The 142,333-nt window shown below is 37.3% G+C and overlaps 14 protein-coding genes and 3 pseudogenes across 25 annotated transcripts; 7 read left to right on the plus strand and 10 right to left on the minus strand.

Moving 5' to 3' along the window:
- Positions 1 to 1,411: 1,411 nt before the first annotated feature.
- LOC103936303 (ABC transporter C family member 12) lies at positions 1,412 to 11,228 on the minus strand. 3 transcript variants are annotated; one of them, XM_048573807.1, is made up of 27 exons: positions 10,708 to 11,226; positions 9,959 to 10,499; positions 9,663 to 9,841; positions 9,366 to 9,405; positions 8,856 to 9,012; positions 8,599 to 8,713; positions 8,430 to 8,510; positions 8,261 to 8,285; positions 8,078 to 8,134; positions 7,816 to 7,881; positions 7,544 to 7,618; positions 7,271 to 7,378; positions 6,980 to 7,114; positions 6,740 to 6,846; positions 6,549 to 6,642; positions 6,231 to 6,398; positions 5,918 to 6,058; positions 5,569 to 5,769; positions 5,378 to 5,476; positions 4,748 to 5,286; positions 4,449 to 4,629; positions 4,019 to 4,342; positions 3,178 to 3,934; positions 2,955 to 3,076; positions 2,616 to 2,861; positions 1,979 to 2,408; positions 1,412 to 1,667 (listed from the first exon to the last, which is right to left on the minus strand). In XM_048573807.1, exons 2-27 carry the CDS (start codon positions 10,304 to 10,306, stop codon positions 1,582 to 1,584), a joined length of 4,881 nt encoding a protein of 1,626 aa, XP_048429764.1. In that variant the 5' UTR covers positions 10,307 to 10,499; positions 10,708 to 11,226; the 3' UTR covers positions 1,412 to 1,581. The 3 variants fall into 3 exon arrangements, with proteins under 3 accessions (XP_048429764.1, XP_009344417.2, XP_048429765.1); XM_048573808.1 differs by lacking the exon at positions 1,412 to 1,667 and having other exon boundaries at positions 2,408 to 2,546; positions 10,708 to 11,228; XM_009346142.3 differs by lacking the exons at positions 9,959 to 10,499; positions 10,708 to 11,226 and having other exon boundaries at positions 8,856 to 8,909; positions 9,663 to 9,699.
- A 1,225-nt stretch (positions 11,229 to 12,453) lies between these two features.
- On the minus strand, positions 12,454 to 26,111 carry LOC125472481 (ABC transporter C family member 2-like). Its single transcript, XM_048573999.1, is given in 29 exon segments — positions 12,454 to 12,940; positions 13,065 to 13,491; positions 13,696 to 13,941; positions 14,086 to 14,207; positions 14,337 to 15,093; positions 15,266 to 15,589; positions 15,749 to 15,929; positions 16,163 to 16,575; positions 17,106 to 17,258; positions 17,367 to 17,465; positions 17,731 to 17,931; positions 18,235 to 18,375; positions 18,716 to 18,883; positions 19,166 to 19,259; positions 19,346 to 19,452; positions 19,686 to 19,787; positions 19,789 to 19,821; positions 20,177 to 20,284; positions 21,024 to 21,098; positions 21,399 to 21,464; positions 22,070 to 22,126; positions 22,485 to 22,509; positions 22,638 to 22,718; positions 22,803 to 22,917; positions 23,332 to 23,488; positions 23,932 to 23,971; positions 24,138 to 24,316; positions 24,828 to 25,249; positions 25,959 to 26,111. Coding segments are annotated over 28 exon segments (4,896 nt in total). The 5' UTR covers positions 25,161 to 25,249; positions 25,959 to 26,111; the 3' UTR covers positions 12,454 to 12,848.
- Positions 26,112 to 31,023: 4,912 nt separating this feature from the next.
- LOC103966060 (pentatricopeptide repeat-containing protein At4g21065) lies at positions 31,024 to 35,852 on the plus strand. Of its 7 annotated transcripts, none has more exons than XR_007254457.1 (4): positions 31,024 to 31,172; positions 31,861 to 32,156; positions 32,401 to 34,471; positions 34,833 to 35,852. XR_007254457.1 is itself a non-coding variant. In XM_048574062.1 (4 exons), exon 3 carries the CDS (start codon positions 32,721 to 32,723, stop codon positions 34,413 to 34,415), a length of 1,695 nt encoding a protein of 564 aa, XP_048430019.1. In that variant the 5' UTR covers positions 31,024 to 31,172; positions 31,861 to 32,156; positions 32,401 to 32,720; the 3' UTR covers positions 34,416 to 34,447; positions 34,833 to 35,852. The 7 variants fall into 7 exon arrangements, 5 of the variants coding, with proteins under 5 accessions (XP_048430019.1, XP_048430018.1, XP_048430016.1 ...); XR_007254458.1 differs by having other exon boundaries at positions 34,836 to 35,852; XM_048574062.1 differs by having other exon boundaries at positions 32,401 to 34,447.
- Positions 34,936 to 35,852, plus strand: LOC125472581 (annotated as a pseudogene).
- Positions 35,853 to 38,323: 2,471 nt separating this feature from the next.
- Positions 38,324 to 39,962, minus strand: LOC103966061 (DNA topoisomerase 1 beta-like). Its single transcript, XM_048574222.1, is given in 3 exon segments — positions 38,324 to 38,355; positions 38,358 to 38,586; positions 38,589 to 39,962. Coding segments are annotated over 3 exon segments (1,635 nt in total).
- A 1,178-nt stretch (positions 39,963 to 41,140) lies between these two features.
- Positions 41,141 to 50,027, minus strand: LOC103966062 (DNA damage-binding protein 1). The gene is given in 20 exon segments (XM_009379189.2): positions 41,141 to 41,940; positions 42,242 to 42,526; positions 42,612 to 42,963; positions 43,520 to 43,794; positions 44,135 to 44,410; positions 44,911 to 45,021; positions 45,526 to 45,546; positions 45,548 to 45,742; positions 45,869 to 46,069; positions 46,333 to 46,441; positions 46,537 to 46,643; positions 46,738 to 46,947; positions 47,420 to 47,495; positions 47,676 to 47,725; positions 47,828 to 47,890; positions 48,024 to 48,075; positions 48,305 to 48,396; positions 48,478 to 48,537; positions 49,164 to 49,212; positions 49,835 to 50,027. Coding segments are annotated over 20 exon segments (3,270 nt in total). The 5' UTR covers positions 49,939 to 50,027; the 3' UTR covers positions 41,141 to 41,358.
- A 1,865-nt stretch (positions 50,028 to 51,892) lies between these two features.
- LOC103966064 (photosystem I reaction center subunit psaK, chloroplastic) lies at positions 51,893 to 52,804 on the minus strand. Its single transcript, XM_009379191.2, has 3 exons — positions 52,643 to 52,804; positions 52,283 to 52,363; positions 51,893 to 52,186 (listed from the first exon to the last, which is right to left on the minus strand). The coding sequence occupies exons 1-3, from the start codon at positions 52,724 to 52,726 to the stop codon at positions 51,959 to 51,961; spliced, it is 393 nt and encodes a 130-aa protein (XP_009377466.1). The 5' UTR covers positions 52,727 to 52,804; the 3' UTR covers positions 51,893 to 51,958.
- A 996-nt stretch (positions 52,805 to 53,800) lies between these two features.
- On the minus strand, positions 53,801 to 56,654 carry LOC103966065 (PLASMODESMATA CALLOSE-BINDING PROTEIN 5). Its single transcript, XM_009379192.3, has 4 exons — positions 56,149 to 56,654; positions 54,797 to 55,126; positions 54,232 to 54,262; positions 53,801 to 54,115 (listed from the first exon to the last, which is right to left on the minus strand). The coding sequence occupies exons 1-4, from the start codon at positions 56,222 to 56,224 to the stop codon at positions 54,016 to 54,018; spliced, it is 537 nt and encodes a 178-aa protein (XP_009377467.1). The 5' UTR covers positions 56,225 to 56,654; the 3' UTR covers positions 53,801 to 54,015.
- Positions 56,655 to 67,323: 10,669 nt separating this feature from the next.
- Positions 67,324 to 69,731, plus strand: LOC103966066 (protein kinase PINOID). The gene is made up of 2 exons (XM_048574158.1): positions 67,324 to 68,369; positions 68,620 to 69,731. Exons 1-2 carry the CDS (start codon positions 67,795 to 67,797, stop codon positions 69,422 to 69,424), a joined length of 1,380 nt encoding a protein of 459 aa, XP_048430115.1. The 5' UTR covers positions 67,324 to 67,794; the 3' UTR covers positions 69,425 to 69,731.
- A 14,159-nt stretch (positions 69,732 to 83,890) lies between these two features.
- On the minus strand, positions 83,891 to 85,789 carry LOC108865337 (annotated as a pseudogene).
- A 14,746-nt stretch (positions 85,790 to 100,535) lies between these two features.
- Positions 100,536 to 102,377, plus strand: LOC103966110. The gene is made up of 2 exons (XM_048573575.1): positions 100,536 to 100,918; positions 101,198 to 102,377. The coding sequence occupies exons 1-2, from the start codon at positions 100,828 to 100,830 to the stop codon at positions 102,034 to 102,036; spliced, it is 930 nt and encodes a 309-aa protein (XP_048429532.1). The 5' UTR covers positions 100,536 to 100,827; the 3' UTR covers positions 102,037 to 102,377.
- Positions 102,378 to 102,524: 147 nt separating this feature from the next.
- Positions 102,525 to 108,168, minus strand: LOC103966068 (protein BREAST CANCER SUSCEPTIBILITY 1 homolog). 3 transcript variants are annotated; one of them, XM_048573671.1, is made up of 14 exons: positions 107,875 to 108,168; positions 107,496 to 107,549; positions 107,315 to 107,385; positions 107,104 to 107,217; positions 106,091 to 106,539; positions 105,839 to 105,952; positions 104,694 to 105,734; positions 104,463 to 104,563; positions 104,113 to 104,299; positions 103,931 to 104,028; positions 103,676 to 103,802; positions 103,399 to 103,564; positions 103,140 to 103,258; positions 102,525 to 103,007 (listed from the first exon to the last, which is right to left on the minus strand). In XM_048573671.1, exons 1-14 carry the CDS (start codon positions 107,931 to 107,933, stop codon positions 102,651 to 102,653), a joined length of 3,057 nt encoding a protein of 1,018 aa, XP_048429628.1. In that variant the 5' UTR covers positions 107,934 to 108,168; the 3' UTR covers positions 102,525 to 102,650. The 3 variants fall into 3 exon arrangements, with proteins under 3 accessions (XP_048429628.1, XP_009377471.2, XP_048429629.1); XM_009379196.3 differs by having other exon boundaries at positions 106,091 to 106,560; XM_048573672.1 differs by having other exon boundaries at positions 106,091 to 106,560; positions 107,467 to 107,549.
- A 413-nt stretch (positions 108,169 to 108,581) lies between these two features.
- Positions 108,582 to 110,118, minus strand: LOC103966069 (pentatricopeptide repeat-containing protein At4g21065-like). The gene is made up of 2 exons (XM_048574038.1): positions 109,123 to 110,118; positions 108,582 to 109,030 (listed from the first exon to the last, which is right to left on the minus strand). The coding sequence occupies exons 1-2, from the start codon at positions 109,434 to 109,436 to the stop codon at positions 109,006 to 109,008; spliced, it is 339 nt and encodes a 112-aa protein (XP_048429995.1). The 5' UTR covers positions 109,437 to 110,118; the 3' UTR covers positions 108,582 to 109,005.
- A 1,495-nt stretch (positions 110,119 to 111,613) lies between these two features.
- LOC103966070 lies at positions 111,614 to 114,187 on the minus strand (annotated as a pseudogene).
- Positions 114,188 to 115,026: 839 nt separating this feature from the next.
- Positions 115,027 to 118,539, plus strand: LOC103966071 (probable mediator of RNA polymerase II transcription subunit 19b). Of its 2 annotated transcripts, XM_009379200.3 has the most exons (6): positions 115,027 to 115,151; positions 115,606 to 115,636; positions 117,329 to 117,618; positions 117,745 to 117,945; positions 118,182 to 118,246; positions 118,369 to 118,539. In XM_009379200.3, the coding sequence occupies exons 2-6, from the start codon at positions 115,606 to 115,608 to the stop codon at positions 118,379 to 118,381; spliced, it is 600 nt and encodes a 199-aa protein (XP_009377475.2). In that variant the 5' UTR covers positions 115,027 to 115,151; the 3' UTR covers positions 118,382 to 118,539. The 2 variants fall into 2 exon arrangements, with proteins under 2 accessions (XP_009377475.2, XP_048429559.1); XM_048573602.1 differs by lacking the exons at positions 115,027 to 115,151; positions 115,606 to 115,636 and adding an exon at positions 115,639 to 115,662.
- Positions 118,540 to 133,383: 14,844 nt separating this feature from the next.
- LOC103966111 (phenylacetaldehyde synthase-like) lies at positions 133,384 to 134,958 on the plus strand (the record flags this gene model as incomplete). Its single annotated transcript, XM_048574223.1, is given in 3 exon segments — positions 133,384 to 133,881; positions 133,883 to 134,189; positions 134,192 to 134,958. Coding segments are annotated over 3 exon segments (1,422 nt in total), but the record flags the coding sequence as incomplete, so codon positions are not given.
- Positions 134,959 to 140,167: 5,209 nt separating this feature from the next.
- On the plus strand, positions 140,168 to 141,746 carry LOC103966072 (phenylacetaldehyde synthase-like). Its single transcript, XM_009379201.3, has one exon. It carries the CDS (start codon positions 140,184 to 140,186, stop codon positions 141,744 to 141,746), a length of 1,563 nt encoding a protein of 520 aa, XP_009377476.1. The 5' UTR covers positions 140,168 to 140,183.
- Positions 141,747 to 142,333: the final 587 nt, after the last annotated feature.

The following is a 142,333-nucleotide window of genomic DNA, read 5'->3' on the forward strand; positions in this document are numbered from 1 at the left end:
ATCTTCAACTTTGTGAAGTAGTCGATCCATATTTGCTTGATTTGGTTCACGGAGGTACTCCTCTTTGTAAATTTGAACAAATATGTGATAGAATTTAGCAAGATTATCAAGGCATGTAGACTTAGACATACCATATGTATCATCCATCGCATCAGCTGGGAAGGCATAAGCCAGCGTTCAGAGTGCAATAGTAACCTTTTGATGAGGTGAAAAACCAGGGCGGCCTGCTCTGTCCATCTTCCGTCAAAAGTATGGACTGACATGTTGGACATCATGAAGTAAACGCTCGAAGACATGGCGCCTCGTTCGGAAGCGACATCTAAAATCCTCTTTTGTGTACACTGCGTTGGAATTGAAGTAGTTGTTCATCATAGTCTCATGCGCCATCTCTATATTTCCTGGTTTGTAAGAGCAACCAGCAACAAAGCCACCCTATTGAGGTTGTTCTTCAGTTGCCACACACGTCATGACCCCAACCATTGCTGCCATATATGTTGTGTTACGCCATGCTTCATCTTCTTCATCGGACTCCCTCATCTTCTCATCTCATATGCGCCCATTTATCTACCAATCCGGAATTGGATGAGGACCCCCAGTTGGAATGCGAAGAGGATCTAAAGTTGGAATTCATTGCAAACTTGAATTGGAAGAGATACTGGAGAGGGCAAAGGCGAAGGTGTGTGAATTATACCCAATATCCAGCCTATTTATGGACATTAGAAGCTGAAGATAAGAAGTGTCACATAGATAAGAATCCTATCTAAAATTTGCACAACCAATTACATCTCGACACGTGACACTCGAAATTATATCCGAAAAATTATTTAGATTACATATCGACAAGAAATCTAGAGAGTTACTCACTTTAACGACACATGTCACTCGAAATCCTATCCAAAAAATTATTGAGATTACATTTCGAAAAGAAATCTGCAGAGTTACCCACATTAGCGACACGTGTCACGTGAAATTCTTTCGAAAAAATTATTGAGATTATAGAACGATAAGAAATTCGGAGGCTTACTCATTTGGGATAAGTGACACTCAAAGTATGTCTGAAAACCTTATTTTAATAAGGTAGTTTAATTTAAGTAACCATATTAATTCAATTATAATAATAAATTATGTTTGGCCTATGACCCTTTAGCCCCCTCGGTTAGGGATGATTTTTTGTCACAGGGCTATGTTTGGCCTATGACCCTTTGACCATCTCGATTGGAGATGACATGAAATATGGCATGTCACTGTTCATTCTAGTAACCATTTCTGTCCCACGAAACTAGATGGGGGCGGGGGGCCGTTTGTAAATCACATAGGAATGAAGTTAAAACTTCGATTACTTTGTCTTCGGAATTATTTGAATCTAAAATTAGCAAAAGAATGTCAAAGTAATACTAAGCAGTACGCATACTTGCAGAAAGAGCTGAAATATTTTTCCTTCGAAAATATAGATTTACTGTTGTTCATAACGACTTATGGATTGTAGCTATAAGTAGAGATGATAACTCTTCTGCTTGTTGCAATTTGGACATCTAAAAAATCCTTGGCCTATACAAATATGAAACATTTCTTGCTCTCTGTTCAACTCCAATCTATTTCCTTGTCTTCAAAGTCGTCTTCTAACGGGTGAAGTCTGTTGTGAGCCAGCCTGCCCATCACAGCCATACCTGAAACAAAAAACCAAAATTTGATGACTAAAAATCGAAAGGAAGTTGATTTCCACACATCCCTTTGGGACAAAATGCTTGTGCGAAAATCATTTCCCAAAACAAAAAAAACACGTCCAAATTTAAGACACTAGAATGTGCCCCTCTTGATACAAATATCTCCTACTGTTCAATCCACGCTCTATTGTTTGTGTTCTTTGTGTGATTGCGATTTTACAATCTCTATCACGTTGAACCATTTTCGGCATCAAAATACACGGTTTGTACTTCTATGTATTACAATGTATAGGTACATGAGTTCAAGATTTTACCTTCTACTACTCTGAAGAAAGCCGACCACCATCCTTCCCTTGGTATATGCTGTTGATTCAGTGTGTCGTCTATATCTTTGTCATGCTTCCCTTCCAAAACTCCCTGAAGTGTTATTACTGCGTCATTTGTTTTCACGAGGATATTGTTTTTGTCTTCAATGTCCATTCCTCGAAGGTCGTTTTGCGAAGAAGTGAGACTAACAGCTAAGGCTAACTGGGCAGCAACGGCCCAGCGCGAAGAGGCTAACCATCCCCTCTGGCTCTGACCAGCCAGCTGCTTCGTTTGGTCTCTAACCACCTTATTCTGTTTACCTCCGAATACCAGTCCGCACAAGTACTCAGCATTTGCAGGTCCCGTGCTCTTGACCATCTTGGAGAAGGCACTCTCTTCGTTTGATAGGAGTTTGTCTGGGGAGTCATGTTCCAGGACCTAAATGGAGAGGACGGAAGTTATGAGTTGAAGTACTCGGAAAATTGGTAAAATATTATGGTATGAGCCCAATACGATCTTCCTCTCATAAAATGCACGTGGGAACGGTTGTTACATAGCAGAACCTGCATGCATATCCTGCGAGGGAGGTTATATATGACAGGCACATACAAGGATTACTGCTTGCATTAAAGTGAGGACATATACCTCACCGGCATCCAGAACCAGAATTCGATCACAGTCAATTATGGTATTTAATCTGTGAGCAATAACGAGCATGGTGCACGATTTGAACTCTTCGCGAATGGTTTTCTGGATAAGAGCATCAGTCCCAACGTCGACAGCAGCAGTTGCTTCATCAAGAACAAGAATCTTTGATCTTCGCAGCAATGCTCTAGCAAGACTTAATAGTTGCCTCTGCCCAACGCTAAAGTTTTCCCCTCCTTCGGAAACCTTGATGCAATAAAGACAAGTTAAAACTTACTGGTAAATTGTCACTTTTCAATGCTCACTTAAGCAGCTTCAACTTAACAGATGTACTTATACCTCAGCATCCAGACCGAGAGAATTCCGCCTAATGACATCCTTTAGATGTGCCCTCTCTAGAGCTTCCCAAAGGTCAGCGTCGCTATGCTCGCAGAAGGGATCAAGGTTAAACCGCACGGTTCCTAGAAGAGAGATAATGGAAATCAATTAGAATGCTGCATTTTATGAATATAGGTTGAAAATGTCAGCTCCATCAAAGTACATAGGTTGAATAAGTGCATACCTGAAAAAAGAACGGGTGACTGGGGTATGATACTAAGAACTTTTCGCAAATCCGTCAGTCCAAACTTGGAAACATCACAACTATCTATCAAGATTCTTCCCTTTTCGATTTCTACTATTCTAAACAATGCATTAATCATGCTAGATTTCCCTGCACCAGTTCTTCCGACTATCCCTAGCTTTTCACTCGCAGAAACTGTAAAAGATAATCCATGCAATACCGGAGGAAGTCCAGGCCTATAACGCAGGACGACATCTTCAAACTCGATTGATCCTGACGATGGCCACCCAGGTTGGGGACGGTTGCTTTCAATTACAGCCGGCGCCTCAGAAGGCAGTTCTATATAGGATCCAACACGCTCAACAGCATTTAAACTATTTTCAGCCTGGCTGGCTGTCCTGAGAACACTGCTCAACAAATTTGTGATATTTAAAGTATAAGTGAGAAGTAGACCCATTGTAGATGCAAATCCTACTTTGTCTTCTGCTCTTCCGTTTTGTATGACAGCAAAACTTGCTATCAACCAAATCATCAGACCTCCGAGCGTTTCCAACCTAATCGTAAGCCAGCGATTTGAACTCATATTCACAAGGGTAAATCTGATGTTCTTATCCATGGACCTTCCGCTAATGTTGGCCATCCGATCATATGCTTTGTAGGCGCGAATGGTTGACAAACCATTCAATGCTTCTCCAAATTGTGCATAAACAGGAGATCTGCTAATGGAATCCAAGCGTTTCACTTCACGGGATGTGCTCTGTAAAAAGCACAAATTTTATGCCGAATGATGATACTAAAGAAATGGAAGAACTAATAAAGATCGATACTATGTCAAACTTACCTGATAAAAAAGATAGGCTGCATAGAACAAAATCAGAAGTGGCATTATGGCCCAGAGGGATATTGTGCTCACAATGCCTATTAGCACAAAAGTCGAAAAGAGCTGCCACACTTGACCCATAAACATGTTCAAAACCATTGCTACGCCACGATCTATGTCACCCAAATCTTTCGCAAACCTATTGATTATCCGTCCTGTTGGATTAGTGTGGAAGAATACCATTGGAGCTCTCATTATAGCATTAAGCAGAGCATCGTGCAATCTTCTGGCTGCACGAAGGCTTGATGTGATTAACCAAAAAGAGTTTGTCAGTGTCACTGTTACCTGAGTCAAGCAGATTCAGATTTAAGTATTTTATGGAAGAACCGAATAAAATGATGTAGTTAACATGCAAAAGTGAGAATCTGCTCCCAGTTACGCGCCGGCTCACCTGACCAAATGACAGAAGACCATACACAAGAATGAAGAATCCAGGTTTATAACTCTTCGATGTGCTTTTTGATGTCCAAACACTTAACCATGTGCTGCTCGAAACTCGAAGAACTTCTGTTAATGTATAACACGCAAATAGAACCATGACCACCCATAGCCCTCCTAATGCATTTTTGTACCTGCAACAAGAACAAATAGACTCAATTCATTCATCGATTCCTGATGATCAGACTAAGAACTTGCCACTGGCAATAAATAATGTCAAAAAAGATTAAACGCCTTCACGACTGGTACTACCTCATTAGAATTTCCCAACTGACAATGCCTGTTTCCCTTTCCTCTTGTTTAATGAGTACTGATTTCGCCCCTTTCCCTTTCTTTGCGTTACTGGCATCTTTTGGCAACTCATTCGACACCCCATTGGAAGTAGGTGTTGAGCTCTCATGGTTATCATTTTCACTCTCTTCCTTTTCTTCGACATGTGCTTCCCATTTCCCTGCATTTTCCATCAGCTTCTGGAACAGCGTACTGCTTTCAGAGAGCTCCTTAAAGGTTCCCTCACCTTTAATCATACCTTCAGAGACTAAAATAATATGATCCACTTGAGGAAGAAAATGCAGCTGATTTGTGACCAGCACCCGAGTTTTCCCTTGCAGCTCTTCCTTGATACAGCGGTTGAAAACCTCTCTCGCCACATGAGCATCCAGAGCACTTAACGGGTCATCAAATATGTAAACATCTGAATCAGAATATACAGCTCTAGCCATTGAAACTCTTTGCTTTTGACCGCCGCTAATATTCACCCCTCTTTCACCTATCTCTGTTAGATCTCGACCCTAAAACATTTAAGTGTAGTAGTTAACTAATCAAAACCTTTACGTGCTAGAGCAGTACTTGCAAGCCTAAAAATTCACATAATCCACTTACTGGAAGTAACTCTAGATCGTGCTGTAACTCGGTCAAATCAATGGCCTTCCAATATCGTTCAGATTCGAATTTAGATCCAAATAATATATTTTCGCGTACCTAGAAAAATAAATTTTGTAAGCTCAGAAGTGTAAATAGGGGTTACAAGGTTAAGCATTGGAGGTACTCAATTAAGAGAAGCCGAGACTCACAGTAGCGTTGAAAATCCATGAAACTTGGGGAACATAAGCTACAGTCCCCCTGATTACAACACTGGCATCTGTTCTGGGAGGCAGCTCACCAAGCATGGCTGATACCAGCGATGTCTTCCCTTCTCCAGTTCCACCAACAACTGCTACTAAGCTGCCAACTGGTATATCTAAGTTGATGTTCGATAGTGTGGGATTCTCTGCCTGAAAAAAAAGAGAGAAGAAGATGAGGCATGCTTGATACTCGGTATCAAGTACGAACAAATATTCCTGGGATTTCTACACATTTTCTCATGCAAAATTTCAACGTAACTAAGAATGCACTATATATCCATAACCATCAAGCGCTGACCTTTGAATCCCATGAAAAGTACCCATCCTTAACTGAGATGGCTGGAAGCCCTGGTTCAAGAGGCAAGTTCGGTACTAGAATTCTCTCCTCAGTTAAAAATAGTTCCTCCAAACGTTGTAACGATACATTTGCACTCACAACCTGTTAAATTAGAGCATAGTTACAAAGTCACAAGGATGAGGAGAAATTAGGTAACATTCCATTAAGCACAAACGAAACATATATTACACGTTGAAAAGGAGATCATACAGGTTTAGATGTTAAGCCGAATGCAAGAAGTCAGATAAGTGACCAGATAAGAAACTAATGGTACCTGACTTAGTAAGCTAGGCAGCATGATTAGAGGAAACCGTAGCACTGCAAAAAGAGAAAGGGACGTAAACGCCCTTGCAGGTGTCAATTCGCCGCCAAGTGCACTGAACACCCCGAACGATGTTAATGTCACAACAACTGGGATGCTGTTCAGTATAAAACTGTTAAACTGCAAAAATGGGGGCAGCTGGTCAGAGAAACTCTATGGTCACGAATGAGATAGTCCTCAGAAAATGTGTTATCCACCGAATCTATCGACACAATTGTGCTTTAGGTGTTTAGGGAAATAAAATTTTCTGGACGATGTGTTGTGCCTTACAGAAGATAGTAATTGCGCTTTACGGAACCTTGACAACTCATCATTCCTTATACTTTGAACTCGGTGTTGGAAACTTGTCTCCCATGCGTAACATCTGAAACATTTTATTTCAGACGAATGTGAGGATGATTACTTTCAATGGCTTGCTATCTAGAAATGTAAAGGGAAGCTTTAACCAAATTCAACCATACTTCACTGTATCCATGGCTGCCAAAATTTCATTCATGAGGCCAACTCTCTTGTCAGTTTGCTGTAGTCCATCCTTTATCAGTTTTCGCATTTTGCTGATCACAAATGTCTTTACACAAAGGAGTGTAAAACAAATGAATCATTACATGAAAGCATATAACGTTATGGAAGCCTAAGCTTAACTTTTGTAGCAAAGTGGTAGTCTAAACAGACTTTTGGTAGAAAAAGAACTGAGTCTGTACCTGTATGGGGATCATGAGAACCAGCATTCCCGATCCAATTAGTGATGCCACACCTAGTTGCTGGTAAAGAAGAACCATAGCTACAGTGATACGAAAAGGAGCTGACCACAATAGATGAAGTTGTTGACATATTTGCTAAATCATGAGAAAGCCCATATCAGTTATAACTCCACAATTCAATAAAATGACTTGAAATACAGCGTTTCAAAGAATTAGAAATGGAATTTCCATTTAATAGAAAACAAGACATCAGAAAAACCGTCTCGTACCCAATCTACGTCTTGAGCATACCTGGAGTGCATTAGCATCTGTTGACATCATATTTGTTATCTTCCCAGATGGAAACTTCTTACGGCCTTCATGAGTTATTCTTATAGATTTACGGAATATAGCAGCAACCTAAAAGAAAGGAAAACAAAAGCAACCAACTTTTCATGAATCACACAACAGGAAACGGAGTTGGGAACTTGAGCTGACCGAAAATTCATTGCAGACAGAAAGAGAATAATAAAGCTAAATTAAAATGTACCAACGAATTAGTTTTATATTTATAAAGAACATTACCAAAGTTGATCTGAGCCTAAAACCGACCCGCTGAACATTCTGGAAATACTGAGCTTCACAGAGCACACCAAGTGACTGGACAAAGATGAATAAACTTGTCAAGATACGTCACAACCTCTTCAAAATACGCTGCACATTTAACTTCTCAGTTCTCGGCTACTCAATTAATCATCCATTTTGCTCGAAGTTGACGCAGGTCAGTTATCTGTTGCTTGCCAGAAAAAAGTTGAAAACATGATGTTACTTGAGAAAGTAAAAGATAAAAACCATACCACACCAGCGAAAATTGAGAAAGCATAGATGTAACCAATCCAAGTCGGATCGCCTTGTTGCATTGACTGCACACCATCACGAGACAATTATGAACTCTCACGTCAAAACACAAGCTAACAATAACTTACAAATTTTTGAAGCATAGTAAAAAGCATTGAAACTTCATAGACTCGAACATGAATTCCTTGAACCACTTTTGATACAACAAACTGTAATATGGTAGAAGCGAATACTAGTGATGCTTTGGCGAGAAAGACTGACCTGCAAGAGATGACTTAGTAAAACCGGACCCGCAAACTGAGAAAGATCATTTCCAATCTACAAGATGTTTAAGGTAATAAAACTTTAGAGGCAGATAAAGCGATGCTTGTGAAATTTACTCAACAAATACTTTCTGAAAATATTTTGCCTTTCGACTCTATAAACTGGCTATATGTTAATTACCTTGAATAAGCCTCCCCACCAGAATCTACACAGAATATTCGACAAAATCGATTCACATAAGATAGAAATGAAATAAGATGTTACAAAATAGGGTGTTTTATGAAAACTAACTTATTGCTAGAACTGAGAACTTATTCAAAATTCATGAAAATCGTAGTTTAAACATTACCTTCGTCCAAGGCTACGGTTCAATGCTCTTGGAAGCCATGGCTTGAGCCTTTGAGATTCTTTATCCCAACATGTCTGGAACCTGCAAACTCAAAACTGTTATGCATGTTCTGCGCTGGACACACGAAATTATGTCAAAGCAACTGAAAAGGAGGCAACATGAAGCGAACTTTTTAATTAGTGTCTCAGTCTGATCCCACGTATCCAACTTCCAAACATCTGATTCGGTGATGGGTTTTCGATACCCTCGCTGCATGAGTGGAGTCATCCATCCGAAATATATTCCTACAGAGATGCACAAGAAAATAGTAAGTAGCTCTAGAACACATAAGGTATCCCACCAAAACATAAAGAAAAGAAACTTAAAGACCCTAAACCAAAGTTATAAAACTGTGGATTAATTATGCCAAGTTCAAGAATTACTTACTGGAAAATATATTAACATGTCTTTCAGGGAAAATTTGTTCTTCTCCAGGTAGTGCTTCATATTCAACATTATCAAGAAGGTCAGATTGAAGAGGAATGTAGCCCGGATAAGGATCCAAATTAGGAATATAAACGAGAAGTAGAATTCCAAATAGCACCTATATCAGAACAAGAACCGTAGACCAAAATGTAATTAGCATTATATGAAATGATCAGAAACAATGAACTAAGATCAAAGTTTGGTAAAAGTATAACCGGCTTAAGTGTAAATTTTAAATTTCTTCGACAAATTAATGAGATATAAATTACTCAACAAAGTAGAGCAATGGTCTAGAGGCTTATCAGCCATAAAATATTCAGACAGAAAGGCTGTCAGCCTTAATTTGGAGACTACAATATTATGATGGGAGATGAAAGACGAAGAAAAAGGATGAAGATTTTATTGATCTAACAACTTATACACAAGCAATAAAATGAAGGAAACATAATTAGTTAAGAAATTGGGACAAACCTGGCAACAGACCGTGCTTATATACAGATACAGAGTACCTCTGCAAGAGTGAAACAAAAACGAAAAAAGAAAACACTCAGCAATGACTTATATGATAATTATTTCTGAATGGTCTTCAACCTTTAAATAGAAGGGCATTATCTGAAATTGGTTAAGTTAACCATTATTCCCTAAAGTTGAAGTTTTTAGGATGTAAGATGAACAGTTATCGTATATTTGAACATTCTCCCTCATGTGTGGACCTTCCAACAACACTGAAAATAAATCATCTGGTAAGTGAAGGGGAGGAAAACTAACCTGTTGTAGTAATCTGCCACTGAAAGAATAAGGTTTAGCACCACAGCATCTCCCACCAAGACATAAATGACTCCAAACCTTACATACCACCGGAATTCCTTTATGTATATCTTAGTCTCCAAGCCAATCATAATTAGCATGGAGCACCAAGCAATTGCCTCAATGACTGCAGAAGTCATCTGCAAGCGGTTACACTACGCACGTAAGCTTCATTTCGTATTACAATTTACTGTAGATTCATATCAATAAGGCACATATCAAAAGTAGCACAAAACTAGAAAATAAAAACATCCCACCTCAAAAGGAGCAGAGCCAGATTGTGTGTTCAAGTTAAAAAATGACATGCCCATCAGCAACCTCAGAAAGGGCTGTGCAGTGAAGTAACCAGCCAACAAACCCAAAATGTAATTGTAGTAATTTGACCTCAATTTAAACCTCCGGGCCTTTGAACTCATCTTGATCATCCATATCCGGTAGCAGCAAAGGCCCATAAGAACTAAGTGAGAAATGCAGATGGCCAGGGAGTCAATTACACAAGGAGTGTATGAGCCAAAAGCACTTGCTGCTTTAGCTGCCCACACCCAATTAGCTCCTGGTTGGCAATACCAATCTATAGGCACAAAAACCATAGCTTGTGGTGGCATGCTCGCAATCCAATACAATTAACTTCCTGCCTATACCCGAGGCTCAGAAATTTGGGGTATACAACCCCAAAACAGATGTTCACTACTGAAGGCACACTCCAAGTACAAACTCATACTTCTTAATGCAATCTTACTTAATCTCAAATTTCTTACTTACTTCACAAGGAAATAATTTCTCACACAGAAGCACTTCCTGCAATATTAACAAACACACTAATTTCAAAACATGAAAAAGCAGATTCAAAGATTCAATTTTTGTATAGAAATAAGCCAAAAGCATTAGCTGCTTAATGTGTGAGCCAAAAGCACTTGCTGCTATAGCAGCCCACACCCCATTAACTTCTGGTTGACAATAATAAACAGAATCAAAGATTCAATTTTTGTATGCATCAAAAACCCACCTCCATTTTCAAAGTTTGTATCTAATTATATCAACAAATAAACAATGAGAAGTGGAAAGAGAAGAAAGCCGTCATCTTTGAGCTCAGTTGCAGAGGAAAAAGAGAACCCAAAAATCCCAGAAAAATGGGCAACAAGTTAAAGCAGAGAAAATTATATATTCCACGTCCAAAACGCAAATTTCCAAATTCAATAGGTAGCAACGATATATTTATTTATTTATAAATTAAAGAGTAGCAAATAAACAACACAAATCAGTCACTGCACACGTCACGGCTTACGGAAACCACACTCCATTGACTGGGAAAACGACATGAAATTGAAGTCAAAGAGAGTAAATAATTGGCGGGTATTTGGAACCGCATATATCATGCTGGTTTGGTAGTGACACCCTCACGAGTCAGCCAAATGAGAGGATTCGGTTCCGGACCACAAGATGCCGAGAGGATCTAAATTCTGTCGACAATACATGATCTTTCTTTATGGAATACGATGAGTGTGTGACTTCTGAGAAAAAGTTCTCGATTAGAGATAACAACTTCTTTTTTTTTATCATAGAACAAAATCTTGAATGTAAACGCTTGTATATCTTTTTTTATTTTTATTATTACGTAATATATATGATCAAGGAGATAGAGAGATGCAAACAATTATATGGACAATGATTGTCTGCCCTCCCACTTCCGTGCTCTCCTATTTGTGTGGGCAGGGTTAAACCACGTCAACATTTTATATTACTATTCATTTTTGTCTTATTATCTCTATAAAAAAAAACAATATAAAATGTTGACGTGGCTTACCCGTGATCACACACAACAGGAGGGCACAGAAAGGCACCGGAAGTGAGAGTGCAGACAATCTTTGTCCCAATTATGTAGGCACTAAGGAATGTTATAGTTACGACGCTTGACTATGGAGCTGAGGCAATCTAATAGAGAGGCTAAAGCTCCAAAAGTTGAAAAATAGTTTGAAATGCCAAAAAACTAATCTTCAATAAATGACTAGGTTCTTGGGCTATAATTCTACGAGCCCAATAAACCATTATTCGGCTCAAGGCGCATCAGGTTGGCCAAGTGTAGGCCACCTATCAGCCCTTTTTAGGACAACTCTTATGATGCAATAATTAATTTAAATTCAACGACTAGATATAAAAACATTCAACAGTAGTTTTAATAAATTAATCAACAAATTTAAAATATAAACTTAAAATTAATAAATTATTGAGGGGATTATGTTTAACTCCTTCAGTTGAAGATGGTGTATGTGTATAATTTGACATTATTTATTTAAAATTATTTTTTTGCAAAACTATAATCTGGATTGGCCTATGTTTAGCCCATTCAATTGGAAATGATCTCAAATCCTGAGAATTAGTATGTAATGATTGGAGACTTGTTCCACTAGAGCTTTTGAATTAAATAATTGAAAATTAAATTACAAAATAAACAAGAAAATGTAAAAAAGGACAAAAATGTGCCCGAAAATTATTTTCCAAAATATGTTAACTAAAGTAGACTACGTCACCTTCTTCACATCTCTCTTAATCCTCCTAGTCCTTAATTTTTCTTTGATTTGTTCATTACAACGGTTGAAAAAAAATAGAAACGTAAAAGAATGCGCGTAAATTCTTTTCCCTTCCATTGTCCATCAGAAATACATCGTTTTATTTTAAAAATCGACTTAAATTAAGTGATTTCTAATATAACAATCTCTTTTTTAATCCACTTGGCAGGAAAGTTTAAGTTTTGGAACCCAGAAATGGCCAATTGTTATAGACAGTAATTATCCTACACAACATTTGAGCCACTGCATTAGGTAACTACATCTACAAGCATAAGCAGTTTTACAGCTTACTGTTCGTTGACACTGGACAATCCATATCAAGGATTTGTCCGTCGTCGAAATTAACACAACAGAAAATGGCGATCTGAAATACCAGATCGTCCTCGGTGTTTTCCCGTGTATGAATTTCACAACGGACCAATTTATTGCCATATCCGAGACCCGAGCAGGACAGCTTAGAATGTCCTGTGACTACCACCCTCACAATATAAAATCCACTGGAAAAATTGCAGTGTGTAGAAGCTAAAGCGGTAACAATTAGTAGTATGAAACTGCTTTCACCAAGCCAGAGACAGTTTTCCTACATGTCAGCATGGTCCCAGTCAATTCTGTCGCCGACATTTTCTGTTTGATGAAGCCGGTTCCTAGCTAACCTGCTCATCACAGCAAGACCTGGAGAAAAAATCGTTTAAACGCAGTCAGATTTGGAACACAGATGAAAACATTCATCCAGAATCTACTAATTCTGTTTGCGGAAATAATGTGGGTTGAGAAAACAACTGGAGTCACACGGTACCTTCAACCATTTTGTAGAGAGCCGACCACCACCCATCTCTAGAGATCTGGTTTTGATCAAGAGACTCTTCGATCTCTTTATCGTGCTTTCCTTCCAAAACTCCTCGGAGTGTTATCACTGCATCCTTCGTCTTCTTGAGGATGCTGTTCTCGTCTTCAATTTCCAACCTTTGAAGGTCATTCTGGGATGAACTGAGGCTCACAGCTACAGCAAACTGAGCAGCCGCAGCCCAGCGAGAAGAGGCCAGCCATCTCCTCTGTCCATCTATTTGTCTGTTTTCTTCTCTCGCCAACCTGTTTTCTCCTTCCCCTCCAAGTACCAAGCTTCGTAAATATTGAGCATTCGCTGAGCCTGTACTTTGGACCATTTTAGAGAAAGCGCTTCCTTCGTTAGACAACAGGCGCTCTGGTGTATCAAATTCTCGAACCTGGAAGCACAAAAAGTGATCAACAAAAAAGAAAACGACTTAAAAGCTTTTAAGTTCAAAAGCTGCCAAGAGCTCTCGAGTATAATTGACTCAAATTTACAATATGGATCCCATAAGACATAATTCATAACCTCTCCACACTGGAAGTCAAAAATCAGCAGAAAATAAAACAATGAATGATAAGTAACTCTGATTAAAGCATACCCGGCCAGCATCAAGCAGAAGGATTCGGTCACAGTCAATAATGGTATTTAGACGATGAGCAATAATAAGCATTGTACATGACTTAAATTCTTCGCGAATAGTTTTTTGAATAAGAGCGTCAGTTCTGACATCAACAGCTGCAGTCGCTTCATCAAGAACAAGAATCTTTGATCTTCGCAACAATGCTCGGGCAAGACTTAATAATTGTCGCTGTCCAACACTGAAATTATCTCCTGCCTCCGAGACCTTGACACATCACAAGTAAGAGAGAATTAAGACACTATTGCATTAAGGATATGACTTCTTTACCACCCCTTGAGTAACCTCTAAATGAGGAAGAACCTATATACAATAAGACCGAAATCACATCAAGCAAAGTTGAGCGTATACCTCAGCATCTAATCCCAAAGAATTCCTCCTGATGGCATCCTTCAGATGTGCCCTCTCTAAAGCTTCCCAGAGGTCAGCATCATTGTGTTCTTGAAAAGGATCGAGATTAAACCTCACAGTTCCTGAGAAAAACAAAAAAAATAGGATCATTAGAACAAACGTACTTTATTAGGTGTTGTCAACTAAAACATATCAACTTCTTACTGCTTCTGACTAATATTATAGCTTCCTAGGTCAACGTTTGCACGTACCTGAAAAGAGAACTGGTGACTGAGGTATGATACCAAGAACTTTACGTAGATCTGTCAGTCCAAACTTAGCGACATCATAATCATCAATCAAAATTCTTCCTCTTTCTAATTCAACAATCCGAAATAATGCATTTATCATGCTGGACTTTCCTGCACCAGTCCTTCCAACAATTCCAACCTTGTCAGTTGGAGAAATTGTGAAAGACAACTCATGTAAAACTGGAGGAAGTTCAGGTCTATAACGTAAAACAACATTCTCAAACTTAATAGATCCAGATGAAGGCCACCCTGGAGGGGGGCGGTTGCTCTCAATTACAGCTGGACCCTCTGAAGGCAACTCTATATATGTACCAACCCGCTCAACAGCATTTAAGCTATTCTCAGCCAGACTTGCAAGTCTCAGAACAGCAGTCAATAAACTTGTAATATTAAGTGCATAACTGAGAAGGAGACCCATAGTGGATGCAAACTCCTGCTGGTTCTCTGCCCTTCCGTTCTGCATAACAGCAAAGGTAGCCGTAAACCATATCATGAGACCTCCCAATGTTTCCAAACGAATTCCAAGCCAGCGGTTTCCACTCATGTTCACCAGTGTGAATCTGATATTGTTGTCCACAGATTTTCCATTAATGTCTGCCATCCGATCATAAGCTTTATATGCACGAATAGTTGCTAAACCATTCAGTGCTTCACCAAATTGTGCATAAACAGGGGATCTGCTGATGGAGTCCAGGCGCTTTACCTCACGAGCCATGCTCTACACCAATAGAGAGAGAAAAAATAGAGGACATTAGACAATACAGAGTGCAAATAAAAAATTGATACCAAAGTGACCAACACGGTAATACAACAGGCTAAGTACATGAAACCTAGTAACCCTAAGTTAAGGGTGACTCCAAAAGCATATCAAACATGTAAGAATCATGTACCTGATAGTAGAGATAGGCTGCATAAAACAAAACAAGAAGTGGCATAATGGCCCACAAGGACATAGTGCTCACGATCCCTATCAAGATGAAGGTAGAAAGGAGCTGAGAGACTTGGCCAAGAAACATATTCACAAATGGAGCAACATTCCGATCAATGTCTCCAAGATCCTTTGCAAATCTATTTATGATCCGTCCAAGGGGATTGGTTTGGAAGAAGACCATTGGAGCTCTTAATATAGAGCTAAGCATGGCCTCATGCAACCTCCTAGCAGCATAAAGACTAGAAGTAATCAACCAATAAGAGTTTGCCAGTGTCACCAAAACCTGAAACCAAGAAATGTAGTTGGATTTTCATCACAAGAAACAAGGTGGTAAAAGTGCTTCAAGTTTCTCTGTACAATTCGATGCAAAATCCTCCACAAGATAGTTCACACCAATTACAACACCTAACTTAAAGCAACTGCTGTATAACTGTGTTCTTACCTGACCAAATGATAGAAGTGCATAGATCATGTTGTAGAAACCGGGGTTATAATTCCCTGTCATGCCTTGATCAGTCCAATGGCTCAACCATGTGCTACTTGAAACTCGTAGAACCTCGGATGAAATATAGCACATAAAGAGTATCATAACCACCCACAAGCCTCCTAACGCATCCTTATACCTGGATAAGATAAATTGCAAATTTACAAGACTTGTAAGCATTCAATACCTAGGTAATGTGCAACTAGCACATAGTAGTAGTCCCTTTCACAATGTATGTGCAAAAGAAGTCCAATTGACGATAAACACCTCTGAGACCAAGATTTCTTAAGAATTAAGGGATGACTCAATGTACCAGAGTACTAGGGGAATTCAAGGGGATACTGAAATTTTGTTATTGAAAATCTGATTTACCTCGCCAAAACTTTCAAGCTAACAACGCCTGTTTCCCTTTCTTCTTGTTTGATAAGAACAGATTTTCCTTCTTTTGGTTTATTTGCTTGGCTTGTACTTTTTGGTATACCATTAACCATCCCATTAACAATAGGTTTTGAAGAGGCACTATGCTCCATCGTTTCATTGTTTTGATCAATGGTTCCACCATCTTCTTTTTCTTCTTCTTCATATTCTTCCATCTTTCCTGCGTTTTCCATTAGCCTTTTGAACAGCGTGCCATTATTGGAAAGCTCTTCAAATGTTCCCTCCTCTTTCACCATACCTTCATGGACCAGGATGATTCTATCAACTTGTGAAAGGAAATGTAGCTGATTTGTAACAAGAACCCTGGTTTTCTCTCTCAATTCTCCCCTGATACATTTATCAAAAACCTGGTATGATACATAAGAAATGTTACACGACTACACAAAAGAATAATTAATAACCAACTTTCAGCAGCCAGAGATAGGGCTTGCAAGTGTAGAAAGAAATAACATAATTAGGAAAATGCAAAAGAAAAGATAAACCAGCGTGTATTTACTACTTAGCCATTGCACATCTTTTCAATAAAATATCCATAAGCCTTACAGTAGAAATATAAGGAAGATAGAACTATACTAGTAGAATCACAGGACTTAAATAGGAATTTGTCAAAATTAATCAGTGATTATGATCCGCGAACACAAATGCTTAAATAAAGGTATGCCTATGTGGGTAAGTCCAATTAACTCTGACAATACAAAGATTCAACCTAGTATCTGAAATACTTGGTAACTTACCAAGAACATGCTTGTGGAGATGACAAAAGACATGCTAACAACAGATCATAGATTATTTTTTATATTTAAAATTAGAATGTAGGAGCAATAAGGATAAACCAACTCTTGAAGTGAATAACTTAAGTGAGATGTAAAATAGTAACCTGTCGAGCCACGTGAGCATCCAGAGCACTCAAAGGATCATCAAAAATGTATACATCAGAGTTGGAGTAGACAGCTCTAGCCATAGAGACTCTTTGCTTCTGCCCACCACTAATATTCACTCCTCTTTCACCAATCTCGGTCAGATCACCACCCTACAGTGAAACAAGCGAGAAATTTAGGCCCACAAATTACCAGGTAGCATCGGAAGTTTGCAAAATGCACTATAAGAGCTAACACGATAGAACTCTAACAGCACTTACAGGCAATAAGTCCAGGTCATGCCTCAATGCAGTCACATCTATTGCCTTCTCATATCTTCCGGAGTCAAAGTATGATCCAAATAAAATGTTGTCACGTACCTGAAAACATAAATTCAGAAAGTGACCCATTTGCGTGAGCAAGTAGATTGCATTGTAATAATTTAGTACTCAAAGTTAAACTATGTCCCAGGGCTCTGTCTCCAACTAAATTACCTTGATAACAAGAACAAGTACTATTTGTGACAGCACATTTCAATCACAAGAATTTCCAGATTCACAGAAACAGTAAATAAATGCAAAAATTCAAACACATACTTTAGAAAGACGTAAATAAATATATAAAATGGGGATGCTCAAAACTTACGGTTGCATTAAAAATCCATGAAACTTGTGGAACATAAGCAACCATTCCTCTCATTACAACACTTGATTCTGCTACAGAAGGAAGCTCCCCTAGCATTGCAGATATAAGTGATGTCTTTCCTTCACCAGTACTGCCAACAATTGCTACCAAGCTCCCAACAGGGATATCCAAATTAACATCCGTCAGTGTGGGCTTCTCTGCCTGAAGGAAAACATATATGTCAGGTCTGTTTGTTTCACAGAGAAAATGCAAAACACTTCTAAGCTTGTTCAAGCACTAGATTACTTATTTACAGAATCCTTCTACAATACACACAAACTTATATGATGTAAGCACTACGAAAACTAAAATTGGACACCAGAAATAAAAGCTGAGCTCAAGCCCGTAACAAAAATGTACAACTTGACCATATACATGAACACATATAGGAAATCATGAATCAAATGTGCGATGAACATATTCATTACAGCCACAGAGAAACTAAAGAAACATTATCAATTAGACCTTTGAGTCCCAAGAAAAGTTTCCATTCTTAATTGAGATGGCCGGCAGTCCTGGATCAAGAGGAGGGTTTGGCAGAAGAACTCTCTCTTCAGCTAAAAGTAGCTCCTCTAGGCGCTTTAAGGATACATTGGCATTAACCACCTGTAAAAGTAAAGTAATACTAGAAATTAAGTAACAGAAGAAAACATGTGAGAAGTTCACATAGTTGGCAGACAAAGAACTTTATTTGATGATTTACAAGAAATTGAAAGAGAGTACATAATGCTGAAGAGGCTAACATATTTTTAAACTGCTTATTCAAAGTATTGGCAAGAATTGTGTTCAGAAAAGAACCAACAGGATATAAAACACTGAAATATTCTTGCATATACATCACAATACCCAAAAAAAAAACATCTTCAAGAATAACCTAGAGTTTGAACCACGATAAATGTTTTGAGGAAAATATTATCATTTTTGGGTACCAGGAAAGAAGTTGAACCTGGGTTATTATATTAGGAAGCATGAATAGGGGAAACCGAAGCACAGCAAACAGAGAAAGTGAAGTAAATGCCCTTGAAGGTGTAAGATCCCCACCAAGAAAAGTGAACAATCCAAATGAAATCACAGTGACTACAACTGGGGTGCTATTTAGTATAAATCCATTGCACTGCAAAAACAAGGGAAAGAGTCAGTTATAAAAAAAAGGTTGACATTCGTAACATCTATCTCAAGGAATTTGGATATGTACATGATCATGATTGATGCAAGATCATGCAAAATGCCTACTTCAGTAATCAACTGTAGCATTCTGATGGCATGTCATGAATAATGAAATCAGAAGAGATTTTCTTATAGGAATGAAAACCTTCTAAAAAAGAGAAATGAGAAGAATTTACATCAAATGGGTGGATATGGTAAGAAAACGAAATTTCAGAAAATATTGCCATACCGCTCCCAGCAGTGATGCTTTTCGAAACCAGAACAACTCATCAGTTCGAACACTATGCACCTTGGATTGGAAACTACTCTCCCATGCATAACATCTGAGCCATTGGAAAATACACAATGAAAAACAGTACATATAAATCCCCCTAACATATATAGGCATGTCACCAAAATTGAGTCATACTTCACAGTGTCCATTGCTGCCAAAATTTCATTCATCAGACCAATTCTTTTGTCTGTACGCTGTAACCCCTCCTTGGACAATTTCTGCATTTTGCTGATCACAAATGTCTGTCCCAAGTAAATCACAAAGATTAGGACACATTAAATTGAAAGGATATCTAAACATGTATAAGGTGGAAAATATAAAACTGTAGTGTAGTTACTAACTACTCAGCACAGACGGGCACACTCCATTGTGATAGTAATGTAGTCACTACTCAGAATTCTTTTAGGTATAACTAAAGCATATTAACATAGTTTTTATGCAAAACAAGCAAAATCAAATGGAACAACTATTTTACCTGTAGGGGGAACAAAAGAACTAACATGAGGGCACCAAGTAGTGAAGCAACCCCCAATTGCTGATACAGAAGAACCATGGAGATAATGATACGAAATGGAGCCTGACCACAAAGTATGAAGAGATTGGGATATTTGCTGTGCAAGGAACAAAAACAAATTAACCAACCAACCAAAACATCTTCACAAATAATAGCACAAAATGATTAGTACACTTAATTTGTTTGGTACCACCTGTATATATTTTGAAAAGGATGAGATAAACCCAAATCTCAATTGAAACAAATTTTGAGTAGAGAATAAGTAGAAAAAGAAAACTTCTTATGTTCTGAGATTAAAGTGTCCAGAAAAGTGTGGCTCCAATCGCACATTCAGGGGTTTTACTATCGTCTGACTGCAGGAAATTGCTATAGTAATCTCTAATTAAACAATTAATTTTCACTTTCAAAAGATAATTTTTAGGACACATGCAAAAACTGTTCAGAGTGCGTACCTGAAGTGTTTCAGCATCAGTTGTCATCAAGTTGGTTATCTTCCCAGAGGCAAACTTCTTTCTTGCTTCATGAGTCAGCCTTAAGGATTTCCGAAATACAGCAGCAACCTAAAATACGAAAAGTATAGAATCATGCTTCACAAAATGATATATCAAGATTAATAGCAAGTCTTGCATACCTTCATGCAATTATGAGTTCAATACTTCCCCACGTTATTAGACCAATCAGAAAACCATACAACTAGCTAACCCCTCAACATAAAACACTAAAAATAAACCCCACTCAAGAACTCCTAATTAACCAGCTAAATGTCGCAAGCCCCCAGTAAATAGCATAGTAAAATTGTTTTTGAGTTTGGCATTCCATGATTCAAACCAAAAACCTTGCCATATCAAAACCAAACATTTATAGACATCCCTGAGCTAAGAATCTACTGCAAAATTCCAATCCTCACTCGCCCAGGGACCATGACCAAGTAAAAGGCCCACAAACTGATAGACTTGCATTGGTTGCTAAATCTCACACATGCCATGCATGTGAAACGAAAGTTATACTGGGAGGGAGAGTGGTGGGGGTAAAAATGTTGAAGCATTTTTCTTATATTTTTAATTTTGAAATGATTGTTTATTACCGATTCACCCTTACTATATTAAAATCCTTCAACGTAAAAATGAACATAGATGGAACTTAGTCAAAACTCCTCGACAAAGTGGCTTCTCTTAAATAACAGTATAATTTGGTGACAGAATGGCACTGATGATATTACCAACATGGAAAAATACAAACGTAAATTAGAATGCGGTTAATAGCATTAAAATGAGGTTGGAAAAAGTAAAAACAAAATACCAAGGTTGACCGAAGCCGGAAGCCAACGCGCATGACATTCTGAAAATACTGAGCTTCACATAACACCCCACCAACCTGAAAGCAAGGCACATCTCTCATTAAAAAAAAATGTAAGATAAGTTCCAGGGTTCAAACACCAGCTAGTGGATATTGTGCAAGTTTCTTAGGGAAAAACAGGAACTTCAAGAAAAGAGGGAGCAGGTTATATTAGGTAAGCAATTTTTGTCAATTCACCAAGCAGGGTAACTGCAACATCCCTTGAAATTGATAATGCAGCAAGAGTATGCAAATATGTGTGATACTAAAGGGTAGCTGTGCAAAACAATCTATGCATTGGAAATGACGTAAATACAAAACAGAGGGCTTATATCATACCACTCCAGCAAATATTAAGAAGGCATAGATGTAACCAATCCACGCTGGATCCCCTCGTTGCATAGACTGCAGACAATTTCAGATTAAATAAAAGAAGGATTATGATAATTACAATAAAGGATCAATTTCCAGGACTCTGATACACTATATCTGATTTCAGAGATATGCAGGAATTGTGACACACCAGTAACATAAGTTTCAAGATAAAAACACAAAGAATTAATGCATCATGGATCAGTATCCACAAAATTAACACACCTGGAGAAAGTTAGGTTAAAGCTAATCTAACATTACAGAATTAACACACCGGGAGAAGGTTAGGATAAAGCTAATCTAACATTACAGAATTAACACACCTGGAGAAGGTTAGGATAAAGCTAATCTAACATTACAGTGACAACAACTTTTGGGTCATTGAAGCCTCATCGTTGTTTTCTTTTCTTTATTTCCTAGTCAAAACTTCAAATTAGTTATCAGTGTTTCAACAACAATTTCATGACCAAAACACACAGAATTCAGGAATGCTTGACTAGCACAAGTTAAATTAAAAAACAGCCCTCATATGGGCCCAATCATCAATATCCTTATCCCTACTGATTTGCATACTGAAATAATTAGTACCAGAGACGGACAACATAGAAAAGGGAAGGGTATAAACAATAAACACAAACCTGTAAGAGATGATTCAAAATAAGCGGCCCCACAAATTGGGAAAGATCATTCCCGATCTACACATTGTCAACAAAACAATAAAATAAGTTATAGCAATCGAAGCGTTCAACTTTACCATGCAAAACTTTTCAGACAGAAAATAGAAAATAACTCTTCGTATGTAGGACAACTACCTGAACAATGTGACTAGCACATATGCTGGACTAAAAACTACTAAACAAGCAACACAATCCAATAAAAAGTAAAAAGTAAAACAACAATGGCAAAGAGCAGTAAGTGTTGATTAAAAAGTTAAAAACATATACTATTCCAATAAGTGAAATATGAGTGTAATGCCCTTTGCATACTATTACATGTATCAAACTTTGCAGACTACTACCAAACATAAGCAATTCTGAAGAACGAGCTAATTACCTTCCAAAAGCCTCCAAACCAAAACCTATAAAGAGCACAATAAAATATGAATGAGAAGCATGTACATATAGAACTGCATAGGACGCGCAAGGGCAGTAATGACAATAAAGTGAAGAAGATTCACATCTAAGCCATGGGTCATGAAAATATTACCTTCCACCAAGGCTAGAGTTCAATGCTCTTAAAAGCCATGGTTTAGGCTTTCGACGTTCCTGAGCCCAACATGCTTGGAACCTGGAAAGCCAGTAAAAGAATTATGATGAAAACTATGATGTACTAGTTTAAGTGGAAACCAATTTGAAAATAACAAGCACACACTTATTGTTCAGTGTTTCAGTACGATCCCAAGTATCCAATTTCCAGATATCTTTCTCTGTAATGGGTCTTTGATAGCCTAGCTTCATAAGGGGATTCACCCATGAAAACAACATTCCTGATAAAAACACAACCAAGATATGAGTTGAGAAATAAGCCATGGAAAGAGGGTTCAATGCAGTCTTCAGAATATTATGAATGGTCTATACTCTATATCCTTTGTCTTTGTATCATGCAAAATTAGCAAGCAAAAAACAAATACAGAGCGAGGAAAAAAAAACTAAGACTAAAATAGATTGAAATGGATTTTAATCAAAGTTAACTACATGAAACAGTAGCACAGATGTCAAACAACAAAGAAATAACCTTTAACAAAAGCATTTTATGATGGTTCAGTAGACCATACTAAAGTTGGCATACGTACAAAACAGAATTAATTCACTAACAATCACACTAGCTCTATCAGCATTTAATTCTCTATAAATTTTCTTAAATGTCAAGTATTAGGATCTTATCAAAATTATATACATACTTGACAATATGTTTGCATGCCTCTCAGGACATATTTGCTCCCCTCCAGGAAGTTCTTCATATGCAGCATCATCAATTGATTCAGTACGGATTGGAGTATAACCAGGATAATCGACCAATTTTGGAATATACACAAGCAAAAGTATTCCAAACAAACCCTACATCAGAGTGAAAATACATATATAAAACAATTTGACATTCGATATGCAGTCTAATCAAACATAAAAATAGCAACCTATAATAACGAACAGTAGTAGAGTTTCCCACCTTTTATTCTTTGTTTCTCTTTTTATTGAGTTTTGGTTTCTTATAAAAACAGAAAGGCTTCTGTTTCCCACCTTTTTTTTAATTTAAACATACTTCCCATCTGTTTTTACTAAATAATTTGTACCTATGTTAGACCAACTGGCATACACAATGTATGTGCCACGGGGCAGTGCAGGATGACTAGGCAAATTAGACTGCTTAAACACTATTTCACTACTTTTAAGAAGAATACCCTAAACATTGTGTGATAAAATTACAAAAAGTAGGACATAAGAGGAAAGAAAAGCATAACCAGCGAAAATTAAGGTTAAAAGCGAAAAACAAGCCAACAAACCTGGGCAACAACTTCACTGATGTACAAATATAGTACAGATCTGCAAGGGTTACACAGGAAGATTGTCAGTTTGTCTTGCACAACCAAAAACCTCCAAAATGTACTAGCAGAGTGATATAAAACAGAAACAAAAACTTTGAAAATATAAACAGTCAAATCAATTATTGGTAAGGCAGTACCAGTTTTAGGTAAACAGACACACAAACCTGTGGTATAAGTCCCTTAGTGAAAGAACAAGATTCAGCATCACGGAATCCCCCACTAAAGTATAAATTACCGCAAATCTAACAAACCATCGGACCTCACGGATATAGATCTTAGTTTCCACACCAATCATTACCAGCATAGAGCACCAAGTAATGGCCTCTAATATCAGAGAAAACACCTGCCAAGAAAAGATGAAACTAAAATATTAGGCATATGAGTGTAATCTTACAGAAAGTTTGTTTTTGTACACTTTCTTCTCCCTTCAATGACAGTTTGTTCCTTATCCAGAAAAATAAAATGTGTAGGTTAATGATACTCGCATGTGCAAAATGCTAATCCTATGGTCTAAAGCTAACTGAGTTTTTTAAGTGTAAAACCCCTAATTTCATTGCATTTGAATTGATCACAGTTCGTGACTTGTTAAACTCGATATCTCCTCAGAAATTTTGGGAACTTGACAGCTGAAATTTTCTTTAGTTCCAAGTACAAAACCTTGGTTTCTTTTGTCACTTTACTTAATGGGTGAGGAGTACCAAATTACCCTACATCTGATAAATGAAAACATTGGTTTCTTCAATTCACTTCATTTATTTGTAAATTTAACATAAAAAGAATTTTATCTGTGCTAACTACGGTAACACAAACGCTAAACGATTAATTCACAGTACACAACAAATCAACAAACCAACCTCAAATGGTGCAAGGCCAATCTGCCCATCTAAATTCAGCACTGAAATTCCCATGATCAAGCGGAACAAGGGCTCGGCGGTGCAATAAGCAGCCAATAAACCCAACATATAATTGTAAACTTTGGACTGCAAACAGAACCTCTGGGCTTTGAAATCCTTCTTGATCCGCCATGTTCGATAAATGCACAGGCCCAGAACAACCAAATGAGAAACGCAGACAACTAAAGAATCAACCGCGCAAGGCGTGTATGCACCAAAAGCATTCTCCACTGCTCTTGTCCAGACCCCACCGGGCACCGGGCGGCAATACCAATCCAAAGGCTCAAAACCCATCTTTTTCGTCACTTTTTTCACAAGAATTATTCGCTTTTAAAGCACACAATCCATCACTCGGGCCTCTCAGTCCCCACTGTGAGCTATTCCTGCATTATATGATAAAATTGAATTTAGCCACACAAAAAAAACCCAGGAACCAATGAAATCTCTTTAAAGGGTAAAATAAAAAACAGTAAAAACTCCAACTTTTCAGATTAATGGCATACTTTTCTTACTAGCTTAAACTTTTTATCCACGAGAAATTACTATGGCTCGAAAGAATATGAAAAAATAAATAAAAACATTCAAGCATTCTACTTTTCTAAGCACCATCGTTCTCAAAAATCCCTAAGAAAAAGTTCAACTTTCCATACAACTTCAAAATTTTCAGAAATTCACGAGGAGTTTTCTGTTTGCCACAGTTACCAAAACTCAATATCTATTCTGGCAGTGTACATTTTCTCAGTAACCAAACAGAGGACTACAATCAAGCTAGAAAATGAAATTTCTTCAGAAAGCAAACTTACAGAAACGTATAAAGCATTTATTAAGCCAAAAACCAAAACTCATAAATACAGAATTCATAATTTTCAAATTTCAAAAGCACTGAACGCCTCAGAGACTGGTCTTGCACTCAAAAACCCAGAAACAAAAACTGAAAGAGCAAAAGCGCTGCATTCAAACGAGCAGCTGACGACCTTCTCAGATCAAAAAAGCGAAATTTTTGGGGGAAAACAAAAGAATCAAAAGCTGTTGTTTGGATGCCGAGAAAATGGAATAAGAACAATCCCAATTTTCATGGAAAGTTTTGATTACCCTTTTCGTGCTTTTTCTTTGTGTGTAGCTCCCTGTGGAATTAATGGAAAGGAATTGGTTTCTGGTTCTTTGAGGCTGTGGAGGAGCCGAATACCAAGAGTATTTTGTCATTTAAAAAATCAAATGGGCTTTATTATTAAAAAAATTGGAATAAAAAAAAAATGCTTTGGTTTGGCTTAATGCGTCATCGATTACGATAAAGATAATTTTGTTTGAGTGAGAATGTTTGTTGGGTTCTCTTTTGCCAGGATCCATAAATTTTCTAATCAGGTTCGTTCATCGTATATTGTACGATCAGTTTTTATCTGGTATTATTTATATTTAATTTTAAATAAACAAATTTACAATGATTTTGACCGCACAATTTACGATAAACACATGTGATTAAAGAATCTCTATGATCTTCACAAAAAGATTCCGACGAGAATCCTCCTGGATTTTGTTTTCCTTACTAGCACGAAATATGCCATTATCATGTACTGCAAACTTATTTAACAATAATAAATAGGATGGTGAACAAAAATATACTTTAATACCACTGTACTTGTAATATTTAAGTTATCATGTACTGCAAAACATTTTAATAAAAAATGTTAAAGAGACTCTTAAAATAGAACTCTCACATGTTCACATTATAAAATATTACGTTAAAAACAGTCACTAGAAAATTCATTTCAATAGAATCTCCTTTCTTATCATTTAAACTCTATTTATCATTTTTTTTATAGGTACATTTCTACCGTGTGGTACAAAATAATTGTTTTGGTTTTCCCTATATTGCGGGGATAATGTGGAAATCTGTGCTTTTGTTCTCTTGTGTGTATGATAATGTGGAGGTGGGAAAGAGATTAGGGTATTTTTGTCTTTTTGTTGAGAGAAAAGGCACCTTGTTGTGGTATGGTTAATGATTCTTTAATTATAGGTAGATTATTATGTTGTTATTTTTATTTTGAAATTTTCACTAATAATTCAAAATTTCTTTGCAAATTTTGAATTACGGATATTAATATGTAATTTTATAATTATTTTATTATTCTTATACATAAATAAACTTGTTGTAATTTATAATAATCTAATCATATTTCAACCTATAATAATCTAATCATAAATAAATAAGGGGAGAACAATTCCAACCAATAATAATCTAATCATATTTCCAACAAAATAAATAAATTTTGATCGGCTACTATGTAGTCCGAAAATAACAGCTTATTGTGTATAATTTAATAATACAAAGAAAATTTGTGCAGTCGCATAGCATGTGTCAAATATCACCTGCAAACTCGTTTTTAATTTTTATTCTTAGCATATTTGTTTATTTGTTCCCGAGATTTGTATGGAGTTGTCAATTTTTTTCTTGAATTTTAATTTTGTCAATTATCTTCCTGAACTTTTATAATTAGTCAATTTACTTTTAGAATATTAATTTTGGTCGTTAGCCCCTAAACTTTTATAAACAGCCTATTTCGTTCAGATATGAGATTTTAAAATTTTTCATCCATATTTATCATGCGAACAACGCATGACAATTGTATGAGAGTAAAAAGTATGGGAAATTAGATGGATGAATTTTTTTTAAATCTAACGCAAAGAGAGAAATTGGCTATTCAAAATAGTTATAGGGGTAATTAGCCAAAACTAACGTTCGTAAAAAATCAGCTAATTATCTCTACTAATTAATAAAATACTCATTATCAACCAAAATTCTATGAAATTACCATTTTAACCCTCTAATTAAAGAATAAGAAATATGAGGCAGAAATGTAATTTCACACAACTAAATTTTGCGGTTTTTTTCCTTCAAAGTCTCACCTACATATAATCCTAATATATTTCTAATAAAAAAAATAAAATAAACCTCTCAATCTCACATTCTCTATCACTCTCTTCCTCTCTCCTTCTATTTCAAAAATAAAAATAAATATCACAACACTTTATGTGTGCCCATATACTAATAAAAGTTAAGAAAATAAACGGTTGAAATTAAATTTTAAAAAAGAAGTTAATAACTCTATAGGAACAAATCGATAAATACTAGGAGGCGAGGGACCATTCATATTTGTAACTTTCTGAACGTAGGAGCCAAAACTAAAAACCAAACAGACAAGTCGTTCTCTCAAAAACAAAAAGACTAAAAAGTCCACGAGAAATAGAAAGTCGGCAAACGTGTGATGTGTACCAGTTTTTTTAGGTCAAAGTATCATGTGAGTTTCAATTTGCAGCATAAAGAGCCAAATTAAAATTGCATATCATATATCAAAACAAAACTAAGTTGTAATTTGCAGCATTTCTATAAGGAGTGTAATTTTGTAGTTGACGGGTTAACCAAGTTGAATTTAAGTAGCGAGATAGATTTTCAATAGCTTGCGAAACCTCTTCCTTATTTAGTTCAAATTCTTCCGTTGACTACTCTGGAGTTGCTAGAGCTAGATTAGTTTTTTTTTTTAGTTTTTCTTTTCTCTGTTTTTTTTTTCCACGTTACCGGGAAAAAAAAAAATTGCATCCAACTCAAAGTCGAAAGTGGATGTTGAGCAAAGTTTGGACACAATTTTGTACTAATAAAGTCACGTTGAAATTGAATTTATGATATATGAGTATATTAAAGCGTAGATTGTTTGGTTAGACTGCTAGGAATGACTTGCAGGAATCAGTCGTCTTCAGTCGGCCTTCAAAATCACTTTCAAATTAAGTCCCCAAGGGCCAACCCTTTACTTTAAAAGTCTTCTTTTACTGGAGAGATTTTTCAGTGTGACTGATACATAAAGTGATACATCATATGTCACTATACAATGATGAGATATGTGTGTTAAAAAGTTAATAACTTAAAAAATAAAATTTCTCACCAAAACACGTGGTGTACGACTTGCGTTTCCGTCACAACTAAAAATTTCTCCTTTTATTGAAAGCTTCACCAGCACAACTCCATAATTTATTTGTTTATTTATTATTAATATTAAGCAACCACGAGGAAGTCTGTCGAATATATATAAAGTTAAAACCAATAAGTTATTGACCGGAAGAAAAATATATATATAACCAATAAGTTTCATGAAGTTTTAAAAAAAATGAAAAAAAAAACATAGTCAAACTTATAAATAAAAAATTAAAAAATTAAAAAAACCAAATTAAAATAAAATAATTTAGAAATTTGGTTGAAGAGGCCAACTTTGCTTCTGCAACCAAATTAAATTATAATAATTTAGAAAATAAAATAAAATAAGTTTGCTATCTGGTTTGCGTCAACGGCGTTCAAAGAGTTTTGCTTTATTATTTTTTTAACAATTAATTGACCTTTTTCTTTGGTTGAACAATTCATTGATTTAGTAGGGTGTAATGAGAATTTTAATTGTCACAAGTGAGGTTAGTTTAGGAACTAAATTTAGATTTAAAAAGATAATTAAATCAAATGTTGGTTTAAAAAGTAAGTTAAGTGTTGAGATATAAAATGTGAGTTCAAATAAAATTTTCCTTGAAAATTTGATTTAACAAACACCGCATATTCTTGACTAATGAAGGAAATTTACCATTAGAAAGGAATCTCCTTCTTAATATAAAGCTCAACCGTCACTTAGTATTACGGTTTAGTGATATTCCACTTTATTTGTAAGTGAGAGGTTTTAAGTTCGATTATTGCCAAATACGGCAAATTTGAACCATATTATTACGACTCACCCATTGTGAGGCTTAGCCTACTCCTTCATTCCCTTAGTGTAGATAATATCTCTAGTTCAAAAAAAAAAAAAAAACATAAACCTCAATCATACTAGGATGTATAAAATATAATGATAAATAATTGGTAGTTTAGAACTTTAGAGCATCTTTAAAGGAGATGTTCAAATCAACACTAAGAGTAAAAAAGGCAACAACAATGTTTTCCAATTGAAAAGCCAAATTTGATGTGGTGCATTAATAGTTAAAAAGCATAACAACAATGTTTTCCAACCGAAAAGTCAAATTTAATGTCGCGTGCCAAGGATTCGCAGCTCTCACCTTTACCGCCAAAATTGACCGCAGCTTCAAATCTTTTTTTAGTTGATTATTAAAGGCATTTTATTATTGTTTTTTTGTTGTGAAATATTTATTATAATAGTTTAATATAATAAAATAAGGAAATGTTATTATCACCCTAAAAATATCATTTTGCACTCCTTATAAGTGTATTTTTTTTTTAAATACATAAAGTTTGGAGTATAAAATGAGAATTTAGGAGTGTCAATAACAACTCCCTAAAATAATAGTGTAGTTTGATATATCAGGTGAAGAGCAAAACTTTAAAAGATGTCAAGGTGTTACATAAGCTATTAAATTTAAATTTAATAGACTCTCTCAACCTAAGACTCTTCATAGATTATCTGTCATCTAATGTTTTGGACACAATATTTATAATGTAGGCATGAGAATTAACGTTAAACTGTGTGGAAAGTTTCATTTTTCAGAAAGTTTCCTTAGTATTTCTCTTAAATTAAAGTTTTATGATTAAAATCTGACATTTCTTGTCATTCCGTACTACGGTCTGGTAGTATTTATCTTCATTTGTAAGTGAAAGGTTTTAGGTTCGAATCTCATAGATAACGAATTCAATACCAAATTAGGTTGCTTATTGTGTGGCTTAGCCGAACTCCTACAATTCCTTTAATGTAAAATACATTGTTGTATTAAAAAAAAAATCAGACAAATCTTAATTAGGTTAGGTTGAGAATATCTAGGGGGGGGGATGAGGATGTTTTTGTATGCTTATAAATGAGACACGATACACCAATTATTTTCTTGAGCTTTTGCTTTGTCTAAAATCATGTGGAAGAGACAAAGTGCTGTTTTGATTTTGTCTTGGTTCAAAAAGAATCGTTCACACTATTTTATGGCATTATATGTCAAATGGAATCTCAAGCACCACACCCACTCACTTCCCTTTGTAATTTCTAGGGCTCTAAACTAGGGTTGAAAAAGAATGATTGCTTCCAACTAGCTGTAATTTGTTGGCTTGTGTTTTAGGTGGGGGGGGGTGCTACATAATTACATATTCATATTCTACAAATTGGGTGGCATCTTGTTGGATTCTAAGATGTTAAACTGTTTCGATTCGTCGGGAATATCTCAAATTTTAGAATGTAAATACAGTTGGAGGAGAAGGAGTTGATGCGTTATAGTTGAGGGGCCTGAAGCAATGCTATCTTTGTTTTGACGAAACATAGCAAACTTCGATTGACCGTAGTAGTAAGTGACGCAATTTTCTTTGACTGTTACCTCCTTATGGATTGTAGGTTTTTCATCTCAATTTCTACCCCTTCAAACCAGCAAATTGATTTTGAAGTTGTAAAATGCACATGTTGGGACTAGGGGTGTTTTTCGAAAGGATCAGATCAGAAACGACGTTTCCAATTTCCGTTCCAAAATTTTAGGATTAGATCGGATCGGATCATAATTTTCAAATTCGAAATTTTTGGCTTATTCGAAAATTTCGAAATCGGAGTAATCTCTGCAATATTTATATATTTTATAAGTTTTTTAATATTCTCTAACTTTTTCATACATGCGGTTTATTGTTCTTTCTTAATATTTGATGTATACTTATGTATAAATTCAATTAATTTGTGGTATTCTAGTATGCTTATCATTTTAATATATAAGTATACATATAATATAAAAACAATGATCAAAATGCATCCAAAACTAACAGTAAAATACAAAAATTGACTACAAAATATATAATTTGAATAAATAACTACAAAAATCTAAATTTTTTGTTATCCGAATAAGTTTTGAACACTTTGGAAAATTTCAGATCAGAAATTCGAAATTCTCAAAATCTCTAAATTCATTCTAATTTCCGTTCTAATTTTTTGAAAAAATATGCAAATTCAAAAATTTGACTGGAAATTTGAAACACCATTCCAACTTGCAGCCTTGGCGAGACAGTATACCAAGTTGGACGAGATATTCAATGGGTTTCTTTGGACAAGTGGGCTTGGACAGGCTCCAGCCCAATATCCCATCTAAAAAGCCCATTTTTTGCCTTCAATGAGCCAAAGCCCATCGGTAAACCCGGTCCCTTAAACCCTTCCCTCTTTCCTTGGTTCTTCTCTCTCGCTCGAATCCCAGCACAGCAGTAGCTGACTGCACTCTTCCTGTTCTTCGCTCCCACTTTCTCCACCAGCTCCTCCAGCCCTCGTCTCTTTTCTTCGGTACCGATTGTCGAAGGTAATTTATCTCCAGACTCTCCCTGTAATTGTGCTAATTTTAAGGTTTTTTTATTGAATTATTGATTAATTGCTTAATTTATCTCCAGACTCTCTGTGTAACTGTGTAGTTATGTATGTTAAGTTGTGATTTGGGTTTTTGTATTGTTTTGTTTTTGTTTTGATTAATTTGGTGTTGCATAATTTTACCAATTGCATTTGGCAATGCACTGGTTTTTTCGTGATGATTTCTGCTTTGATTGCAGTGAGTAATGAAATGCTTATTTTTTTAGAGAGAGATAGAAAGAGAGTAGCTTTTGAAGAAAGTACTTTGGAAAAAATCAGAAGGGTGGTTTTTTGTTGGAGAAATACTACTTCTTCCGCACCAGATTTTTTGCAGATTTTGGGTTTTGTTAAATTATGAATCTCTATTTCACCAAATGTTTAGGAAATATTGAATGGGCAGTGCCATTTTGGCGGATAGTTTTGAAGGATTCAAGTTAGCAGAGTGGAGCTAATAAAATCTTTCCTCTCAAGACAGGTGGCTATTTTCCTAATTAAGAGACGAGAATTGCAATGAGAAAGAATGATGTCAATGAACAATGTGTACAAGCTCCACGCTTGGTTCATCAAGATTGGCTGCGACAACCACCCTACGTCCCTTGGACGCCTTCTTCTTGGGTGCACTGCCACATCATACCCTGAAAGCTTAACCTACGCTCGCTCTCTCTTCTCCCACTTTCCCTTTCCGGACACCTTTGCTTACAACAGAATCATTAGAGCCCATGCAGCAGCCCCCTCATCTTGTTGTCATGCACTCTCCTTCTTTACCCAAATGCGTCACCAAGGTGTCCCACCGGATAACTTCACCTTCCCGTTTCTTCTCAAGGCTTGTGCTCGCCTTCAACAGGGTCAAGACCTTCATGCACACATTCTTAAGCTTGGCTTTGATTCAGACATATATGTTCAGAATGCATTAGTTAGTTTATACGGGGGTTGTGGGTCAATTGAGCTTGCAATGAATGTGTTCCATGCAATGGGCGAAAGAGACTTGGTTTCTTGGTCTTCCATGATGTCTTGTTTTGTCAACAATGGCTTTGCATACGAAGCTCTTGCTTTGTTTCAGCAAATGCAGCTTGCAGAGAATCTGATGCCAGATGAGGTTACCATGCTCAGTGTGATATCTGCCATTTCAAGCTTAGGGGAAATGGAATTGGGTCAGTGGGTTCATAAATTTATTTACAGAAGTGGGCTAGAACTTACAGTTCCATTGGGTACAGCGTTGATTGACATGTATTGGAGATGTGGGTCCATTGATAAATCTATCAGAGTCTTCAATGAAATGCCATTCAAGAATGTAAATGCATGGTCAGCATTGATTAGTGGCTTTGCAGCGCACGGCCGCAGTAGAGAAGCCCTTAGAATCTTTTATGAGATGAAAAGCTCTGGCTTGCAGCCAGATCATATTTCTATAACTGGGGTTTTAGTGGCTTGCAGTCATGGTGGCCTTGTTGAGGATGGCTGGAGAGTTTTCAAAAGCATTGGGGATGAGTACGGCATGGAGCCAACACTTGAGCATTATGGTTGTATGGTTGACCTGCTTGGCCGGGCCGGCATGCTTCACAAAGCGTACAAGTTCATTGAGAAGATGCCAATAATGCCAAATTCGGTAATTTGGAGGACTTTGCTAGGAGCATGTGTTAGTCATAACAATCTTGTGTTGGCTGAGAAAGTGAAGGAGAGGGTCCACAAGCTAGATCCTTATCATGACGGCGATTATGTGCTTTTATCGAATGCTTATGGCGAAGCTGGTAGATGGGTTGAAAAGGCAAAGGTTAGGAATTCAATGAGAGAAAAGAGAATTAACAAGAAACATGGCTATAGTTTTATCAACGTAGACCAAGTCATTCATGAGTTTGTATCAGGGGGTAATTCTCATCCCAGGTCGGATGATATTAGAGAGTTCTTAGATAGCATAATTGAAAGTATAAGAGACACGGGGTATACTCCCCATACGAAAAATGTGCTACATGACATTGAAGAGGAGGAGAAGGAGCAATGTCTTAATTATCATAGTGAGAAATTGGCCGTGGCTTTTGCACTCCTGAATGTCAAGGATAGCACGACAATAAGAGTCATGAAGAACCTTCGGATTTGTCATGACTGTCATTCTTTCATGAAGCATATTTCGGCCAAATTTGGTAGAGAAATCATCATTCGTGATCGCAGACGATTCCATCACTTTGTTCAGGGATCGTGTTCTTGTCAGGATTATTGGTGATAGATGGTCCAATCCAGCTCTTCTCTTCCCTTGTAATATCATCTATCAGACTGCTCGTAAATTTTCTTGACCCTCGTTTCTCTTTGTGAACACATATTTGATATTTCTTTGTGAACACATTTAATTCCTACATTCTGCGTTTATGGATATGGTATTACAATCTTTGACTCGTATGAGCCTTCAGCTATATACACATTGCACTATTGAAGCTTTAGTTAAACTCCATAATCTTATAGTCAAGCTGCATGACTGAGGTTTCAGTCCCCATCATCTTAATGCGTCTCAGCATATGCAATTTCCAGAGTGAGAGAATTTTAGTATTGCATCAGAGAGCCTTTTCTTTATTGATATTTATCCGTTTGATTATGCTTTCAATTTGTGATATTTTATATTAATCAGACCTTGTTTTTTCAACAGCAGATTGCGAAAAGTAATCTATAGGAGGAATCAATCCAATCCAGTCCAATCCAATCCATAGGAGGTGCCGTGTTCCCTAAGCTAAAACTGAAAACATAATCAAACGGATTGTTACCCCAGATATATATCCGTGTCCATCAAGACCTGGATTCATGAACTTCAATAATCCTTTGTTTAATATCTTCTTGATGATTCGGTGCCCTTGGTTCTTCCTGCTTTCATCTCAAATGAAGACAGAGTTCATAATAATCAAGAGGAGGAAGATAATTATCAGGTTTCAGAAGGATATGGTTACGAGTCAAAGAAGCCTCTGTTTCCCCCTTCTTTCGCTGAACTTGAGTTGGAGATGAAGGAATCAATCCAACCCATAGGAGGTGCCTTGTTCCCTAATCTAAACTGGAGTGCACCAAAAGACTGCTTGAACCAGCACAACTCTCAGATGCTCCTCATCATTGTGATTGCACTGCTGTTATTCATGCATCAAGACCCGATGCAGCGACAAAACCTCATCAGGTCCCAAGAGTTTCTTCCTTGCACTTTGTAAGGGCACCAATCCCTTCAGCCAGAGATGGAATTCTTCTGCTTTGTACGGAGTCAGAATCTAGTCGGAATTCCAATGTGAGGTTACTGCCTTTTGCCCTGCTCTCCCTCAGAAGATGATCTTTGAGCATTGATCAAAGAGTATATTTACGGAGAACTTGAGATCAACACATTTGAATCAGAAAATTACACCTTTGATGTGAGCGACGAAGGATGAACAATTCAACGCACGACGTGCATTTTTTTCCTGGTACCTCTGATGCTTACCTTGAAGTAATTGGATCAGAATCATGATGAACAAGAGGAAGAAGGGAGAAGGAAAGGCAAACGAAGGAAAGTTTTGTTTCATACAGACTCAAATCAGATTGGTAGCTTTTTCTTATTCAGGACATGCGTGTTTACACAATTTTTAGTCTCTTTGTTCCCTTATTACGTTGGATCTATAGATTAACATAAATGAATGATTGATTGATAATCCAAGCGGTGGATTGTTCTGGTAATTCGGGTGTATTTCTTTAACCCACTGCCTTCTCGGTTCAAACCCACACCACTCCTCTTTAGTCTAATTAAATTAGTAATATCCTTCGTAATAAAAAGAAATGATTGACTGATAATGTTTTCAAATTATTTAAGAATCTAAAAACACATAGAAACGAGCTTAATTAATAATTAAGAAAATACTTTTAAGGTTAAAGATTAACGATCATCACAAAGCAATTGGCAAAACAAAAGTGGGAATGCCATACTGCCACTCAATACTACGATCTAGTGATATTCCTTTTCACTCAGATGTGAAGGATCTTAGGTTCAAATCTTTTGGATGACAAATTCGATACCAAATTAGGCTGTCCATTGTTTGGCTTTGCCGAACTCCCTCTCCTCTTAATGTAAAAATATCGATGTACTTGATAAAAAAAAAGTGGAAATGTCATAATTGTGTGGCCATATTTATAGTGAGTCTCCTGTAATCTCACTATTGTTTTTTTCTTTTTTTCTTTTTTTTAAAAAAAAACCGTATCGTCGTATCCATCCATATGCATTGAACAAATCAACCGTTTTTCGATTCTTGTTTAGTATAAATCCATCAGTTATAGTATGGATTTTGGGTGGTAATATATATATAATATATATATATATATATATATATATATATATATATATATATAAGAACCATGCACGTTGAACACCCAAAAAATTCCAGAAGCAAGCAAATGGCTTCTTCTTCTTCACTCGTTCGAAATAATGCATTTTTGGCGCTGATATTTCTTGTAACTGTCAACAGTGCCACTATACGTGACGCACTTATACAACTGGGCATTGTTGTTTCACTGACTAATGATTTGGGTGCAGGCATCGACCTCACTGTTCATTGCAAATCCGGCGACCGCGATCTTTGTGTTCATGTCGTGCCTTATCACGGATTCCATGAATGCATTGTTCATAGACGATTTGAAGGTTCACTAAACCTGTGCAGTCTCCAATGGCATAATATTGCACATACAACGGTTACGTTATACGAAAAATCAAGAGACTGGCCTGCATGCGGAACTTATTGTTCCTGGACCATAACACAGGACCGCATGTGCCTGATACCCTTCGGGAACGGGCCTACAGAAGAAAATTGCTACCCTTGGGATTCCTAAGGAATTCACATAACATGGAGAGGACTTGAAGTCTCTCTCTTCTTATTTTTCATGAATTATTATATTTATTCGATCGATCGATCGATCGATCTTCTCTCTCACCTGAACCAAACTTCTCTGCAACATGTTTGTTTCTATTGTGCCAAAGATGTTGAGTTTTACTGAAGAGGTTCAATGGCAGGCAGTCACTGCTTCCAAAGGAAGAGAATGGACTCCAAATATGCTTCTTAATTGTGTTTGTTTTTGGAAAAGTGGGATTGTCTTCAGAAGCAGCTTCTGCCTGGCTCGGTGGATAAAATCTGCTTTTTCCTTAAAGATGAAAGTTTGTAGTTAGCATCAATCTCTTCATTTAACTTCACTCATTTGTTATTGATTACCATACATTTCATATAATCTGTTATTATTTTCATTTTCTTTTGAAAACGTTTGGTCGTACGACTCATATCCGTCAATCCATATGCATTGAACAAATCAACCATTTCGATTTTGTTTAGTATATAATCCATGTTTATAGTATAATAATTTTGGTTTTCCCAGAAACAGTTAGAGGAAGGAATGAATGTTTTCGTTATATAAAAGAACCATGCACGTTGATGTTTGAACACCCCAAAAAATTCCAGAAGCAAATGGCTTCTTCTTCTTCACTCATTCGAAATAATGCATTTTTGGTGCTGACCTTTTTTTTTTTTTTTTTTTTTTTCCCAGCAGTGCTACTAGATATGCCCTAAGATATGGTGCTGACATTTCTTTTTAAGCACTTCAGAATCAAATCAAATCTTGATACATTTGTGTGTGTGTGTGTGTATAATGCATAAAACTACATCAATTTCGTGGCCTGTGTATGAGAGAAAGTGATCACTAATTACTTATTGCAATTTCTAAGCACGATCGCCTTTGAAGTTAAAAATCATCGAGATTTAGCATCAAATTGACATTGAGTGCGTCACAAGTAATTGCTTTTGGTTTGTCACTGGTCCTGCTAGATTTCTTCAAACTCTGCCTCCTCTCTTCGAAGAGCGGGTCGCTGCTTCTTCTCTGTGGATTGAAGCTTCTCTATTCCTGAACAAGTGCTTTATGCTACGATGTGTTTTCAACGCAAGCATATATATTCTATTCAAGTATAGACTTGTAAGCACGAGCTCGAACCCACAAGGATTGTAAGACAAAGATGTAAGGCAAAGGAGTCTGCAATACCAAGCAGAATATTGGAGGGGGGAATAGTTCTGATTCACTAAAAAATGTAAACAATGTTCAATACATTATCGTCTGGATTAAGAAGCAAACAATATAAAAATTAATCTCCAAACATCAGAATCTGAAGTCAGGATCCACAGTCATTGCCAAGCAAACTTTCTCAGTTGAGTGGTGTTGAACATCCTCTGAATTGGAACTTGATTTCGCTTGCACCATGCAACCGTGATCCTAGGGTCAAGATAGTTGAGTTTCGATGTTCCCAGCGCCACTGTTTTCAGATCCTCTTTCGTTCTCATGCCCATCTCCATGTTTCCGATGTCCGCAGTTTTTTGAGCTATCTTCTTCTCCAACTCATCTGGGGTCAAATTCCTCTTTGCTTCTTTCCATCAGCGTCAGTCGGCGGCTGTGGCTTTCCTCTTTTCGCCCTTTCCAACTTTGTTTTCAGCTCTTTTAGGTTGTCACGAACGCCGCCAATCTTTTCCATCAATTTAGACATTTGTTCTTCGTGAGACTTTGAAATTGTACGCTGGTGATTACAGATGATGGCAACCTCTTTGTTTGCGTGGTTATAAACAGCGACTTTCTCTGAAAGATCTGCTTCGTCTTTGATTTCCTTGTTCAACAAGTCATCCAATGTGATAGAAGCATTGTATGTACGAAACACTTTTGCCGTAAGGCCAGGCATCTGTTGCTTTAAATGAGCATTCAATCTACTCGCATCCAGCTTGTCGAAGAGATGATCACCACCGCGTTTCCCGGCCTGGAACTGTCTAATTTCCTTGTAAACAGGAACCTCAACTTCAACGGTATTTTGGTATCTGATCGAATCTTTACCAAGGAAGTTAAACTCCATCGAGTTAGGGCCGATTGCTTTCACATGCTCTACCTTCAATGTGCAGCAACCAACAGTATCAGCTTCCTCTTCTCCCTTTTCATTTCCCGCCCTCAGAGCAAGCTTATCGATGAGATAGGTTGCAACCGCTATCTGCCTCTTCACGCAATCTTTACTAGTAAAATCCCTGTAATCTGCCCTGATTTTCCCAATGTAGTCCTTGAGCATCCTCGCATTCTCGTACTTCTTCTGGTCACTTTCTATCTTCAAGGAGCTACTCTCCCCAAGAGACAGGTACCTGAATTTATTTGGATTGATTGGATCTGTCCAGAAAGCTAACCATGTAACCGTATCATCATGCCTCACTTCCTTCCACCTTTCGCAGGGGACAGGACATTCTGGAACCGGTGCATCCTGCCCTATGTTGATCGAAACATCACTTGGAAGAATCCGCCTTTTTACCTTTCCTGATTTTGGATGCTCCCCTCGGCCTCTGAACAATCCAGGAGGTTCAACTTTGAAGCTTCCAACTCTCTCTTTTTCGCCATCAACGAACGCCCACGCATACTTCTCCTCTCGTTTCTTTTTCTCCGCCCCCGCGGCCTTCTTCTCTTCCCTACTCATTTGTTTCCTGTCTTGCTTTTCTTTCATACACCACTCGTATATTGGGGTGAAATCGCAACCATCCAACCTCCGAATTACGTGGTTCTCCCCGAGCCACTTACGCCAATCATTCCAAAAATTGTTTCGGAACGTTTGCTTCTTCTGCACGTAATCTGTATCTTTCATCACGGCGTATATAATTGTGACCTCCTCTTGTTCCGGACTCAAGTCTACCGGCTTCCCTTCATACATCATCTTTACACCATGGGGCTCGTACGGAGGCGGAAAGATCACACCGTTGTGAACCAAAATTTCCATTTTTTCTGCTCATCATTAGAGCTCGCTCGGTAGCACATTCGTCGACTTAGGGCAACTCGAAAGTTTCAAACCATTTTGGCCTCATTGCCTTCTTCTCTGTCAACAACGTATCCTTTGGGAAATTGGAATCAAGTCGTCGTCTTTTTCCTCCTTAATTTTTAGGGTAGATGTTGAAGAACAAGCATGTGAAACTTTTGGCCTTTTAGGTGAAGAATTTGCCCTATGATCTAGGGGTCTCTTCCTCTTTTCATAATTGTAATCTTGATGATAAAGGTTTATCGTCGTCCTCCTCCTCCTTGGAATCTTGAGAAGGTTTCACCAGTTGTCTGGCAGTAGCCATCGGTTTTTCGCCTTTGGAATCATCACTGTTTGCATGAGAACCGCGGATGGATAATACTGGGTCCTGACCAGTCGAGAAGCAGCAATAGGTTTTTCGTCTTCGGAATCATCACTAGTTTCTTGAGCAACAAAACTACGATTTTCTTGAGCAGATGACATGGTTGATGGAACCATCTTTGCCCTGTTGGTGTCCATTTTTGAACGCTAAAGAAAATAGGAAATAGGTTGATTAATAAAATAAGGGTCGTCTAAATAAAATATATTTTTCTGCCAATAGATCTTCTTCTGATCCTCTTTGTGAGGATTCTAGGGATGCTTTAAGTGTGTCCGTCTATCGTACATCGTGTGGTCAGAAAACATTTTTAATTTTTTATTTAAAATTGAACACAAGCAATACTGGACGAAAATTGACCACACGAGGTACGATGAACGGACACGATTAAAAGATATCTGGGATTCTCACAAAGAGGATCCGGAGAGGATCCTCATTCCATTTTTTGGGCGTGGTTTTTACAAATGTGTCAGAATTTGAATTTTCTAGAAAAGCAATTCAACGCTTGCAGCCTCGTTTGGCAAAAAGAAATTAGCTACACATATTCATATTCATATTACAGACAGATTGCATGTTAAATATATATTCTAAGTTGAACATCATAAGTAGAAAATGCATTAGGACAAAAAACACTGTTAACAAGATTTAGGGTTTTTCCGGGCACAAATTTTTGGGACAACGTCCTACACCACTATTTCCAGTCCAATATCTGACTCAATGATCCATAATTGGTCCGGAAGATTGGATTAAAACGGATAATCAAAAGTATGGTGTAAGAAATGAAAAATTCAGAGTCAAATTCTACGCGTAGGAGATAAATTTCTCAAGAAGAAAAAATGATCCATTCCAACGATTTCAATGGTTTCAATCAAAACAAAATTACTGAATAAAATTACCGTAAAACTCAAAGGAAGCATTTTCCCAAGTTCACAGCACATTACACAACAGATCGAAGATACAGTCTCAATATGTACCACCTGTGGTATCGAAAACTAAGGTCTCAACTCAATGCAGCCTTGTCATTTCTTCTACTCTCTTGCAGAGCTCCTCCACTGAAACGCGCATTTGCTTTGAGATCTCGTCCATCTTGCTACGGTTGAGATCAAGGAACGATTCTATCAGATCGCCATCCAAGAAATTTTTCGCGTCTACAGTTTTCTTCTCGTTGCTGAATGATCTCCACTGCTCATGGTTCAACCCTCCAACACCCTTTATCACCTTCCTCAAGTTTGACTGGAGCTTCTCCAAAAATGCATATTGTTCTTGAGGAAGTGAGGCAATAACTCCAATTACACCATTGACGGTGCCAAAGATGACAGTTGGAATCTGGCCCACGTCAGAGTCTGGCAACCGCATGACAAGAGAGCCGTGCCGGAACCTATTGACAAACTCGCCTAGGTGATACTCACCTACAACCTCAAGGCGGCCCCGTTCCTCATCAGTTGCACCCTCACTATTTTTACGAACGGTGAACAGGTTGACGAAATTTTCAGCTCCAATGTAAACATCGTCGTCGAGGATCTCTACAGCAGACATCCAATTTGCATTATAATCACGGGCTCGCTCCTCAATGGCACCTTCCTCATGCTGAATACAAGAACAAAAAATTTCGGCTCAGCAAGAGAACAATGTTTAACATTACCAAACCTAGGGGAGATGAATTTACGGACGACCAAGGGCAACAAGAGAGTAAAATCTGGGTCTACAAATTCCAACAAGAGAACCTCACTATTACCAAGACAAAACATTAAAACATGTCGCACGCTGGACTAGCAGACACAGAGGGGACTCTTCTTATGAGGCATTGATTAAGCAAATCAACTACTGCTACTACTTTGAGTAAGTACTAATCCATGGCATGCAGAGGGCTGAAAATTAGTTTTCTTACCTTGTACATTAACAGAGAAATTGACTTCATTAAGTCCCCAACAATGATGAAATCTCCACGAGTCTGGACATAAAGGGCAAGTATGTGGCCATGATGTCCACATTCCGATTGCAATTCACGAGTACCATCGTCCCGCAGAGTCCACTTGTATAACTGTATCTTCTGATTAATAGCAGCAAGTAACTTGCCATTGAACGCATTCAACGAGTAAACAGACCCCTTGGTTTCCTTCTCAGCAACGAGCTGCAGCTTCCCATCTTCAACAATGAAAACCAGAATGCGGCCCTACAATTATACAAATATCAGCTAGTTACCACCAGTTCAAGTGAGATTTCTGCACTAAAACCAGTAAACTAAAATCCTATCTTACCTTGGTTGGCTCATTTTCTTCCGGGAGAACATATGCAGTCCCGACACAGTAATATAAATTACTGTCATCTGAGAAAGAACAGCTAAGTATAGAGCAGGCATACTCAAAAGTGTCCAGTTGATAAAATGTTATGAGGTCAAAACTCTGGTCATCTAACAATCGGATGAAGTGTGTTTCTGAGTCTTCTGCACTAGACTGGTTATATTTCACACTCAAAATGGCGAAAGTCCTGGACTGCTCCTGATGACAGATACGTCGTGCATGCTCGCCTAGGGGAATAGAGCGAATATGAAGCTTCTGGATGTCATCAATTGTGCCGATAGTAAGTTCACCTTCCTTAGCAATTGCAAGGCTGTTGTCACGAGAAAGGAAAAATAAAAGGAAAACTGTTTACTTTGAAGGTTGAGAGTTTAAGGAGGTTGGGGGAAGAGTTCCCCCGTCAAACCTATGTAGTAACAGAACAGAAAGAAAAAAAAACTTATGTTTGTGTCTAAGTTGCAACTAGACCAGAATTTTTATGTAAATTTTCATTTAAATCAATATTTAAAACATGCTAATATACATCTGGTCAGTTGCTGTAATATTTTACATAATTTTTATTCAATTACATATTTAAAACATGCTAATTGCATATACGACATCTGGTCAGCTGCTATAATAAAGCATTGTATCACACCAACAAAGGGTAACTCTAATAATCAATTTGGAATCTAACTCATCATTCTGACTACTATAAACCATCCTGGTATGATAATTTACATAAAATGGCAACCATCACATAAGTAATAGAGGATTACAAACTGAAAGTATGAAAAAGATAAGATATTTGGATATACACTTAACCTCGTATCCACCAAACCGAGATCCTATCTGTATTTTACGAGTGATCAATAGAAAGAGAAAAGTACCTGTCTGGAAAAGCAGCAGAGTTGAATGGGCACATATGGCTGACTTCTTTCAGATTTACGTTGCTGTAAAGCAATTTCTTGTTGCTACTATAGATGACAGTTGGCCTATCCGATGCAGCAAATACATGCGTAGTACTCTTGGATGAGAAGGTACGGAGTGTAATGGGTTGCGTCCCAAGTGAGACTTTTTTCCTGTCCGTCAACTCACCAGTGCTTGTGTTCAAAATAAAGTTTAAGAGGTGCCCATCTCCAAGGGCACACAATAGGTAGGATATCTGATTAAAAAAACACAGTATCAAAAAGCTTACTCAATAACCAAATAACTAAAGTAAAAACTTATGAACTAAAGAAAGCAATAGATGTGCAAACTAATACTCCCTCATCTATGCTACAGAAGTCCACATTGATTGACGCAACAACATAGGCCCATACTCGCTAGTAAATTCGAAAATGATGATAATGAAATTCATAATCAGTTAAACATGCTATTAGAAGAGCCACTCCCCAATGGTAATTCCAAAAAAGACATTGTATTTCTGACCAATATTAATGAGAAATACGGATTGAGTACAACTGAGAATCGATTTAGTGAAGTAGGCTCAAACACAGGCATACCCCTTCAAAGGCACAAAGAAGAACAGAACGAGGTATGATCTCCCCTCCCAAATGTTCCTTTGTGATGCGGCTCAGGTCAGGAAGTGAATATATCTGGACACTAATATCTGTCCACATTCCAACAGCTGCCAGCTGGCTATAGTTGGGATTGTCGCCTATGGGGTTTATGTCAAGGCATGATATCTCAAAATCTAACTGTGCATGGTTTTTCTCTGTCAATACCCCATCACCTATTTCCAAATAAACTAAATGCTTTCCACCAGTCGCCAATAAAACCTGTCACAGAAGTAGATTAAATCAACAAGTTAGCGCATCAGCATCAGGCAACAAAATGTTAATGCAGACATCCATGAAAAGAAACAATACCATGTTAGGAAACAGTATTATGGTATACTCATTTGCAATTCTGAGACTAGAAAGCGGATTTATCCACACTGGAGAATCTATTAAATATTTTTTATTTCCAATTTCAAAGAAATAAGAGAATTAACTTAGGTTTTGGGAGTCAACAGAAGCCCCTTACGAAAAACCACCTATTCTAGATTATAATAGTATAAGATATTCTGAATATTGAAGGGGAACATGATTCCTAAATCCTTGTGTTTCACTCAAGATTTTCCCCCAAAAAAAAAAACAAAAAGCTAAAAACTGATTTGATTAAATGACACAGCTAAAACTGCCATGGTCCTTGCTTGAATGATTAGTTATTAATATAAAAACACAATTTTTATTAGCTTACTTGCAAACTTAAAAGTGAGAACAAGTAGAAACAAAACCTGGGTGGCATTAGCAGTGGCAACATTAATTGAATTGCCTGCTGGAGCATTCCACTCATGCTTGAGCTCCCTGGTTGTAGAACTGACTAGTCGTACAGAGCTTGAAGTGACCTGTGATGTCAATTCATCAGCCAGCATGCAACAGACACTATTGCTATACATGCTAATCATCAATAAGTTAATCACCTTTAGAATCCAGATTATTTACATACAGAATATTTTCTAAAACAAAAATACATCCTCAAAATCTTGACATCACACAAAAGAGGTATAAATGTGGTCGCTGAAAAGACATCCACACAATCTAGTGAAATAGATCATGTAGATTTTCCCCACTACCACAGGTATGATGTGATTTATTAGAAAATTGTAGACAAGCAATGTTCAAATTAATAGTTATTAAAGTGTCCCTAAGGATGGTAGAAGAGAAATTAGGGGGTGGGAAGGAACTTAAAACTTTGCCCTCCTGACGACTGAAAATTAGCGTTTGTGTCCATAACACATAAAAAGTAGAATAAAAAAGGGAAAACAAATACATAAATGTACTTTCTTTTGCTATATTCTACCATATGCATTAAAACATAGAAGAAACAATGGCATATAGAGACAACTTACCTGTACCAGTTGATTACAGACAGGCATCGTGGCAAAATAAAGTCTGAACTTGAGAACAGAAGCCTTCTATCTCAGTTTCTTCCAACTCATCCTCAAGATTCATTGCCAAAATCCTTGTCTCACTGATAAAGCTTACAACCAGGAAGGTGTCAAAAGGATCATCAGTGGAGGATCTTAATGACCACATTCCCTTGATACCTTGAAGCTCAACTGATGCCTGCTCAAGGTCATATAATAAGGTAGAAGTTAACAGGTGTCAGCATGCAAGAACCTCACGCAAATGTACAAAATGAAACTTTGGGTACCATTTACCAATTACCAAAAATATTTAAATAGGTCAAACCTGTTCATTGATTCCAATTCCATTCCGAACTACACGAAGAGAACCATCCTTGAAAGCTCCAGAACAAGTTACAACCTGACCTTGGCCTTGCCTCTCAAGATCAACCACACAAAAGTCAACGATCGGCCCCAAATTGACATACCTTTCTAAGACTTCCACATATGAACCCTTTGCATCAGGCTGTAGATTTAGCTTTACAAGCTGCGTTCACACACTTTGGAGTGTTAATATATTATAATCCAAATCATTTAATGAGGTATCAATGTAATTTTGATCATAATATCCACACATCTTTATTTCTTTTAAAACTTGAAATGCATTATTAAAACATTACTTTCTTTCATATCTATCTTTATAGACTGTACAGTCCCTTCTATTACTTACTAATGGCTTTTATTCTTTGAAGAACAAATTTTCATTGCTAAGAATAGAACAAGTAACAAGCAATAGTTCTGAGTACCCACCTGTGAATCCCCATAACTTGATCCGATATAGACAAATGCATTATCAAGGTATGAAATAGTAGATGCAATTGATGTCTCCCCCAAGAGCTCAATTTTCAGTCCAGTCACCCTGCAAGAAGAAGAGTAGATTAAACCCTGAGGAACTAAACCCATAACCTTCAACCACAAACAATCAGATGTTTTCAAGAATGTATTTGGACTCACTTTTCTTTCTCATGCGTTATGACAAGTAGGTGAAGTAGCCCGGCATGATCACCAAGTAAATACCTGGAACCATCTGCATCTACTCTCCCATAGGCTCTTGTGATGGACTATTACCAATGACAAAGAAAAACTTGAAATGATACTTCTAAAACCAATTCAACACGTAATTCCAAAACAACATCATATAATACTATAGCATACATGTCTTATTGGGATTGCTTTAAATGTATTTGGACTGCGGTAAACAATATTATCTTCTCCAATAATAAGAACACCACAGAGTGGCGGAGGAACCGGTATTAACAAATCAGCCCCATTTTCAACGTTGTTCTGTGCCCAAGGACCTTCGACAAAATCCTTATCCTTCAGAGAAACCTCATATGTTTTGACATGGCGAACATCTTTATTATCCTGCAATATTTCAACCACAGTAAGGCAATCAAAATTTTTGTCCGAAATACTCCTACACTATTTTACCACCCAAAAAGGCCTCCCACAGTTTTAGTATATGCTAATGTTATATGGGCAATACCCTAACACAACACATGAACACTGTTCTGTACTTGGAAATGGAGCAGAGTACAAGGATCTTAGATAGTTTATGTATAAATATGTAGAAATACACCAACATCACTGACCAGATCACGCTTGTTTTAATCAAGTTTTCCATTTCGAAACTGCTGTACTAATAGGTTCTTACATAGGCATTGCCTAAGCCTTTGCTTAAATAATCTTCAATCCAATACAAGAAACATAACAAACAGAACAGTGTACAGAAAACTTGAACAAACGATACTTAGACAATTTAAGTGATAAGAAGATAGAGAAATACTACGGTAGCCCAACATAAACTTGATATCCCAATGAAAGGAATGACTAGTACCTGATATAGAACTACAATTGTTGGTTTTGAACAACCATATAGAAACTTGATATCCAAAACTTGAAGTTCCTCAAGCCTGAAAAGTTACCCAAAGATATAGTTAGAGTGAAAAGAAATTATAATTTCACACAAAAAGAAGGGAACAAGAAATTGTAATCAATTTATTTGAGTAAATTTTAAATACACGTCATGGTCAATTAATCACAAGAAGACTAAACCACAACATATATATATATATATATATATTACTATATACCGTATATTAAATGCTTCCTTGAGCTGCCCTTTATTATCAAAAGGAATAACCTGAAAAACCAACAGCATATTGTGTCATTTCTAAACTATAAATGTGATGACAAAATGAAGATCTTTATATTTCTTCCCAGTAAAAGATTAAAAACCACACACCTTAAACAATCCATCATACAAATGGAGTCCAATTAATCTGCAATCTGGATCAATAATACCAATCTGCAGAAAAATAGTAGGTAAAGAAAATGTACATTAGTAATATTTATGGTTTAGACTTCAACTCCAGAAAGACATAAATGTTTTAACACGAAAAGCCTACAGGAATTGAGGGTCGTAGAATCATTTAACTTACTTGACCATTGTCTGTAGGACGACCTATGCGATCTGAGACATCCCCCATTGCCCTACACGACAAGGACATGCATTTGTCAAAAAGATACATTTACAGCCCATATAAAATGAGTGTCAAAAAAACTGTTGACTGAAGGTTAACAACTAAAAGACAACAAAAGGAATTCACCACCTATAAAGCATCATTATGTTTCTAGAAGACTGGATTACTGGAATTTACTATGTACTTTTGTGAATAATTTAAACGACAAGAACCACTTTCACTTGGTTTGCATATCTAACCTTGTGATGAGCTCAGATGCTTCGGCATCCCACTGAAGAACACAAAATTTGTACCTTTCTGTTGCAATAAATAGAAAATCCTGTGTTTCACCCTGTCGAAGAAAAAAAAAACACTATTAAAGCCCGGAAATTAATAATACGAAACAAGACAAAAATATGAAATAAATACTCACATGAGGCCGGAAAAGTTCAAGCGTCGCTATTCTTCCATATATTGGGACATCCAAGATAGGCTGTAGAGAAAAAAATTTAGCTTAATGCATGCTAATGGTTTTTTAGATGGCAACAGAAACAAAGCTACAAATTTGATATTTTATAGCAGAAAAAGACAAAAATCAGAGAAGTTCAAACGTTAATTCAACATTGGAATATATAGTTTATTCGATTGTGCATTGTAAATGTATTTCAAATTCCATGAAATGGGTTTATGAGGCCGGAAATAAATAATATTCCATACAGTCGAGTAAAACTTATTGACTAGTTCTGTACTATAATTCTATAGGACTAAGTTTTCAGTGAAATGAGTAGATGATAATTCTTATTAGGAGATGACGTATGTGCAATGCAAAGGACTAAGTTCTCAAGTTTGAAAACTTGATTCTTGGATGAATCATAACTAATTTGTTCCCAATAACTTATAAATCCCTGGAAAGTCAACATAACATCATCAACTACCAAAAAGGTGCAAGAAATACCGAAGGGCAACAATTTCCCCAAGAATGACACCGGACAGTTCACATTTAAAAATACAACGATACAATTCCTGGAACCCGAGGTTTTAATTGCACGACACACATGTAAGCTATTAACTTTAAAATATCTATCAGTTTTTCTTTTACAACAAAATAGATTGACATACCTGCAGTCCCAGAGGAGTAAGTAGCTGAATTTCAATTCGCGTACATTTCCTGAAATCAAGATTAACGAAGCCAAATCCAATCATGAACTAGATAGAACTTTGGACAAGAAATCTTGCTGCAAAATAATATGATTAATCAACGAAATTTGTGATGTATGATTCATGACAATTTGCATTGAAGCCATATACACCACAATAAAGAATCTACGTGTTATGCGCAGACGTGAAAGCTCTATCGATAGAAGCATTCTAGACTATCGATAGAACCAGTGCCGCACGAATCCTCCCCACTAAAAGATCAAATGATAATCTCGATAACCTAAACAGAGCTACAAGTACAAACATTTCATTGTTTTCCCATAAAACACCGGGCATTGCACCGCTAAGCTCGAAAAACTGCCAGGATACCCCAAACTTAACCGCCTTAGGCCCGAAATCTGAAGTTTTTTTTTTTTTTTTGCTTTGAAATTTTAATCTTGCAAACAACTTAATGCATGAATATCTAAGCCAAAATTAACCTGGCATATATCTATCTACCAGTATATATATGAGAAAATGAAGAGGTTGCCTCAGGATACAAAACGCATTAACGAAACCCTAGCAGAAAGATAAACTCGAAATCCAATCGAAGAGAGAGAGAGAGAGAGAGGGATTGGAGGGTGGTGACGTACGCAGTGATGAGATTGAGCTCCTGAGGGGCGGTGAAGTTGCCGACGCAGGAGTGGGTGACGTTGGTGGGCTTGTGAGCCGTTACGACGTAGTTCCATACGCTCATCTTCTTCTGCAAATCGCTTTGGTTGGTGGTTGGTTTTGTGGAGGAGGCCGAACCAGTGAGCCCTAACCAGCAGCACTCACACACACACACACTCTCTCTCTCTCTGGGTTTGTCGGGACTTGGGTGCGATCCGGGTCGGGACTTGGGTGCGATCCGGTTAGGCTAATTTATGGGCGTCGGCCTGATCCATAATTTTTTTGGATTCATGACCCACTTGGCCCGCTTAGAAAATTTATTTAAACTGATTTCTCTGTTTATCGGGTCTCGGATTCAAATCTTTCATTTTTCCGGTAGTGTAAATTAAACTAGTAATATTTCTTGTGTTAAACGGAAAAAAAATGAATTGGATAGACTTTTGAGTATGACAAACTGGTTACGTACATGTGATGAGAGAGAGAAACATAGTTGTGTAAAAAAGTTGACGACTTGACACGCAATAATATCTCAATACGTATAGTGTGTTCTTCATAAATTATGTCCAAGTCAAATTTTACCAATTTCCATTTTATTTTTCAATTTTAGTATTTTTCTTGCTTTTGGTCTTGTTTAGGGTTTTTTTTTCCTCTTTTACAATTAGGTTATTCTTTTTAACGAGAAACTAAAGATTGAATTAAGGACATCTTCTAACATAAAAAGGTAAAGTGCCACTAAATAAGAGATGTTGGTGTTTCAATCAATATAATTCATACTCCTTGGGTTCCTTTTACGTTCTTAAGGCCAAAAACGACCACAACCCCAGTTTTACGGTACTTGATCAACCAAGAAATACAATTTGTAATAACTTACATGACGCAATATGTCATTCTAAATCCATTGAGATTATCTTTAGTAGGACATAGTGATGGTAAGAATAGATTAGAGATATTTAAAGCTCAAAAAACCCCGTTTATAACCTAAAACTAGCTTCCAATCTAATATCCCATAAGCATGAAATTCAATTAAAGTAAGTGGTAGAAGGTCCAATGTGAGGAAGTTTTTTAGGAGAGAAATTTTCGTGCAAGCAGTTCATACCTCTAATCATCTCTCTATCTCACTTTTCACGTTATACAAAAACTATTTTCGTTAGCGAGCCCTATTAGCTACTAAGCAACACTTTTCTAAATATCGATCTAGGTGGCATCTAGGCGTTGGACAGTAGAAGACCGATGTGATTAGGCTAAAACGTGGAGAAAAATCAGTTAGGGCCTAGGCAGATTTAGGCTAGGTGGTGCCTATGCAGATTTAGGGTTTCGTTGTGTTTAATTCTTTTAAATTAAGTTAGAGAGCTTTCTGGGTAACCTACCTAAAAAGAACCCATATTATTTATCTCATCATTTCCGTGTTTTTCTTCTCCTTGTCCCTCCACATAGACGCATTCTCCCTCTCTTTCTCACTCTTTGCCTCCGCTCGTGCCGACTGTGATTCTATCTAGGACGTCTCTCGCAGATGTGGATGCCTAGACTCTCATGCCATCGCCTGAACTCATTATGCAGCCTGCTCAAACTTTGTGAGTAGGTTTTCAATTTTTTTTTTTTGTTTTTTTATATTTTAATCTTTAATTTTCTTCACACTACAATTGAATGGTGTTGAATTCTAGATGCACGATCCCATTTACACATATTGATTCATTGAATCATTGATTAATCTGTGATGAAAGATGATGTCAATTTAGATTATGAATTATTGAATTTTCAATTTTGGTTTTGGGTTTTAGGTTTTTCTTATTTTTGTTGCATTGGCCTATGATGATGCTAATGTCATTACGGTTTTAAGTTTTAACTTTCCTAAATTCTCAATACAAGTATATTTTCTTTAGAGTGTAAGTAGGCACCTATTTATATGTTATGTAATAAAATTAATTAAATCCGCTTAGTTTGCCTATGAGTTAGGTCTCAGCCCGACTATCGTCTGACGTCTTTTAGAACATTGCTAAGCAGTTGTATTGAAACGAAAAGGTCATCATTTTTAGCCCATGTTCTATGAATATAAGACTTAGAAATATCATTCAGTGCAAGAGTTCACAAACATCTTCCTCTATTAATTACAGGGCACCAATATTCTTAAGGCCAAGAACAACTCCAACCCCAATAATGTGACCAACAGAACCACAGGCCAATGTATCAGCAAGTGTAAACCCAGCTGGGTCGCCGGTCTGCAGCCCAGAGTCCCTTGTTTCAAGCTTCAATCCTGCCGTTGACTTCCTGTTTGCCGACGGAGCCAACCCAAATCTTCCGGCAAACAACATTAGGGTTGTTGTGGTCACCATTATCTGTCCAAATCAAAATTGATTAATAACTTAATTACATTCACATTCCACTATATGATCTGGTTTTTGTGCATATAATTAAGTGAAATATTTGCTTACCAAATTGGTAGGTGAGCCGATGAAATCGCAGCGAGCTCCTAGAGCGCCCTGCCCCTTGCGCCTCATCGGTTGAACAACTGCCTGAAAAACAAGGAACGCATCAATTCAACTTGCGCACTAGTTTGCCTCGTAAATGGTTTGTAGTTCAGACAGTTAATAACATTCACTCCTCTATGTTCCACTATATTCAAGACTACAAGTACTCCAAAAGCATCTATACCCTTACACATGTTGCACTCGATATTTTGTGTTTAACATCCGCAATGACGCAACGAGAAACATGATAGACAAGGTCGACAAACGTCAAATCCTAGGCGTATATTCTACATCATGCCATGAAACACATTGAAAAGAACTTACCATGCTTTGCGCATTGGAGAATGAGATTTTGGGTCTGAGGCCATTGAATTGCGGGAGAGAAGTGGTCACAGTGGCAGCTGCCATTTTCTGAATTTTGTATTGCAATTTCTCTCTTTCTTTTGTTTTGATAATTTTATGAGCTTTTGCATCCCGTAATATTGTTATAAACCTTTTGAGCCACAGCCACACGAGCAACCTGTGGCTTCAGAATTCCCAGATTCGGATACGCCAGGATCCTTGCCTGCTGACGTGGCCCTTTGCCATTGGATTTGATCGTATTACTTAATTGGATAAGGTTCCGCGTGCTGGCAGCGGCTTCTGATTGCATTTGATTTTTGGATCTTCACATTAGGGCTTCGATTGGGCCAAGTTGGGCGGGGCTGGGTTGGCCCTGATTGACTGAAATTCAAATCCAATCCATTGATGGACCAACATTGAAGTTTTGAACAGTGACCGAGGGTAATATTGCCATTTCAGGTGTATTGTTTATGTTAATGATGATTTGGTTTCCCAGGCCCCCCTGGGGGGGAGAACAAAAGATTTAATCCACAGAGATACTGTGCAGGTGAGTGACTGGCCCCCACATTTACGTCTCTAGATTTCTGATTCTTCTGCTCGCATATATCATCTCTCAATATATCTTGCAAAATGATAAGGGTAATCTTGTCATTTCAAGAATAAATTGTTTTCATATTTGTTTTTATATAAATTTATGATACGGTTAAGAACATTTATCTAATAATGCTCTACCTCGAATGGTTGTTACTCTCTTATTAGCAGAACTTATTATTATAAGAAATGTGTTAGTAATGTAATAAGATATTTTGTTATTGGACATGAATATTTGGTATGAGAAATGACAAAAACATCAACAATGGAATGTCATTTTTTTTGTCATTGTAACAGTATCTCAAACCAATCATGCATTGTCATGTAAGAAAGTTAAAACGCTTAACAAAACGTAACTAACTTAAAATGCCGCCACAATATCAACCCCCGATCTACAAAAGACCTAGAAAAGAAAGGAAGATGAAATCCACAATGGGAGAAACATCTTATTCCATGCAAAGTGATGGTTAAATTTAGAAGTCCATATGATGTTCCCCCCAAACAAGACAACATGAATGAATACGTTTAGAAGAAGAAGGCAATCAGGCAAAAGGTGAAAAGAGAGGATTTGATTAATTAGCAGTAATAGATTCCTAAACCAAAAACAAAGATAGGGATAAAGCATATTACGGTTACAAAACCCCAATCTAATCATGTTCTCATCTCCTGCTTTTTCCCCCCACAGTGACAGCAAATAGCTTTTTGTACAAGCAGGTGGAATTTTGGCTTTTCTTGGCAGCAGTTTAATTAACCTCATCAAAATATCAGCTTCCCAGATACAAAGGCAGTAAAAGGCAAGCAAGTTGCCACCAAAGAGAGCTGGGATTTTGCTTGGAAAACGGAGGTGCTGCAGAGCCTACAGATCTGTCAAAAAAAAAAGAAGATAATGTGTGTATCAATCCATGAGCATTGTGTAAATAACATAGACACTTTGTCTTTCAGATTACGAAAACTAAATCGCGTCGGGGGAACAAGCGTACCCGGGCGCAGCATAGACGCATTTTCCTTGACCTGTAATAATGTGATGAAACTGATCAGTAGAGCAGAATTGAAGGCATAGATTCAACACTTAAAATGACGATATCAAGAGCAATATCATTCAAGTAGAGTTTGTGTATGATCCCCGAACGGAACTTACATTCTTGTTACTTATTGCTATGTGGAGAATCTAGAGATAACCATATAATCACGAGAATAATCTGAAAACTTGGTAAGATTGGCAACACTACCAAATGGCCATCGAACCCCTTTAAGAACACGAGCGCAGTGTGAAATGCCGAGTTAAAAATCTGGGACGAACTAGACCTTTGGGGTTGCAAACTCCAAAAGTGACGTAACTGTACCTTAAAATTTCAATTTCAAAGCACAATGACTAAGGGCCAGTAAATAATTCATTTGATTGTTTTGATACGAAAAATCCAATTAGGTATGACCTCAAAAATTGATCTCTAAGTTGTTCTAAGTTCGAATCCACGAGAAGATATTACAAGTGCCCCGTTGTTACAGTAATTACTATAAGGGAGAATGGGGAGATGTATAACTTACTTGGGTTAGTTTTAGTGACAGCAGCAGTTCCCCCAAAATTGCAGGCAATATCTGAATTCCCGTTCTGCTGATAATAATTATTGAAAGCGTAAGAGGCATGGGACACCAGAGTATCTGGTTCGTAACACGCTCCACCTTGTTGAATTGGCTTGCAGTCTGCCATTCCCAATCCACAGGCCCAGTCTAATGCATTCTGCAAATCAGCTTGGGAAACCCCGGGAAGGGCTACGCACCATGTTGTGCCATCAAGGAATGTTGTGTTCCCTTCTGGTGGTGACAATGTGGTGTCTGGTATTGCTCCATCTTGCAGCGCCACTTCCATTGATGAAACTAAAAATTTGCAGAAAGATTGAATAATGTTTCATCAGGGTGACTTCATTGGTCATTGTTTATATAAAATCTAACCAGGTCACGGACAGTTCGAGTTTATAAAATGATTGATCCTATTTGAAATTAGCTTAAACATATATATGCATTGGTCTGTCATCTGTGTAGCTCATCTACCATTATGTACAAGGTGGGTAGAGATTCAGTAAAATAAATCTTCAAGTTCAGGAAAACTCCCTACAAACTCAAGCAACAAAACAAAAAGAAAAGTGGATAGTAACCCTAAACTTGAATAATACAAGGGAATAAGTGGCCTGGAAGATCATGTGCCTCATGTCTTATAGGCAACATGGACCCCCAATAAAAGTCAGAATTGGCATCAATAGAACTCACAAAGGATAGGAATTTCAGTAGGTTTGTCTAACTATGATATCTCTCACAGCATGTGGTATCAGCATGGAGTCAAGCGAAACCAATATACAGGAATATTGTGTTTTTATGAGTAATACCCTACATTCCATGACACAGGGGTGCCTGCCTAGAGACTACTTTTTCTTTTCTTTTTGGTTCAAAAATTGGTGACAGAAATAGAAGGGTTGGCCTACTTCCCAAGCAATTACATTTTTTTTCCCTAACAAAAAATCCTTCCCTTGCTTATAAAATATAAATGGTTATGGTAAATAAAATATAAAAATTAAAACTTTTAGTACTAGATGAGAGCATGATCATCCCTTTATCACATAAAATATTGATGCAAATCTCAGAATGTTTCTCTCCAATATTTTTTAAATAAAAATAATTCTGTAAGCTTCAAATGTCCATATTCAACTGTATGTTTTCTGGGAAACAGATCATAAAGCAAATATATAAACCTGACCAGAAACTGCCAACTTCTAAACAACAAGATCTCAAAACAAAAATACAAAAACAAATAAATAGCAAGAAAAAATAACATAAAAACCAGTAAACTCGAAAGCTAGCTTTGCTTTAAACAGAAAACATGAAGGAAACAGGAGAGAAGTTACCCAGATGGCATCCCATGAACAAAAGGCACTGCAAAACCAAAACCCATAGCTTCTTTCCCATGCTTGATGATAACATTCCTCACCCTTCTCCAAGAAAACAAATAAATATATGAACAAAAAGAGGAAGAAAAAAACCCTCAGCAGAAAATATACTAAATACAAAATTTAAAACTGAAAGCCCCACTACTCTCTCTCTCTCTCTCTCTCTTCTCTTTGTGTTTAAGAGGAGTGAGAAGCATTTGAGAATAAATGGGAGGTATAAATGCAAGGGTTTGTTGAAGAATCTGCAGTTTCTTGAGAGGGAAATTATTTCTTTTTCACTTTTTTTTCTTTTTTGTTTTTGAGTACTCAAGAACGTGACAAATGCTTTCAGAAGCTAAGTAATTCACTCTGTACTACTCACTTTTACAATTTTAGACATTTCAGAGTGAGGCTTCAGAGTTCAGACAGCTAAAATATGAAAAACTTTATTCACAAGGTGGTGGTAGAGTGCCCTCTCACCCATAAAAGAAGAGATTTTTCAGTATGACTATCACATGAAGTAGTACACCATATGTCCCTATATAAATGGTAGATTATGTGTGTTAAAAGATAAATAACTTAAAAATTAAAATTTTTCATCACTTGTATAAAAACATGTGGTGTACCATCCGTTTTTCCGTCACAACTAAAAATTCAATATTTAGGTCTTGGTTTAATTTTTCAATTCTCACTCAATTTCTCATATGATATATTGTATCCATACCACCACCCCTTGGATTTTCTCGGGAATTTGCATGTTTTGATGAAGTGATTTTTGTCCACGAACTTTGAAATTAAGGAAACCTACTGAGCAAGTACTGGCCGGGTTGAGTTCTGGGCTCAATTGGGTTTTGTTTTGAAGTGGCCCAATTTTGGGGACAGGGCCTATGATGTGGAAGATGAAGTTGGGTCTGGTGGGCTATGCTTTTGTCCTTATAATCATTTTTTTTAATTTTTTTTAAGTGAGCATTTTTGCTCACCACTATAAATTATGATGTATGCGATCATACGCATAACGGTCACGTATACTTTACTTAACTTTGGTAAAAAAAAAAATTCAAAATTGAAAAAGAAAAATTTAATGTGAAAGTTAACTAAAGTTAAATAAAAGGTCACAAATAATTAGATGTATGATGAACATACAACATAGTGATGATGGTGAGCAAAAATGCTCTTTTTTTTAATACATAAAATCCCCTAATAATTTGATAACGTTAATGAGAAACATTTCAAGAATCAAAATTTTACTAATGTTGGCATAGTCAGAATGGTTATAACATTTGAGTTTGAGTTCCCATCTTGTTAGTTTAGAGTTAGTTTAAATAGCACAGTGCTTATGTAGAAAAGAAACTCCCTGCTTATATAGAAAAGAAACTCCCCACTGGTACTACGGTAATAGTCAAGTGCAAAGACAATTGGAGTTTAAGTTTTTTATTTTCTTCAAAACTAAACGTAGTTTTGATTGACATATTCATGGAAAAAAAAAAACATATAGTCCTACTTACCTTTTTTCCCCCAAGTGTATTATTAATGTGCTAGAAAAATTCTTTATCTTTAGTTTTGACGACAATGTACCTATAAAATAAATAAACGCCTTAATCAAGGTCAAACTTCAAAACCTCACGAGCCCACATAAGAAGTAAAACTCTTACACAATGGTTATGCCCACTCGAGGCACCTTAGTATTAGTAGTGCTCAAGCATTGCTCAAGTGATCTTGAGATGGCTCGAGCACAATTAAGCAGCCTCAAAATTGTGCAAACATTGCTCGAGAGGAAGAATCAAATCACTTTCCATTCTAACATGAACATTGATGTATATTAAGCATATCAGGGAAACTCCTTTGCTAAAATTACTCAGCACTCAGCACTTAGGTTTTGATGTTTACATATGGATATGTGATTGATTTATGAGCTAGCTAGTGTTTGGTAACCAACAACATATACAACAAAAATTCATGTACAGGCTGAAAAGATACTATGAATTCAGTGGCCTTTTCTTTAGAGCTCAGGACCATTCAAACTACAGAAAAAAAAAAAAAAAAAAAACATGGAAACCAATAAATAAAGGCCAGGGGAAACGATAACCCTGCAGATTTGGGGTTACAGAAAAATCTTGCTGCTGCATGATTCTTGCTGGTAGCTTCAAACCTCTATTAAATAGCAGTGAGAAACACTGATAACCTGCAGATTTTGGGTCACATAAAAATCTAGTTTCTGCCTGATTCTTGCTAGTAAATCCACATTGCAAAATCCTCATTTAACTTGGAAAATATTACCACTCGAGTCATAGTGCTCAAAGCCTCAAACCAATCTTATGGGAAATTTTCTGAGAAGTACCCAATTTAGGCATTTCAAAAAACTCTTAGGGCTCAACTCCCGCTTAATAACTATTTCGTTTTTAATTGTTTCACATTTAAGATTTTGTTTTCGTTCATTATTCCTCATTTCTTAATTCAAACTAATCAGAAGCTCTTGTAAACCTATCATATTACCTTTATGGACTCATCATTTCACCCTTATAGACTTATCTTCTTTTGAAATTGATTGGTCTAGCACTTAAATGTTATAAAATCATTAAAGAGTAATACCATTTATACCATATTTTTATATCACATTTCTATATCACTTTAGGTGGCATCTGATGTGGACAGCCATATCATTCGAAAAATTTGCAAAACCCAAGAAAAGGAAGGAGAAAGACTCCTCGTATATCACAATCATAATTTTATTAACTAGTTTTTCTTAATTATTAATTTATTAAATAATGAACTAAATTTAAAATTTGATTAATTCAAATGATGTGGCTGTCCACATCAAATGCCACCTAATTTGGTACAAAAATATGGTATGAATATCATTACTCATCATTAAAACAGTCAAGTTTTGCTATTCCTTCCCATGACCTTTTTCATCTCTCATTTCTTTATATTTGAAGCACAAAATCACACGGGCCGTTGAATCAAAATCCAACGGCTACAAACAAGGGATCCGTCTAAAAGTTATAATAATTGTAGTCGTTAGATTTTGATCCAACAGTTCATGTGATTTGCTCAGGAAGCTCAACTTCCTAAACTCAGGAGAGAATCTTGATCCATTTCCTTATATCTGAAGCACAAAATATTAACCCTAATTATTCAAATTTCTCCATCAACCTTCTCTTGAAAATTATGTTAACATACATGTGGCACCCACTTTTATGGGAAAAAAAGTGCATCCATTCAACAACTTGCTACGCACAAAAGTTGTGATTACAAATATAATAAAGTTGACCAGTGACCAGTTCCCAGTTTGATCTCGTCTGGGCTCAATGCTCCCTCACCATTTAGGAGAATACCGGAAGCCAAATCACCAGCTGCAAATTGCGTCATTTGTAAAAATAAATTATATAATTCTGCAAAAAATACATATAAAACGTTAGACAGCGGGACAAAGTCTAGCAGTTAGATGAGCAATCACAGCAGATCGAGCAGACATGGAAGCGACGTCAACAGCTTCGGGAACATCAGGTGTGCATATTTTTATGGTACCAAGAAAGAGAGAATTCAACTTCCATACTTGGATTCCAAACCCTAGTTTTTTTTTACTATTTTTGGGTTGTTCTTGGTTGAGCCATTACGTACCACACACCATTAGGGTTTTAATCATATTTTTTTATTAAATTAGTAGACTATCGTACTGACTTAATATAATATAGTCCCAAAAGTCTGTTTAATATTAAATTTGTGTCATAATTTTCAACTAATACAGCATTTTTTATATGCTTTGTTGAGGAAGAATTTGGCTGTGCCATATTTTTTGTCCGTTTGTCGGCCTATCAAAACAGCGGGAATATTGGTGGCTTGTTCAATGTGCTTTCTCATGCATTTTTCCTCTGCTACTTCCTTGAAATGGTCATTTGTTTAAAACTTTTAATCCTAATATACCATTATTGTTCCATCTCCCCACTACATTTCATGTATTTATATAATTACGTTGATTAATTTATTCACCATGCATTCCTCACATATATTAAACTCCTGAGGTTGATGTGAAAAGCATAATCTTTCTGCGGAAATCTCTGTACTTGTAGCATCTTAAGCTCCTAGCAATATTTTAATACATTACCCCTTTATAGTAAAATGGTTATGGTGGTTTGAACATGTGGAATGAATACATATAGATACTCCGATTAGAAGATGAGATTATGAGACAAAAGGCTCGAGATAAAAGGGGTAGAGGAAGACTTGGAAATAGACTATAAGAATAGACATGGGGTACTTAGAGTTAACGGAAGACTTTGCACAAAACCGATTACAGTAGCGTTCTAGGATTCATACACTGAAACCATTTAGTGGAATAAGCCTTTGTCGTTGTTGTATGCACTTTTACTAAAATACATTATTAATTTTATGCAAATGTGGGAAGAAAAATTAGGTGAGGGCAATTGATCTAGTTTCCATTAACCTTTATCGAATTACAGGTAGAATGGGGGACCGATAGGTTTAGAGCATCCAACACATTGAAAGGCTCTCTTATATATATGGTATGGATAATGATCAAAGCTTGAATGTGATTGGCATAGATATTTGTTCGCTTGATACTTTTTTGGTCTATTCCAACCAAGACACTTTTGATTTTGTTTCCATCGGTTTTGTGTACTCTTAACAGTTTAATCGATCAATTAGCATTTACAAACTTACACCTTACGAATAATACTATAAACACCAACTGTTTTCTCAACTCTCTCAGACAATAAATGTTTCAAAAAAGTTTAGCCCCTTATATACATATTCCTACATCCATGGGCGGATCCAAGGGAGGTCCTATGCGTCACGGGATCATATGGAATTCGGAATATAAGGGTGAAAGGTCGCCGGAGGACCCTAAGACTATCTGGTATGGGACTTGAGAGAATGCCCACAAATTATTTAATAAAATGCCTCTCTGACAAAATTTGGCCGGCTTTAGCAGGTGATGCTCGACGAGCCTCGGCATCATGCCTTGGAAGTTGTCGACAAATATAAGCATAACGACATGCCCACCTAGGCAAAATGAAAAATAAATTTTGCACTCAGTGCGTGAATCTTCTATAACGAGACTCTATGAGGTTAGAGTCTTAGATCCGCCACTGCATATATTAATATTATGTGATCAACAAACATAATTTTAAATACTATATGATATCATGTCGATAAACCATACAGAGAGCATATCAACAACATTAATAAACAATGAAGATCATACTATCGACATCATAATAAAACATAAAATTGTCTTTGTCGATCAAGCAGCTATAATGGACATTTGAGACATTTTTCATGTCATTATTTTTACTGGTTTAGCAATTCTTTTTCACTTGTACTAGAACTGCACTGATTTCCCCAAACAGTTGTTGTCACTAGTACAAAGTGTGCCAATAATGCACAATTCATTATTTTTCCCCCAGTGAAGATGTGCATAATTTTTTTTTATGAAACTTATTTTCTATGGTTGATAAGATTTTGTCTCGTTCTCTTGTTGCAGAAGGAAATAGAGAATCAACTGAGAAATTTGTGACATTCGAAAACAAAATGCGTATGGTACAATTGATTGAGGTAGACTTGTCTTGTAAGATATCTTTGTGAATCAGAAAAAGTGAATGCAAAAGTCTCACTGATTACTTCTGGTTTAAGGTTCATTCTTCCAGTGACCAATTATTAATTAATTATTAACATGTTCTATAACAGTTGAAGAAACAGAAAGATACTTGAGAAAATTCCGAACAGCAATGGAGTTAAAAAGTTTGTGTTGATGTGACAGATTTACTTGTTCATATTAGTGCTTGATTAATTGCTTAATTTCACGGTTTAGAAATTTGTTTTTTTGTCAAATAACGGTTCAGAATTTCGTGCCCTTGTTATTTTTTCTGATCAATTATTGAATATTCCACCAGTTAATAATTTTGTCTACCTTTCAAATGCGTCCAAAATTCCTAAGACTGTTAGGTTTGTTTGCTTTTTGGCCAGATAAGAATATTAACATAAAGATAGCTAGCTACATTAGGTTATGAGGTTGCTAAGTACTATGATTAAGATAAAGCTATCACATTCTTTACTATAATTAGACTTAATGTCTGAACTGATGGCCGGAAACAAACCTTAGTGGGGTTTGGTTGTTAAGGTGCCGCGTTTATGAATGCTCGTGCATGTGTTTATAGTATGAAGTTATTTTCCAAACATGAGCCATTGAGTATTTAGTTTGTCTATAAAATACAAACCTAAGTTCATTCCGATACGTTAAATTTACACACTATTACCATTTCACTTTTTATTGACTTGTTCTTGTAAACAAACTCCTAATACTCAATTAACTTTTCGAGAACATATATTAGTCTTAAAATTTTACTGTGTTTGTTAAGATCGATTACCGGTTAACCATATGTATTAGAGGTTAACTTGGTTATAGCATTTCTAGTAGCTCTACCATGAAATGATTGATTTAGTTACCATTTAGGGTTGTTGACAATGTGCATGCTCTTCTATTCAAGTTTGAATTCTCTTATTCATAAGTTGAATTACATAGATCATAACATCTTTTTTTTTCAAATTTACCATTGTATTCAAGTGACTAAACAGTTAAAGTCTGGTTCTAATAATCTAATAATTATTTGGTGGTTCAAGTTAACAAGCCAACATTAAATGTGGGTTTTTGGTTTGCACTTTTGGAGTGTCAAGGCTCAAATGCAAGAACAATCCCACTTGCTGCACTTTTTGCTGGCCTTTTCCAGAAAGTAGGGTTTCTATGCAGACATCATGGGGCCCTTTTCATCATCTTCCTCTCAATCTACTTCTCCAAAAGTGTGAACTAATATATTTCAGTATGAAATAAATCTAATAATCTAAAATAATCATGTAGGCTTTTAAGAGTCTTGTTCTTTTCAAAGGAAGGGACCCAGCAGAGAGCACCTCCCAATCAATCAGCCTCGAACAGTTGCAACCCATCTCCCTCTTTTGCTTCCAATCCTGCTGACATGTCATGCTTTCACTGTTTTTTTAGGCCATGTAGAATTGTACCATCGATCTGATCTGTCTCCTTCTTGCTGGTTAGTCGGCTTCAACCTCCTAATCAAATTCAAAAGACATTTGAAGGTGCACATGGAGTTGATTAACTAAACCCAACATGCATGCAATCCGCTACAACTTATATCCTCGTGACAGACTTGACTGCAACAAGGTGTATATATAAATTGTTATGTATATTTATCTCTTTCTTCACATGATGCAAGAAACAATCTTAATTAATTAGATTTTAACTCACATCGTCGAAAATTCAATGTAGTTTATTGCAAACGAACCTTTATTTGCTAATAGTAATTATCCACTATCCTCAGAAATTTCGTGTCCTTGTTGCTGCGCCATGCCAGTGTAAAAGAGCATCTTCAACTGCAATGAATCACTGCCATCTTTTCTAGTTTTAACCCATCTAAGCATCATACGCCATAATTTGGCATTTTCATGTCATACTTTTGATATATCAGTTTTACTTTAATCTCTTGATTATTTATTTTTCCAGAGGTTGTGACTTCACTATTTATTCCACTATTTACGCTTGGGCACTTATAATGGTCAAGAGAGTTTACTAATGAATTCGAGGTTTTATGTTCAAATCTCTCTCTTTCGGTATCACTTGTGTTAAAACATGACATATTAAGCAAAGTCACTTGTCGTTTCAAATATGATTATTTTCTGGCGTACTAAAATTAGGATTTGACTACAATACTTACATGTATTTAATACAATACATCTCAACTATGACCTTAGATGCATAGGCAAATACTCTTAACTAACAAAGCTAGTCAATCAAATACTGCGATGTTATTTGATCAATCAAATTAACTTGGTGTCTCTAGTATCGACGAGCAATCATTTAGCATTGGAAACTATTTGACACTTCGGTTTGGAAATGCTCCATTGATCAATGACATTAACCTTTAGAATGACATATGATTTTCAAGAATTCAAATTCTCAAATCAACCATTAAAAATATAAACATTTGAAAATTCTACTTCAGCCGACTACTGTAGGATGCAGCCAATGAGTAGATAAATAGAGTAGAATTCTTTCTCCTCCAAATTCAGTCTCTTCTTATTTGAACGGTTACGATTATGTCATGTCAACATCTTGTGTTTACTTCTGTATGAGAAAAAAAAAAATAAAAAAAAGCTAAGAGAAAAGTGAGAAAGGAGGGAAGGAGAGGGAAGGGGAGAGGAGAGAATCCTCAATTAATGTATTTTACTACTATCATTATTAGTTTTCAATACTAACATATATATATATATATATGGTAATGGTGAAAAGGAAAGAAATTTACTTGGAATGAGTTTACCATTTCTGTGGCACTCTCGTCCAATATGTCATATTATGTGTAAATTTTTTTTTCAAAAAACATAGTATTATAGCACGGAAACGTCAAATGATGCTGAATTCCCATACAAGTTGCTTTCGTGAAAGAGAGAAATGAACCAAAACAAGCCATGCGGCCGGCACAGTGGGCCATCAACAATTTAAGAGCATAGAAATGCGTCCTTTTAACTCAAGATATTGGTAACAAAAACGCTAGGCTGAAGAACGATACACGTTTTCTTCGGAATCTCATGCAGATACGTACCAGACATGGTGTGGCTTGGAATTCAAAACCAAAACTCGACATATTGAGAGGAATGATCATCATCTCCTTCATCAAGTTGGTACCTTCTTGGCCCGCTCCGTACAATAACTCCTCTGCAACTCCTACCCCTCCATTGTTTTCAGTAGGGGCAGCTTTCACGTCGCGTCATGTTCAATCGTGTTTTTTATTTGGATTCAACTTCTGTTTTAATTGTATTTTGACAAATGCCTTGACGATAGCAACTCGACGTGTTTCTCAATCGTATCGTGTTCAGATAAGGTAATTATGCGAACATTTTGTTTCAAATGATATGCATTTGTTTTTGTAAATGTGAATCGGTCGACCGTATGGTCGATATCATTGACATTGTATTCTTCGACGTTATAGTTATCGATGAGGGTTAGGAAAGTGCAACTAGGAAAATTTTTAACATACCATAAGACAATAATTTTAACCATTACATGAGACGCGTTCACACTTTCCTCTTAGAATATAGTTAAATACTTACAGTTGAATCTGCAATCTACGTCATACATTATTGTACGCAAAAATTCTCATCCACACTTTAGGTTTGAAACATGAAATCAAAGCATGTATGTATTTGTACTTTAATTTCTCTCTTAATTAGTTTCCAAATCCCTTTTTTTCCTTTTTAATCTTCACAGCTGAAACTTCTGAACACTTAACTCACGCACATCAAGGATCAGCATATCTTTCCCGAACATTTCATGAGCTGACTGTTACGGTCATCAATAGGGGCACTTCCGACATTTTATAGTGAAACCGCACGTGTAGTAACTTCCCGGCGCTACGGGGCGGAACAGCGAAGACCACCATTCCCGCACGTGCATGTACTCTTATTTCCTCACTCTCAAAAAGTTGATAAATTTTGATGTGTCACCAATAACAAATAAGCACATTAATCAACACTTAAATAATATTCTAATCATTAACTTCTATGTCGTTTAGTTTACAAGCCTACTTGTATTCCTCTCTTAGGAGTGAGCTCAATATTGCAAATAATGTATCTTATTCATACAATTCTATAATCGGATTTGTTCAAATTTTTAATCTTCATTAAAAGATCATTCCTACCAAAAATCATTTCAATTGGAGATTGTTTAGTCATTTAAATGTATTGGGCAAATCAACAGAGTAGGTACTAAGTAACATATTCATGATAAATTGTCCATTTGATTAATACTTTTAGATGATTAAACAATCTCATTTGAACGATCTTTTGTATGAGTGATTTTCAAATGAAGATTAATAAATTCAACGGTTCCAATTGTTAATTTCATTCGGTCAGGATATGTTATTCACAAATAGCGAAATATGTACATTGGGGAGTGCAAGTATTATCCAATATCTATAAATATCGAAAACACAAGCGTGGAGCCAAAAATAATCAAGAGGCGACACATGGATTTTTGAGTGAAAAGGACAAAATTACCTTCGAGGCACACCAGAATTCTTACGCGCGAGCAGTGGACAATCATTCCTCAATCAAGTCAAAAGTGCCCAAATAGGTATTTATTTATAACCTATTTCATCCATCCCTCATCATATCTTCTCTACAAGGTAACCCCTAAATCATTCCTTTTTTATTATATTATTTAGCTAATTAATTGATTAATTATTCAATTAATTTGCTAATTAAACACAAATCATGAACTTCACCCACAAAACTATCCAAGTGGCCCGTCCATCTCCTCCCAAGGTGGCCGGCCACACCCCTATATAAAACCCCTCATTCTCTCCAAAACTCAATTCCGATTCTCTTGCTAAATTCTCAAAATTCTCCAAACACTTTTCTCTCAAAATTCTAACTTTGGCATCGGAGGTTCTTCGGCCAAAGCCCCCCATTCATCGTGGGCACATGAGGCTCTTGGCCTTGACCTAAGGTGTTATTTGTTTTGTAGGTGTAATTTTGTCCAAGAACAAAGAGGAAGAAATTTGCATCCAGAATAAGTCACACGAACTCTTTCACGTATTTAATAAAGATAAACGACATAATTGATATGTTCCATTTTCAATGGAATGACTTATAAGAGCATCTTCAAAGAAGATGTCAAAAAGTCCACATCAGCAATAACGGTAATAAAAGATATCCCTAGTCTTTTCCAATCAAAATGTCAATTCCTATTTGACATGACATGAAAAAGGAAGCAGAGAAAGTTGCTGTCAAATTTGACAACAGCTTCAAATCTATTTTTAGTAATTAATAAATGCTTTTCATAATTTTAATACTTTTCTTTGGTTTCAAAATACTAATTACAAAAATAAAAAGTAAATAATGTAATAAATAATGTTTAAATTTGACATATCAGTTGAATAACAAAATTTATAAAAAAATTAATATGCGACATAAACCTTCAAATTTAAATTTTATGTTTAAACATTGACATTTCATTTGAAGATGGTTTAAGAACCCTCTTCCCGTGTGACACACTCCCATAAAGTTACCGTTTTACCACGGTCTTACATTACTGCCTAGCATAAATACCCCAACTACCTTCCTACTCTCAAACCTCAAAACAGAGTAGTGTGTTCAGCAAACCAGCTCCTCAAACCAAAGCCCCTCTCTCTCTCTCTCTCTCTCTCTAGGTTTCATACTTTTCGAGTATAAACCCTAATTCTGAGGCCCTTCCTGAAAAAGCCTGCTGCTGCGTTTAACCCTCGCGTTCAAAGCACTCACTTTCTGCAGACGTACGGAGGTCCATTAATGGCGTCGCTGCTCCGTTTGAAGCTTCAAAGTCATAAGCTTTGACCTAACCACAAACACAAAGCTTTTTCCAAGTTCTCTGTATTAAAATCACCTTTGCCCACCACAGAAATTCGCCAGGAATCTTCCATTTTCTTCTTCGTATCCGATTCGCCGAAAACAGTTCCTTCCATTAATTCCTCCGCGGAATTTATGTGTAAAGCTCTCCGCTTGTTCATTTTTTCCCATAGGAAATTTTGGATTGTGTATCCATAAAAACGTTTCATTTCTAAAATGTTAGAGCGTGATTCGGATGGTGAAGCAGTAAACTCGAGTCACAGTTCAATGAGCAGTGAAAGCTGCAGCAGCTTCAGCCGCCTTTCTTTCGACGCCGCCACCACCACCACCACATCCGACCTCGCGGCAGAGACATTATGCCTCAAGCCTCACCGCTCCTCCGACTTCGCCTACTCCGCCATTCGCTCCAAAAAAACTGCCCTCACTTTCCGCGACTTCCACCTCCACCGCCGCATCGGCGCCGGCGACATCGGCACCGTCTACCTCTGCACCCTCAGAAGTAGCGACTCTCCAAGTCCGGCCGATCAGGATCCCGAGTCTTCGTCTTCCTCGTGCCTTTACGCCATGAAAGTCGTCGACAAGGAGGCTCTGGCGCTGAAGAAGAAGGAGCAGAGAGCCGAGATGGAGAGAAAGATCCTCAAAATGCTCGACCACCCGTTCTTGCCTACTCTCTATGCCGAGTTCGAAGCCTCCCATTTCTCCTGCATCGTCATGGAGTACTGCTCCGGCGGCGACCTCCACTCCCTCCGCCACAAACAGCCTCACAAACGCTTCTCCCTCAACTCCGCAAGGTACATTTTTGAATATTCCTCCAATAATTTAAAAAAATAAAAAATGACCGCCATTTTTTTTTTTTTTTTTTGTATTTTGTATTTTTGTTTTCTTGTGAATACATCACTCAGATTAGATCATGAGATGTTCTAATCTTGTCTGCTTTATCTCTCCGCTAAGTCGCCTTCAATCATATTCTTTGGTGCTAAAATTTGTTTAACTCGGATGAGTCGACTCGGTTTAACTCGGTTTTTTTGTCCTTATCTGCAGGTTCTACGCTGCGGAGGTTCTGGTGGCGTTGGAATACCTCCACATGCTGGGAATCATTTACAGGGACCTAAAACCCGAGAACGTGCTGGTCAGATCGGACGGTCACATCATGCTCTCAGACTTTGACCTCTCAATGTGCTCGGACGCAATCCCAGCCGTTGAATCACCCGACTCGTATCCCGACTCCGCAGCCTTTTCGACCCCATCGCGCACCCGCCCGCACCAGACCGTAGCACTCACCCCCTTCTCCTGCCTCTCCAACCGGCTGTTCCGGTCGCGCAAGGTCCAGACCCTCTCCCCCAACCGGCTCTTCGTCGCCGAACCGGTCGCAGCCAGGTCGCAGTCCTTCGTCGGGACCCACGAGTACGTGACCCCAGAAGTCGCCTCCGGTGGGTCCCACGGAAACGCCGTCGACTGGTGGGCCTTTGGCATTTTCCTCTACGAGTTGATCTACGGGCACACGCCGTTCGCGGCCCCATCGAACGAGACCACCCTGCGTAACATTGTGAAAAAACCTCTAACATTCCCAACCTCCACGCCTTCCAGCGCGCTTGAGGGCCACGCTCGGGACCTCATTTCCGCGTTCCTCAACAAGGACCCGGACCGGCGGCTCGGGTCGAAGCGCGGAGCCGCTGACGTCAAGAAGCATCCGTTCTTCAAGGGCATCAACTTGGCGTTGGTACGGTCGATCGCGCCGCCGATGATCCCGGGTTTGATAAGAAGGCAAAACACGACGCCGTATTACCAGGCCAAGAGCGAGGATGGACGAAATAACAGACAATCGACGGCGTTCGATTACTTCTAAGAAGCAACGGCGGGTTGTGCGCCACGCGTTGAGACAGTCCTGCCAGATTTTGTTACTGGCCGGTGACAGTTGTGTATATTCGAGCTGTCTTTTGTTTCCTATTTTTTTTTTAGTTTTCATATATTTAGGTAAATATCTGGCAATATGAATAAAAGAGCCGCATTGCGACGGTGGTATTGTACACGTAGGTAAGTTTAGGTGTACAAGGCAAGTAGGAGCCTAGAATATTTTCTGAATTTGTCTGATTCAGAAGTGAAGAACTTGCATCAACATCTCACTTTCAATTCAAACATGAGTTTGATTCACACTCCGTGTTCTGAGAAATAACCATCTAAAAAGAGGAAAAAAGGGGATTTGCTGAAAGGTTGAGGGAATTAGTATGTACTGAGTAGCTTGAATGCAAAGACTCAAATTCTAGGCTATATTCATAACTCAAAGGCTGAGGAATGAATAAACTAAAAGAGAATTACCAGATACAAAATATGGATGACGTTTCCATAATTGATGGTCGCGGGTTTTTTGTCCCTAAATTCATGTTTTTTCGTGTCTTTTCTCTAATTTATCAACACATATCATACTACTTAACTTTATTCTTAACAGAAATGCTAGCTAAATTCGCTGATAGGATTTTTACTACATGTAAAAGTAAGGATAAAAACACTTCAAAATATTTGTTAGAGGATAAAGTAATTATAATATAAACAACTCAAGTAATGCGGTTCTTTACGTAAATACAACGAATAATTTCATTCGTAATCTAACAAATCGTGGCTGACATTTGTGGCTTTGAAGTTGACTGATTTGAGTGCAGCGGGCGATGCATGTGTGGATCTCAGAACATAAATTATTACACAATATTATCTAATTCGTCATTGATGAACACTCAACCAAAGAGACCGTGTTGCTTACTTCGATAAGTGCGGAAGGATGCGAAGGCGGTGAGTGGGAGTGGGGGTTTGACGCCGATGGTGGTGGGTGATCATGAGATTATTCAGGCGAGAGAGAGAGAAACTTGGGGAGGTGTCAGCGGCAGCGAGTTCGATGGTTGATGCCAATGGTGGGGTGCGTAGGACTTTGGTGGCTGCTGGTTTATTTATTTATTTTTAGTATTTACTTTTTAATTATTAAAATCTAACGGAATTAAAACAGAAGTTAAGTAGTATGATACGTGTAAAAAAATATTAAAAGAGACGCGAAGGAGAAACGAATTTGAGGATAGCAGATTTGTGACTATAATGACAATGCGTGTTTATCATGTTTGTCAAATTTTGATGATCGATTGAGTTACGTCATAATGCAGCCGACACAAGATTATTTCCAATTTATTTTTTGAAAAAAAACATGTTACTTTATCTGGAAGATGAGAAGCTTTGTTTACAGTCAAAATTCCAAAGAACATTTGACTATTTTACATGCAATTAGCACTATCTCTAATAAGTGGAACTTGTTCTGTGTAAAATATGAGAAAGTCGTACCCGATGAAGAAAAATGCACGCTTTGAATTCCACAATCTCCAATTAAGTTCCAATTTCCTACTTTTTCCTTTCCACAATCTCAGAATTTTATTATTTTTTTACCGACAACTTAAGTACTGGTTTGACATGAACTCCGATATAGTTTATGGCAACAAGGTCCAAGGTCGGTTCATTTGTTTATATATAGAAAAGAAGAAAATATGTTATTAAGCAAGGACGGAGGCAACTAAGGTCTGCTGGGGGCAGCTTCCCCACTATGTTTACATAACTCTACACAATCAAGACGCATCAACTTGATCGAAGAAAAGAAAAGCAATAAAATTGCGGAAGAAATTTTACTATCATGAAATTTTTTTTTTTCGAGTTTGGAAGTTAAAGTCGCCCTTGTTAAAGAAGGTTTCTAGGTCCGTCCCAGTTGTTAAGGCATTTGTTCATTTTGCTGGCTTCAAAGGTTTTGTGAATGTTCATTATTCTTTGTTACGCATCGTAACATTATTATTTTATGTAACCAAGATTCAAACCCTACCGAGTGACTCATCATCAAGCTTCCTAAACCTACTACACAAAGAGAGCATCCCGGACCTACTCTCTTCTCAACTTAAATAACATATCATACGGCATATAATAATTTCAATCTACTATTATTTTATGTAATCAAGACTCAAACTCCATATCCTAAACTACCATAAAGTTTACACCAACCACAACTCCTTCTTTTGTCAAAAATTATAAGTTACGCGCTGTTAGAAATTCTTCTATACGTCTAGAAAAAAGTTATTGGTTGAACATAACAAACAGGCTTTTTAACCAAAATGGTCACTGAGATTGACATAACTCTTCATTTTGGTCTATACGATTTAAAATCGAGAGAAATTGTTTATAAGATTGTCCATCGTCAATTATTTTGGTTATTATGTGAATATTTTTTGTTAAATTGATGATGTTTTTGTCAAATCAATCCCTCAACTTAAACTCGTGATTACTTTAATTTAACGGTATTTTATAGAAGAACCAAAATGATTCACGACTTCTATTGGTTTTATATTTAAGACACTAATATAAAAATTGTATCAATTTCAAAGATTATTTTGACCAAATAACCTAATAAATATATGATCAATTACACGTAAGAATTATTCCTCCTCTAGACAGATTCTGGCAAACAATTGAATATGAGTGTTCTAGAACGATGAAGATATACTCTCGCCTACAAAAGTAATATTAGAAAAGTTTTATTAAACTTGTCGAGCTAAAAAACAAAAAGAGAAGAAGCATCATTGGGCGAATAACTAACTAAACGGACGTGATCAGATGCGCCGCGCAGACACTAGATACCGGAAACAAAGCATCATAACTTGAACATCCAACGGTTCAGATTGTGGTTCCTAGTGGACCTTTCAATAAATGAGTACTTAATCTCGTTTATCGTACGGTTAGGCCATCTCCAACCGATGGTTGGTCAGAGAGCTAGTTTTAACCCTCCGGCCCTCTAAGATCCTTCAAAATATTAATATTTTAATGAACAGTACAGTGCCATATTTGCCTCCGTCTCCAATTAAGGGCCAAATGGCTCGTTTTAGTCCTGACACAAAAAACCGTCTTCAATCAAGGGGCAAATGGCCATAGGGCCAAACATAATTTATTATTTAAATTTAAAAACTACAACAACTTAAATTCAAATCCAACAATTTAAATTTAATAACTACAACGATAACTGGCCTAAAAAACCAAACAAATTAGAACTTAAATTTAATGAATGGTTTAGGTATTTATAGGAAATTTTTTTTTTTTAAGAATTAAAAAAAAAATTGGCACAAAAAACCAAAAAAAAAAAAAAATTGAATACAACGGCTAGCTGACTAGCCGTTGTATTCAAAATTTTTTTTAAACAATCCTATCGGTCATAACCGACATGATTGCTCTATTTTCTGGCCAGCCCCGTGCATGTAGCTAGCCCTTCAATCCTATAGCCCTCTCCAATTCTGTGGGGCCCTCTTAGATTTCACAACTCTCTGGCCTAGCCCTTGGTTGGAGACGTTTTCAGGCTATTTTCGGCCCTCTGGACCCTTCGGTTAGAGATGAACTTAGAAATTATTTGATTTTTTTAATTTAAAATTAAACACAAATAATACCTGACGATATATAATGAACGGTTAAAATATATGATCCTTAATATCCCCACAAAATGAATACAGAGGAAAGTCCTTTTCCCTTAATTATATCAGCTGTGAACCCCGCTTAACCGATCTAATGCGGTCAACATGATAGGACGGTGGTGAATTGCGCTAGTATATTAATTCACTTGTGAGACGTTGAATAGGACGTTTTGTGGGCCTAGTCAAGTCGGAAAAGCCCATTAACTTATTAGTCCATTAGCCCATGGAAAACAATGGGATTGTCCATGTGACCACCTGCCAACCTGGCAGCCCTACCAGCTAATAAAAGATCTGTCCCTTCTTTGTTCGCAACCAAAACAAACAATAATTGGAAAAAAAAATACACCAAACCAAATCAAAATCAGACGTATGGTATATACCCCAAGATGCTTTGCTAAACCAATGAAATACTTACACGTGTCCTGATTTCATGCTGGCCACGAGGCGGTTCCTCTCATACAAAGTTAGGGCATGAGCAGGGGCAGCCCTGTCTACTTAGGGGGAAAGGGATTTTTTTCAGATACATTACATTTGAAATTTGATTCAACCGCTAAAGATATTATAATTTTTCAAAAAAACTCTTATTTTTAATCGTTAGATCAAATTTCAAGGATCTTGAGAGATCCCTTTCCTATTTAGGGGGCCATGGCGAAATTTAAAATAGGTCCTTGCCGGATCTAACGGCGGCAAACTCTCTTGTCACTAGCCATCGTACTCCTTCCTCCCTCCTCTATTTCTCTTTGTCTCTCTTTCTTCTCGGTTCCTTTCTCTTTCCTGATCTCCATCTATATTTTTTTAATGTACAGTACTGAAGTCTCAATAAAATCAATGGAATTGCTCAGTTACGAACTGATCCATCTGTCTTTGGTCTGTCACAAAATAATAGCATAAAGAACAAAGCCTCATAAAGTTTACATGGAAAGAAAACTAAAGGTGTTTTGTTCAAGAACTTCCGAGTTTCGAAGAATTTTGGCAGATAAAAAGTTAGATAAGAGGAATTAAAAAATTGAGAGAGAAAAAAATGCAAAAGAGCAGTTGTTTCTTAGCAGAAAAATCGTACGCAAACGTCGTAATTTAATTTTGAGACTTTATTCTAATGGGTAACAAAATCTTTTTGTGGCTGCAAAAAATAAGGGTCCCTAGGCAATCGCACTCCTAGCCCTTGGCCAAGGCCAGCCTTGGGCATAAGCATGACTCCTCACCTTTATTTGCTTCGTACAATGTTGGTTATTTAATTTTTAAGTAATTTTATAACTTTAGATTAATCTTCTTAAATCATTTAGCGCAAATCTGATTATATTGATGTATGTTATGCACTGATGTACTTTTAAATTTTAATTTCCAACTTAATACTAAAAACAACATCATGGCAGAAGAACAAAGAAATAAGAGCCGAACTACTCATAAGTTGTGTATATGCACGGATGAATATCGTTTGATGAAGAGTTATGAGATCCATTCCATTAACGAGTGATAACCACACTCGGGTGCGAGCTACCGTGACAACTGACTAGTATCTGAAAAAAAAAAATTGAACTTAATTTAGTAGTAATACAAATCATGATAATGTAGTTGAAACAAGAGACATGCTTATTTAAACAAGATATTCAAAATGAGTGGCTTGAAGGCTGATAGCTAGCTAGGTGTGTAGTTTTATGATTATCTTCATGATAGCTAGCTAGAGAGATGGATTGAAATGGGAGAAATGCTAAAGAGTTTTTCTAAAAAATTGAACCTTTTACGGATCATCTGCCACCATGTTTTTAGCACAATATTTTATTGTATTAGCACGAGAATTAACGTTAAATTGTGAGATAACAGAAAGTCCATAAAAATCATACTTTAAGATAATTTCCTTGGCATTTCTCGAGAGATGGTTATTGTTATAATTGTCTTTCCGAAAAAAGCATCGTAAAGTAACCACTAAAATAGTGTGTAAAAAGTACATAAAATAGAGATTACATTTATGGGTAATAGAGATTTGGGTAACACTTTCTTTGGATGGAACAGTTGTTTCAATGGGGCCGACTGGATAATCATCTAGAAATGTTAAAAACTTTGACCTTGATTCAAATTTTTTTATTAGAAATGATCAAAACTAATGTCAACAACTAGTTGTTCATCCAGTAATTTTATAATCAAGGGAAATTATGGGATTAAGTGCAAAATTTAGGGTCTGTCGACCACTTGAGAGAGAAAGAGAGGGAGAAAATGCCAGTTGAGATATGATGTTTGGGAAACAAAATTGCCAGCTTCCTCAGCATATATTAAATGGTATGGGCCAACTATGAAACCTTGAACGTCTTCACCTAACATGCAAACTAAATTATTATTGTGCATATTTTGGGAAAAACATTCATCACTACACACCTCTTTGAATTGATTGTGATCGGTTTAATTTCATTACGTTATTATCTGATTCTGAACCACTCATTTTTCATGCAATTTATATTGTGTTAAAATAAAAGGAAATTGTTATTAGCACTCCAAAAATTTCATTCTACACTCCTGACAAATGTATTTTTCTTTCTACTTATAAAAAGTTTGAAGTGTAAAATGAGATTTTTGAAATGCGAATAACAATTCCTAAGTAATATTGCTCTATTATAAAATAAAATGATATTCGAAAAGTCTCATTTGTTCATAAAAAATGATTTTTCCACTTATTTTTTACATTACACTACTCTCATTTCTTGTCTTTAAATATAATAATTGAAAGGGAAAATTAAGAGAAATTAAGTTTTAGACAGAAGTACCTTAAGGTGATATAAAAAGCACTCGCTTTGTTTACAAATAAAATGTTAAAAAGATCAAATTTTTAGACGATATGATGTGGTGGTTGATGATTTGATTTATTTTTTATAAACCGGCACATCATGTACCCTATAAAAAATAATCTAAAATTTAGTCTCTACAACATCATCCTTTTTTCATATTTAGTGACAGATTAGTGTTAAAAATTTGTATTATTATACAGGCATTTTTAATTGTTTAATTCGTTAATCATGAACAAGATCTATATAGACATATAAACTCGGGGATCCATATCCGATCGAAAAAGTATTAACAGGAGCAAGAATCGGAATTGATGGATATATTTTTCGAAACAAAGCATCCCAAACGTCAACGACAGGATACTCACGCGGAACCTGGTGATTGGCTGAAAGCCTGAAAGTAACATGGAGTGTCATGTCAGATCATTGCCGTACGAATCGGAGTCAAGACAGTGATGAGGTTTGCGTAAGAAGAGCGTAAGATCAGAGACTCCCGAGTCCCTGGCGTGTCCCACCGGTCCGAGAGAAGAAATGGCAATCCCCCACTGGTGGCTCAGCCTCTTGCTGCCCTGACACGGCGTCGCACGCTCGACTGACTGGTTGTGGTTGGCTGTTTCGAAAAAGGGTCGGGAAGACAAGAGGGTCACGTGAGGTGAGCATGCCCCGTAACTTGTGACATGCAAGAGCACCGATTGAATGCTCCCGACGAACCCTAGGCTCTCTAGGCTCCCCAGTCCCAGTCTCAGCGTAGGGTTAGGGTTATTAAACTAAGAGATTTCGTGATCATGTCCGTGGATTGTAAATTGTGAGGTCAATTTTCGTTAGGTGTTATTTATATTTAATTTTAAATAATTTCTAACTGCACGATATACAATGAAAAAACATAATCACGAGATCTCTCGGATACTCAGGAAAAGAATCCGGCTAGGATCCTTTTCCCTTAAACTATGTTCTTATGTCAGTTAAGCACTATTCATTTTGCAAAGAAAGTATAAGTATTTTAAGAATTATCATTTATGGTTTTTTGAATTCATAGGCCTATTCTCTGTGTTATGGCCTACACGCTGCACCCTGTGCTATCAACGTTTAATTTGTTTTAGGTCGAAAAAAAAGTTTAATTTTTACATAATCAATAGTTTTTGGACTAAACTTTTGGATTAGTTGAGTTGGATCAACTAGATTGGTTGATTTTTCAAAATAAAAAATAAAAAATAAAAAATAGATTGGTTGATTCTTCTTTTAGGTTAAATGCAAGTGAAATATTGGAAAGGGTTCTGCGCTGAACCTTGATTTCGAATAAACACCATGAATCACTTGAATTACAAGTTATTTATTTTACATCTTTCACGAAAACGATAGAATCTAATGAAAATAAATGTTTTATTAACATAAACACCAATTGAATGAAGACATATGGAAATTCCTACACACATTGATTTGACGTCTTTCATGTTTTAGATGATTCTCGAAGTAGACCACGATGTTTCAATTTTCTCAAACTATATTGTACAAGGTTTTAAAACCGTATCACTTTATATCTTTAGTTTGTTTTGACCGTATGATCCTCGTTAAATTGATTCCATGGCGAATGTATGATCCCTTCTGTGGAAGTCTATCCCAAGTTTATGGGGTATGAGTCCATCTACCCTCTTATATTGGGCGTTATAGAGGCTAGACATGGGCTTTTTTTTTGTTTCGGCTTCAGTATTTTCTGATTTGTTGGAATCGATGGTTGAACAAAATTTCTGCGGCCGAATGGCTCAAATCCCAATTTAAGTCTGTAAATTAGTTGAAGTTTGCCTTTGGTCTTTGTGGTTTTAATTAGTTGTCTCAATTTTAGTTCTTGTAGTTTAGTAAACGATGGAATTCAAGGATTATATACATTTTCCATCTATTTAGTCAAGAGAAAGATAACCGCATAGTATACATATTGAATGAATGACATTCTTTGACAATGAGCAATGGTGCAGCGATTTCGAAGAGGAACTGACACCAAATGAACTAGTCTCCATATCAACTTGAGTTTGTGCTCAACGCCATTAACTAAGCTACTATAAACAATGAAGTAGACCCAAGAGGAGTCGACAACACACAACACAAAATTAAGATACTTGCTAAGATAGACTCACAAATAACCTCACCAAAGCACTTATTGACGAATACTAAAACGAAAAACAACCATGTAGCACTCCATGAGAAAAGCTAGGAGAAATGCTAGGGAAAGGGAAAGAGGGAGTCCTCCTAATTTGGGAGTCCGAATTTAGTCATCACCCTTAGGCCATCTCTAACCGAGGGTTGGCCAGAGGGCTTGTTTTAGTCCTCTGACCCTCTAAGATATTAATATTTTAATGAACAGTACAAGGCCATATTGCCTCCGTCTCCAACTGAGGGCCAAACGCCAATGGGCTCGCTTTAGCCCTGTCACAAAAAATCGTCTCCAACCGAGGGCCAAACATAATTTATTATTTAAATTTAAAAACTACAACAACTTAAATTCAAATCCAACAACTTAAATCGGTAAGAATTAAAAAAAAAAAAAAAATTGGCCCAAAAAAACAAAAAACAAATTGAATATAGCGGCTAGTCAGCTAGCCATTGGATTCAAATTTTTGTTTAAGCATTCCTGTCGGTTATAACATACAGGATTTTTTGAATTTCTGGCTAGCCCCGGGCTGGCTGCATGCGGCTAGCCCTTTGGCCCATTCAGATTCTATGGGGCCCACGAGCCCTGTGGCCTAGCCCTCAGTTGGAGACGGTTTTTGGGCTATTTTCGGCCCTCTGGCCCTCTGGACCTTCGGTTGAAGATGGCCTTACAAAAGTGGTGAGCGAGCGTTACCACCTTCCTAAGAATGCGATACATGTTGGTGGCCTAACCATGTTTAAAAAATTAATTTAATTGATTCCACAAAGTTTGGGAATGTTTAAGAGAGAGAAGCAAGATTTCTGAAACTGATATTTGTTTAAGTAACAATACATCAATTTTATTAAAAATCTAAAAACAAAGTTACGTACTGCAACAATGTTAAAAGAAGATTTTAATTTTTATTTCCTTTGGTTTTTAGGGTTTCATGAAACTATTTAAACAACTTTTAATATTGTCTTTCGGTTATATTTTCATTCTATTATCAATCAAAACGATAGTTTTCCTTACATTTGTTTGTGGAGCGTTTTCAACGAATTATGGGTAAATAAAACAAATTTATTTATGTATTCTAAAGATAGTTTATTAACCAAGCCATAGCAAAAATACAATTGTAAGTCCAAGAAAGGACCCACATGATAAGAAAAGCCGAAGCTAAGCCGGCCAATACAGACAAGGAAATTAAAGCAAGGAAACTAATAGAGTTATAAGCCCTTTAATTAGGACAACAAGCATCAGAAAGGGAGGAGGGGGTTCACACTTCACACCCTAAACACTTTATTTAAACCAAGCTACAATATTACATTACATATAGATACGTACTATTTCCTCTTCTTCTTCATTCCGACTTTTTAATCATCCATTTACCATCCTTAATATATGTATGATAAAACTTGTGATGAACATAATTTGGATATAACGTAATTGCTTCATCTTCATCATTGATTAGTGTAATACCATCGTCTGCTATGACCAATCTAATAACACCACGTAAATGACTTATCTTGAATTTATACTTGGCACCTGAATAATCATCATGGAACCATAAATTCCAATCGTCATCACAAATATCAACACATCTAGCAGTGCCCTGAAACTTACAAGTCAGAAAAACACGCTTCTTCCAGTCTCCTGAATCATCAATATCTTTGTCGATATAAAGACCTTCATTAGTGAAAGCTGATCCCATATCTTTACCACACATCTCGACTGAAACCGTATCACTTGAACAGTTGAACAAGGAAAGCAAGCGAACCATCTTGATGATGAACTTGCAGAGGGAGCGAACGAACGAGCCCTAGCTAGCTTCTTCCTCTCTTTCTTTGAAGAATAGAAAAGATAGATCGATGAATGAAATGAAAGTGCTTGCATCCTTTTATAGCCTATTTCTCCCTTGTTGATGAGGCTTAGTAAAGTATGGAATTTGAAGTGGTAGTATGAGGAGTATCCCAACTACTATAAGCACATGCAAGGTTCTTCTTCCCATCAATGTGGGATTCATTCTCAACAACCCCCTCATGTAGGGCTGATTTTAAGCCAAACACGTGAACAACACAAATCAAGTGATGTGGAGCATGTGTGACCGTTAAGCTTCACACATGGGACAACTTGCTTTGATACCATGAAGACAGTTGAGGTAGACTTTGTCCTTGCATGGTTTGGTCCCTCAACCAGGTGGGACTTTGTCCTCACATTCTCACATGCCCTCTCACGTGTGGTGAATTTTCAAGTCTAACACGTAGATAACACAACTCGAGTGACATGGAGCACGTATGGCCATAAGGCTTCACTCGTGGGACAACCTACTCTAATATAATGAAGAAAGTTACGGTTCCACTTACACCATAAACTAGTTGGAAATATGGAAAATGAGCAACTACTTTATAAGCACATGCATGGTCTATCCTCTCATCAATGTAAGATTCATTTTCAACATAATCAGACAATTTCTGATAAAGAGGAACCTTATCTGCATAATTTGTTTGGAATTTGTACGTTTTTGATAAAAAGGAACCTTATCTGCGCAATTTTATACGATACGGTTTCGTTTTCATGTTTTAATAATTTTGATTGTGGTCGAACTTGGAATATTTTGCTGGAAGGCCGGGGAGGTATATAATGGACATTGAACTAGGTTAGCTATCAAGATATGAGATAGACTTCCATTCGGTTCAAATCTATTTCGTTTTCGTTGCACAGACAAGGTTCGTTTTTCTTGTCGAGAGAGAGAGGCTGAAGGGAAAGTTTGTTAAATATTTGGTGTAAATTGCTATAAAAATCATATCGGAAATTCATGAAATAAATCATGCAAATAATATATAAAATAGTTGCATATTCATACATAGACAGGGGTAAGAAAAATCTGAAAATTTGAGTGAAGGCAAGCATTTCAAGCTCTGATAATTATAACAGTACGAGCGAACCAAGAACATACAGAAACTCTCTCTTCATGACTCAAGAACTGAACACTAGAAACCCTAGGAGGCTCTCTGTATTTCTGACTTGTGAGAATAAGAATATATGATTGATTGAGATTACAGACTATAGGACACAACATCTATTAATAGATGTGGAATAACCTTTGAGTTAAGGGTGTGACTCTTCAAACTATTAAAGACCATACAAGCGACCAAAAAGTGCCGAGCCAAGTCCAAACCCTAAAAGAGACCAGATATCCAAAGGGTGTATTTGGGCGAGTGACTTTCAAATTTTAACGCATTTACCTAAAATGATGAAAGGATGGATTAGATAAGAGGAATTAGAAAATGTACCATATTAAGGGAACTAGTACAAGCATTTTAAATATTTTTGGACAAATGATATTATCTACACTAAGAGGGAGGGAGGTGGGTTTAGCCTCACAATGGGTTAGCAATAATGTGATTCAAATTCGCCTTTGGTGAGAATTGAACCTAAGACCTCTCATTTACAAGTGAAGAAGAATACTAGTAACCGTAGCACTAAGAAGCAAACACTTTAAAATTTTAATTTGTGTACTTGTCATACCAGAATAATTTTTTTATAAATATAAAAATTTGGAGTGCAGAATTGAATTTTTGGAATGTTAATAAATAATCACATGTTAACATTACAATAGGGGCATAAGAGGAATGTGCAAATAAATCCAAGAAGATAGATCTAGCCCAGCCCTCGAGAAATTAGAGCTTATAAGGCTCACTTGAGAATACTTTAAAAATGATTGAAAAAGTTTTTAGAAAAAATGTTTTGAATTCCATAAGCACCCGAAGTGCTTTCTGCAAGAAGTACTAGTTATGTGTTTCTCCTAATAAGCACTAGTTATGCTAATTGGAAATATGGAGAATGAGCAACTACTTTATAAGTACATGCATGGTCTATCCTCTCATCAATGTAAGATTCATTTTCAACAGAATCAAACAATTTTTGATAAAGAGGAACCTTATATGCATAATTTGTTTGGATTTTGTACTTTTTTTTTATTTATAAAAAGGAACCTTATCTGCTCAATTTTATACGATACGGTTTCGTTTTCATGTTTTAATAATTTTGATTGTGGTCGAACTTGGAATATTTTACTGGAAGGCCGGGGAAGTATAATGGACATTGAGCTAGGTTAGCTATCAAGATATGAGACCTCCTCCATTAGGTTCAAATGGATTTCGTTTTCGTTGCACAGACAAGGTTCGTTTTTCTTGTTGGGAGAGAGAGAGGCTGAAGGGAAAGTTTGTTAAAAATTAGGTGTAAATTGCTATAAAAATCATATCGGAAATTCATGAAATAAATCATGTAAATAATATATAAAATAGTTGCATATTCATACATAGACAGGGGTAAGAAAAATATGAAAATTTGAGTGAAGGCAAGCATTTCAAGCTCTGATAATTATAACAGTACGAGCGAACCAAGAACATGCAGAAACTCTCTCTTCATGACTCAAGAACTGAACACTAGAAACCCTAGGAGGCTCTCTGTATTTCTGACTTGTGAGAATAAGAATATATGATTGATTAAGATTACAGATCACTATAGGACACAAGATCCATTAATAGATGTGGAATACCCTTTGAGTTAAGGGTGTGACTCTTCAAACTATTAAAGACCATACAAGCGACCAAAAAGTGCAGAGCCATGTCCAAACCCTAAAAGAAACCAGATATCCAAATGGTGTACGTACTTGGGCGAGTGACTTTCAAATAGTTATCAAAATTTGAAAATGTACCATATTAAGGGCTGGTTTGGTATTATTGTGTTTTAAAAAAAAACTGCTTCGGATGTGCTGTGAGAATAAGCTCATTTTTGTTGCTTCATGTTTTCAGCATTTTTTCACCCAAAACTGTGAAAATAAGCTGTTTTTAAGGGTTTACCGAACACTTTTTTTAGTTCAGCTTTTTTTTATAGCCATTTTTTATAAAAGTACCTCAGTACCAAACTAGTACTAAGAGAACTATTATAAGCATTTTAATAGTTAACAATCAATCATATATTCTTATTCTTTTAAAGTTTGAAAGTCACTCGCCCAAATACACCCTTTGGATATCTGGTTTCTTTTAGGGTTTGGACTTATCTCCTGCACTTTTTGGTCGCTTGTATGGTATTTAATAGTTTGAAGAGTCACACCCTTAACTCAAAGGGTGTTCCACATCTATTAATAGATGTTGTGTCCTATAGTCTGTAATCTCAATCAATCATATATTCTTATTCTCAAAATCTGAAATACAGAGAGCCTCCCAGGGTTTCTAATGTTCAGTTCTTGAGTCATGAAGAGAGTTTCTGCATGTTCTTGGTTCGCTCGTACTGTTATAATTATGAGAGCTTGATAGCTAACCTAGCTCAACGTTCATTATACTTCCCCGGCCTTCCAGTAAAATATTCCAAGTTCGACCACAATCAAAATTATTAAAACATGAAAGCGAAATCGTATCGTATAAAATTGCGCAGATAAGGTTCCTTTTTATCAAAAACGCACAAATTCCAAACAAATTATGCATATAAGGTTCCTCTTTATCAGAAGTTGTCTGATTTTGTTGAAAATGAATCTTACATTGATGCGAGGATAGATCATGCATATGCTTATAAAGTAGTTGGTCATTCTCTATATTTCAAATTAGTTTTATGGTGGAAGTGGAACCCTAACTTTCTTCATGATATTAGAGTAGGCTGTCCCACGAGTGAATCCTTGTGGTCATACATGCTACATGTCATTCGAGTTGTGTTGTCCAATTGTTAGGCTTGAAAATTCACCACATGTGAGGGCGTGTGAGAATGTGAGGACAAAGTGCACCTCGGTGATGGACCAAACCAAGACAAAGTCCCACCTCAACTTTCTTCATGGTATCAAAACAGGTTGTCCCATGTGTGAAGCTTAACTGTCACACGTGCTCCACGTCACTCGATTTGTGTTGTTCACGTGTTTGGCTTAAAATCTGGCCTACATGAGGGGGCTCTTGAGAATGAATCCCACATTGATGGAAGGAAGGCCATTACAAATGCTTATATAGTAGTTGGGATACTCCTCATACTACCACTTTAGATTCCATACTTTACTAAGCCTCCTCAACAAGGGAGAAAAAGGCTATAATTAAAAGGGCTGCAAGCACTTTACTAAGCCTCATCATGGCTCGCTTGCTTTCCTTGTTCAACCGTTCAAGTGATACGGTTTCTTTTTTTTTTTTTTCTAAAGCACTGCAACCCCAAACGGGGCCTACGATACCAACGACTGACTAGGATACGAAGCTGAAGCTTCTATGATGAATGCGGCAACAATGATTTGATCCCGGAAATAGACTTATTAATTATGTACAAATATAAATGAACCACTTGATGCAGTTCTCTAAGCCTGATCCTGAAAAGCCGGCAAAGTAGGACAACAAGTGAAAGCAAAGTTTGCAAACCACAAATTAACAGAGAGACACACACCATCGGGTTCGCCGGTGCAATGCTGATAACTGCAGTGTTGTACGTGCTGTACATCGCGAGAATACACATTAGAAGCTCCAACTGCATAGGGAAATCGGTGCTGAGGACACAGATCATGTAAAGTGAAACAAAAAATCCCATCGAGTTGAAAGTCACAAAGCCACCCGGAGGGCTGAGTCCGGCTGGAAAGGTGGTGGTGGCCACTAGTACAGCAACAACTAGCAGCGCCGTGCGTGCATCGCTGGGAGAGTCTCTGCCCATTTTGAACTTGAAGTATTCCATCGGGTTGTTTGGCTGCTGCAGCTGAAGGGTATTTGTTTCCATGGGACCATGAGAGGGAGTATATTGTATGTCTTGTGCTCTCGAAGCTCCGGCACCACGAAGGATCTCTTCAATTTCCCTATCGCTGGCTTCACTCGGGAAGATTAGTAGCAGATCAAGAGGTGTTAGACCACTCTGGTTTACAATGTTTACTTCCAATGCACTTGGAGTTTTTCCATTGCCAACTAACCATTCCACTACCTGGTGTTGTTTCTTCCAGGTTGCTACGTGAAGAACTGAATTGCCATTTTTTTCCTTCATATTCAAAACGTTGTCCTTCCTCAGTTCCATGACCGATTCAACCAAAGTTTTAACTGCTTCAAACTGGCAGTTATTAACAGCAAGGTGCAACGAAGTCTCATCATACAGAGTCACGTCTTCGAGACTTTCCGGGCAAGCCAAAACCATCTCTTTGACAACATCACCCCTCCCTCTGGCAGCAGCATAATGAAGAGGAGTCCCTTCCTTTCATCCGACAGAGTCTCGGGTCAACTATCAGCAGCTCCCTGACAACCTCCAAATACCCGTTGGCTACCGCGATGTGCATGGGGCTGAACCCATCCTGGTTCATTTCATGCACAAAAGCTGGTTTCAACTTCAGGATCTCCTGAACAAATTCGACATGTCCGGCAAGAGTTAGGGCAAGGTTATGGAGCAGAAGTGGATTCTCTGCCATCAACTGGTGCAAGAGCTGGATATCTCCTGTTTTAGAAGCCTCAGATAGCCTCGAATCCATCCTGGCAGATTATGTTAAGCTTCTTGTAAGAGTTTTTTTCTTATTTTTTTTAATAAATTTGGCCACAAAGTCTGTCCCACTCCAGCATTGTTATCATGGGAAGAGACTTTGAGGAGAGTTTATTGATAAACAAGAAAAATACAATATGTCAGGGGAGACATGAGGCCAAACCCAGACCATTAAAGAATTCATAACAACAATTGAAAACTTCTTTTAGCAAAACCTATAACAAGGAAGCTTGGAAAGGTTCTGAGAATAAACAGTTGTAGCACAAGGAGGGCAAGAATCCCACCAATGGACACCGGGGTGATCAACACCATAATTAGCCAAACAATCAGCAACTTGATTACCCTCTCTAAAAATATGAGAAATCTGATTTGCCAAACAAATAAAATCAGGAAAATGTTTTCTGACAAGGCTCCGTAAAGCTCGTCTAGTGGGGCGATTTACTAAGCCCCGAATATTCCAATAAATGGTCTTTATGGATCACGGGGAGCCATAGCAGCAACCCTCGCACGAGTTTGAATAGTCTCACGCTCGTAGGTATGATAACCAGATTCCCGTTGTTTTTTCCGTAATCTTGTCTTCTGAGATTTTGAGAGAATCAAAGTCATGTCATCCTCAGAAACATTATTTGCACCATCTAAATCGTTGTTTTCTCTACTAGCAACATTATTTTGAAGAGCATCTTCCTCCACCATATTGTACCAATCATTAACCTTTTGAATTTCAGAGCGAACTTGAGGAGATAAAGAAGGAGGACTAGCCTCTTGAACTTGAGAAACAACTTGAACAGAGTTATTAGCATTACATCTCTCAGAGAGCACAAGAGAAGAGTTTAACTGAATACCTATAAGGGGAGTACCCATCGGAGTATCAGAAACATATTATATCATTATCAGCAACTAAACCTTCCACAAAATATGAGGGAGAAGCATCATCCAAACCTCTCGCACTAGAGAGGGAGTTCTTACGAACCAAACCAGCCTTAGCCAATTGACTAACCATATGATCATGAGAACCTGGAGTTTCTGAAACGTATGCAGAGGTTGTCCCATTATTTTCTAAACCATCGACAACATGTATGGGCGAAACATCACCACCATCCAAACCTCCCACACTCGAGTTGGACACATTATTAACACGAACCTCACCTTCCAGTTGATTGCGGATATCAGTTTCAACTCGAATGTTATCCTGATTGTTCTCATTGCGCTTCACTATTCGTGATCTTGCACCTTCCTTCTCAACCACATGCCCACGCTTAATATCCCTTGCAGCAACACGACAAGTAGCAGGCAGATGCACAATATTTCCACAAACAGAGCAAAAAGCAGGAAGCTTTTCATATATTATTTCCACAAATAAAACCTCTCCACTATCACGTTCAACCATAAGTGAAGTGGGAGGCTTTTTAGAAAGGTCAATATCCACTAATATTCTAGGATACAAACCAAAATTCACAGAAGCTGTCGCCCTGTCCAATTGGGTTGGTACTCCAACTCCCCGAGCGATTTCCATTAGGGTTTGAGGTTCCCAATATTCCAATCCCAAATCATGTAGACGAATCCAAACTTGTGCATGGGTTGACTTCTGTTTGGAGGGTGAGAAATTTGCGGACCATTGGGAAATTCTAAATAATCCAGGATTAAGATTGAGTGTACCAACTGCCCAAACTCGTCTCATGTCCTCGACGTGATCAAAACGCAGAGAGAAAAAACCTTTCCCCAAAGGGATTAAACGCCAAGCCTTAAAACCCCATATGGTCTCAAGCTTATTTCTAAGATGAACCATTTGAATTGGTGTAGAACCCTTAGGTAAAAGCACACGACCAATCAAAGATTGTTTGCAACGATCCAAGCCCTTGGAAAAAGCATCTTCAGAAATCTTTACTGATACATAACCACCCTTTTCACATGGAATGGGGAGTTGAGATAAAGAAACCACAGGTTGTTTGAGCAACTGGGTAAACGATTGCTTGGAAGCAACGGGTTTCTCAGTGGCAACATCGGGATCGCTGCCTAAAAAACTCCTAGGAACAATAGGCAAACGAGGACCAGAGTGGAGATTTGGCGCAGCCGTCATAGTGGCAGCCGCAAAACCCTAGCAGAGCGCTATTTTTTCATTCCCACCCACCTCTTCAACTTACACACCAAGTGCTCTTTTCACTGTATTTCCCTTCAGTGATACGGTTTCAGTCAAGATGCATGGTAAAGAAATGGGATCAGCTTTCAATAATGAAGGTCTTTATATCAACAAAGATATTGATGATTCAGGAGACTGGAAGATGCATGTTTTTCTGACTTGTAAGTTTCAGGGTACTGCCAGATGTGTTGATATTTCTGATGACGATTGGAATTTATGGTTCCATGATGATCATTCAGGTGCCAAGTATAAAATCAAGATAAGTCGTTTACGTGGTGTTATTAGATTGGTTATAGCAGATGATGGTATTACAATTATCAATGATGAAGATGAAACAATTACGTTATATCCAAAGTATGTTCATCACAAGTTTTTTCACACATTTATTAAGGATTGTAAATGGATGATTAAAAGGTCGGAATGAAGAAGAAGAAGAAATAGTACGTATCTATATGTAATGTAATATTGTAGCTTGGTTTAAATAAACTGTTCAGGGTGTGAAGTGTGAACCCCCTCCTCCCTTTCTGGTGCTTGTCGTCCTAACACTATTGATGGGCAACGGAATGAACAATTTTTCTAACCAATTGTATTATTACATTTGATATTTCAGATCATGTTTTCGACAGACTGAAAAATTTCTCTAGTTAAAGAGCTTATAACTCTATTAGTTTCCTTGTATTAGACCATCTCCAACCCTTGTTAAAAGCACATTTACAAATAAAAATTTACCAAACAATCAACAACTTTATTTTACAGCTGTTTATTTTCACAACACAACATAAGTAGTTTTTTTTTCAAAAAACACGGCAATACCAAACTAACCAGGTTCTACAATTCTTGGAATCCAATGCACAAAGATAAACAAAATACATGGCCTTTCTGAAGTTCTTGTAAGAATTGTGCAATCATGCCAATGTGTACCGTCTTTTTCTCTACTAGGAAGGTTGAGAAAACTAAAAACATGGCCTTTTTGGTGCTTCTGGCAGCTTTTAATCTAGAGAACGGATAAATTGTCGTGTTATTTTACAAGACATCTCGCTTTGTGTCGGAGACTCAAAACAACTCCATTGTTGCAGTTCAGTTCCTTGTTATTGTTTCCCTTTTCAGCTTGTATCATCATCTGATTTTTGTGGAGAATGTCTCGTTTGATGGAACGGTCTTAAGAGAAATGCAAATGACATAGTGCAAGAAACACCGTCGTTATTAAGCGATGAGTTTGAATATTAGAAACTATAGCCTTTACAGGTTTGCTGAACGTCAACCATGCATCCGCAAGAGATAAGAAATGCTTGATGTCCAAACCAAAGTTTGATTTTCATCTTTAAACAAGAGCTTGATATCTCCATTGTTGCTCCTTAGGCAGATAGAAAAGTTGCCGGGATCCTGAGCTCCCTGGTCTTCCTCCTTCACATGGAAAATCTTATCTGGAAAAATCATAAGAGAACTATAATTTCACGGAAAAGAAAACGAAAATGAAATCAGAAGTCTTTGATCTTACACTCCTTTCTTGTTGCTAAGAATCCCAGATGCTTGTTCTGGATGCTCAGCATGAGCTGACTGTGCTTCGAGTATATGGACGCCCACCCGTATCTTGTGCTTCCTGCTTCCGCAAACAAGAATTTATCTTCACTTTGTTCTTATAACAGCAACGTGGGTGAAAAATGAGTCCGTATTTTCTTACCAGAAGGAGTGACAACTGATAGCTCGCTTTTTACTTCCAGCAGATTTCGGGTTTTGAGAAAATAGGATTCCGCGGTGGCTCTTGCTTTGAGTGCTGCCGCTCCTCTTAAACCTGTCAAGGGATCATTTAGTCAAGTTAAACCTATGTTTTTACTTTTTATGCCGATTCTGGCGAAGGAAACATTCAATGGATCGGGAATTACATGTTGCAGCATCAGCTGTGAGTGTGATCATGTCGCCGGTTGTTTGGATAGCCAAGCCTGAGTTGATGGCAGAAGAAACATGAGTGTTGTGCGCACCCAACGACTCTGCAGCTTCGGCACATACTGCAGCAACCAGATATGCCGCAGAAGCAACAATGTCGCTTATGATGATGGGGTTGCCATCTTCACCGACTTCTACTGATTCTATGCCGCTCTTGGCAGCTGCAACGTTGGCAATCGCAGCAGCCAAGCGTGTGACAGAGAGCGCCGCGTGAACGCTAGCTGTGTGAATCCGGATATCTTCTTTCTTCTTCAGTCTGTGCTGTCTGAGTAAGCTAGTTAAGGATTTGCTTCCCCACCAAGATCCCCTGATGGACATACTGCTTCTATTCTGGAGTGGAAACTCATTTATAACTTCTTGTATCTCCAGTTTTGGATCTTCGAGTTCCCCTGAGCTAAACTCATCGTCCAGCTTTTCGTCTTGTTTCGCTGAACTCCAGTTGTCATGTGACGGAGACACGTCCTGCAAATTAAGCAATCATCTTGGTAAGGTAGACTAAAGTAGCCAACTTCACGTTACACCTAGAAGTGATGTTTGCACTTTCATTTTCTTTCCCTGTACTCCTCTCTCTTTTCTTCAGATTAAATAAATCAAATGAAAATCAAGAGATGAATGCAAGGAGAAAACGAAAAATGTGAAAATCATATTAGCGAAGGATTTTCCGTTGATACTATAAATTTATTAAATCCACATATCTTCTCACAGTTGATGTAAACATCCGCTGAAAGTTAGAGGCAGATGGACTCCACGACCGACAGAGAAACTTCATGGCATGAATTGCGCTGTGTGGAATCTTCACGTACATTGCATACCATATAATTAGCAACAAAAAAAGGTTAATTAAGTTTAAATAAAGTCCTTATTTACTTGATTAATTATTTTTTCTAGCTAATAAACTCACTGTGTTAGTTGATTGATATTGCTGGGTTTTGAAGGAGACTGATCTGCCTGGTCCAACTGTCCTATGTAATTCCTCCATGAATGCTTCCTGTGCTGTGCCTGTGCAATAAATGGCCATATCACGTCGAAAACCTAACAAAATAAAGATTTTTTTAGCTAAAATGGCTCCGAAATTGTTATAACTCCTCACTTTAGACTCTAAGATTTAAAATTAATAGGATTGGTCTTTGAGATTGTCCATCGTCAATCACTTTGGTCATTTTGTGGGAAAAAAAAATACCGTTAAATTAAGAAACCATCAGTTTAAGTGGAGGGGTTGATTTGACAAAAATACCCTCAATTTAACGGAGATGTTTCATGAAATGACCAAAACGGTTGTCGGTGGACAATCTCAGGGATTACTTTTATCGATTTTAAATCTTAGGGGACCAAATGAAGTGCCATCGCAAAAACCATTTTGGCTAAAAGCCCCAAATAAAATACAATATGTAATGAGTTACTCCACTACTATAATAACCTTGTATCATTTTGTGTAAAACTCCATACCTTAAGTTAAGAACAATCGGTGTTGATTAGTAGTGTGTCGTTGGTCATCTCTCTGAAATCTTACTCTAGAGATTTAGAAGTCCCCGGCGTACCAAAAGTTTTAATCCAAGTAACAGGAGAGTTGCTTAAATAGGAAACCTCATCATCTCGTGGAATGCTAGTTGAGTACATTTGTATAGTAGTTTTCGTGGAAGGTTGGGAACTAGGGAGGATGAAAACTGTGACAGTTTCCCCAAATAGACCATAGTTTACTCCCCTAGTATATACAAGTAGTTATATTTAGGGTTGAGGATCACGTGGGAAGCAAGAAAGATGACCAATTGGTTCATCTTGTTCATACTAAAACGGGATTCTGTCACGTTCCATTTTCATTTCGCCCAATCGTTGTAATGGCTGCACATGCACATATCTTGGGGGAGATGTATTACAATTTTGATGCACTTGTGGTCCTTCAGGACGTTAGGTAGGATGTTAGGTAACAATGAGTGTTCGTCTAATATCAATGATTTTAAAGAAATAGGCCACAATTTAGTAATAATTTCAAAGACGATTTCGTTCCAATTGGATTCTTATTATTTGTATAGTGCAATAGCGAGAGTTTTATTACAAAAGAGTTCAATGTTGTTAAAAGTTGTCCATTTTTTTATGTAAGATTTTTTGTATTCTTCGACACCCAAGCCATAGAAAACCAGTTTGTGGATTCCAACCAATTATTCATGATGAGTTTTTCTCTTTTATGTTGGTCATTTGGTGCAATAAAATGTGGACATAAGGTATTGTTTGTGGTTCAAATGAAATGGAAGAGAACTGAATTACTTTCACAGATTAAATATGAGACCTCAAATGCAAGAACAAATGCACTAAAATTATAAATATCTTGCTTTCGATTCCCTTTTTAAATATGAGTTTCTCTCTTCGTTGTAATCTACTTCTTGTTTGATGGCATTTTGCTTTGGCTTAAAGTTACTTGTTTAAAAGTGATTTTAAAATGATTGAAAGCACTTTTGATGAAAATATTTTTGAAACAAATACTTGTTAAAAATGCAAATAAATTCTAGAAAAGCATTTAAAGTGTTTCCTGAGAGAAACACATAAATAGTGCTTCTTGAGAGAAACACATAACTAGTGATTCTTGCAGAAAACACTTTAAGTGCTTATGGAACTCAAAACATTTTCTCTAAAAGCTTTTTCAGTCATCTTAAAAGTATTCTCAAGTGAGCATTATAAGCGCTAATTTCTCGAGGGCTGGGCTAGATCTATCTTCTTTGATTTATTTGCAAATTCCTCTTACTAGCGCGACGAAGACAAATTGGTCGCGCAAAGCTTATTTCTATCGCACAAATATTTGCACATCGAAAACGTCATCACACAGAATCCGTCGATCAAAGGTCGTAAAGAAAGACTTTGCACGACGAACAAAAGCATTGGTCGTAAAGAAAAAGGCACAACGGTTTGGCCTTCGTCGCACAAAATTTTTGAGAACGAATGTATTCGTCGCACAAAATGGCAAGATACATACATGGGATTACTAATCTTCGTCTCTAAAACTTTGCACGACGACAAACAATTCTTGCGCGACGAATGCAAATTAGTCACAAAACATTATGCGAGATGAAGGTATTCGTTGTTCAAAAAGAAAAATATATTTTTATGTTCTGGTTTTAATTTTGTAATAAAATTGCAATTAAAAAATGTAATGAAGAGAAAAATAATTTATTTAAAATAAATATAAAATGTATGTACAAGGAAAATGTTTAAAAAGTAAGGGAGTGAAAAATTGAAAAGAATGTGGAATAATCTACAGGGTCATTCGCAGGCGGCGGCTAAAAATCTTGGGGCAATAAGGTCTCGGGGTTGAGGACGAGCTTAAAGATCGAAGGGGCAAAGTTCTGGGCATGCTCAGGTTGGAGGGGCTCAGACGTCGACTGGGGACGAATATCCAGGAGACGAATGTCGGACTAACTAAAGACTTGTACGATCAATGACATCTGGATCTTATACTAGGCGAGCTTAGTCCTAAGGTCGGCCACCTCTGTTATGTCACCCTTCGACTGCGAGGATGAAGAGGCTTTAGGTTCCAACTACCGGACATTCCTCATCCCCCTACAAGACGTCCCTAGCATCCGCCCAAGAATATGATCTAAGGTGTCTATAAGGATCTGAAACCCTGCATCCTCAGGTGATCCACAGAATTGAGCAAAGTCTCAGGAAGAAGCTGGGAGGCGGACTCCTAAATAACCAACTGCCTCTTCTCAATCATCGTCGCTTGTGTAATATAACATGAAATATTAATAATAACATTCAAATAATAACCATGATACTTTAATGCATAAGATTGTAATTATAATTGAAGAATACTTACATGAAGGGACTCGACCAACTCATCCCCGGGTCGAACATAAACGTCTCCAAAGACATCGATCTTCGGGAGTTTTGAACCCCTTGAATAGAACAAGATAAGAAAAATGTTAGTACGAAAAAAAAATATTAATATTACTTATATATCAAAAATTGAATATGAAAAAGCTTTATTATTACATGCCGCCGCGCCTCCATCCTATATGAGAAGAGCCTCGAACCCGAATAGTGAAGAAGAGTCTTCTTCTCCTGATTGTTCTTATTGGCTTTTGCCTTCTTCTGTTATACAAAAAATAAGCGTATTAGTTCTAATTTAAATGAAACATAAAAAAATTAATAAATATTAGTAAGAAACGTACAATACTTTTAGACTTAACATACAAAACGTACCACATAATCGGGCTCCTGAAAATGACTACATAGCCACACCCAATTATCTTCCCAGTCCTCAAACTCCTTCGGGCAGCCCTCCTCAAGAGCGACCTGCGGATCATCAACTATCTGAAAATATTGGTGCAAGTCGCTCTTCCACTGCTTGTATTGTTCAGCGAATAGCCTGTTGACATACGCCAACATATCGTCGTTGATGTCGTTGAAATTGTAGTTCGTCTGCATTGTAACCAATTAATCGCATACATTAAGTAATATAAATATATAAAATTTAAAGGAAAAGCAATAAAAAGGCAGGACATTTATCGACAAATAAGCACGCACATTCGTCCTCACCTCGTTTGGTATCGCCTTCTAAGACTTCCATTGCATAGGGCAATAGGTCCAAACGACGTGACCAATATCGTGAGCCAATGTGCTCTGTTGCTCCTGCGTTAGTGCAGCCTGATGCCGATCGTCGTATCCGATCGTGATATGTTCGTTGGTCACCCAGGTAACCTTCACCATCTTCAACTGAAGGCAAGGTCCCCAGGTGTCTTTTTTTTTTTTTTTTTTTTTTGTTGAAAAAAAATAACAAACAATCAAACAAACACTATAAATTATACCAAAATTTTGGCAGAACCTCCCCTAAAGTTATAAGAATTCCTAAACCCTAGACATTGTAATGAATAATATATGATATCCATCAACAATCACAACAGTCGAATAAGCCAAATTTGGACCTAACGCATAGTTGCAGTATGTAAGAATTTTGATTGCACTTAATATATGAATAGCTAGATTCACAAGGCAATAAAGGGAGTTATTTGACTTTACCTTGTTGTGATCCCGAGGCATCAGTAGTGGATGCCGATGTTGTGTCAGGTGTGCGGGGGCGGCAATGCACCACGCCTGGCGCTAACAGGTAACACCATTGAAGAGGTTCTACAATCCTAGTGAGAGGAAGTTGAATTCAAGAACAACAACTTGCTATTTCATTGGATATTCAGAAAAGTCCAAAGGTTTTTAATTCTATTGTCCGCAAGCACATTCAAGAATTCAAGAAACTCATAATGCAGTATTCTTAGAAGATCAAGATGTATCTAGTTTAGCAGTTGAGGAATTTGAATTTGAAGAGATAAACCAAACTGCCATTGCCACTTTTTCAAATGATTACATTCAAATTCCGATTTACACCAACCCCTCAACCACAATTGAAGAAGAGGACACTCCAATAACTGAAAATAGCTTGCAACCACATATTGATGATCCTATAGAGACTGTAGATAAAGAAGTTTAACCACAGGGTGATTAACCTATGCAGCAACCATTGAGACAGTCAATGAGAACTAGAAAACCTGCGATTTCCAACGATTATGTGTATCTTTAAGAAACTGAATATGACTTTGGGGAAATTGATGATCCATTAACGTTTCCACAAGCAATGTCAAGTCCTCAAGTAGCTTTATGGAAGAAAGCCATGGAAGATGAACTGGAATCCATGTCTAAAAACAATGTTTGGACATTGGCAAATTCTGATTCAAGCATCAAACCAATAGGTTGTAAATGGGTCTATAAGACCAAGAGAGATGCCGAAGGCAGAATAGAAAGATACGAGGCTAGGTTGGTGGCAAAGGGATTTACACAGAGAGAATGAATTGGTTTACGTGACACTTTCTCTCCAGTCTCTTCAAAAGATTCTATGAGAGTAATCATGGCTTTAACAGCCTACTTTGACTTAGAATTACATCAGATGGATGTCAAAACAGCTTTTCTCAATGGAGAATTAGAGGAAGACATTTACATGCGACAACCAACTGAATTTGTTGAAAGGGGGAAGGATAACATGGTCTGCAAACTGAATAAATCTATTTATGGACTTAAACAGGCTAGTAGGCAATGGTATCTGTCTTGACTAGGTTCAATATGGAGCATTGCAATTATGCTGATGTTCCTGTGAATAAAGGTGACAAATTCTCTCGGCAACAAAGTCCAAAGAATGAGTTAGAGAAAGAAAAGATGAAGATGAAGCCATATGCCTTTATAGTAGGTAGTCTAATGTATGCTAATATTTGCACAAGGCCCGATCTAGCATTTATAGTTGGCTTACTTGGGAGATTTCAATCAAATCCAGGTAAGGCACATTGGGTGGCTGCAAAGAAAGTTTTGAGGTATCTACGGAGAACAAAAGATTACTTGTTGGTATATGGAAGAGAGAATACACTAGAAGCAGCTGGATACACAAATTTGGACTTAGCTGGGGACATGGATGAAAGGAAATCGATTGGGGGATATATTTTTATGCTGAATGGAGGTGCTGTCTCTTGGAAAAGTGCTAAACAATCCATAATCTCTACTTCCACCATGGAAGTAGAATTTATAGCATGTTTTGAAGGTATGAAGCAAGCGGTGTGGCTTAAAAACTTCATTAGTGAATTAAAGGTTGTTGATTCAGTTCAGAAACCATTGAGAATGTTTTGTGATAATAATTTAGCCATCTTTTTCTCAAAGAACAATAAAAGGACTTTGGCTTCTAGGCTAATGGATGTGAAGTTTCTTAAAGTTAGAGAGAAAGTAAAAGAAGGTGCCATTGTTGTGGAACATTTGTCCACAGATACGATGATTGCTGATCCACTGACAAAAGCCTTGCCTAATGGGATTTTTAAATCACATGTTTCTCATGTGGGAGTTGTCGATGCTTTTGATAAGTGGGAGTAGTTGATATTGTCGAGCTTCTGGAAGATAGCTTTAGGATGCTTTTTCATGAAGAAGTGTGCTACAGCAATGTTTTCTGGAGGCTAGGTTTTTGGTTTATCTAGTTAGATTTGTTTGAATTTTAGAAGTTAGTTGAGGTTTTCTTTTGGTTCAATTAGTCCAGATAAATCTGTGATTAGTTGTTCGTAGGAAACATTGTGATAATTCAATAAAAGCTCTTGAGTCAATTTTTGTTTTTGACAAAATTATTGTGAGAATTATAATCAGTTGTTCTTTTGGTGAATGACTAAAGAACTTATGTTGTATTTTGGGCAATATGAGTGGGAGTAAACTTTTGGTTTGCTCATATGCAGAGTAACTTTTCTGTGAACATGTGTTAGACTTTGTGATTTATAAGTTGATTCTGCACATTGTGTTGCAGAGGAGATTATGAGTTCATTACCTTGACATATGTTTTTAGTTCTGTGCTTTACTTGAGAAACATTGTTGTGAGACTTATGTGATAACTTTATGTTAACACTTTACCCTTTTTGAATCATACCCAAGTGGGAGAATGTAGGAATGTGAGTATGTTTTCACACGGTTTAGTTATTGTGGATTAACATAAAGAAGTCTCAATATGTTTATAAGAATGAATCCTATTTGGTTTTGGATTAGAGCTCTGTTTTGGGACATGAGTTTAGTACTCATGATTATACAAGGATTTAGTTTCATATTCCTTGTAGGATTGTTATAGGCAGTCCGAAACTTGTAGTATAAAATCACAATCCCTGCCCTCACAAAGGTATCGTTCATATTGTTCCAATAGCCTATAAGTTGGAGAGTATTGTGCTTTGCAGAGAGAAGGTTGTGTATGGCCTCAACATCCACAAACATGTCTGTAGGTATGCTTCGATCAACATGTTTTGTATCTTATTTGCTTCTTGTTTACACAGTTCAAGATTTGTGATTTACTTGATCAATCCTTGTGTTCCTGGTGATTATATTGAATATTTGTTTATTCTTACATTCAACACATCTTTTTCCCAAATCTGCGCTCAGATCTAGATTCAAACAATGGCGCAAATCCAGCAACTCAAGATGTTGACAACAATCAACAATTTCTTTCAATCCCTCATTAGTCAGTTGATTCCCGAAAAGTTGGACGTGGTGCAAACCATGCATCGCTCGAGCGATAGCAACCGAATCGCAATCTGTTATGTGATAAGGAATATCCTCAAGCTTATTCAACTCATCATCTCTGAATCTGTACCATCGGGCATTCATTTTGAATGATTTCAAAAGCTCCTCTAACAGAGGAAGATTTGGAGCCACTTTACTCAATCCCTCATCTGATAAGTCCCGGCAACACACGAGTCGCAAGCGTCTGATGCCACGACAACTATTGAAATTTTTTAGATTAGTTAGTTACTTAGACGCACAAAAACAGTACACCTAAAAATTCTACATCGACATATTTAGTCAAAGAAATTTCAACATTTTTGTATCAGATTCAGATGTCACCTAAAATGGTATAAAAATGTGGTATAAAAATATGGTATGAATAACATTACTCAAACTCAAATGCAATTTTATGATTTTCTGCCAAACAAAATATAAAGTGCTTTTTCCAAAAGCAATTCCAGTCCACCAGTAAAAGTCTTTATTATTTATTTATATTTGGATTAATGCAAGTAAATTATGGATCCAGGTTGAACAACTCAGTAAATACGCCTTTCAAAAACTTGGGAAATTACCATAGCAAAACATATATCTCACATTCGACCCCAAAAATATAAAAAATAAAAAACATATATCTCACCAACCAAACATTTAACAAGCAACGAATATTAATAAAATACCTATCAGTGATATGCTTAAGGAGAGCATCGGTGCCGAAGTGTTCGACATTGATATAGACCAGAGTACCGCAGCTGCGATCAACGGCAAGGTGGCACATCTTCTCCAAGTTGTACGGCATCTCATCGAGATCACCGTCATTGTGCATGTCGATGGTGCGCCACATGAGAGGCTGGTTCTTGCAGATGTTGCGCCAAGCCCCTCTGAACGCTCTCCAAATCTCGATAGCTCCCAGTCGAGACAGTATCAAAACGGTGACGTCCTGTGGAAGTTCCAACCAGTTCCGCGTTTTGCCTCCGGTGGTTCTGGATTTGGATTTAAAATTAAGGCGGAGGATTTTCTTGTTCCTTCTCTTGCCCATCAGGTTTTTCTGCTGTTTTGGTTGCTAGTAAAGTTTTCATGGAGTAGGATTCTCTCCTCTCGTAATCTTTCTTTCTTTCCATCCCTTCTATTTAAACGGTTGCGATTACGAAAGATTACGACACGTCTAGTTTTGAATTTTTTATATAGAAAATAAAACAAAAAAAAAAAGTATAAGAGGAGAGGATGGAAGGGAATGGGAATAGAAGGGAGAGAATCCTACTCCTAATTTCATATCTTCATAGCAGATAGTGTCGAAAAGCAGTTTCAGAAGGTAGACGACAAAATGTCACCAACGGTCTTATATTCAGAAGGACTAATATTCAAAACTTTTGTAAATTAATCAGGATCTCGTTTTTTTTTTTTTGAATTAATTGTGCAATGGACCTTCAACTTTATTCCAAGTTTAATTTTGTTATCTAAACTTTTATATTAGCTTAGAAAGTTTCAAAATAGGGGAATTCTAGTGAAAAAATTTCCGGATTTGCGTAGTATGTGAAAACAAATTTTTAAATACTGTTTTATTGTTGAATGTAAGTTGTTTTGGCAGCCTTGGGGTTTCGAAGACAAGACCAGAAAAGGGTTTAAGTTTTACAACGGCTAGTTTTGTTTGAGTTATAACTGCTAGTTTTTGGACAAGTGTAGCATGTAGAATTCTAGTCACTTAGAACAAGTGTAAGGCTAGGATAAGAACAAGTGAAGGGCTGAGATTAACAAATTCAGCTGTTGCCTCCGAGGTAGTGTACCTCTGCAATTCTTGCAGATAAGAATTTTTGTCCAACGACATGTTTCTATGAATGAAATAAAAGTAAAGCAGCAATGTTTTGCTCACTGAAATTCTAGCCAAAATTTCCTTGTTTTGTTTTTGTCCTGCACACAGCTTCTGTCTAAAAAAGCCAAACTTAAACATTTATTTTTTTCCTGGAAAGTTTCAAAATATGCTAAGTGTTACAAGTATTTTAGCTGTTAGATTTGATTTATTCAAATGTTTAAATTTTTTATTTTCAATCTCAGTCATTCATTCCCGTATCATTCAATACTACGTAGTATTGAAGAAATTTCCCTAGTGTTGATCAAACTCAAAGTTAGGATTACGGTTAAGCAATATGAGGCTCCGACTTGTATTTGCGCCGAACCCTAACTTTATTTAAACGAAAGATATCTTATAAGTATACTTTTTGTGTATTTGTGATTAGGTACACTGTTCTGTGGATCTGTTTTGCCAAAAGAAGAGGTAGAATACAAATTGTGGCGTTAATGGTGTTCAACTTCACATGTATGGGATGTGATTGGGAGATATGATTCCATTATTGGTCAAGAAGGCACGACTAGGGTAGAGATATGGTAACATGCTTTTGGGTGGACTCTTTTTTAATTATTATTATTTTATTTTATTAGGGAATTATTATTATTATTATTATTATTCATATTCTCCCCCTTCCTCGCTAAACCACAAAATACGTCAGTTATAATTAAGTATCAAACTCATTATTCATATGATTTAAAACTAATCCATATTACTTACAAGTAGAAAGAAGTATCACTAAAGATTGTAATGTTAATTACAATCTGTTTGGGTTCTGTTCATTTTTCTAGTTTTTAGTTTTTTCTGCATGCAAATTAGCCAGAGAGAGGAGGAGGAGGAGGAGGAGGAGAGGGGGGGGGGGAGCTGATTCTCGTTTATGCAGGTGCAAACAATAACAAAAGGAAAACTAATTAACTTGACTGCATGGGAAGTGGGAACTACTCCACCCATTTTTTGTGTGATGAGAAGTCAAAGCATCCAATAGCCAAAGAAAATGTCAAACCGTCACCGATAATTCCGCATGATTTACAACCAAGAACCAACAATTCTCCCAACGAGCCAATACCAACGAATCGTATCGAATAATAATATTACAGACAGCTTTTGAGGAACGTCAAACAAACAGAAGAAGGAAGGTTTTGTTTTCCAACAGCTAGAGAGGAGAGAGAGTGCAAAAGCAGTCTCTCTTTTTGGATCTCTCGAAATACTTTATGTTGTTAGTAAATTATTAGGGCATAATTTTAATCAAAACAAACACTAAAAAACCTTTTGATTAATTAATTAATCACTTCTTCTGTTTGATCTTTGATATATCCTCCATTGTATCATATAGATTCATACTTACATCTTCTATAGTCTGTAGCTCCATTCCGTTCCCCCTGAGGATCGAAGGATCGGTTTTTATCGTGTTTATCTGGTTGAATATGAACCCGATTCGAGCATTTTCATCTCCTGCAGTGTTGCCAGCTTCTTCCACAGCTTCTAAAGAACGCCTAGAAGATCATAGTTTTGATGGTAATCTATACATACATATACATTATATATATAATTATATGTATGTATGTTTATGTAGAAGATTGTTGCTGAAGAAATCTTAATTTTTCAATGCTTGTATTTTATAATCATGAAAACTAAATCACTGCAAAATGACTTGTATTGTGTGTTTTTCTAATTTCTGAATTAAGACAACAATTTTTCCTATCTCATTCTTTTGTGAAAAAAATCACAATAAATTTTTTGGAAAAAGGATGCAATATGTACTGATTTCTGTGTAATTTTTTGTTCTTTGGTTAGGCATTGCCACCAATGTGAAGTTATTATTAAAGCTAATCCAAGAGCAAAACGAGGCCTGCACAAAAGATAATGATGACAGGAAGATGCAAAGGGTGGCGGGAATGATGACGATAATTGATGATGTTAAAACCCGGATTCAGAAATCTCAAACCGTTAAGAGGAGAGCAGAGCTCCGGCGATGCAATACAGATCTTAGGCCAAATGTTCCGAGGGACAAAAGGCCTCCGGAGCCAGTAATTGATGAGAAAGAAAGGTTGAGAAGACAGCTTAGCGCGAGCTTGGCAGCGCGAAAGAGCCTAGAAATAATGTGTTCAGGCTTGGGAAAGGAGAAGGAGATTATTGCATCGGAGCTTGCGAGAAAGGTTCAAGAATTGACTGGGATGGAGGAACATATCAACGATCTTCGAGCGCAAAATGAGATGTTGTTGGCAAAAGTACAAGCTTGTGCAGCAGAGCACAAGGAGAAGAGGTGTGCCGGTGGTGGTGTAGAGATTCATGGGAATGCAGCACTCCAGGAGCGAAACAAGGCACTTTCCGAGCAACTTCTTAAGTCCCTTGATGGGTGTAGATCCTTAAAGAGAAAGATCAAAGACGCACAAAAGGAAAACAATGGGATGCACTCGACCATGGAGGAGATGGGGGTGGAAGTTCAAGGAGGCCTAGAACTAATACGCGCACTCAAGCAAAAGATTGCCACAAGCAATGAACAAGCAGCAGATATCGAAGAGGAGATCTCAGCATTGGAGCATCTGTTTGAGAGCTTCAGTATGAAGATTTTGAAGCATGGGTCGAAGAAAGGTGAAAGTGCAAAAAACAACACTGAGATCGACACTACCTAATTCGCCTCCTGTTGCGTGAGAACAAAGGGTGACTAGAAACCAGAAATGCCTGGTCTCTCTACTTTTGCAGTTTTGTCAGTCTGTCTTTTGGTTGCCAAGACACGAAAACAACTAAAATTCTTTGAGTTTATATAATAAACGAGGGAAGCAGTTGTAATGTGTCAGAAGTAGAAGTGATTTAGTGATGTTGCATATTTGTTGTTCATGTGCAATTGACTAGTTCAGGTTTCTAGGTTGCATCTACCATGGCCCGAAGAGTTGTATAATTCTGAGTTTTCTTCTCGTTTTGTTGTTCATCCTGGATAACAATAGTTGATAATGAAGATATGTATATTTGAATCTGTGTGGAATCGCTTATTAATTTTAATTCTCGCATTCTTTTGTGAAGCAGAGCTTCGGTAACTAGTCAGCAGCTGCATCACACAATTTAACTGCTCAGCACAGATTTGATTCAAGCAATTCCCAAAACTTGGAGTTGTACATTGAAAGGAATAAAAACCACAATTGATTGGAAGCAACGAAGAATTACGTAATCATTTATGTTTACGGTTTTGAAATAAGAAACTGGATCTGGAGAAGTTATAAACATATACACGACTTCTGCAGTATGTATACTATTTGGAATCAGAGAGATTTTGTAACTTGCAGGCAGCAATGGAGTTCAATACCCATGAGTTGCTTGCTACCTTGGCTCCAGCGGAGGTGGCCAAAGCCTTCGCATCAGCCTGCCTAGTGTTGAAAATTGTACTCTTCTTGCTGCAGTGATATTGGTCAGGTAGCTCGAGGCTGTAAATTATGAAGGTTTGACATTTGGGGGAACCGACTGACAAGGCTCTCGGGCCCTCTGGAACAGGTTTTCTTTGCAAAATCGTTCCTCCAGCAACTATTACAAGGTCTTGTAAATACCCCTTGTATGAAGGTATGAAGTTTCCCATGAAGTAAAACTTGAACCCCTCAAAAAGCTTTGGTTGCTGCATCCAAAAATAGTTTGTTAAAATTAAGTGTAACCTATTTATGTACTGAACAAGATTAACAATGCATATGGTGAATCCATGAAAATTTAAAGTTTTCGTGATGATAGTTAAAGTCGAGGATAAGCTAACCTTGTTCTTCAGCCTTAGTCTACCAAGTCGAGGACCATCCCTGATTCCATAAATGTCAACGTTGATTTCATAAGGCTCCTCATCAACTAGTTTCATTGCTTCTGTGCAAGCATTAATCCCTGCACAAACAGACGGACAACGAATTATCAGTAATGTGAACATGTATATCAATATCTCATTTCGGCTTCTGTACTCCATTACAATTTTAAAGTCCAAGTACTTGAGGGAGAACATTTAAAACAGAAACAGTAATACTCACACTCCACACTCAGAATCCACTTCCCCTCCAAGATACCCATCAAAACTTTGAGGGTTCTTCTGCATGCTCCATTTTCATCTGTCGATGCAATAATATGTGTAACACTAGAATCCCAATTCTTCAAAACCGTAAGTCCAGATAAACTTTCAAATCCAGAGACAGACTCCTGCAGTTCAAACCAGCAGGATTAGTGAAATAATTTAGAACATTTTGATTTTGAAAAGGGAAAAAAATGAAAAAAAAGGAACAAAGGAAGCGCTCTAAGCAGCTCTTTTACCCTCTCTGCATTTGTGAGAGATGAACAACAAAGAATCAATTTCTTGGATGATCCACAAAACTTCTGATCTGGGGGGATATTGCTGTCTTGTTTAGCAGCAACTTTAGGACGTTCAATATTAGGTTGTCTATATTGACAAAAAGAAAATATTAGGTTGTCTATAATAGAGAAAGAAAGAGGCACAAATGAGAATCTTAGAAAATCTGAGTTTGCATGCTGGTAAACTTTAGATATTCGAGGAAAAGTTGTACATACTTTCTAGGATTGCTCTTTTTCCTCGTTGCTTGAGATCCAGGGCTTTCATTTGGCAACTTGGAGGAGGCATGAATGGGGCATAACATAACAAATTTATCCTGATCAACACAATTGGGAATTAGAATACAGCATGGAAAATGAAAACATTAAATAGAAATAGCACTTCTTTTTGTTATACATACAGTATCCCAGCGACATTGAGGCATCAGCTTTGCACAGGTAACATGAAAGCTCCTACGACAACTCTTCTCGCAGCACCCAAGAGCAGCTCCTTTGATTGCGCAGCAAGAACATTTAATTTTACAACTCCTAGTTAATTCAGCTTCAAGATTAATAGCAATATCATCTTCAAAATAGACATTAGGAGCCCTGCACATATTTTTGAGCATTTATAAGATGTCAGTATCTACAGAAAAGCTTGTGTAAAAAAATTTGTTTCAGTCCTGAAATTTATTCGGTTAAACACAAGATTAATTATAAACATAAGCATGTTTTTGGCTAATTTTGTAGAATATCTTTTTTTTCTTTGTACCATTCAGTGCAGGTCCTGTGTACATGTATAACCTTGAGTCCTCCATCATGATCCGCAGCAACAGGCTTGCCATTACAATAGTGGACTATCTCTCCAGAAGCCTGTAATTAGAATTTCGATGGTAACAAATGTCAGCTTCGAATTGTAAAGATAAATTTTATGTGCAGATGAGTAGCGTTTCTAAATTATGAGTCATCCAAAAGGATATAAAGGGAAGGGAGTGAGGAAGACCTCTGCTTCTTCTGATGAAAGACAGAAAGCACACTGGATTTTACTAGGAACAGCCTCACATCTCTTCAAAACCACATTGGTAAATGAAAGAAGCTTCTGCACTGGTGATTGATCAGTTATAACATCACGATTGTCCTTGCTCTTCTCAGCTGTTTCATTTCCATTTTCGTTAACATTCCCATGACCTTCTCCAATCTCAACAGAAGTATCGTCCTTTGAGTTGCCATCAGAAGAAGCTTTCAGCTTTTTCTTACTTTTCAGTTCTTGATCACCTGACTTGGCTTTTCTAGCAAGTTTTCTGGATTTATTTCTGGATTCAGAGGCTTTCTGGTTATCATCTGTGGGAAGATTTGTAGGAGACAACTCAGTAGGAGTAACCTTATTTGCTTGCTTCTGTATTTCTGATACATCCTCAAGCATTGTCTTTTTCATGGAGACCATCTTTTGTATTTTTAACCTTACTGGCCGGTCAATCTTGTTCTTGTCACTGACCTCCTTATAGATATTTCCAGCCTTCTTACTGGACGGTTCATCACTGCCAGCATTTTTTCCTATTGAAGTAGGTGATTCAGTTACCCTATTTTCATCACCATTAATTCGACTATCAGCTCTGGTAGAGAGGACATGAACATTTTCAGATGTGGGCTTGGCTACAACAGATGAATGTTCCTTCTTACTCCTTTTGTGAGTCTTAGCTAAAGAACCACCGTTATTCTCACATGCTGGTTCTTCATAAAATACCTCAGATCCCTTTGAAGTGACATTAATATCTGTTCCTGGATCTGTATGGCTTGTAGCACATTTTCTTTTCGTGAGATTCCTTGCCTTCCTACCTCGCTTGTCAGATTCATTACTAACAACTTCATGACTAACATCTTTAGTTCCAGCAGTGGGAAGCTCTGGCAGAAAATCCATATTTCCACTACTTTTTTTGTTTCTTTTAGACCTTGCACTTTTAGCATAAAGTTCATCTGATTTCTTGTTTTGTGAGACTTCTTTTGGTTCCTTCCCTTGAACTCTATCAAGTTCATCGTCTGCAAGCTGCATTTCAATTTCTTTAGATTTTTTGTGCAAATTTGGAGGACTAGACAATAATAGAATTTGTAGAAGGGAGAATTACATATGAAGTAAAAACGAGCTGATACCTGCATCTCAGAAGGACTTGGGAAGAGTTCAGGAGAGCAAGCTCTTTGTGTCCATTCAAACATCTCACTATCATATAGATCTGCAGCATTAGAAGATGTGCCGTGCACTTCTCCCTACATGAGATTATCAACAATTAAGATAGCTTTATGGCATCATCTAAATAAATTATATACATTTTTTGAATTGCCTGATGAGTGAAATGATATAAACTTGCATTCATTTCAATGGTATAAAACAGTTTATACACTTACCAGTGGGGACCTAACAGAATTTTCATCATCAGAGTCTTTGATATCACTGAATGTGGGAACATTTGGAGATGGAAGATCACTAAGTTGATCACCGGAAGAATGCTGACTCAAATTTTCTACATCTTTGTCATTCAACCAAAAGAAAGGTGACAGAACCAGTTCTCCCTTCTCATTTAGAACAGGCTTCTCCTTCAGTGTTTTTGAACTCTGCTTCGCTCGATCAGCCATTAAATCACCTTCTAGCTTTTCATGGCAGGTTGGGGTTTCTGAAAGAGGAGACTGTGGAACCTGGACCCTTTTCTTGTTTGGAAATGAAGGTTTAATTGAAATAGAACCAGAACTTTCCAGGCTGGCCTTATTTTTCCTGGATCTTTTTCCTCTTAAGGTTTTCTGTTTCTGAGCTCTATCCTGAAACTCAGGAAGATCTTGCTCGCCGTGGCTAAAATCATCTTCAGCGTGATGTTTTCCTTCTGTAATAAATAAAAGCAAATCAAATGGAAACAAAAAAAGTGCACAAGTCAAACTATAGTATATGTAAAACCGAAAAACTAAAAACCACCTAGAAGGCTAGAAGTGTATCTTAACATGATTGACGTGCTATATACTGAAAATTGAGAAACTTCAGGTATGATAGGATATAATCAAATTGTGCAAATGATGTCAATATCTTGCACTCTACTGACAAAAGTAAAATAATTCCAGACTGATGCATCCACAATGTATCGGCTCAACTCAACACAACAGTAACGTTGTGTTGCATCCTATCTCCTCCATTATTTTACGAAAATAAAAGTTAGAACATTTGAACACATTTTAGGAATTAACAATTGCACTATGAACAGCAGGAACAAAACTGAAATCCCAGTAACTACAATGCTGGTATTGATACTTTGATTACACTAAACCTGTATGCAAATTGCAAATGAAACTATTGCATATCTGTTGTTTTAAATAGTACTCATAAATTTTATACTGCAACGTAACATTCTCAAATGCATGTACATAAATAGTACCTGATGATTTAGTTGGGGGTGCATTCTGAGTGACAAATATATTAATTCCCAAATCATCTTCCATGCTCTTGTAAATACTAACCAAATTATCCATGTGAGGAGCCGGGCGAACCTCTAAAACAAAAATTAAAGGTAAGAATAATGGGTTTCACATAAAACAATAGTACCTTCAAACTCTTCGGCACAAAAATAAAAGCATCATGATTTATACCTCTACGCCGATATGGGATTTTACAAACAGGACAATTGGAACCCGATTTCATCGACTTCACAATGCAAGAGCTGTAAACAATAAGCAAACACTGGCAATACGTTCAAGCACATTGCAACTATTAATACAGCCAAATAAAACCTAATATTTACATTCAGGTAGCAATGAAGGAGGAGGTTACTTGCAGAAGAGATGATTGCAATTGAGTGAAACCGCAGAACTCAGTAGACTCAAACTGCAAAACAGATGGGGAAAAATCGAACCCATTAGCGGAGTGAAGAGAAATATCAAGTCTTTATACAAATTCTAGACAAAATTATGTAAAGGGTCAGTTTGGCTGCCGAGAAATTACCATAGTTTAGAAATTACCGCATTTCTAATACCATAATTTGGGATTATTCAGATGGGTCTTTTGCATTTCACGTATAACAAGAACAAAAAGAAAGCGAAGGACACAAAACTGGTTTTCTTTATCTATGTTATTTTCCATAATTTTCCATCAAATAAACAAATCTTAACACATATAATCGGAGTATTTGGGTATAGAGCGAGAGAGATACCAAATGGGGCACTTGAGTTCTCTGCCCATCTTCTCGAGGTGGGGCGGAGGAGTCTCCATTTTCCTTTGCTGTTTGCTTTGATCAGAGAGATTGGTTGAACGCAGCAGCAGATCTAGAAGAAGACGATGACGGAGAGTTTTGGCGAATGTTTGTTTGCCTTTGAATATGTTGGGGAAGATGAAGCTTCGTTTTGAAGCTTCGGCGTTTGAAATTAAGCCGCCAAAATCTCCCGAGCTTACGCGCTTCGTCTTCGCACTTTGGCGGTTTTTTCAAAATTTTCGACTCTGGAGCTTGTTTGGATTAACGGATTGGAATGCACTATTTCCTCTCTTCTTTTTTATCTTGACCATCAATTTTACTTTTATTGTTCAATCTAACGGTCATGAAACTAGAAAGGTGTGTTTGAGATGAAAAAGGTGTGCGAAAAGCACTACTCATAAAAGCCTATACCATTTTCTTATACAAATTGTTGTATCATTATTTAATATAATTTTTTTTATTATAAACGAAATTTACACTGATCTAAACTAGAAAGAGAAAGTAAAATTTAAACTTCAAACATAATGTGTTAAAGAAGAAGACTCTAACCAGCACTTGCATAAACTTTCTTTTTATAGGCATTGCCAAAAGAAATTTCATCAGTTTTAAACAGTTATATATGCCAAAGAAAAACCATATAGGAAGAATATTAACAATTTAGCATAAACTTCATCATCAAAGGCGATTGCTATTATTAATTAAGGGGAAGGGGAGTTTCGAACTCAAGTTGCAGGGCAAAAACACAACACTCTATCTACTAAAATATTGGACCACATACAAAACTAATGTCATAAAAAGACTGCTACCAAAAAGCACACTAGAAAGCATCCGTTGTTTTCCAGGATTGATAGTTTTCCCACGCACCACAGATTGGCAGCAAATGTCTGCAAAGTCCAGGCAAAAAGCGTCCAAACTTTGCATGTCAAATGCAAATCTTCAGTGGCAGCTTCATCCATCCCTTGCCGTGCGGCTCGTGCCACACCTCTTTATCGTTCAAGGTTGACAAATATGAAACAACTTGCTGCAGATGTTACCAGTAATCTCCACAAGAACAAGAACCATCTCTAAAGTGGTGAAACCGACTACGATCCCTCACAACAATCTCCCGGTCATAAACCTGCGATATGAGTTTAATTGCAAGATGACAATCTGCGCAAACTCTCAAATTCTTCCAAATCCACAACTAAAGCAGTCCGAGAAACCACACACCTTTCATCCATCGCTTCAAACACCTTCTGCGCCTCTCTAATGCTTCCACACTTTGCATAAAGATCCAGCAGCGCATTCATAGCATGCAAATTCTCCGTCAATCCCACCTTCAACATATACACATGGATCCTCCTACCCAAAGCCAAAGTCCCAATCTCAGAACAAGCAGACAACAAGCTAACCATGGTGAACCCATCCGGCTCCACACCCTCCAAACCCATATCTCTGAAAACAGTCAAAGCCTCGTTCGGTCTCCCGTTTAAAGCAAACCCGTTAATCACAGAATTCCAAGCCACAAGGTCTCTCTCAGACATTGATTCAAACACCTTGTGTGCACTCTAGACGTCCTCGCAACTAGCATACACATGAAGCAATGCATTCTTAACAAACACCAATGACTCAAACCCATTTCTAATAACAACAGAATGTATCCTCTCACCCTCTCTAACATCCATCAACTTAGCCACAGCCTTCAACAGAATAGGGTAAGTGTGAGTGTGTCAGGGTGCACAGAACTTTGATTCATTTGGTGGTAAAGTTGGATGACAGGAGGTCGGTTCTGACTCTCAGCATAGCCTCTGATCAAATTGTTCCATGTGAACACATTGGGATTTTTTATTTGGGAAAATATTTGGTGGGCATAGGAAATTGGTGCAGAGAGAGAGACTGTGGAGAAGATGAGGTGCTTGCCCATGTCTGGGTTGCTGAGTGGGAGTCCATGCCTTATGGAGAAGGCATGGATTTGCTGCAGTTTGGACTTGGAGGATGCACAGCATTGCAGGAGAGCAATGCATTTTTGGAGAAGGTGGGCAATTGGGGCTTGTGGGGAAGTTTGTGAGGAGGGCGGAAAGGAAAAGATGTGAGATTTGGGGTTGTTAGTTAAGGTTGTTGAGAACTTATGTGCAAAAGTTGGGTGGATGAGTGTGGAATGCTTAGGGAGCATTAAATCATGTTTGTGTAAGAAAAAATGGGGTTCCTATGGCTTCAAATGATAAGTAGAACCCAACTCCTCCTTATTCTAATTAGTACGTGGAGAGATTATTCAGGAGAACTTTCAATGGGATGTCTGATTAGGACAATTCTCGTATTGGGTGAAAGTAGCTTCGTGGTTGATACAAAAATACTTGAGGTACCATATTTATACTTAATAGAATCTTTTTATGTAAGACATTTCTTCACATTCTCACAATCCGTACCCTCACTCAATTCATTATTCATGTCACTTGAAACAAGCTTCACGTCCAAAGAGACCATTACTATACTTATAAGAGCAACTCCACCCCTAAAGACTTTGCAGCCAGCACCTAGCCCATTTATCCACTTCAGTGAACAGTAATAGACCCTAATGAACAGTAATAGGTCAAAGCATCTCCATCCCAAAAAAAATGTGCTGGCACCCAATCTAAAAATACGCTGGCACAAACGATCTCCACCCCTACAAAATGCGCTGGCACCCAGTCCATTTAAAATATTAAATATTTTTTTTATAAAATAATAAATAAATAAAATAGTTTTAGAAAGTGTAGAAAATATTGAAATGTGGTGTAAGGTGGAAGATGAGGATTAGGTATTTATAGAAAAAAAATTAATATTTTAAATTTTTTCTGTATTTTTTAAAAAAATTTCACAATTTTTAATTAATTTTTAATAAATTTTAATGTTGTAATTAATCTGGACCGTTGGATTTGAAAAATAATCAAATCCAACAGCCAACCAGCTGCCACGTGGCTAACGGTCAAATTTCTGACCGTTGGGCTTTTTTTTTTTTTTTTGGGTGAAAAAAAGGTGGACCGTTGATCTGTGATCAAACGGTCCAATTTAAAAGTCAGATTTAAATTTTTTTTACCGTTGGAAATCCAACGACCTACAAAAACTAGCCGTTGGAAATCCAACGACTCTGAGGAGGGCCATGTAGCCCTCAGCCGGGTATATGCAAGTGGCCTGAGAAGCGGGCCCCACCGCCTGCAATGGTTGTCGGCTACTCGCGCCCAGTCGCGAGTGTTGTGCACGCGCCAGCCTTTTGGATCAGCTTCTGGGTCTGTCCGAAATGGGTTGAGCTGCTGCCTGGCTTAGGCTGGGCGCCAGACTGTTTTGCGGGCTGGAGGTGATGGACAGGTGCCGGGCTGTTTTTTTCACTTGGTGCCGGTCCAAATGGTGAGGGCTGGAACTGCTCTAATCACGTCATATAAGTGAAACATTATATTCCCTCGGTCGTACTCATTAAAAATTGCCTTGGATTAAAACCATGGCTTCATGGAGAACTGCATGTCCACAATATTCGGGCAAAGTGGAATATCAAAGTGCTGCGACAAAACTGCATTTGTCAAAACTATGTGACTGATCATTACCAAAGCTTATTGGCGATGTTCATATGGAAGAAGAAGCTATAAGTACAGACAGCTCACTCATGACTGCACTCCGATCTCGAGCTACTTGCATCAAACGAATGAGCGAAGAAGATGAAGAAAAGAGTGACGGTGATCGTGAAAGTTTAATCAAAAAACTCCCATTTAGCTGTGGTTGGAGGAGGCTCGAAAGTCGCCCACTTGGTTGTCACAACAACAGGCTTTACCTTTGCATTTGATATCTTCAGCATATCCAGACTTTCAACACATTGCTGCACCCCCTTGCCCTGGAAAAAGCAACTTCGAATTGGAGTTCCGTTTTGGATTAAAGCCCTTATAAACTACTACAACGAGGCGGCACACTGCCTGGCCAACTGACCTAACCAACATATGCGGTTAAAGCCTTGAATACATGATCGCTGAAGATATATTATCACGTGCAATTTCTTTTTAGCAGAAGCATCTCCTTCTGCAGAAATGTTGTCCAGCTTGATTGCTTGTCTCATGAGCATCTCAATTAGTGTGGTTATCTGAAGTTCTGGTACTTTGACACCATTATTTAATATGGATTTTTCTATTGCCGAGACCAGTGAAAGCGAAAATTAATTAATTAATATTCATATAGTTGATTATCTAACAATTTTTCATGGTTAAAACGTACGCATGCATGGGAAAAACACATCTATGGTGCTCTAGAATATACTTGGAATTTTCAGTCGTTAGATCTTAAATTTTATGTTTTGATCAAAGATCTAACGGTTAAAAAGTTCAGAGTATTTAATACTTCAGAAGACGATAGACAATCCAGCATATGAATCCTTAGAGATATGCAATATGAGAAAAGCTTCTAGATTCTGAGTTAAGGGATGTAGGAAATCAATCGATCAGTTTTCTCACATCCCACAAACGAAATCCTATAAATGTAAACCATGGCATTTCCGATCAATGAGTAACTTATAAGATTCAAGCAAACATACCCTAATACAATGGACAGTAGTTCAACTGATTTATAATTATATATCACTAGGAAATGCACATCAAAATCAACACTTTATACTTGTAAGAAGCTTAAATACCAAAACAATTGGCTTACAATCTCTAATTATGATCCAAGGCTTGTAATGTGATCCAAACTTCCAAACCATATTTACCAAGTCAATTACATGATTCAACAACCGCACCAACCAGAGGTTCACTCACAGTTTCAACGGGCATTCACCAAATCACCACTTAATGACTCCATCGTGTTTTCAAATGACCACTTAACGGAGATAAACTTATGAGAAATTGTGAGACCAACATGCTAATAAGATGGCATTTCAAGTCTATCGTGAATATTTTTAGGCTTTTAATTTTATCACGTTATTCTGTCAATAGGTTAAACTACTACTATATTAACGCATTAGTTGCATGTAAGTTTTCTACTACGAAACCTTTACAAAGCAATTATGTTTAGATAAAGATATTTTTCAATTAGCCCAAAACACAAGTCGGTACCCCATATATCTGAATCATTGAGCCTAAGGACTCCATCAAACCCAAACTTGATGGTCAATATTCTACACTCCAAACCCAACTGTCTCACCCACTTTTGACCGAATCATCACACCCCCCTCCAACGGCTGACCTTACTGCATACTATTTTTGTCCTACCAAAGAACAATCCAACATAAAACACACACATTACAAAAACCAAATGACAGGGATCAAGTGACGAAGTGGAAGTTTGCGTTTTGTTCACCTGCTCCGCGAGCTTGTCAACCTCCATGGACACGTCCAGTATGGCGCGATGTGCAGTCTGGATCTTGGCATTCCTACGCATCTCAACGGCCCTCCTCTCGATGCTCGCTGGGTCCTCCATCAGTACGACTTTTTGAACGGCCTTTGACTCCGCACGTGTCTTGGTACTCGCCGTTTTCGCGCTCTTTTCCTCTGAATAGCAGCCTCTGCTCGCCAGGCTGTAGCCCTGTCTTCGCCGTAAGAGCCTTCAACTCCCCTGTAGAGTTTGGTTTCGGTCAACTCCCTCGTCTATTTACCATCATACCCTCACGGTTCGCCACCACCCTCCACCACCAACATTGCAAGTAGCGAATTCTAATCAGAATAATCCGTGAAGCAGGATGCTATTGTGACGGTATTTTAAAGTCAATTATCGATTGTTATGCTAGTTCAAAGCATGACAATTAGGTCAAAGTACCATCATAGTAATGCTCCACCACCGACATTTCTAATCAACTTTCCCTTCATATTATGCGTAATGTGGTGTCATGGTATCGTTATTACATGTTAATCACTCACAACTATGTTGACAAATTCAAAGCATAACACTAAGTGATTGACTTGGAATTCGACGACAATAACGTTATGTAATGTGTTTTGTTGCGAGAGAATGCGACAATAATTCATAATTTTCCTCCATTTTCTTGGGAGGCAGACAGAAAGCAAAAAACAAAACACAAAATACGAAACGTTAGATAAAGGTCATTTTTACCGAATGTGGACTGAGCGCTGGCCGACATCTCGTAACAGAGAGCGCCGAATGAAATCCGGAGACACAAATTCGGAGCCGGAGCGTCGGATTTCTCTCCTCTTTTCTGGACCAACATTCCTTCGGGCCTCGTTTCCCACGCACCTTCCTCGTCCCTCGACGTCAAGGACTGCGTCATATTATCACTGCTATCCCCCGCTCTGCCTTTCGCATTGGACCTCCACTTCATCATTTTTCCGTTTAGGAAATTCGACTGAAATTATTCGGGAAAATGTCTCAGCTGGCGCGGGATTTTCTCTGGAAAATATCTCTCGACGGCATGAATTAATGCGCTGTTTTCTGTCGATGCTTACAGGATGTCGTGACACGTGACACGTGACCTATGAGGGGAAAATACATGGGAGATTTTTTTACAAATGGGAACGTGACACGTGTCTTGATGACTAACGGTCGAAGGAAGAGAAGTGAAAACAAGGTCCACTTTTCTCGTTTACCGTTGACACGAGGGCAATGGTAATTGGAATTCTTAATATGTGGGGTCTACGGTTTCGTTTTTCATTGGTATACTTAATTAGTGAGATAAAAGCAGAGGTGATTAGGCCTTTGACCAATCGTAATCTTTCTTCGTGACTTTTGAGGGTGGTTCGTCCATCATGTAGCAGTTAGCTAAAAACCGTTAAATTTTTAGAAAAATTAATAAAAATAACTTGAAAATATAGAAATAAAGATAAAGATCACAACATAACAGTTCAACATCATATATAGGTACACAAACGTGTTCATAAAATATACTGCTTGGTCAATAAACAATTGTCATATAATGAAATGGTTACACAAGAAAATATCACCAACGTAAAGACATGTTAGAGTTTAGGAGCAAAAATTGAAATTCATCGGATTTGAAGTTTGTAGGCAAAAACTAATCCTTCTGGATATTGAAATTTATCGGACTTGAAGTTTGTATCCAAAAAGAATATAATCTTATGGGCTTTTAGCCCAAGAAGTAAATAATAAGCCCACGTACAGCAGCGGCCCAATATCTCAACAGGTTTTCATCGGTCAAAACATCAAACCTAATATAACTTTCCCTCTCCGTCCCTAATCAACGATAGCCGGCGATCCGCGCCCCCGCACCGCCAATCTCCAACGGTCATTTCTCCACCGTTTGCTGTTTCTCCACGACGCGTCGTTTTCAGGTCTCTCTCTCTGCTGGAAACTTCGATTTACGACTGCCATAATGTTACACAAGAACATATTGAACTCCAATCAAGCAGTAATTTGTGATTGTTAATTTATTTTTTGTTCGCAATAAGCATGCGACGTGGTTTTTCGTTTTGGTTCCTTTAGATTTATTAGTTTTTTAATTTATTTTTTTCTTAGTAACATATGTATTGGGTTTTGCTTGATTTCTTCAGATATAATTTATTAGCTTCAGGATGAAACATTGACCTTGTTTTGCTTGACTTTTGAAGAATTTGATTTTTGGGTTTTGCGTTTTACGCATTGGTTTCGTGTTTCGTTCGGTGTATTTGATCGATAGGCCTCGGATAAAAGCTTGATAGCTGCTGAATTTACATTCTTTTTGGTTAAATTTTGGAACTTGATAGAGGAAGTTGACTGGAACTTTAATGTGTCTGTGTCACTAAACAGATGGATCTTGAAGCCAAGAGGTTTGGAAGTGGTAAGAAGAAGCTTAGACGATGAGAGGTTTTAAGTTTATCGATCTTTTCCGCTACTTATGTGTTTGATTGCTGTAAGGAGGTTATATTATTGAGGCATGATATCTGATTTTTCACACAGAGATGTTAAGTTTTCTTCCAAGTTTTAACTTTTAAACCATGTTTGTGTTCGTGTGGTGTTTATGTTGTCTTTTGGATGCACAAATGTTATATCTTTGGCATACCCATCGGCGCAGATATATTTTAAACCTTCTTTTCTCAAAATGATGTCTTGGATAGTAATTTCTCACTTCACAATTACTTCCTCCCGTTGGAACGTCGTGAGTTAAGGTTTAGTTGTGGAATTTTGAAGTTTCCAATATTTGCATTTAAAAGTTAAAATGCGTAATGTTCAAAGACCTTTCTGTGTGTGTGCGTGCGCGCACGATATATATATATACTTGTATATGAATATGATATTTATTCATGTTGTGGTAGAGCTTATATTGGTCTCCGTATGCGGTGCATTTTCTGCATGCTGAAGGGTTTAGAGTCTTTAGACTGTCTATTATATGTTTTTTTTTATTATTCATGTGGAGGACTTGTTTGCACTTAGTGTGTAGGTATTCACTATTCAGAGCTTCACGTCTGAAGAGTAGAACGTGAAGTTTAAACGCAGTGATATAGCAATTAGAGCGTTCTTCAATCCATTTGATCCTGAAATGGTCACTTGGGAGAGTACTGAGATGGTCACCACTCAAACATATAAAAACTACGTGCTAATTCTCTTACAGCAATTTCTGTTCAATAATTTGTGTATGATGATTCATACATTTGTAGACACAAATATAAAATAGGTGTCTGTCTAATTTTGACTCCCAATTTGAGAAATAATTCTCTTATAAAAGATATTCGAGATTTAGAATGCTGTTCACTTGCATTTAACAATTTTCGTGTTTCCTAGTTCCTTTGCGCACGCATGCGCGCACACACACACGCACCCGCATCCGCGCACGCACGCACGCACATGCACAATTAATATTGCAGTGTAAAACATGCACACACATACCCGCTAAGATTTCGCTTGTTTTCTTTCTTTTTTCTAGATAATTTTTTTCTAATTGTTCTGTGGGAAACCATCTCTGTGCAGATTCATGGTACTTGAGTCTGTGTCATAGACTAATCTTTTTGTGATGGAATTTTTTGTATTTGTGAATTCTCGTTTGGGAACTATTATTTGCACTCCACAAATTTCATTTTGCAGTCCTCGCAAGTGTATTTTTCTTTCTAAATGTAGATATTTTGGAGTGCAAAATGAGAATTTTGGAGTGCCAATAACAAATCCCTTCTTGTTTATGCATATATCACTGGTAAATAGCTGGCATTAGAATTTCTCTTTCTTACCATTATGAATGATTTTCAGGGTACTTTGTAAAGAAGAGCAAATGCTTCAACCGCAATTATTTTCTTCATCTATGTTTTGATATGTAGTAGTTTAAGCTCTGTGCAGTTCTAGAGTTTGATTGGTGTGCTTGTTGGCAACTTTTAAATAGCAACCTTTGGGTTTTAGTGTTTTCTTGTTCTGCAAATGATATGCTTTCTCTGAATGATATGGTTTTTAGTGTGTTCTTGTTCTCTGAATTATATGATTTCGATTTGCCAATTAAATTATCGTAGCAATCTAGGTGTTTTCTTAAATGTTAAATGATTATCAGGGCCTCGGGAACTTGGCGGTGCTGCTGATCTCATAAATCAGTATAAGCTTTGTCGTCATCATGAATTCTTTTGCAAGAGATCACTGCCTTTGTCAATATCAGAGACTCATTATCTGCAAAATGTGGTGGGAGACACTTTGATCAGGAAAGGGGAAGGGATGGAATTAGATCAGCTCGTTCAGAACAACCTTTGTACGAGAGAAAAAAGTGGACATATACATCCCTTTGATTTGGATATACTTCATGAAGCTTTTCCATTAAGGGAAACAACTCCTGTTAAATTGCCTTCTGTAAGTCATTTCCTACATACGTGTTTGCGTAGTTTGGTCGGTCATTTTCCTTTTCAAGGTGGGTAGAGGGTTTGCTTGGTCGTGTAAATTCTGATATTTAAAGCCACTTTTGTATGGTTTTAACAGGCAGAGAAGGGGATCCGTACCTCGGGGAAGTCAAAAAGTGAGGCTGATAAAAAGGAGAGGAAGCATAAAAAGCACAGAGACAAGGATAGAGATCACAAGAAACACAGAAACCGTCACAAGGACAACAATGGCAATGCTGGTATGAACAAGAATACCGCTCATGACTTGAAAACTGAGCAGTTGAAGGAACAAAAAGATAGGGTAAGAACTTGACAGCCGGATTCCATAATCCTATTTTTTACCCTTAGCTAATATGACAGCACCGGAGATAGTTGTTCATCCAACCTTGTACGAGTTGTGTTAATTTGGCATTTCGAATTTGATGGATATACCGGATTCATTTTTTAACATGAAAAGTAAAGAAAAGGAAGTCTATTGAATTCCACTTATCCTTTGTATCTAAATTTCTGATCCCTATTCTTTTTATCTCTCTACAGTTCATCCAGAAGAGGAGGCTTGCTGGTTTTGAAGATCCTCCCGTCTCCGGACATAAAAAAGCCAGGTAAAGTTGCTTCTGTACCCTTCCTTTCACGAGTCCGTGTTTTCGGCTTACTTTTTTTTTTCCCTTTCCATTTACATTTACTTAATTCTGCCTGGCGTCTCTTCCAACTTTGTCATCCTCAGAATCAAACGCTGAAACACGGTGCGGATTTTAAACTAGCAAAAGTTTTGTAGACCGTGTTTATCATGAATCGCATGTTGCAGACTCACATTGTCCAAATGACAAAATGACAGAAACTGCAACACCCAAAACATTATTGTTTAATTTATTTTTTCCGATCTTGCTTTGTTTAATTTCATGTTCGTAATTTTTCTTGTGGTAGCAATCTTGTTCGTCCTCGTTCGGCATAGAAGATTGGATTGGAATGAATAGCGCTCTAAATTCAAAGCATGTTGAAGGTTAAGGAGAATGGTTTTTTGTTAGGAAAACTAATCAAAAAGACCTCAAACGTTAAATTTGAATCAAAAGTCTAATAACATGTGCGTCTGTCACTTAGTACGACAGTATAGTGATATTCTTCTTCACTAGTAAATGAGAGGTCTTAGGTTCAATTTTTGTCAAAGGCGAATTTGAACCAAATTATTGTTAGTCCATTGTGAGGTTAAGTTCATCTCTTCCTCTTTAGTTTAAATAATATTGTTTGTTAAAAATAAAAGAAAAAAGAATAATACTCATGTCCTTACAGAATTGGATTCTTTTCGGGGCAATGCCTCGGGATCTTGTTGACCGGACAACATAGGCTGTTGGATTTTGATCCAATAACTACAATTATTATAACTTTTAAAGGATCTTCTGTTTGTAGCCGTTGGATCAAAATCTAACAGCCTGTGTCGTCCAGTTAGCAGGATTCCAAGGCATTGCCTCGGATAGGATCCAATTCCCGTCCTTACCACTCTGCCCCCTGCGATTACCCGTGACTCTCTCCCTCCCCCCACCTCCGGGAACATTAAGCGTGCACTCTCAATAAACATACACAAACAAGTTATCAATCAAACAGTTAAATGAATTGAATCCAACATTCATGAAATTCCAACCAAAAGTAATCAATTCATATTGCAAGCATAAACATGGTTTCGAATCACCCCCTAGCTAACTAGGGGGATTTAGCCTCTCATGTTCACAACAAGAAAAATACAATTGAATTTAAACATAAAGAACAAAGGATTGATTACACCTAAAACGCCCAACGAATCCACTTGAATTTCTGCGCGATTTAAATTCCTCTTCCTCCTTTCTTCTTGCTGCGGCTGTTTGAGAGAATATGGTGTGAAGTTGCGGCTGGAATCAAATAAAGTGGCTGGAATGGAGGGCTATATGTTGCGGCTGCTAGAGGAGAATTAGGGTGATTGTGCGGCTGATGGAGGGAATATATGTGGAAGAAGGCTGCACGGTTTTTTGGGGAGAATATGGAGTAGGATAGGAATGCACGGGTTTTGGAATTGAATAATGGGATAATGTAAAAATGGTGGCTGCATAAAAAATATATGGCATGAAATGGGAATTGCGGCTTATGGAATAAAAAAAATGAGAGAATGATGAATGGCCTAGGGTTTTTGGAATGCACGGCAATATGGTGTGAATGTGTATGACGGCTTAAAAAAAAATGGAGAAAAAGGATTGAATGAATAATCGGCTAAGAAGAATAAAATATGAAATATGGTGGCTGAATATTATATTAGGCTTAATGTGTATTAGGGTTGTATAGTTATGGAATGCACGACTTGGGAATTATGGGAGAATTTGGGATAGTTGGCTTGCGGCTTAGGGGGGAAGAATTAGGGTGAATATTAGGTGCGGCTAGGTTGTAAAAAATGTGTAGGATTTCAGAAAACTAACCCTAGCTTATTTAAAATTAAATCAAAGGCTTACCAAAATAGAAAATTAAAACATAAATATAAAGGTGCGGCTAGGAAGGGAAATAGGGCTAGGGCCTTGGTTTTGTGTCCTAAAGTGCATACGAGGCCTATAAAGTGGCTAGAAAATATGGACGTTTAGAATTAGGAAAGGTTACCAAAACGGGAAACTTAGGGTCAACTTTCCTAAAATAGGAAGCCTTGTTTGAGTAGGATTCTTCGTTTTGGTAAGAATTCATCGTTGGCGTAGGAATTCGTCGTTTCTTCAAGTCTTCAACTCATTCATTCCTCTTTCGCTCCAAAAGACTCCAATTTGCATCTTCTTGCACACTTTGACCTTATAATCTGAAAATACACAAAAGTGGCCTTAAACACTAAAACAACTAAGTAAACACAACATAAATGCACGAGAACAAGCTAATTAAGTCGCATGAATATGCTCCTATCAAATTCCCCCACACTTAACTTTTGCTAGTCCTCGAGCAAAACAAAACAACTAAAATAAACAAAACGCAACAAAACAAACAAAACATAACCTAAACCTTCCAACGTTTGCCTCAGGGATTTCCAATGAAACATGACAAGTCAAAAATCATTACTCACATAGCTTTTAGTCTTACTTCCCCTTAAGCACATACTTAATCATAGTCACCATTCACTAGTTCGCATTTAATGAATTAAAACACATTTTGAATGTAGTAACATGCCTTAGAGAATTCCCTCAATTCCTCACTAGTTATGCACTCAATTTTCACTCAGATTTTCTGACTACACACCCTACACTAATTATATGTGAGCAGATTGATGTAACATGAAAGACTAGTACTCACATATGTTATAACAAAGAAAGCAATTTCTAGAGTAATTAAACGTGTTTGGATATGATCTCATGAATGAAATGCTACTACTTAGATGCGAGAACCAGTGACACCATATGCTCATACCAAATTCAAACTCCACAATTGAAATGCACAACACTCAAGATAGAAGTCAAGGGTTGTAACGGGGCTTGGGGTTTTGGCTAACAAGGGAAGGTAAGGATAAACAAACGTTCTTTAAGCAATAATAAGTAAAGTAATGAAATTAAGACCTAGAATTCCCTTAGAATGCAGAAATCAACTTTTAAACAAATAGGGGAGATTCAAACAACTCTTAGGGCCTAATTCATTGTTTTGGGCCCTTACTTCAACAACCAATACTTTTCAACTATTTTCAACTCTTTTTCCACTTTTTTTTTTCTTTTCTTTTTCTTTCTTTCTTTCTTTTTTTTTTTTCTCTTTTTTTTTTTTTTTTTTTTTTTTTTTTTTTTTTTTTTGTTTTAACCGTGCCTATGGCACAAAAACTCACATGAATACACTTTCCCCCACACTTATTTTCTGCACACATTAATCAAAGGGAATTCATTCATGCTTACTATGCTTCAAGAACAAGGGTACGGATGGTCCTAATCTAGGCTAGGTGAAGATAATGTGGGTTAACAAAGAAAGTAGGCTACACAAGGCTCAACGGAGTTAAATCGTACAAAACAAATGAAAAGGGAAATATGGCAATTTGGCTATGGTGTTCACTACACAACTTCATCTTGAATACGTGTTATGCAAATCAATGACATGCTTTGAATGAAATGGGCATGAGTTCTAGCATTTGGAACTAAGTGATGAAATGCCTTCTAAGTAGTAACCAAGCAAAGAATAATGAGATCATGCAACGACTTAAGAAAACATTAATGCACAGATTTTAACTCTCCAAATAACGTTTAGGCTCAAGTCTCACCGGGATGTAGCGTTTGTTTAAGTTCCTTCCTTCAAGCATGTTACAAAAACTGATTTTTATCATTTGTGATTACATGTGAATTCGTAAACTATAACTACAACCAAGCATAAACCAAAGAGTATATCAAACGTCCATCCATGTTTGTAACTTTCTTTAACCGTCATGCAATTAAAAACCAAATCCTCATCATTGTGTTGGAAGGTGACCTACGACACAAACAAACACACAAAAACAACTCTTTTTGGTTTTTCAACACAATTTTTCAAATTTTTATGGTATTTTCGGATTTTTAAGTTAATACATACTAAAACACTCTAAAATAGCTTAAAAACACATAAAAACAGTGGAAAACAAGTTTAAACATGTTAGGTGGTAATACCCTACGAATTTCATGCACAAATATCTCAAAACAGAATGTTACCCCCCCCACACTTAAACTAAACATTGTCCTCAATGTTTTAGACACAATTAAAAACATTACACAAAACATAAAATAAGCAACAAAGGAAAGGGTTTAGGGACGCAAATCTGAGTGTGGAGCGATTCCCGAGTTCTTCCTTTGTTGATTGCATGGGTTGCCTCCCACGAAGCGCTTGCTTTAACGTCTTCCATATATCCCTGCGCCAAAGAATCAATTACATCAATGGAGAAACATGAGTGATCCTCACTAGGATACTTAATAGAATCTGAAAGACTAAAATTAACAACTTCCCCATCAAATTCCATGGACAATGTTCCATTAAACACGTCAATCTTCGTCCTCGCCGTCTTCATGAATGGCCGGCCTAGTAGGATTGGCAACGAAGGGGCATGGTCAGATTCATCCATCTCGAGCACATAGAAGTCCGCCGGAAAGATTAAACCTTTTACCTGCACTAACACATCTTCCAAAACTCCCTTTGGATAAGCGTTAGATCTATCGACCAATTGTATTATTACACCATCATTTTTCAATGCTCCTAAATTCATAGATGCATAAATGGAATATGGCATAACATTTATAGAAGCACCTAAATCAAGCATGGCAGATTCAAATCTAGTATTCCCAATGACACAAGGAATGGTAAAACTACCTGGATCCTTGCATTTGGGAGGTAGTTTGCGTTGCAAGATGGCAGAGACATTTTCACCTACCTTTACCACTTCCTTGGTTGACATCCTCTTCCTTGTGGTGCAAAGCTCCTTTAAAAACTTGGCATACCTCGGGACTTGCTTTATTGCATCCAAAAGGGGTATGTTTACTTGCACTTTCCGAAACGTCTCAAGGATGTCCTTTTCGGCTTCTTCTTTCTTCGTTTGCCTGAACCTACTAGGAAAAGGAACATTTGAAGGGAAATCATTAGTAGGAACTGAATTTAACACATTTTTACCTTTATTGGCCGAATTGGGCAGATTTGGGACCATTGAGACTTGCGGCAAAGGTATGTCCACCTTTGCCGTGGGCAACCTTGTTTCTTCCTCTTCAATTCTTCGTTTTTCATCCTCTTCGGGGCTTGATGATGATGGTGTAGGACCTGCCCCGACTTCTTTTCCACTTCTCAAAAGTATGGCCTTTGCGCTTTCGAAACCTCCTTTCGGATTTGGAATGGTGGAACTAGGGAGTTGTCCGGGATCTCGAAACTTACCTACAAACTCGGCAATCTGCCCAATTTGTTTCTCAAGTTGATCCACCCTCTTATCTTGGTTTTGCATAGCCTTCGCTTGATCTTCCTGCCCATTAGACAACTTAGTTAGTATTTTAAGAAGTGCATCATTGTCAAGAGACGTACCTGAGGCACTTGGGCCGGATTGGGCTTGATTTTGGGGTGGGCCGTAGGGTTTGGGAAAGAACCCCGGGGGTTGTTGCCTAAAGCCTCCTTGGTTCTGAGGTTGCTGGGAATCCCTCCACTTGAAATTTGGGTGGTCTCGCCACCCCGGATTATACGTGTTGGAGTACGGATCATGTCTTGACTGATTTTGGCTTTGAAACCCAATGGCATTCGCACTCTCCCATCCGCCATTCTCGATGAGTTGAGGACACTTTTCGGAGGCATGTCCTTGAATAGAACATACGCCACATACCACAGGTCCTTGCATCTTCATTCCCTCGGCCATCTGTGAAACAATAGAAGTAAGATTAGCCAATTGTGAATGAAGATCGGACGTTGAACTTACCTCATGTACTTGGTGCCGTGGAGGTCCTCTTTGGCCTACTCCCTCATACTGTTGAGCATTCAATGCTCGGTTCGCAATCAAAACCTTGGCCGCCATGGGTGTCTTGTCCACCAATGCTCCACCCGCCGATGCGTCAAGCATTTGTCGTTCAATTGGCAGGAGCCCCTCGTAGAAGTATTGCAGAAGCAACTCCTCCTTCATCTGGTGCTGTGGACAAGAAGCAACAAGAGATTTAAAACGTTCGTAATACGTAGGAAAAGACTCACCATCTTCTTGCTGTATACCACTTATCCTTTTTCGTAAAAGGATGATTCGAGAAGTTGGGAAAAACTTCTCCAGAAAGGCCCTCTTCATGCTCTCCCACAATGTGACGGTTCCGGGAGCTAACTCATATAACCAATCTTTGGCTTTATCCATCAAAGAGAATGGAAAAGCCTTCATCTTCAATATGCTTCCATCGACGTTGACGGGAGTCATACTAGAGCAAACTACTTCAAATTCTTTCAAATGTTTGTTAGGATCTTCCATGGACAAGCCATGGTATTTAGGAATATGATGAAGTAAACTTGACTTTAATTCAAACTCATCCGTCTTACCTTGGGCAGGTGGGGGGTATTGAATGCACAAGGGTGCGGCATTATCCAAACCTGAGGCAGAAAGCTCCTTAAGTGTCCGGGTGTCTACGGCCATTTCTTGTGGCTCTTCAAATACCCTTGCTGTGGGTTCCTCAAAGATCCTTGCCGTGGCCTCTTCTTCCTCTTCTTGGCCTTGTTCGTCAAGCTCAGGTTCCGGGCTTGGCGGATTTGATTCGTGATGCTTCTTCCTTCGTCTCAAAGTTCTCTCAAAGTCACTGTCAAAGTCTGAGATCTGCTCACGAATCGGTTGAGAACTCCGAGTCATGCACTAGTACCTAAAACAAGGAAAACAAAATTAGGTCAGAAACTTAACAAAAATAAAATAAACAGAAAATACAATCCAAGGGATTAGCAAAGTTGCTAATCCCCGGCAACGGCGCCAAAAATTTGATGCGAACTAAGTAAGCACACAAATTAAAACCCTCTTGTGACAACTGTAGTATATAAATAAGTAGGGATCGTTCTTAACCGGGGATTAGGAGGGATTGCAAAATCACTTGGAAACTGACTCAAAAACGTAAAATAAAGTTTGAAACACTAAACTAGACTCAAAGAATGCAAAACTAACAATAAAACACTCAAACAAATCAAAAGACTCAAAGAATACACAACACTTATAAACACAAATTAAGACACTTTTTAACTAAATTGGACACTAAAGTAAAGGGGGATTGAGGTTTTGACGAAATTAAACTAAATGCAACGATTGTAATTTAAAGGCAGAATGTAAATATGAATGTGATGAAAATATGGATGAATGCTAGCTAGAAGGTTCTTCTCCACACATGTCACACTTGCATACAATTTGATTTTCAGTTGGTCTTTCGATGAATTATGGAACTCGACACTCCAAGTTAATTAGGTCTGCTTAAATTAACCTTCAAATTTCCCTAGAATCATTGAATTGGATGAATATGCATCGCAAACAAATTATTCCTAACAAGTTCTCTATATGAACAGCATGATAAAGATACAAGTTAGAATCATTACGTTCTTTGGAAATTATAAGCATCGACAAGGCATTTGTAACTATGAAAAGCATGATACTCTTGCCAGGAATTCAATTAACGCGATTGTTTATAAGCAACCTCCACTACTTGTGAATATAAGTTCATAACTATTAGGTGAAACTCACTTATATTCTAGCGTCAAATTCATGCATGAACATTAAGCGTGCACTCTCAATAAACATACACAAACAAGTTATCAGTCAAACAGTTAAATGAATTGAATCCAACATTCATGAAATTCCAACCAAAAGTAATCAATTCATATTGCAAGCATAAACATGGTTTCGAATCACCCCCTCGCTAACTAGGGGGATTTAGCCTCTCATGTTCACAACAAGAAAAATACAATTGAATTTAAACATAAAGAACAAAGGATTGATTACACCTAAAACGCCCAACGAATCCACTTGAATTTCTGCGCGATTTAAATTCCTCTTCCTCCTTTCTTCTTGCTGCGGCTGTTTGAGAGAATATGGTGTGAAGTTGCGGCTGGAATCAAATAAAGTGGCTGGAATGGAGGGCTATATGTTGCGGCTGCTAGAGGAGAATTAGGGTGATTGTGCGGCTGATGGAGGGAATATATGTGGAAGAAGGCTGCACGGTTTTTTGGGGAGAATATGGAGTAGGGTAGGAATGCACGGGTTTTGGAATTGAATAATGGGATAATGTAAAAATGGTGGCTGCATAAAAAATATATGGCATGAAATGGGAATTGCGGCTTATGGAATAAAAAAAATGAGAGAATGATGAATGGCCTAGGGTTTTTGGAATGCACGGCAATATGGTGTGAATGTGTATGACGGCTTAAAAAAAAATGGAGAAAAAGGATTGAATGAATAATCGGCTAAGAAGAATAAAATATGAAATATGGTGGCTGAATATTATATTAGGCTTAATGTGTATTAGGGTTGTATAGTTATGGAATGCACGACTTGGGAATTATGGGAGAATTTGGGATAGTTGGCTTGCGGCTTAGGGGGGAAGAATTAGGGTGAATATTAGGTGCGGCTAGGTTGTAAAAAATGTGTAGGATTTCAGAAAACTAACCCTAGCTTATTTAAAATTAAATCAAAGGCTTACCAAAATAGAAAATTAAAACATAAATATAAAGGTGCGGCTAGGAAGGGAAATAGGGCTAGGGCCTTGGTTTTGTGTCCTAAAGTGCATACGAGGCCTATAAAGTGGCTAGAAAATATGGACGTTTAGAATTAGGAAAGGTTACCAAAACGGGAAACTTAGGGTCAACTTTCCTAAAATAGGAAGCCTTGTTTGAGTATGATTCTTCGTTTTGGTAAGAATTCATCGTTGGCGTAGGAATTCGTCGTTTCTTCAAGTCTTCAACTCATTCATTCCTCTTTCGCTCCAAAAGACTCCAATTTGCATCTTCTTGCACACTTTGGCCTTATAATCTGAAAATACACAAAAGTGGCCTTAAACACTAAAACAACTAAGTAAACACAACATAAATGCACGAGAACAAGCTAATTAAGTCGCATGAATATGCTCCTATCAAATTCCCCCACACTTAACTTTTGCTAGTCCTCGAGCAAAACAAAACAACTAAAATAAACAAAACGCAACAAAACAAACAAAACATAACCTAAACCTTCCAACGTTTGCCTCAGGGATTTCCAATGAAACATGACAAGTCAAAAATCATTACTCACATAGCTTTTAGTCTTACTTCCCCTTAAGCACATACTTAATCATAGTCACCATTCACTAGTTCGCATTTAATGAATTAAAACACATTTTGAATGTAGTAACATGCCTTAGAGAATTCCCTCAATTCCTCACTAGTTATGCACTCAATTTTCACTCAGATTTTCTGACTACACACCCTACACTAGTTATATGTGAGCAGATTGATGTAACATGAAAGACTAGTACTCACATATGTTATAACAAAGAAAGCAATTTCTAGAGTAATTAAACGTGTTTGGATATGATCTCATGAATGGAATGCTACTACTTAGATGCGAAAACCAGTGACACCATATGCTCATACCAAATTCAAACTCCACAATTGAAATGCACAACACTCAAGATAGAAGTCAGGGTTGTAACGGGGCTTGGGGTTTTGGCTAACAAGGGAAGGTAAGGATAAACAAACGTTCTTTAAGCAATAATAAGTAAAGTAATGAAATTAAGACCTAGAATTCCCTTAGAATGCAGAAATCAACTTTTAAACAAATAGGGGAGATTCAAACAACTCTTAGGGCCTAATTCATTGTTTTGGGCCCTTACTTCAACAACCAATACTTTTAAACTATTTTCAACTCTTTTTCCACTTTTTTTTTCTTTTCTTTTCTTTCTTTCTTTCTTTTTTTTTTTTCTCTTTTTTTTTTTTTTTTTTTTTTTTTTTTTTTTTTGTTTTAACCGTGCCTATGGCACAAAAATTCACATGAATACACTTTCCCCCACACTTATTTTCTGCACACATTAATCAAAGGGAATTCATTCATGCTTACTATGCTTCAAGAACAAGGGTACGGATGGTCCTAATCTAGGCTAGGTGAAGATAATGTGGGTTAACAAAGAAAGTAGGCTACACAAGGCTCAACGGAGTTAAATCCTACAAAACAAATGAAAAGGGAAATATGGCAATTTGGCTATGGTGTTCACTACACAACTTCATCTTGAATACGTGTTATGCAAATCAATGACATGCTTTGAATGAAATGGGCATGAGTTCTAGCATTTGGAACTAAGTGATGAAACGCCTTCTAAGTAGTAACCAAGCAAAGAATAATGAGATCATGCAACGACTTAAGAAAACATTAATGCACAAATTTTAACTCTCCAAATAACGTTTAGGCTCAAGTCTCACCGGGATGTAGCGTTTGTTTAAGTTCCTTCCTTCAAGCATGTTACAAAAACTGATTTTTATCATTTGTGATTACATGTGAATTCGTAAACTATAACTACAACCAAGCATAAACCAAAGAGTATATCAAACGTCCATCCATGTTTGTAACTTTCTTTAACCGTCATGCAATTAAAAACCAAATCCTCATCATTGTGTTGGAAGGTGACCTACGACACAAACAAACACACAAAAACAACTCTTTTTGGGTTTTTCAACACAATTTTTCAAATTTTTATGGTATTTTCGGATTTTTAAGTTAATACATACTAAAACACTCTAAAATAGCTTAAAAACACATAAAAACAGTGGAAAACAAGTTTAAACATGTTAGGTGGTAATACCCTACGAATTTCATGCACAAATATCTCAAAACAGAATGTTACCCCCCCACACTTAAACTAAACATTGTCCTCAATGTTTTAGACACAATTAAAAACATTACACAAAACATAAAATAAGCAACAAAGGAAAGGGTTTAGGGACGCAAATCTGAGTGTGGAGCGATTCCCGAGTTCTTCCTTTGTTGATTGCATGGGTTGCCTCCCACGAAGCGCTTGCTTTAACGTCTTCCAGCCGGACGATGCCACATTGCTCAACCTTCATAGGAACCCACGGCATAGTGGGTTGTCTCCTCCACATCATGTTCTACAAAGCTCTCGTAGTAAGGCTTCAAGCGATGCCCATTCACCTTGAACTCTTGACCTGTTTTGAAACTACGAACTTGGACTGCACCATGAGGAAAAACATTAGTAATAACAAAGGGTCCAAACCAACGTGAACGTAGCTTACCCGGAAATAAACGAAGACGAGAATTAAACAACAACACTTTTTGTCCAACAGAGAAGGACTTTGTGCGAATCATCTTGTCATGAAAGGCCTTCGTCTTTTCCTTGTAAAGTCGAGCATTCTCGTAAGCGTCATTCCGTATTTCCTCAAGTTCATTCAATTGAAGCTTACGATGAATTCCCGCCTCGTCTAAATCCATGTTGAACTTCCTCACGGCCCAATGAGCCTTGTGCTCCAACTCCACAGGTAAGTGACATGGTTTGCCATACACAAGCCGAAAGGGGGACATTCCTATGGGTGTTTTGTAAGCGGTCCTATAAGCCCACAATGCATCCTCTAACCTTAAGCTCCAATCTTTTCTTCTTGGCCCAACCGTCTTCTCAAGAATCTGTTTTACCTCCCGATTCGACACCTCGGCTTGCCCGCTTGTTTGAGGATGATAGGGTGTAGAAACCCTATGTGTCACGTTATACTTCTTGAGCAGTGCCTCGATTGTGCGATTGCAAAAATGAGAACCTCCATCACTTATAAGGACTCGAGGCATTCCAAACCTAGCAAAAATGTTAGACTTCACAAAATCTGCAACCACTTTTGAATCGTTAGTCCGGGTGGCTTTTGCTTCCACCCATTTGGAAACATAATCCACCGCCAACAAAATATAAAGAAAACCCTGTGATGAAGGAAAAGGACCCATAAAATCAATTCCCCACACATCAATTATTTCAACAGAAAGTATAGGGTTTTGTGGCATTTGATCCTTAGCACTTATATTACCCATTCGCTGACAACGATCACATGTAAGGCAAAATGTCCTAGCATCCCTAAAAATGGTTGGCCAATAAAACCCACATTCTAAGACTTTACGGGCAGTACGTTGGGTGCCAAAATGTCCCCCACATGCATATGAATGACAGAATGTTAAAATAGATTGAAACTCAGATTCATTCACACAACGTCGTACAATCTGATCGGGACAAAATTTCCAAAGATATGGGTCATCCCAAACATAACACTTAGCATCCTTTTTAAGCTTATCACATTGATTCCTATTAAATGTGCTAGGGGTATGTTTAGTTACCAAAAAGTTCACCAAATCTGCATACCAAGGCTCACTTACCTGGATAGACATTAATTGCTCATCGGGAAAGGTTTCAGAAATTGGCGTTACTTCCTCATGTATCATCCGACTCAGGTGGTCAGCCACCACATTCTCCACGCCCTTCTTATCCCGAATCTCAATGTCAAACTCTTGTAAGAGCAAAAGCCATCGAATTAGTCTAGGCTTGGCCTCCTTCTTCGTGAGCAAATACTTGAGAGCTGCATGATCAGTAAAAATAATAACTTTAGTCCCAAGTAAGTACGACCGAAACTTATCTAATGCAAATACCACAGCAAGTAATTCTTTTTCAGTGGTTGAGTAATTTAATTGAGCATCATTTAATGTTCTAGACGCATAATAAATAACATGAGGTTGTTTGTCCTTTCGCTGCCCCAAAACAGCACCAATCGCATAGTCCGAAGCATCGCACATCAACTCGAATGGAAGGCTCCAATCTAGAGGTGTGATAATGGGAGCCGAGGTGAGAGCCTCCTTGAGGTGCTTGAATGCCTTGGAGCATGCATCATCAAACTCAAACGCCACCTCTTTTTGCAGCAATCGGCATAGTGGCTGTGCAATCTTTGAGAAATCCTTTATGAACCGCCTATAAAAACCTGCATGACCAAGAAACGAACGAACCTCTCTAACAGAAGTTGGAGCGGGTAAGTGACGAACAAGGTCTACCTTAGATTTATCTACTTCAATGCCTTTTTCAGAAATAATATGTCCTAAAACAATACCTTGTTTAACCATGAAGTGACATTTTTCCCAATTAAGCACAAGATTTGTTTCAACACAACGATTCAAAATCAAACTAAGATTACTCAAACAACCATCAAATGAATTACCAAACACACTGAAATCATCCATAAAAACCTCAATAATTTTCTCGACATAATCAGAAAATATGCTCATCATGCATCTTTGAAATGTAGCAGGTGCATTACATAAACCAAATGGCATGCAACGATAAGCAAATGTACCAAAGGGACATGTAAAAGTGGTCTTTTCTTGATCATCCGGGGCAATCACAATTTGGTTATAACCAGAATATCCATCAAGAAAACAATAAAATGAATGACCCGCTAACCTTTCCAACATTTGATCTAAGAACGGCAATGGGAAGTGGTCCTTCCTTGTGGTGGCATTTATCTTCCTATAATCAGTGCATACGCGCCAACCAGTTTGGATTCGAGTGGGCACTAGCTCATTCTCCGCGTTCTCCACAACCGTTACTCCAGATTTCTTCGGCACACATTGGATCGGTGACACCCACTTACTATCCGAGATAGGATAGATAACTCCACAATCTAACAGCTTGATTATTTCCTTTTTCACAACTTCCATCATCGGAGGGTTAAGACGGCGTTGAGCCTCTCTAGTTGGTTTGGCCCCCTCCTCAAGAAATATATGATGCATACATGTGGCGGGACTAATACCTTTGATATCGGCCAACGTCCACCCTATGGCAGATTTGAACTCCTTCAACACACGCACTAGTTTGTCCTCTTCTTGTGCCGTGAGTGATGAAGAAATGATGGCCGGTAATGTCTCCTCTTCCCCCAAGAAAATGTACTTCAAATGGCCCGGTAGTGGTTTGAGATCAAGGGTAGGTGCCTGAACTATGGATGGTAACAACTTGTTAGTCGAAACGGGAATCGACTCAATTTTAGAAAACTTACCCTCGTACCTAGGAAGTGACTCTAGGGCAGCCACCAACTCCATACATTCCTCACTAGGGGCCACGGCATGGGAGGACTCTTGTATGCCGTGGCCTAGCAAAAGCTCCCCTCCCTTGGTTTTGAGCTCCATGCTCCTTGTAATGACGTTTTCAAGCGCATCGGCATTCAAATCTTCCATATATCCCTGCGCCAAAGAATCAATTACATCAATGGAGAAACATGAGTGATCCTCACTAGGATACTTAATAGAATCTGAAAGACTAAAATTAACAACTTCCCCATCAAATTCCATGGACAATGTTCCATTAAACACGTCAATCTTCGTCCTCGCCGTCTTCATGAATGGCCGGCCTAGTAGGATTGGCAACGAAGGGGCATGGTCAGATTCATCCATCTCGAGCACATAGAAGTCCGCCGGAAAGATTAAACCTTTTACCTGCACTAACACATCTTCCAAAACTCCCTTTGGATAAGCGTTAGATCTATCGGCCAATTGTATTATTACACCATCATTTTTCAATGCTCCTAAATTCATAGATGCATAAATGGAATATGGCATAACATTTATAGAAGCACCTAAATCAAGCATGGCAGATTCAAATCTAGTATTCCCAATGACACAAGGAATGGTAAAACTACACTCGAGACCTCTCACTTACAAGTGAAGGTGAATACCATTAGACCGTAATACTAACTAGTTATATTTTGATGGTTCTGGATAGCCTTTCTTTTCATTTATATCGATAATTTTTTTTAATAACAAAACATAAATGAAATTTTTTTCCTCTTCCCCTCCCCTGGGGCCTTTGTACCCCAACACATGATTCCACAAACTTCAAGAAAAAATTTCAACCTACAAAATGCTGTAGCTGAGATTCGATTTCCCTATGAAATTTTTATTTTTGATGATTGAGTAATAAAGTTTCAATTTGCCATCAACTAATTAGGTTTAGGAAGAAATTTGAATATGCTTAATCAGTAAAAAACCAAAAACATGAGGGCTCGAGGCATAGTCTCGATTTGGAGACCATATCTACTGGATGAATTTCGTTTATCAAGTTCTGCAGAAAGTTTTCAAAAATTGATGGCCAAAGTCTCCAATTCAATCAACACAAAATGTATTCTCGCTTGTTGAGTTCCAAACCTCGCACGTATAATTTATCACTTTTAGTTTCGCAGAAGATAAAACTGAAAGCCCTTTCGTCAGTGTTGGCATCAAAGCATTAACAAGTGAAACATGCAAAGCCATAAAACTGAAAGTAATTGCTGGATTTGAAATCCTAGTGGTGAGGTGCGATTTTTTTTTTGTCTTGGTTATATATACTTGTTGCCATACAACCCTGAACCCCTTGAAACCATCCTCCAAGATGTTCAGGACCATATTGTCCCTGGCATAACACATCGGCAAAGCCCTAACTACTTTGCCTACTTCCCTTCCAGTGGTAGCGTTGCGGGGTTCCTTGGAGAAATGCTTAGCTCCAGATTCGATGTTGTGGGGTTCAACTGGATGTCGTCGCCAGCTGCAACTGAGCTTGAAAGCATAGTCATGGATTGGTTTGGAAATATGCTCAAACTTCCCAAGTCTTTCCTTTTCTCCGGCAATGGTGGTGGTGTGATACAAGGGACTACTTGTGAGGCCCTTGTTTGTGCACTGGTAGCTGCCAGGGATCAAAAGCTAAGCAAAATTGGTAGACACAACATTGGGAAGCTAGTTGTGTATGGATCCGATCAAACACATAGCGCAATTCAAAAAGCTTCCCAAATTGTTGGAATTCACCCCCGAGAATTTTCTTTCCATAGAGACAACAAGTTCTACATCATTTGCACTTTCATCCGAGTCACTAAAAGTGACTTTTTATTCAGACATAGAAGCTGGTCTTGTCCCATTATTTCTATGTGCCACAGTGGGAACAACCGCGATTGCTACTGTTGATCCATTGGGGCCACTCTGCCGCGTAGCGGGAGATTATGGCATGTGGGTTCATGTGGACGCAGCATATGCCGGGAGTGCTTGCATTTGTCCCGAGTTTCGACATTTCCTTGATGGCGTCGAGGGTGCAGATTCATTCAGTCTCAACGTGCACAATGGTTCTTCACCACTCTCGACTGTTGTTGCCTTTGGGTTAAGAATCCCAACACGTTGGTAAGTTCACTCTCAACGTATCCTGAGTTTTTAAGGAACAAGGCCACAGAATCGAAGCAGGTGGTGGACTACAAAGACTGGCAAATAGCCTTGAGCCGGAGGTTTCGGTCCATGAAGCTATGGCTTGTGCTTAGAAGCTATGGGGTGGCTAACCTTAGAAACTTTCTTAGAAGCCACGTAAAAATGGCCAAGATTTTTGAAGGGATTGTGGCGATGGACAAAAGGTTTGAGATTGTGGCTCCTAGGAATTTCTCCTTGGTTTGTTTTAGGGTCTCGCTATCCGCAATTAACAAGAAGGCTTCAAGTGATCAGAATGGCAAGACGGATTGTTGCTGTGATGCTAATGGTGATGAATATAGTGTAATTATCAACGAGGTGAATCACAAGTTGCTGGGGTCTATCAATGTGTCCGGTCATGTGTACATGACTCATGGTGTGGTTGGAGGTTTGTACATCTTACGTTTTGCAGTTGGCGCAACTTTGACTGAGGAACACCACATTGCCTTGGCTTGGAAGGTGGTGCAAGAGCATGCAGATCAAATCTTGACCAAGTATTGAGTCGATTGATGGAAATTAATTAGAGAGATCGTATTTTTGTACTACTCTAGTATATCATTTTATGTGTATAAAAGTCGCATCAATTAATAATGTGGTATGAAAATATATTCAGTATATCCTATATTAATATATTTGGCTTGGAATGTGTAATATGCGAGAACTGTGATCAGTTCGAATGGGTTGTAACTTGTCTATGTTTCATTCTCCATGCATGTCTGGAATTTTAGGGTTTTATATTAATTAATAAAAATAAAATTATCCAATTCATGAGAATTAAACATTACTTGTCAAGACCAGTTGCAGTGACCACTAAAAATGTTTGCCAATTAGTGATGACTTGGGGTGACCATTTCAACCATTGCGCATTTACTCGTTAATTGGAAAGTCAATGGAGGGATTAAGATCCTCTCCAACTGTTGGTTGTTTTGCTATGCAAATTCATTTCAAATCAATTTCTTGGTTATTGAAGTTATTGTACCTAATTGACAACCTCTGTAATTATTTGTAAAAATCAATGAAATACCATTATATCGTTTCTTATAATTAAAAAAAAAAAAAAAATTTTAACGAAAAGCTCCCGGTACTGTTCACTTTAATGAAAAACCACATTTTTACACTAAAAAGTTAATCTTGGTACTATTCAATTTACCCTTTATTTTGTTATTATCGTTAAAACTCAAAATTTTCAAACTCTTTTAATTAGTTTTCTTTAAAAAAAAAAATCATCTCCAAATCTTTTTATCCGAAACCTCGGGATCCTAAAATCATAACCATTTAATCAAATTGCGTAGCCAGGAATGCGCAATCTTTCCCTCTTCACTCCTCCCCCTCTTTAAATGATAACACACCACCCAGGGCCAAAACCATACCCCGGATTGAGGTCTCTCTTCCCTTCATCTTTTTCTTCTCACTTTCCCACTGATTTCCATGTTTATTCCCTGCCAGCCTCCTGTTTTCATCACAAAAAGGGAAGAAAAAGAACCCATCCTTTTTTATTCCACCTTTTATTCACTGTTATATTTCTCACCGATTCTGCTCTAATTTCCCAGACAAAAATGGGATTTTTTTGGAAAATCTCAACCGAGGAATCACTTAGACTTCGGTTCTGAGCTAATGGAGTCTGAGATCAAGGATCTCATGGAGGAGTTGGCATTGACAACTACGGGACGATCGACTACAGCGAGTTTCTGGCGGCGACGGTGCACTAATTAATTAACAATCTGGACTCTGGAGAGGGTAGAAAATCTGCTGTCGGCGTTCTCGTTTTTCGACAAGGACGAAAGTGGGTTCATCACCATTGATGAGCTGAGGCAAGCCTGCAGGAAGTTTGGATTGGGGTAGCTGCATCTCAGGCCTTCGATTAGGCAACTCTTCCAACAAAGAGAAAAAAATGAGGCCTAAGGAATTTTACCTTGAAAATTGAAAGATTTGAGTCATGGATCTTTAGTGAACGGTCAGATCAATTGATTCCTAGGGTCCTCACTTCTCTTTCATTTAAATTTTATAAGCAGTGCATATATACATACATATCACATGTCTTTTTTTCTTTTTAATTTTGCAAGATCTCGAGTTTCCTTGATCGTTAATCTAAAATAAACTCTTGTAATATGAAAAATGTACGAGACCTAAAATATGTACTGCATGATACACATTTCGTTTATGTTGTAATATTATTCTGTATTTCAAGATTGTCCTTGAATCAAGTGTTATTATTTGAATCACGTGTTCCATGAGCATACTCGATTCTGAAATTTGAAGAAAATGACTACAAGAAAGAGGGGGAAACGATGGGATTGGTGAGATATTTTCTTGCTTTTCTGATTGGGTGCCGTGTAGAGGTAAAAGATGGGATTGGTGAGAGATTTGAAGGAGTTGATTGGTGAGTGAAGAAAAAGAGGAGAGGGCACGGGTAGATTTAAAGAAAACAAGGGATAGGGTTTCAGGTTTCCTACAGTAAAAGAAAATTGAAATCTATCTGTAATAGTGTTTTTACTTTGATAAAAATTCATGTACACTCATAACAGTGTGTACAAATTCATTACGGAAGCGAGAATAAATTGAGAGAGAAATAAACACGTCCACGTCACTTGCCTCTAAGACCATCTCCAATGGTTGGGCTAAAAGTCAAATTTTTTAGCCCAAAAACAGCTTTTCTACTCCAATCATTCTACCTTAAAATTTTAGCCCGGGATTATTAAAGAATGAATTTAGGCTATTTTTTTTGTTAAATTAATTTTTAAAAAAAAAATAAATATGTAGACTATCGTAAATTAATTTTATGTACATTTTAATCTAAAAAAATTTAAATTCCGATAAATATTGGCTAGAGTCCACCCCGATTTCTGGGCTAAATTTCGGGGGGAATTTGGCATTGGTTTAGCATTTAGCATTTAGCTCAAAATTTCCCCTTGGGTTGGAGTGCGTTTGGGGGGAAATTTTGGGGGGTAATTTGGCTTTTAGCCCACCATTGGAGTTGGTCTAAAGGCATAATAGTCAATTCACATACTCGGAGAGAAATCACATAGAAAATTAAGGACGGGTCGTCACAGTATATTTTGTGAAACTATTAGTACTTTTTGCATAACTAGCTTAGTACCTTTTGTGAAACGGATTAATACATTTTGCGAAACTATTCGGTACATTTTGTAGAAATAGCTTAGTAATTTTTGCAAAATTAGTTTAGAATTTTTTTACAGAATTAGTTTAAACTATTTAGTACTTTTTGCAGAAATAATTCAATAATTTTTGCAGATTCTGTTTAGTGCTTTTTGTGAAACAAATTAGTACTTTTTTGCAAAATTATTTGGTATTTTGTAGAAATAGTTTAGTATTTTTTGCAAAATCAATTTAGTATTTTTGCATAACCAGTTTAGTATTTTTTTTTTGTAACTATTTAGAACTTTTTGCGAAATAATTTGGTACCTTTTGTCGAAATACTTTAGTACTTTTTCCAACCCTAGTTTAGAGGTATTTGCCATATTTGGTACTTTTTGTATAAATAGTTTATTACTTTCTGCAATTCTACTTTAGTACTTTTTGTGAAACTATTTAGTACTTTTTGTAGAACTAATTTAGTGTTTTTGCAGAATTAATTTAGTATTTTTTTGCTAAAATATGGTATTTTTTGTAGAAATAGTTTTGTACTTTTTTGTAAAATCAGTTTGGTATTTTTTCAATACTACTTTGTACTTCTTGTAGAAATAGTTCAGTACTTCTTGTAAAATCAGTTTAATATTTTTTTTGCAGAACCAGTACTTTTTGTAGATTTAGTTAGTATTTTTTACAGAACTAGTTTAGAACTTTGCAAAATCAATTTAGTTTTTTTTTTTTTTGGCGATTTTAATGATTTTTGCATAAATAATTAGTATATATAATGAAATACTTTTACGCAAAGAATTTGAGTTTTTTTTTTAATTTACTTATTCAAGTGTTCTTTTTTTTTTTTTTTCAATTTTAATAAGATATTTTTTTTCTACTTATATATAAGTCCCTATTTACTTGTTTGGTCAAATATCAATGCAAATTATTTATTTTATTCTTTTAAAACAATAATCAATAAAATAGTGGAATTAGAACCAATATTTTCAAAAATCTTATGTTTTGCTTTGGTGGCTGAGGCTGAGAGTTTGTTGTTGTAGCTGTACAGCCCACGTTTGATTCTTGGCGACGTATTGCGTCTTTTTAATTTTTGCATCTTTTCATCCAGTTTTTTAATTGTATTTTTAAGAGTTGTGAACTTTTTTATTAGGAAATAATAAGAATTGGTCAAGATGACGAGATATTTTTTTAATTGAATTACATTTTTTAGTTTTATTTTTGTGGTATTGTTTCCCAATAATAGTCAAGATGATGAGAGATTTTTCAATATGCCCAGAATATGAGATATTATACCACGTGTCTCTATAAAAGTGGTGAGATTCTTGTGTTAAAAAATTAATAACATAAAAAATCCCACCACTTACATAATAACACGTGGTGCACTACTTGTGTTACGGGCATAAGGAAAATTTTCTTCAAGATGACACCCAAGCTAAAGAAATTGGATGGAGAGCTACATTTAATTATTGTATGTAAGTAAAAAATGTGAAGGAATTTTAATTTGGTAATTGAAAACAACTTTTTAAATATAATTACTGAGGACATAATCTTCTCGAGGTTTTCATCTTGTTCTGCGCAATTGGTGCTTTTACAGACCAAAAAGGGTCTAAATTTCAAACCTTATGGAACTGAAGTACTGAACCAAGAATTAGGCCCTATTTATAAAACTTGACCAATAAGTAGACACTATTTATGAAACTGGACCAATAAGTTGACACTATTTATGAAACGAAACCAAGAATTAGACACTATTTCTAAAACTAAAGCAATAGGTGGAAAATATTTATGAAACTAGACTATACTCTATTTATGAAACTGGACTATACACTATTTATGAAACTGGACCAAGAATTAGACACAATTTATGAAACGAAACCAAGAATTAGACACTATTTCTAAAACTAAACCAATAGGGGAAAAATATTTATGAAACTGGACTATGCATTATTTATAAAACTGGACCAAGAACTAAACACTATTTATGAAGCATGACCAAGAACTAGGCACTATTTATGAAAGTGGACCAATAACTAGATACTATTTATGAAACCAGACTAAGAAAGAGACACTATTTATGAAAGTGTACCAATTACTATAGGGAATTGTTATTAGCACTTCAAAAATCTCATTTGACACTCCAAACTTTCTATAAGTAGAAAGAAAAATACATTTATGAGGAGTGTAGAATGAGATTTTTAGAGTGCTAATAACAGTTCCCTTATTATACACTATTTATGAAACAGGATCCAATAGCTAGGTACTATTTATGAAACATGACCAAGAACTAAATACTATTTATGAAACTGGATCAATAAATAATGTAATACCGTTCAATTTTATAAATAACGTTCAGTTTTATAAAAAGTATTTCAGTTTCATAAATAGTGTTCAATTCATAAATAGCGTTCAGTTTCATAAACAATATTTGTAATGGATGCACAGGTCCCACGCATCAGGTTTTTTTTCCTTGTAATTTTTTTTTATATTAAAATTGTGTAATTTTCATTAAAATTTAAATTCTTTTGTTCATTTTATTAAAATTTAAGAATTTTTCAATAAATAAAGTTATAGCATGATTTTTTATTAAAATAAACTTAACCAAAACTATTTTCATAAAAACTCCCTAAATTCTATTCGAATGGTGGAGAGGGATCCAACGTGTGCATTTGAGCTCAAGTACATATGGGAATTCCACGCCAAACTCCTATATAAGCTACGCATTCTTCTCAAGTGGAACTCAACTCATCAACACCCACTTCAACTCTTCCAAATTCCAAATGGGTAGCCTCAATTCACAAGAAAACAATTCTTCCAACTTATCCACAAACCCTCTAGATCCTGAGGAGTTCAGGAGGCAAGGCCACTTGGTCATAGACTTCATTGCAGATTATTACAAATCCATAGAGAAATACCCAGTTCTAAGCCAAGTCCAACCAGGCTACCTCAAAAAACGCTTGCCAGATTCCGCCCCATACAACCCTGAACCCCTTGAAACCATCCTCCAAGATGTTCAAGACCATATTGTCCCTGGCATAACTCATTGGCAAAGCCCTAACTACTTTGCCTACTTTCCTTCCAGTGGTAGCGTTGCGGGGTTCCTCGAAGAAATGCTTAGCTCCGGATTCAATGTTGTGGGATTCAACTGGATCTCATCGCCAGCTGCTACTGAGCTTGAAAGCATAGTCATGGATTGGTTTGGAAATATGCTCGAACTTCCCAAGTCTTTCCTTTTCTCCGGCAATGGTGGTGGTGTGATACAAGGGACAACTTGTGAGGCCCTTGTTTGTGCAATGGTAGCTGCCAGGGATCAAAAGCTACGCAAAATTGGTAGAGAAAACATTGGGAAGCTAGTTGTGTATGGATCCGATCAAACACATAGCGCACTTCAAAAAGCTTCCCAAATTGTTGGAATTCACCCTGAGAATTTTCGTACCATAGAGACAACAAGATCTACATCATTTGCGCTTTCACCCGAGTCTCTAAAAGTGACCATTCATTCAGACATAGAAGCTGGGCTTGTCCCATTGTTTCTATGTGCCACACTGGGAACAACCGCGATTTCTACTGTTGATCCATTGCGGCCACTCTGCAGCGTAGCGGGAGATTATGGCATGTGGGTTCATGTGGACGCGGCATATGCCGGGAGTGCTTGCATTTGTCCTGAGTTTCGACATTTCCTTGATGGCGTCGAGGGTGCAGATTCGTTTAGTCTGAACGCGCATAAATGGTTCTTCACCACTCTCGACTGTTGCTGCCTTTGGGTTAAGAATCCCAACGCGTTGGTAAGTTCACTCTCAACGTATCCTGAGTTTTTAAGGAACAAGGCCACAGAATCGAAGCAGGTGGTGGACTACAAAGACTGGCAACTAGCCTTGAGCCGGAGGTTTCGGTCCATGAAGCTATGGCTTGTGCTTAGAAGCTATGGGGTGGCGAACCTTAGAAACTTTCTTAGAAGTCACGTAAAAATGGCCAAGATTTTTGAAGGGCTTGTGGGGATGGATAAAAGGTTTGAGATTGTAGCTCCTAGGAATTTCTCCTTGGTTTGTTTTAGGGTTTCACCGGCTGCGATTAACAACAATGCTTCAAGTGATCAGAATGGTAAGAGGGATTATTGCTATGATGCTAATGGTGATGAATATAGTGTAATTATCAACGAGGTGAATCGCAAGTTGCTGGAGTCCATCAATGGGTCAGGTCATGTGTACATGACTCATGGTGTGGTTGGAGGTTTGTACATGTTACGTTTTGCAGTTGGTGCAACTTTGACTGAGGAACACCACGTTGCCTTGGCTTGGAAGGTGGTGCAAGAGCATGCAGATCAAATCCTTATCAAGTATTGAGTCCATTGATGAAAACAAATAAGGGAGACCACATTTTTACCAAATCATGTAACAAGGGATGTATAAAATGTCACGTCGTCAATTAATGAATTTATTCAGTATATAATAGTTGTATGCATCATTTGTCACATAAAATGTTGCAACAATTTAGTATAAATATTATATTTAATAACATATATATATATATATAAATACATTTGGCTTGGAAGGTGTAATATGCAAGAGTTGTGATCAGTTGAATGGGTTGGAACTTGTCTATATCATTCTCCAATATATATATGAGACTTATAACTACAAAGAATATGTATTTCCCTGCAGAAACATTATGTGGAAGGCCAGCTGCTGGCACTACTCGTTAATTGGGGCGACCATTTCAACCATTGCGCCTCTACTTGTTAATTAGGAAATCAAAGCTTTTGGTGGAAGAAATATTTGCCACATTTGGCTATTGGCCGATTCAATTCAACATTCCAACAAATTATGCATGACATGACACAACAGTAGGTATATATGTGTAGTCTATTTCAAACTCAAAACCAGCTCCAAAAGTTACACTAATCAAAACTCCAAACATTCTTTGAGGTTTT

This window comes from the organism of the source record quoted next, unplaced genomic scaffold, assembly GCF_019419815.1.
Source record: "Pyrus x bretschneideri cultivar Hongxiangsu unplaced genomic scaffold, Pyrus_bretschneideri_v1 Contig7, whole genome shotgun sequence".
NCBI classification, from domain to species: domain Eukaryota; kingdom Viridiplantae; phylum Streptophyta; class Magnoliopsida; order Rosales; family Rosaceae; genus Pyrus; species Pyrus x bretschneideri.

Coding starts and splice junctions, on each gene's coding strand:
- LOC103966064 (XM_009379191.2), bottom strand. CDS start 52,726: ATGGCAGCTGCCACTGTGACCACTTCTCTCCCGCAATTCAATGGCCTC. Junction 52,364..52,642: donor TCTCCAATGCGCAAAGCATG/GTAAGTTCTTTT, acceptor CTTGTTTTTCAG/GCAGTTGTTCAACCGATGAG. Junction 52,187..52,282: donor TCGGCTCACCTACCAATTTG/GTAAGCAAATAT, acceptor TGATTTGGACAG/ATAATGGTGACCACAACAAC.
- LOC103966069 (XM_048574038.1), bottom strand. CDS start 109,436: ATGTCTGAGAGAGACCTTGTGGCTTGGAATTCTGTGATTAACGGGTTT. Junction 109,031..109,122: donor TTTGAAGCGATGGATGAAAG/GTGTGTGGTTTC, acceptor CTCATATCGCAG/GTTTATGACCGGGAGATTGT.
- LOC103966110 (XM_048573575.1), top strand. CDS start 100,828: ATGAACCCGATTCGAGCATTTTCATCTCCTGCAGTGTTGCCAGCTTCT. Junction 100,919..101,197: donor AGAAGATCATAGTTTTGATG/GTAATCTATACA, acceptor TTCTTTGGTTAG/GCATTGCCACCAATGTGAAG.
- LOC103966065 (XM_009379192.3), bottom strand. CDS start 56,224: ATGTTATCATCAAGCATGGGAAAGAAGCTATGGGTTTTGGTTTTGCAG. Junction 55,127..56,148: donor GTTCATGGGATGCCATCTGG/GTAACTTCTCTC, acceptor GCAAATTTTTAG/TTTCATCAATGGAAGTGGCG. Junction 54,116..54,231: donor TGCGTCTATGCTGCGCCCGG/GTACGCTTGTTC, acceptor TTTTTTTGACAG/ATCTGTAGGCTCTGCAGCAC.
- LOC103936303 (XM_048573807.1), bottom strand. CDS start 10,306: ATGCCACCACAAGCTATGGTTTTTGTGCCTATAGATTGGTATTGCCAA. Junction 9,406..9,662: donor GTGGCAGATTACTACAACAG/GTTAGTTTTCCT, acceptor TCACTCTTGCAG/AGGTACTCTGTATCTGTATA. Junction 2,862..2,954: donor CTCTCGGTCTGGATGCTGAG/GTATAAGTACAT, acceptor TATTGCATCAAG/GTTTCCGAAGGAGGGGAAAA.
- LOC103966072 (XM_009379201.3), top strand. CDS start 140,184: ATGGGTAGCCTCAATTCACAAGAAAACAATTCTTCCAACTTATCCACA.
- LOC103966066 (XM_048574158.1), top strand. CDS start 67,795: ATGTTAGAGCGTGATTCGGATGGTGAAGCAGTAAACTCGAGTCACAGT. Junction 68,370..68,619: donor TTCTCCCTCAACTCCGCAAG/GTACATTTTTGA, acceptor CCTTATCTGCAG/GTTCTACGCTGCGGAGGTTC.
- LOC103966060 (XM_048574062.1), top strand. CDS start 32,721: ATGATGTCAATGAACAATGTGTACAAGCTCCACGCTTGGTTCATCAAG.
- LOC103966071 (XM_009379200.3), top strand. CDS start 115,606: ATGGATCTTGAAGCCAAGAGGTTTGGAAGTG. Junction 115,637..117,328: donor AGCCAAGAGGTTTGGAAGTG/GTAAGAAGAAGC, acceptor AATGATTATCAG/GGCCTCGGGAACTTGGCGGT. Junction 117,946..118,181: donor TGAAGGAACAAAAAGATAGG/GTAAGAACTTGA, acceptor ATCTCTCTACAG/TTCATCCAGAAGAGGAGGCT.
- LOC103966068 (XM_009379196.3), bottom strand. CDS start 107,933: ATGGAGACTCCTCCGCCCCACCTCGAGAAGATGGGCAGAGAACTCAAG. Junction 105,735..105,838: donor CAAGTCCTTCTGAGATGCAG/GTATCAGCTCGT, acceptor ATTGAAATGCAG/CTTGCAGACGATGAACTTGA. Junction 103,008..103,139: donor GACTAAGGCTGAAGAACAAG/GTTAGCTTATCC, acceptor TTTTGGATGCAG/CAACCAAAGCTTTTTGAGGG.